The sequence below is a fragment of the Triturus cristatus genome, chromosome 6 (genome assembly GCF_964204655.1).
Source record: "Triturus cristatus chromosome 6, aTriCri1.1, whole genome shotgun sequence".
Taxonomy (NCBI): Eukaryota; Metazoa; Chordata; class Amphibia; order Caudata; family Salamandridae; genus Triturus; species Triturus cristatus.
Window position 1 is genome coordinate 659,678,731 of NC_140589.1, and position 144,179 is coordinate 659,822,909.

Here is a 144,179-nt window from a genome sequence, read left to right on the forward strand (position 1 = left end):
ACTGATTTGCATATGGCTGGGTCTAAACTAGAATGCCATGGGGACCAAAAGAATGATGGATTTAGACCCAGATCTCTGTGCTGAGGTGAATGTCTTACATTGTTCAGCATTCTGTCCATCAATTGTTCTTTTTGCCTTCAATAAACATGGAGCACAGCACTGCTTGCTCAGGAGTTATTGCAAGTGTTCCAACTTCCAGCAGTAAAATCTAAAAGATTTGGGTGATGATCAGGGCAAAAGTGTATCTACATCTAAATCACAATAGACTCCAGGATACATAGCGCTTTGCAGACTAATCAATCTACACATATGATTATCTTGGAAAATGTCAATATTGTTAACCAAACACATTTTTTTGTTAAAATTTTTTTTATCCTCATTTGCCTCTTAAAACAAGAAAAGGCACCATTCCACTTGCACCAGTAAAATGGAGAATATCTTGCCCTTTTGTACAATTATGCTGGAAGGAGGGGAGGGAGGAGACGCCTGCTTCAGAGTTGTTCCCGCCCTGGTTCGAGAAGAAGAGCCATTCTCCAGCCACAACTCCTTTGTTATCACTCCTCTGCCACCCCCATATGCCAAAGCACCGATTGGGCAGCCAGGAAGAAGGAGAGAAAACACCCAAGCCAGCCGCACCGGCAGATAGGCATAATCATTGGATAACAGCATTTGTTTGTTGTTCACACCACTCAAAAACAGGGGTCCAAAATGTATGCTTTTTAAACGCCTTCATATCTAGACTTGCCACGTATTGAACTGAAGACAGCCAATCCAAAAACCTGGGAGGAGATGCGGAAACCCAATTCTTACATATTTCTCTGCTTGCTAGTAACATGGAATAAAACAACAGCCTTGCCTTATTCCCTGTGGCTCCATCGAGAGCGGCTTCACTGCCAAATATAATTGACAGAACGCTTACCTTGATATCAGAGCCGATCATAGTAGAGAGAGCCTTACTCACGTCAGCCCAGAATCTTTGAATCTCAGGACAGTCCACAAACATATGCACGTCGTCTCCTTTCAGACTTCCACACTTTGGACAGGCAACATCACCTCCTCTCCCAAATTTTGACAGCCTCTGTGGCGACCAGTAAGCTCTGTGGATGGAGAAAATGTGACTTCTCCTTAGGTGTGCGGGTTTTACAATTTTAAAAAGCATAGACATAGATACTTGCCACTTTTTCTCCAACGAGGATTCCTGCAAGCATCCTCCCCAAAGATCCGTAGGTAATGTAAAAACACCGTCCTCCATCTCAACCAGCAGCCAATAAATCATCGCCACTTCTTTTTTAGTAATTGTCTCGTCCAAAAGTCTGTCCTCCAGTTCATTCGTATTTCCTATCCCCGTGCTTACATCTTGGAACCAGCTTTGTATTTGTATATATTTAAATCTGGATACTTGTTGGTTCGACAAAAGGTTGCACATTTCCCAGCTTATTAGTTGCGATTCCAATATAATATGGTTCCAGCTTGTTAAGCCTGCCACTCTCAAAGGCCTCGCCAGAGCATCTTTTGTCCATCCCGGTGAGCCTGGTGAGTCCCAGATAGGAGCCCTAGAGCTATAGTATGGGATCTTAAGAGCTCTTCTGACCCTATACCAGGTCTCAGCCAGGCCTCTAAGGATCTTCAACCTAACCTTCTTGAAGTATTTAGGGTCTGCATACTTGAACATAAACCATTGGCTGCCTCCTGGCTCTTGTCTTGACATAACTCCCAACAATCTCCCTATTTCTGATTGTGTGGGTGTATTTAATAGCATTCTCCCATTTTTTAATAAGAAATCCCAGGAATAAAAAAGCAGGTCCGGCAATTTTAGGCCCCCTTTCTCTACCCTCCTTCTTAGTTTCTTCCAGGCTATTCTTGGGCCTTTACTTGCCCATATAAAACTGCTAATTTGACTTTGCAGTTTTTTAAGCATCTCATTATCGAAGGGGAGAGGAATAGTGTCAAACAAGAAGGTTAGCTTGGGGACAATAATCATTTTCATTAGATTAATTCGGCCTAGTAGAGTAAGCTGGAGATGTGACCAAATTTTTAAAAGCCTACTAATCTCTTTTTTTGCCTTTTCCAAATTAATTTTCGTTAGTTTTGAAATATCGTGTGGGATCATAACTCCAAGATATCTCATTACTTCTTTTATAGCAACTTCCCCTGATTCTAAATTTCAGGATATGATTTCTGTCTTGCTATTATTTATATCGTACCCCGACACTTTCCCAAAATCTTCTGTTAATTCCAAGACGCGACTTAAGGTGTTTTGAAGGTTAATTGTATAAATAGGAATATCGTCTGCCTATAGACCCAGTTTCCTACACCCTAAGAATTGGAAAGGTGTAATCTCTGGGTCTTCCCTGATTTTCCTAGCCAAAAGCTCTATATATAACTTAAATAGGAGTGGAGATAAGGGACACCCTTGCCTCGTGCCTCTGCTAATCGAAACTGGGTCCGTCAGGGAGCCATGAACCAATACTCTTGCTTTGGGGGACCTATATATGGCTTCCAAGACTCTGGAGAAATTTTGGCCCAGGTTCACTGACTCAGCCACGGACTGCAAAAAGACCCAATTGACTCGGTCGAAAGCTTTAGTGGCATCTAAAGCTATGACCGAGAGTTTTAAGCCATAGGTAGATGCCAGGTCTATTGAACCTATCAAGGAAAAAGTTAATTCCTTTAAAAACCTTCCTCGTACAAAACCCTTTTGGTCTGAATGAATCAACTCAACAATGGAACCATTCAACCTATCGGCCAGTATCTTGGCGAAGATCTTGTAATCGCAATTTAATAAAGATATCAGCCGATACGAATCGCAGCTATTTGGACATTTGCCGGGCTTCAAAATCAGGGAGATATTTGCCTCATTCCAGGAGGCAGGCATAACTGCCCCATTGACAAAAAAATCATTAAAAATGCCCAAAAGAATGGGTATTAGTGTGTTTGCCAATACTTTATAAACTTCAATGGGTAATCCATCTGGGCCTGGAGCTTTCCCTTTCTTTCCTTGTTTTAATATCAGTTCAATTTCCCCTTCATTAATTTCCTGATTTAAAATCCTATTCTTTTCCTCAGTAAGGATCACTCTCGAGCTCTGACCCAACCAACCTCCAACCTCCTCTCGAGTAGGTTTTGGATCCTCTTGATATACCTTACTATAATATTTGTGGAAAGCCTGTTCAATCCCCTTATTATCACTAATGAGGGCGTCTGTACTGTCACATTTGATCTGATCGATTCTATTCCTTGCCAGATCTTTTTTACTTTTCCAGGCCAGCAGTTTGCTGCAGCCTTCGCTGTATTCAAAGTGAGCCAGCTTACTTGCCTCCCATTTTCTTCTTACCCTTTCATGTAAAATTGTCGCTAATTGACATTTAGCTGTCTGCACTTTTTGTGATAAATTCTCCCGAGCTACTTCATCTGTCCTAGGATCAGTCAGATCTTTCTCTAGAGACCAAAGCTGTTCCTCTATTGCTGATACCTCCGCATAATAACAACGCCTTCTTCCAGCCGCTATTGTACCTAATCTGCTCTAAGAAAGGCTTTATAAGCATCCCAAATTATTCCATGTGAGACCGACCCCTGATTAAATTGAAAAAACTCTTCAGTTTCTCTGGACAGTGCTGCTATTACATCCTGTAAAATAGTACGGTCCAGAGTCCACCTGGATTGAGAGGCTTTCTCATGTAATTCTAAATGTAGAATCACAGCCGAGTGATCGGACAGATGAGCACCCATATGTTCAACCTTATCAATCAATTTAGACGGATTATTATCAATAAGGAAATAGTCTATCCTAGACTGATGTCTGTATTTTTGGTTATAGAATGTATAGCACTTTCTTTGCCCCGCCCTCTGCCTCCAAATATCACAAAGTCCAAATTGGGACAATATTTGTTTAATAAGGGTTGACATTTTTGGATTAACACGAGCTCTGCTACATGAAGTCCTATCAAGCTTATGATCTAAATCTGCATAGAAGTCTCCCGCCATAATGATAGGATCCAAAGAATCCACTAGCTCAGCTAATAACTCTCCCAAAGGGAGACATCATCCTGATTGGGGCCATAATATCCCACTAAAGTAAAAGGGTAACCTAAAACCTTTGCCTTAACCAGAAGCCATCTTCCGGCTTTGTCTGAAATATGGGAATCGAAAACCACTTGCGATCCTCTTTTTGCTAAAATAGCAACCCCTTTTGTCACTGCCAAGTGTGATGTGCAAGCTACTTGAGAGATCCAGCTTTGGCGCCCAAAGAGATCTAAACCTTCTCCATGAGGTAAGTGTGTCTCCTGTAGAATATTAATCTGAGCTGGGCAGTCTTTAAGATACTGTAGTATCTTATTCCTTCTCCCTCGTACCCTGAGTCCATTGATGTTCCATGAAATAATTTTTACAAATTCTCCTCTTTTATCACCCATCTAACTTAAGAAAAAAGAAAGAAAAGGAATCACAAGGGCAAGAATAATCAATTCTAAAGAACACATTTTTTTTTTTTTTAGAAGCGTCAGAGGATCTTTTTTTTATTTTTTCCCACTGCTCCCCACCCCTTGCATCCCCCAAACCCCCCACCCCCTGGAAAACCCACCCCAACTATTACATGGCTCATGGCCATATGGGTGATCCCCCCGGGACGAACGAGTGTGAGGGAAATAAACAAGAAAAGAAAAAGAAAAATTGCATAATTATTTCAGAGACATAGAGTTTGCCTATAAACTTGCAAATGTATAAACTTAAATCACCTTAGCTTGTACCCATAAGCGTGACTCCTATCGGAATATCGCAGTGTATAAAGAAAAACAGCCTAACTCCCTGATTGGAAGCTTTTAATAAAGTCATCTAACTTGTCTACGGAATGAAAGATATTCATCTTGTTATTAAGCATAACCTTTAGGTAGGCAGGGAATCTTAACTGCACTGACGCACCCAGGCGTTTCAAACTGTCTATCCTTTGTCCCATCTCTCATTGTCTATTGGAGGTGGTAGCAGAAACATCTGATCTTATTCCATCCACCTCCATTGATTTCACCCCCAGGGCTTTGGAGAGAATTTTCCCTTTTAATGTATAGGTTAAAAAGTTTAGTAGGACCTTCCTGGGCTTTACCCTGTTTGGATTGAGTCTGAAGGGATCCCTATGAACTCGTTGTAGGTCTCTTGCTATTTCCTCCTCTGACTCTGCCAGCTGGAGTTTGTTCTTGATCAGCTTTACAACATACGATTTAATATCGTCCCCTTCTCTACCTTCAGGTACCTTCAAAATGTTTAAGTTATTACGTCTCTGGAAATTTTCCAACCTTTCCACTCTGTCCATATTCTCCTTTTCGACAGATTTTAGTTTGACGATCTCCACGACGTTTGCCTGCACTGATTCTCTAAGGTCTTTGACCTCCTTCTCTAGGGTTGTTGTTCTGCAGCTGAGATCGTCGATCTTCTTCTCCATCACATCACAATTTTTTTTTTCTCTCTAGCTGATTAGACTCAGATATCTCAAATCTGGTTCTAATTTCATCCTATAGTGCAACTAAAAGCGCGCCCACTGATAGATCCTCCTCACCCTTACCGGGGTGATTTGATCCCTGTTCAGGAATAGTGGTTGGCCTATTCAGATCATTTTTAAAGTTTCCCTGTAGCCCGCCTACTTCGTGCTTTTTCCCGTCTAAACAGGGCTGTTCTGAGAAGGTTAGATGACTCTCAACTTGCTTCACCAGGTTATTCTTTGATCCCGCCATCGAGATTTTTGCCGCGACTCCTCTCCCCTTACGGAGCTCCAGGGCCGCTCTACGCCACACCCGCTCCGGCGCCGTGTTAACGAAGGAGACGTCGCCTCACACGTCAAAGAGCCAGGAGCTTCGTAAACTTCAACCCGGACACAAGCAAGGTAAAATCTTATTCTGCAGTATTTTAGCAGACAAAGTAAGACATCTTTTTTCTAAAGGCAAAACTCAGCTCACAAACCCATGTTAAGGTGAAATTTTTCACGGACGTCCCGGGAGTGCACCCGCGACCTGCTAATCGCCGGCCGCCATGTTTTCCGGAATCCAAATCACCAAACACTATCTTTATTAATAGTGAATATATATCTCCAAACACTATCTTTATTAATAGTGAATATATATCTAAACAGACATTGTCATAACTCAAAAAGCAATATCTATTAACTCAGCAAAGATCTAGAGTACTTGATTCTGTAATACCTGGACACAAAGTCATAGTTACTGGTGACCTTGATATACACAACTGAGATACAATGTTGCTCTGTGACTGGGAGATAGAAGAAGCACTCTTACTCCCCACATACAAGAATGACACTAACCATCTCTAAAACATTTTTTATGCATTTAGTCTTCAATCATTATCACTTCATCATCTCATGGTTAGATTTATAACCATACATATGCATCAGGTGGAAGAATCACAACTAAAAATTACATCTTTGTAAGTAACATGCTATTCTCATCCGATTTAACATATCAAATCATGCCATGCAAAGAAAGTGATCGCTATAAAATAATCTCCTTAAATGACATCACCCCAAAACAAGCAAAAGCAATTCCAATAATAAGTAACTATTACACAACTACTGGAGTATGAAGACTAAAATGGAGCGCTACAGTTCTTGACATTTTCGAGTTCTGAGAGAAACAAAGCTTCACAAATAACATAGTAACGCAATTAGAAAATCCAACAATGGTCCTAAACATCTGGCCATTGCTATTTAAAACTTTGCATAATCATTGGTAATCTGCAAGCCAAGAATCAGGAAGCCTCTACACAGGACATAAAAAAAACTCTGGTACACAGCCACACTAAAATCAATGAGAAAAAAGCTCAACATCTTTAAAATAAACACCAAAAGCCATGGCGCAACAGATCAAGACATTCTTAAGTTTAAAAAAAAACATTATAAAAAATGACTTTGTATTAGACATTGGTTTATGGTTGGCAGAGGTATGCACCCTGTCCAAGGAAGTTTGAATAAGAAATCTACCCCATGTATGCACTTTCCACAATGTTGGTTCGACTGGAGGAAGGATAGTAAATCTGCCCACCCAGCTCCCATCTCCTCAATTTATTGGCTTTAATAAATGTTTGTTTGACTGGAAATAGAATAGTACGTCTGACCCCCCCAACACTTTCCCTTATGTTTTTGACTGGACAAGAATTATAAGTTTGTGCCTCATCCTACTTATCCTGTATTTCCATTCTCTTCAGAGCAGACTAACTTTATCACTGGTTTACCTACTTTGCTATGGGTCTCTATTTTTCTCATTGGGGAGTGTGCCAATGGATTGTTTGTACCAGTGCAGTGTCACGGTGATTTTCTGATAACTTGCATGTCTCACCCACCCCACCTCCCAGCTACTGTTAGGTTGAGTTCAGCAATCCTTCTCCCTTTCCTTGTCTAATCTTCATTTCCTTCTTTGTCTCCCCTCCAACACTGACTGCACTGCTTGGAAGCCCTCTATTTTCACAGAAGTAGAAGCTTGTGCTACATGTGTTATTGAGGATTACCCTCTCTGTTCTGCTCAGGCATGTGCTGCATCCTAGTTTGTGATACTCATTAAATTAAATTCTAAGCTGAGATTTTGTCAAGGAAGTTGGTTAATTATCCTTTACTTTCTCTGTTTTATCAAACTTTCGTTTGGCATGTCGCATTGGTAAACAAGTGATATACTGTAAAGTGTAGAAAAGAAACTTTAAATGTTCTAAAGTAAACTAACAATGGATGTAGGTTTTGTATATTATTTGTAAATATTATTTATATAAGATATAACCAAAAATAATTAGCAACAATGTTGCAGCAAACATTGGTATGTTGTGAATAGTAAAGTGTAACAAATGATAGACACAGGGTGTTCACAACTTAAAGGCATAACTGGTATCACTCTGTTCAAAATACACTTACACAAGAAAATCTTTCTTCTTAGCCACTCACTGACTATTGCCACATTATATGAAAGATTGTCCATGTAATAGAAACAAACTGCACCTTAGACTTTTCTTTTAGCCATTGGTCTCCGTTGGCCAAAGTATATTTTCAAGCAGCTGCAAATAGAGCGCCTGCAAGGACATTGACTCCACTGTATTCCACGCTGCCTATTTGTTTCGGCCACTACACCCAGCACACCAAGCCACAAAGCCCCCTCACCCTGTCTGAAGCAGGGTCCCAAGCTGGGTGGTGATGGGAAACAGGTCACAGCAGAGTGGTGACAGTTTGCACCAAACGTGTGCATGCGTCCACCTGTGTGTGTACGCTCAAAGAAATCACCTGCATCTGCGTGATTGCCACATCTGCAAAAACACTTCATGAGAGAAATTTCATGCATGCAGCGTTAGACATCTAAAAATATTTTAATAACATATCTTTATGCCCTTTTTCATACCCTTGGTAAATGATATTCCATTAAAAAAGGATTTCTTTCAACTAAACCTCCTGTAAAGTTAAAACAATTACAGCACTTTTATTATTTTGTATTTTATTCATTTGAGTGTTTTGGTATTGTACAGAGCAGTTTTAAAACTCAAAATAGAATATGTTTATATTAATAGGAGAATATGAAACACCGCAGTGCTGAAACAATTCTGTCTCTAGTAACATGACTGGGGGTGGATCGCAGTTAAGCTTTGTGTATTCCTTCTCGACAGACACACACAGTGAGAGCTTAGGTATGACTACACAGGCCATCTCCGGCAGGATGTGAGGGAGGAGCTGGGCACAGTCCCACTTACACTTCAATAGGCTCTGTCCTGTATCCACACAAACAGCTGCATACCCCCTATACATAGTTTGGAGCCATAGCACAGAAGGCAGGGCATCTGTACACTGCAAAGGCATACCTCTAGAAGGATTTCTCTACTACAAAGGCACATCTGAGTACAAAATAAGGACCATAGACACCACCAGTTCATTTTATTTCTTTACCTGTGGAACTCTGCCAGGAGGAAGGACTGCTGTGCTGCTACAAGGACTGTCACTCTGCTGGACTGTTGTTCTAAAGGAACTCCTGCCCTGCTGTTATGACTTGTCGCCTGCTGCCCTCTTGCCTGGGGAAGAAGAACTGGACATGCAATTTCATCTTGAACCCAGGACCCCAGAGTGAATCAAAGGGGTAGTCTGCAGGTTCATGATCAGAGCCTCAGGGACATAAAAGGGTTCATAACAGCTTCTGGACCCTTCTTAAGGGAGTTTCTGACCTCCAAGTGGTACCTCTCAGGTCCTGGAGCCTTGGTGTGGCGCTCGGCTCTTGAAATCAAATGTGTGGACTCTTTGTGACCACAAACAGGCCAGTTCATACCAGAACAGCACTGCTCTCTCTGAAAATCATTGCAAGCCGTCACCAACCCATCTCTTTGCATCTCTTTGCACAGCAGCACTGACAGCCCAAGGGGATGGCCAAAGCGGAGCTCCAGCCTGCCCATCCATGATGCCTAGCCTGCTCGTTACACCACACTGACCAGCGACGTTCTCCATTCTGCCAGTGGCCCTCTACAGAGTGAAAAGTAGTCTTGGCACAACTTGGACTAATCTGGGGCTGTGTCCGACCCACACTCCACCGCAGTCAGCCTGAACTTTTGACTTGTACCCAGTCCAGTACAACCAACAAGCTGTGGTTGGTGCTTTATGCTTTTAGTTGCTACATTGCACTTCATTCTATAAAAATTCATAATTCTGGTTCTAATGATTGGATTTTTGTTGTGTTGTTTTGGGCTTGAGTTATATATTAAACTAAGCTCTATTTTTCTATCCTGGTGTGGGATTGTTTAGTATGGTGCTTTTACTGTTTTACTGTTTGAGGTGTTGCACACATACTTTACACATTGTGTCTAAGTTAAGCCTGTCTGCTCTGTGCGAAGCTACCAGGGAGTTGTGCACAGGTTAATTTGGGGTTCGCCTGTTACTTACCCAAACTAGGATTGTGGTTGCTGCTTGATCAAGGCTCACACCCCAGTCAACCCATAACCCAATGTTTAACGCTGTGTTTTGTTTGGGTGAGAACATACTACTGAATTTGTAACGTGTGGGGACAATGAAACGGAACCACATAGTGGGCACAGTACTAAACAGCACATTAAACATATTTATTTGACATATTTGGATTGCACATGATCATTTAAGGTTTTAGACATAGGAAATAAAGTGAAATAGTTAAGTATTGATTTATTTATTTCTTAAGTGCTTGTACTCTGAATGGGATCATGGTCCTGAGAGCATTGGTGAACAGCAGAGTTGTCACTCAGCAGGCTAGCAAGATTCCTCACAATTAGTCCATCATTCACATTTAGATCATTCAAGAGTACTTTTGAAAGTGCCAAAATGTGTGCTCAATTATTACAAATGTTTGCTAAAGTTCAAATTATGTTTTTCACCTCACTTGGATAAGTCCCTAAAAACTCTTCTGACACTCGCCACAAAGCAACCACTGTGCACCTAGGTTTCACTTATAATTGGGTAAGTTCTGCATATGTTGTGTAATATCTGCATAAACAAATGGCAACCCTACTTGAAAAATTTGCTTGGAAATCACAAAGGGGCAGATTTACAAAAAAAGTGACGCATCTGTAAAGATGTGTCATTTTCCCTGTGCCACCCTGAGAAACCCCATGCGCCACCATTGATGCACCATATTTACAATACTGCGCACCATGGCGCAAGGATTGACAAATGCGTCAGAAATTCTGACGCACCTGTGGGGGCAAAAGTCACGCATTGCTGGAGTTGTGTCGCAAGCGCGTCGCAACTCCAGCAATGCATTTTGAGGCCTATTCCAACTACACTGCGTCACTCCTTATGCATGCTTCATGCTGGCGTACGATTTTGACGTAGTGGCATCCTAGAAGAGATTCAGTGAATTCTTGTAGATTTCACTGCGTCACTTTTACAAGGCTTTCCTGTGTGGGAACACCCACCCTGCATACATTATACCTGAGCAGGTAGAACGTGACGCAGGGCTTTACAACGTGACGCATCTCCATAGATGCATCACGTTGTAAATTGGCCACTTTTTTTATGCTGTAGCTGCGTCACAAAAGTGACGCAACGGCACGCAAAAGTGTTGCAAGGGTCTTGTAAATTTGCCCCAAATGACTTTTGCTTTCTGAAGACTTTACGTGTGCAAGCGGTAGTCATGTCTGAAACAGTTGTGGTTGTTAAACTGTCTCTGAATAGCCTCTAAAGTGACCTTTAACATGCGTGACATGTTCAGTCAGCTATGGACTATTATACAGCAGCACTTTGTATTCAGAGTCTTGTACTACGAAACATAGAAAAGCAAACAAGCATTGGCATACTCAGTAGTTTAATTTGTAACGGTTGTACATACAGACATTTCATATTGTTGCTTGATGAATAAACGTTGTTCAGCACATTAAAACCAGCCTTTTGGCTTTATGGTTGTTGAGAATAACACCAAAAGGAATTGTTTTTCCTTTCTGCACAGAATGCTTATACGAGATAGAGAAGTGAATTTGATAAAAAGTTTGATACTTCATGGTGCTTTTCAGATCAGATGAAAACTATTCTCTTATACAGTCAAACGGAAGCACTTTCCAAAAGGCAGAATGATACACCAAGATGGAGCCAAAGCTTTTTTTATGGTCTGGTTTGACAGGACAGATGTCGCCAGACAATTATGTGAGCATCCCTAGAGGGCTTTGACTCTGCCCATAGGTTGGGAGCCCGGATTACATGTTTTGACTGGGCAGAGGTTGAGTGCTCCCACGAAAAAGTGCTTGCCCTCCAGCCGCTGTCATCATTTTGTTTATTTAAAATCTTGCTGCAAAAGGTAAATAAAATCACTGGCGTGCCAAATATCCCACGTCTTTTATACAGCATGTGCATAACGATCGCTAACAAAAAGATCATTTAACACATAATATTAATATGATAAATGTATTTTTAATTCAATTTGTAAGTCGGGCAGTGCTGCCTATCAGTATGAATATCGCATTAGCTTAATTGTTCTCTAATTGGTTGGCACAACTTACGACAAAACAATAGTTTTAGTGTCTGATTCAATCTGCGTTAAATCTATAACAAAGTGAAATGCAGGCCGCTTAACAAAGGAGCTTAGTAGAAACTGAACGAGGCACTTTATTTTCCCCTGAGTAGGTGTGGGCTGAAGAGCTGCACGTGTTCGCTAGGGGCCCCCAAGTACTCCATCTTCACTGTAGCCCCAATTACATGGAACAAAAGTAGCTGTCAAGGTTTTCAAAAACGCACTCATGACTACGAAATAATATTGATTTTAGATGCCAAAAGATGAAATATCTTCTAAAATGTTCAGTTAAGTTGTTTTTCGAAAGAAATTGAGGGTACAATATGAAAGGCTCACAGGAGCCTACCGTCATTTCAAAAGGGCCATAAAACACGCCGCATAGACAATAAATGTCATAGAATGGAAGATGGCATCTAGGCAATACTTTTCAATTTTGGACAAGGACAGTGCTGCTTTATTTTAAGGCTTGGGCCTCTTAAATTAAAGAGTAAACTAACGGTTGAATAGATTTTTCATGCAGGCTTCAAAAGTATCCTTGTTGGGGGAGCATGTTTAGTTGTGATGTATGGCATGCATCATTTTGTTTCACATGACCTACTCACATTTGCTGGCTCCTGTGGGCGTGCCCTTGATTGTGTTAGTCACTTATTATAAGGTTATTCCTGAAAATGTTTTGCGATTGAGTGCAAAGATGATACCTGCAGAACAGTGAGCCTGCAGCACGGTTTGTGCCACCCACTTGAGTAGCGCTTTAAACACAGACCTGCCATTGAAGAGCCTTTATGTGCAGTTTTAAAATACCAATTCAACCTGGCAAAATATACCTTCTGTCAGGCCCAAACCTTCTCTTTTTATACATATAAGACACACCTAGGGTAGAGATTGGACAGCCCAGAGAACAGGGTGTAGTGTATTTAAAAGGTAGGACATGTAATTTAAGTCTTACATGTCCTAGTAATGAAAAATGATTACATTCTTTTTTCACTACTGGAAGGCCAATCTCTCCTATAGGACAACATTGGAGTTACCTCATTGCATTTTTATAAGTGCAACTTATAAATGGGAAGGGATGACCAGTTCATGTTTGGTGCCTCTGGAATCCTAATGCAAAATCCTAATTTATAGTAAAGTTGGATTTTAAATTACAATTCTGAAAATGCCACTTTTAGAAAGTTAGACGCCGACTTTGAAGCTAGAGCTATGATTTTGTAATTCGATTCCTTCTAAATACAGATTTAAACGTTTTTGGAACCAGAGTGCATATTCACGATCACATGATTGGTCATCGGTTCTAACACCAGTAGGGCAAGTCTGGGAATCCTGCTGCCACACTGCAGTTTGAATAGCATAGATTGCTGTACAAGTGGGAGGCTTTTTAGCCACCACACATTGAGGTGCCGATTAGGATCCTGGAAAAACCGGGTACGAACCGTCGGTCGGAGCGTTTTCTCCGTCCGACTCGTACCCGGGACAAAAACATTACAAACATGGAAGTACGATTCGCACGGAAACACCATTTCCGTACGAGTCGTACAAAACACCGACAGACGAAAATATACATACGAATGTGATCCGGGAATGCTCCGACGTGACATCGGGACGCTTTCAGGCAGCGTTTCACGACCCAGGAAGTACGAATCGAACCGACAGCAGTCCGGACGGCAATATTTTTACGGCACCAAAAAAGTGCCGGAAAAGCGAAGTACGCCAAAAAAACGACCAGATTAGGGGGCCCGGTACGTGCCGTACCCCCCCCAGCCCCCGTGAGCTACGCGCTGGGGGTACGCACCGTACATACACGGGTGGGGGTTTGACTCGTACGTACACGGGTGTACATATACAGGGGTTCGACTCGTACGTACACGGGGGGGTTTGACTCGTACGTACACGGGTGTACATGCACGGGGGGTTTGACTCATACGTACACGGGTGTACATACACGGGGGGTACGACTCGTACGTACACGGGTGTACATACACGGGTGGGGGTTCGACTCGTACGTACACGGGTGTACATACACGGGGGGTTCGGCGTGTACATACGGGGGCTGGGGGGGTGTTCGGCGCGTATGTGGGCACATGTCTCCATGGTTGCTATGGGAGTTCGGTGCGGACGGTGTTTTTTCCATACGGTTGTGACATTGGACGCACGGGATGGATCGTACTTGCGCGGTCGGACTTCACTTTTCACGTTTGTACGGTAAATCATCCGGGGACGTGTCGGACACATTTTCCGACCCGAGGACGTGTGGGGAATTATTCCCAATGCGATTCGTATGGAGTTTTTCCCATGCAAATCGTACTTGGCAGTTTGTACGGCACTTGTACGATTTGTACGGTAAAAAGACCGGATAAGAGTCGTACGGGGAACATTTTTCCAGGATCCTAATCGGCACCTTATTGTTGGATTATAGTACCAATTAATACTCTCATCATTCTTGAAGGGTCATTCATAGGTTTATCAAATGTCCTGAAGATGGTCTAGCGGGTTCAGACAACTTTAGACCGAAATGTCGCCAGTCACACCTATTTTCTTTATCATTGTATTGAAGGCAACATTCTTTGTTTAGTCTGGTCACATTGCCTTACCATTATCTTAAAAATATGTTCACAATTGTAACAATGAAATCTATGTAACATCTAATGATTGTAACTTCTGGTTACATTGTGTGTTTTATCTTTTTGTTCTCTTTACAATTTTTGGGTTAATATAAATCTATTAGCTGAATACATATACCTGTGTTATAAATCTTTCTTTGATGATTTGTTCTTATGTAATATAATTGGAAATGTGTCTGAAGGAATTGAATTGCAAACTACTTGTTAGAGTTTGCTAACATTGAATGCAGTAATTAATGTAAACATATGGCTCAATACCTGCTAATAACTTTTAAAAAGTTGGTATTGTTTTACCATAGACATTTAGGGCCTTATTTCGATGTCGGGGGTTGCAGATACCGGTCTAACCAACCTCCGGTCGGCGGTCCTGACCACTGAATTGTGATGCGACTGCACCCTTTTTTTGTATGGGAGTTTGTGCTGCGGTCAGAAACCAAGCTCCAATACAGAAAAGAGAGTTTGTGCTAATCCCTGCACCACATGACAGGCCCGGTGCCTGCAACACATTGCAAGTGTGAGTGCTCTCTCAGCCCCCAGCCAGAGGCCACTGGCAAATGGGGGTGGCGGGAGACCAATGGTGAAACTGACATCTGATGCTCTGTGTGCATGCGGCGGAGTGTCCCTTTAACTCACCATGACTTGTCCAGGAGGAGGAGTTCCTTAGGGTGACGTCATCCCCTACTACCCTATCAGCTGAGGATGCCGTGGAGAAAGAAGGAGGAGGATGCACATCAGAGGCAGACCGAGGAAAAGACTGCGAGTGAACCCGAAGGAGCGGAGAACATGGCAGGCGACTGGACGAGACGTCGGATAGCTGAAGACCAGGTGGTCGAGTTGCACGTCCCGGAGGAGACGCCGGGAGGCCAACGGACTAACGCATCCCCCGCCACTCTCCAGGAGGAGCGTGGCTGGACCAGGTATGGGTCCGGATACGGGGGTTCTCTAAGCACTGGGTGGGAAAGGGAAACACCACAATGTACCTCCCTCCCAGTGGGATTTCTGACAGGGGCCGTGCTAGGGGCCCGTGAAAGTCGCTTTCTGACACGGTTTCCATGTCGGAAACCCCGGCATGGAAACCCTGCTGGAAACCGATATCGTACTACGGACGGCGTAACATGCTGTCATAGGGATTATGTGCCGGTTCCGACTGGCAGACAGGTTCCTTGAGCTCACTGGAAGCCTGCCAGAAAGTCAGTTTAGTTTCAAAACCGACAGCCTGCATTCGGAGGCTTTCTGACCCTCATCATAATGAGGCCCTGAGTGCCTGTAGCCTGTCTCTGGTCACATGATGCAGTGTAGCTGACAGTTGAGCTTTCTTTATTCCTCCCAGACAGCCACACACAATAGGGAGCATAGGTGTGCTTGGATGGGCCATCATTGGCCGAATGGGAGGGAGGAACTGGGCACAGGCCCACTTACACTTGAATAGGGTGTGTCCTGCCTGCACACAAAGGGCTGCATAGCCCCTATAATTAGTCTGGAACCATGGCAGGGAAGTCAGGATGCCTGTGGACTTCAAGGGGATACCCCTAGAACCTTCTTCCCCACTTTTAAAGCACAACTGAGTACAAAAGACACCAACTCTTCAGTGAACTTCTGGACCTCTTGATATTCTGCCAGGAGGAAGGGCTGCTGTGCTTCTGAAGGACTGCCACTCTGCTGGACTGTACTCTGTCGGATTCCTGCTTCTGCTGCGCTGACCTGATATCTACAATTGGCACTTTGAACCTTTTGGTGCCATTTTCTCAAAAAACTTTCAAATTCAATATCTCCTTTTCTATCAATTGTATCTTTGTCACTGTGGTTGTTTTTTATTTATTAAAACTCCCTCCATTTTCCTAATACTATGTGGGCTCCTTTTGTGGTGTGTTTTCACTGTGTTACTATTTGTATTGTTGCACAACTTCTATACACATTTTCTCTAAATAAAGTCTTATTCAAAGAAGCATAGGAGTGTCTTCCCTTTTGTTATTAAAACTTGCGCCAGTCAGTATGTATGTTGCTCCAATTTTATTTTATTTCATTTCACTTTTCAGACTGAAAATCCAATAAGCAGTGCAGTAGAAGGACAGCCAGCACGTGTTTCATCCCCTAGGGCTAATATACCTGGGTTTTGTCAAAGCTTAAAAATACGAATGTTAGATTAATCATGTTCTTTTACAATATTGACTCACAATCCAAAGTATATATGAATTAATGGCTTAAATCCCACGAGACATTTATCGGCGTTGTGTTATGGCGCCATAAACTATGCCGATTATTGGATTGTCACTCTGAAAAGCAAAAGAAAATAAAAAAATAGGAGCAACATACATACGGACTGGAGCAAATTTTATTAACAAAAGGGAAAACACACCTATGCTTCTTTGAACAAGACACATGATGGGGAAACTAAGGGTCTATACCCCATTGGAGTGAACGCCAATAAGAAGGGATTCCAAACGGCAGACAGAGTGTTTTGGACCCTTTATCGGTGTGTTCCTCTATGTTAAGTCTGACCGCTCCGTGCCAACCTACCAGAGGGTTGAGCGCAAGCTAATTTGGCGTTTGCTTGTGCCTTACCATGATAAGGGGTGTAGTCGCTGCTTGACCTGGGATCACACCCCAGCCAACCAACAACCCAATTTCTTACAGCCTTTTTGCCCAGCCGCTTCCTTCCGTATTATGGTGCAAGCGCTCAACGTTTTCTCCTCATTTAAAGAAAAGATTAGAGTATGGAATTGCACTGGTTCAAGAATACATATAAAATGTTTCTGTAATTCAAATCTGTCAGGGTTCTAAATCCATTTGATTTATTTATGTCTATCAGGGTATTTAGTGACAACGTCTGTAACAATAGAAGCAAACAATTCATCACTCCTACTGTTCTACAGGTCTACCTCACAGCCCAGCCCTGGAACAACCTCCCACTCCACCTTTGGCAAAGCCTGACACTGCTCAAGTTCAGAAAGGCCCTCACGACCTAGCACTTCAGATGATCTCAGCACCCAACAGAGCCTCCCCCCCGTGCCTTGAGACTCTCGCAGGTGAGTAAGTGTGCTTTACAAACCTCTGATTGATTGATTGAATCATATTTATTGTTATTGCATATGTTTTAACAAAAAATTCCACTGTGTGGCAAAGCTGATATTTTCTCTTCACGGTTCATGTCGTCTTTCATGTAATGGAAGCATATGAGAGTTAATATTTCCTACCTCCATTTTCAGTTGGGAGTTTCCTTCATCTGCATCTTGAACAAATACTACTTTGTGGTAATGTTGAACTGTAATAGTCCTTAACACTTGGCAGCACACTAAATAATGGGCCTTTTCACTGATTTCAATGGGTTGCAGCGAGACACTTGTAGAGATCAGAATGATGAGAGTGAGGGGCTGCACTCTGGATGCACGCTGTGGCTAAACCCTCAGCAAGTCGAAATATTCTAAATCCTGTTAAATAACTTAGGGGCATATTATCAAGCCTGGCGATAAAATTATCGCCGCTTTAGCGGCAGAAATCTGCCGCTAAAACGGAGATAATGGGCTTGATAATATGCTCTATGGAATTCCAATTGAAGCCCAGGTTAAATGTGAAGGACGTCTAACATGGGCTTCAATTGTAATTCCATAGAGCATATTATCAAGCCCATTATCGCGTTCCAGTACAAAATACCATGCTTAGACTAACTAGAAACCTTTTCCCGCTTTGTAGTGTGCTGTACAGTGCAGCACACATACAAAGAAGGAAAAGAAATTTGAAATTAAACTATTTTTCCTTCTTAGTGTCAATTTGAAGTGGGTTCAATTTTCTCATTCTAAACCCTGTCTACTTTTTGGAGTAAATAAGGCTTAGCATCATAAACCTTAGGTGGCTGCATGTGAACACCCATTCACCACCAATTGTACGCCCCCTTGACGCTATGTGATGTAAAGCACTACTTTTGAGTGATTTTCCTTCACTAAACAAAATTAGCTCTGGAAAGTAAATTATTAAAAAAAAATTTAGTGTCGATTTGCGTCACTTTTGTGATGAAAATACAATGCTAAAACTTAGTAAATCTACCCCAAGTTAAAGATTTTTGATGGGCTTAAGCTGAAAAAAGGCTTCTTACAACTTCATCTAGATCAACAGTTAAATATTACACTGAATCAAATGCCATTTTCTAAGAAGACTTTGAAGTCTGTCAATTGGCCACCTTACTACAGAGATGTTGAGCAAGTAAAAACTTCAATTAAGTCTGCACCAGAGCCCCAGCTAGCAGTGGTGGCTGGTATCTGCTGGGAGGAGGGGGGCAGGGTGTGCATAGGGAAAATGTTATGAAAACAATAAATAACATTTACCTAACTCAACATCCTCCCTCTGGGCCTCTTCTTGACTCAGAACTGGAACCGGATACTGGAACTCCCTTGCCCAATCCTGGCGCTGTTCACATGCAGGATGTGAGCAGCACCAGAATTGGTGGCAGCGGCCTCACTCAATGCTCTATAGCACTCTGGAGGCCTGCACTGTCTCTCAACCCAGCTGTCTTAAGACTGCTGGGTTGAGTGGTTTAAAGAACGCATGTGTGGTTGGCCATCTCAAGACTTCCAGCCAAAAAGACATGCACAGTTTAAACTGTGCGATACCAGCCCACCCTCCTCGTTGCTGAGTGACATGCTTCTGTCCTGCTGATGCTTGGCTCAGGACGGGCGATGAAAAAGAAATTGGGATTTTTAAGTGGGGTGACACTCCTCCGCTCTAAAGGAGGAGCCGCCCCTGCCAGCTACAGGGTAGAGTTGAATCCACCAGTTTAGCGAGATCAAATCATTAGGCATGTTATATGATAACCTCTCAAAATCATTTTACCATTAATGACAGTCCGATGAGTTTATTGACTTATTTTGCAAAATTATCCATATGCTGTAAAAACATGCGCCATTATGCGCCATATTTACAAAGTGACGCATCTAACTAGATGCGTCACTTTGTAAACCCCTGCGCTACATTATACCTGCGTCAGGTATAATGTATGCAGGGTGGGCGTCCCCACGTAAGTAAGCATCGTAGAAGTGACGCAGTGAAATCTACGAGATTTCACTGCGCCACTTCTAGGGTGCAAATGCGTCAATATCTTACGCCTGCCTCACAGCAGGCGTAAGACTGACGCAGGCCCTTTCACATGGGGCTTGCCCCATGTGAAACGACACATTGCTGGAGTTGCGTCACTTTTGTGACACACTCCAGCAATGCGTCACTTTTGCGCCTACAGATACGTCAGAAATACTGACGTATCTGTGACTCCTTGCGACATGATGCGTCATACTGTAAATATGACGCATCATTGGAGTCGCAGGGAGGGCGCAGTGAAAAGTGACGCATCACTGTTTTCACGCAGTGATGCGTCACTTTTCATAAATGAGGCCCGACATTCCTAACGATTTATAAACCAAAATTAGCAAAATAGTCTGTGTCAAAATGGTACTGTATAACTGCGACTTGCAAAAAACATGAACTCTAAGCTCATGTTATATTTGAAGACAAAGGTTTTACTTTACATATTTACTTTAGAAATCTGTGACAAATTAATGGACACTCTCAACTGGCTTAAAGATTAGTAAATCAAGGAGTTCAAATTGAAAAAAAGTCTCAGTTTTCTTTTGATGTCTGTTGGCTAACCTCTGCTGCCGTATGACTGTGATTCCATTCACATCGCCCAAAAGTAGCGAAAACCTCTGTAAACTTGCATACGAAATATGACTTTTCTGCAGCTTGCACTCTTTGCTTGCCGTTTACACCTTATGCACCAAAAGCTCTAATATACAAATTGAATTGAATATAACTATGCATAACTACGGCAATTTCTTCTTTGTATGTGTGGTGCAGAATGCAGACATGTGCAAAGAGGAAAAAACAAGGAGAAATAAAAATATTTCTCCTCATTTCTCCTCATTGCACTAGCCTCAATAAGACGCTGGACTTGGACTCATATCCATATCTACTTGTCTTTGCAGGTATGGGTGTGAATTAAATCCACAGGTGTATCCATGGGAATGCCCCTGCATCTCCCTGGGAGTGTCATATTGATGCTAAGCAACACAAGGCAATGATTTGCTCTGTGTTGCGTTACTTTTGTTTATACACCAACACAAATTTCTGTTTGCATTGGTTTGTAAAGACAAACCTGGATTTTGGAGCTTGTTTGCATTATAATAGTAACGCAAACCTGACACAAGATCTTTCCAGATGTTTTAATTTTAGGACAGTACAGCTCTAACTGAAAGCTGTTTAGCTCTCTTAAACTGTCCAAATGTCAAAATATCCGCTATGTGGTGTTCAGAAAGCAGAAAATCAAGGTGAAAGAACAAAAAGTTGGATTTCCTACACATCAGAACACTTGTTACCACTTCACTGGTACACAACAAATAGTTAAGGTGTTCCGTGCATAGGGGCCGATTCACAGAACTAATCTGAGATAAAATCCTAAATGTACTACTTTTGATATTCACAGAAGGCATTTAGTAGTATGCATAACTACGGCAATTTCTTCTTTGTATGTGTGGTGCAGAATGCAGACATGTGCAAAGAGGAAAAAACAAGGAGAAATAAAAATATTTCTCCTCATTTCTCCTCATTGCACTAGCCTCAATAAGACGCTGGACTTGGACTCATATCCATATCTACTTGTCTTTGCAGGTATGGGTGTGAATTAAATCCACAGGTGTATCCATGGGAATGCCCCTGCATCTCCCTGGGAGTGTCATATTGATGCTAAGCAACACAAGGCAATGATTTGCTCTGTGTTGCCTTACTTTTATTTATACACCAACACAAATTACTGTTTGCATTGGTTTGTAAAGACAAACCTGGATTTTGAAGCTTGTTTGCATTATAATAGTAACGCAAACCTGACACAAGATCTTTCCAGATGTTTTAATTTTAGGACAGTACAGCTCTAACTGAAAGCTGTTTAGCTCTCTTAAACTGTCCAAATGTCAAAATATCCGCTATGTGGTGTTCAGAAAGCAGAAAATCAAGGTGAAAGAACAAAAAGTTGGATTTCCTACACATCAGAACACTTGTTACCACTTCACTGGTACACAACAAATAGTTAAGGTGTTCCGTGCATAGGGGCCGATTCACAGAACTAATCTGAGATAAAATCCTAAATGTACTACTTTTGATATTCACAGAAGGCATTTAGTAGTAGTAAAGTTATGATAATGTTTATCATAAGTGGTGCAATTTTACCTAGATTGGATGATGAAGTAAACTATCCTTCCACTTTTGCATTCTCTAGCTATGTCCCCACATTAAACTGATAGTGTTCACTGTGTTTTTGCTTGGCAATGTTGAATCAAATACGCTCCTTATTCAATTATCTATCACGAGGGCAATGTGGTAAAAGTATAGTTTCTTCCTGACTAACTAATCCTCATTTCAAAGCCAGTTGAAAAATATCATTTAGATGGGAGGTCGAGACTTGTTCGTCTGACCCTAGGCAAGCACTGAACATTGCTTCATTAGTAAATGTGGCCGATTGGTGTCTTTATGAATTGCCCTATTCATAAGTGTGCTTGAAGTGCATAGGGGTAGGCCAGACGGCGCATTCATTTCTCTTTTCATTAATCCATTTCTTCAAAAATTCAAGCTGTGAGGAATATGTGCTGGGGATGTTTCTTACAGTTTCCTTGCTGGAAAAAAACAGGTTCTTGGAGATGTGCTCATTATTTTCTGTAGGCACAGTAGGGGGCCCTACTATCCTCATAATTTAAAAAATCTACCAAAGGGAACTTTTTTGCTTTATTAAGTCATGTTTTGATACTTGTTTTAGATTACTTATTGTACAATTAAATAGAATGTCTGAAGTCTGCAACCACGCGAATAGTTTAAGCTGCTAACCGAAGAAAAATATATTCTGGCTGCTTTCTTTAGTGACAACGTTTTATTTTTAAGAAGTTTTAAATTCATTGCTTTACCAAACAAAATAAGATGAAACAGAGGCAACAGGTGATGAATAGAACTACAAATAAACTGCATTTTAATGGTACAGGACATATATGTAATCAGTACTAAACTTTGAATCTAATCCGACATGGACCCTAAGGGCCAGATTCTCGTAGGTGTTAGGCAACGCAGTCCAGGACCCAAAGATGCTGTGCTGAGTTGAGTGACAGGGAGGGAACAGGAGAGCACCATATTTACATAGAAATGTCTTTCTCCTTCCCTCTCCCTAGTGTTGGTGCTGATTTCAGCTACCGAGTGCCACACACACATCTTAGTGCAATTGCGCTAGGGTGTGTGCGTGAGTACAGCATACATTTTGTACAGGAAGGGTATCCTTTTGTACAACATACTATTCTTAGACAAGTGAAAAGCTTCTCCTACTTTGTATATGAGCTGCACAGTGCAACATGCAAGCAAAGTCGGAAAAGCATAGAGAAATGACAACATTTCTCAGTTTAACGCCTGCTTTTCAGCGGTGGTAATTTTTGGTGCTAAACCCTTTCTACTGATGTTAGAGAATAGGGCTTAAAGTCAAGAAGCATTGATGGTAGCACGGGTAAGCCCTTGTACCACCCAAGTAACGCCACATGACACAAAGTAAGGCAAAACAGCTTTTCGTGCTGCTTTGCGTTACTTTTAATACTAACCACCACAAATTCCAATTTGCATTGGTTTGTGAATCCCGAAAAAGGTTTAGCATTGGTTTAGCATTACAAGAGTAATGCAAACCCGGAGCTAAAGCTTTGAGAATCTGGGCCTATGACTGAGAAAGAAATATCTGCAACAACAAGCAAGACAGAAAGGTAGCTGTCAGTATGGTATGCTAGCGTTACTTTGGCAGCCCTATGCCGGAAGCCAATACTTCATTATCATTACTACAGCTATCATTACACTGATTGTAAGTTTTACTGCCTTTACTTCACAGTTAAGTGTTTATTTAATTATTAAAATGCATGTAATCCGTTCAGTATGTATATATCTATACTTGTATCTATAGCTATATGTACATACAGAGAGAAAATACATAACAGGAAGCTGTTAAATATGGTCATATGCTGGTATCTTGGGGTTCAGATGGCATTTATAAACCGCTAGGTTGAAAACAATTTATAGAGAGAGAAAGAGGGATAGAGGGAGTGAGAAAGGGAGAGAGAGCTTGAGTTCCACTTTGACTGAAAGACTGCCTGCTGGGAATCAGGGATGTAATAGGTGTTGTGAATGTGCTCTGATAGTCCATTATGAATCCTTCATTTTCTGTTAGTTTTGCTCAGTTATAGTAGGATGATGATCAGTTAGAGTGTGATGCTGGTGATGATAATGATAATAATATAATAATAATTAACTAAACACTCGAGGGCTTATTTACAAGAGGCATGAGTTGCCGAAGTGTCACTTTTTTACGCTTCATGGGGCAGGCCTCTCAATCATATTTATTAGGCGATTCAAAGCCACCCTTCATGGCTTTGCATGGCCTCATAGATATGGAGCAAGGCAAGGCAGCACTGCACTGCCTTACTCTACATCAAGGAGTCATTCCATGGGCATTGAGGTGGGTGTTCTCATGCAGCACCCATAGATGTTGATGCTGCCCTAGATTTGCAAAATCAAGGAAACCCGGGGAAGCGTCAAAAACGTACACCTCTCCAGAGTAGGCGTAATGAGGGGAAATGTTTCTGCATTCTGCATTCTGCAGCACACATAGAACAAGGAAAATGCCTCCATGGATTGGTTTTGTGAAGGAAGTCATTCCTTCCTTCACAAAAACAATCCTGCCAACAACGCAGACAATCGCACTATGGTGCAAGGGTGCCTGCATTGGCCCTAGGCACCAAATTGTGAGCCAGTGCTGGCTGAAAGGACAGGAATGCACTGTATCTTGTAAATACAGTTCCTTCCTGTCCTTTCAAATTGGCGTAGGGCAGCGCACCAAAAAGACTTGCTGCGCTGCCCTATGCCAATTTTTTGTAAATATGCCCCTCATTATTTTATATTTGATATAATCTTATGTGCATTAATGTCAAATCGTGACACTGCATTGCTTCATGGTCACTTCAGGCATTTCCCGCGTGGATGTCAATGCCGTATAACAGTACAAGGAAAGAAAAAGACCTCTTATATCTTTTCACAAGCAGAAGGTAGGGAAATTATGTCTAAGCTTATATAATAACCAAACCTATCTTTTCACAAGCACATGTGAGCCAACTCGTCTCTAACAACTGTTCTTTTAGTAGTCTTAATAAACTGAACACTTGGCTCTGAGAGGTATGTGGAAAGAAGAAACAATATAGTCAGTGCACGATTAAAAATATGTACTGTCCAGACAAAGAATAACGTAAAACACATTGCCTTATGCAGAAACATCTATATTATTATATGAGCAAAACAAAAACATATAGGAAAAAGCACAGTAAAGCACACCGTACAAAGCCCAATAAATCCAATTTTTGAGAGAAATATTGAAGCCTACGAAGGTGGAAAGTTGTTAATAAAAAAATTATTGTGCTGGTATGGATCTTTTATTGAAACCAGAATGAAGAGTTGGTGAGAATGGTAAAGCGTTTAACACACTTTCAGGAAAGAGCTAAAAATGTGGCTCTTCAACTAATAGGCTCCACCCTGCTCAGAAGTAGACAGCGTCAAGACACCCCAAGGTACACGTCCACTTAACAAATTTTGGTAACATAACACACTGTCTTCTTCTGTCTTTGATTTTCTTCTAATACAAGGCCATGTGTAGTGCAGGGCCGGACTGGGAACCAAAACCGGCCCTGGCAAAGTGCTCGGCCGGCCCCCGGGGGCTTGGGGGTGCCGCCGAGCTCTTTGCCAGGGCGGGTTTTCGGCCGATTTTGTTACAGGGCCGATTTAGCAGCTATGCTGCAAAAACGGCCCTGTAACAAAAACTGGCCCCCACCCTTGCGGCGCACCGGGGGATTGCCCGGTGCCCGCTACGGCCAGTCTGGGCCTGGTGTAGTGGTGTCTTAACTTCGTTGGGATAAGGTGTTCTTGGTAGAAACAGACTCCAGGAGGTGTGGCCGGGTCGTAATGGCCGCTTGAACTGAAGCTCCGTGCCAACCTCGCACTCCCTGAAACCAAAACGCATATAAATAATGCTCAATCCCCCAACGCTGCAGAAATTCCGGGATCAGAAGGTTCACGGAACCTGAGGGTCTGCAGACTACGCTGGAAAACCAACAAATGAGGCCAAATTAAACACCAATATATTGGAGCTCAGGCCAGCAAGATGGCGGCCACCAGCACCGAATAGTGGAACAAAGAAAACACCCCGTGCATCTTCAAGCACTCCTGAAGAGAGGCAGCATTCAGCGCGCTCACTGGAAAGTGTTTCGCCACTCAACAGGAGGGACTGAGCACAACAGCCCCCCACAGGAATTGGACTCAAGTCTGTGTTCGGTGCTGGGCGGGGCAGCAGAGCCCGGACGCACTGAGCTGCAGAGGTCTCGATGAAGGTGACAGACCTGTGGAGCGTTTATCTGGCGGGGCTCTTGGGTGCACAGCATGGGCGTGAAGAATCAAGCTGCTGCCTCTGCAACTGCAGGAGCCTGGGTGCCCTTCGGCCATGTGAATAGGGTGCTGTGAGGGACAATGGGTACACCGTGGACTCACCCGCACTCCTCTGGGCAGAGTCATAATTTACTAATTTCGCTGCACTACAGGAATTGAGGTGACTCACTCCATAACTTGCAGAAAATGTTGAGCAGGCTGCCTTGAGGGCGGCAAATGCCCATAACGTGACACTGAGCTGGAGTACAGCCCAGGGCTTACAGACACTGGCACATTGCACTGGGGCACCCATCCCCCCTGGTGCTAAGACAAAGCGCCCCAAATCAACCCAAGGGGCATCGCCAGAGAAACTCAGGGGCAAGGAGTCTTTTGACCAGCAGGACCAGTCACTGGAGGAGCCAGAAAGGAGATCAACATGCCTGCTACAAAATAAACACACACTACTCTACGCTTTGAGCCATCTATTGCATCACTAAGAGCCACTCGACCAGAACTTACTACGCCTGGTGGGAATGGTGCGTATAGATCCCATTCAAAAAACAACTCAACTTCGATCCCATTCCAAAGACGACCGCCCGCCAACCCACCTCAATGGCGGCGGAATCAGCAGCTGGCGCAACCGGCAGCTCTGTACCTCCAAACAACTCAGCCCTGCTGTTAGAACTACGCTCTAGGATTCAAGGCGCTCAACACCAGATTTGACTCCCTTGACAAGCGTCTTGATGGAATGGGTGAGCGCATTGACCACCACGACTAGAGACTGGACAATGTAGAGGACCGCACTTCGGACTTGGAAGACGGAGCAATGCAAACGATACCACTTTCCCTGGGATCACAACTTACCGGACCTTAGACGAGGTTTTTACCCGTTTACCAGTTTGTGCCCCCTTCACCCTCCCCTCCTTCATGCTCTCTCTCACCCTCCCCTACCACTTTCCATCTTGCATTCTTTGTCTACTTCCTCTACCCCTATCCCCTCTCCCCTTAATATCTCCCCTTGCCTGCTACATCGCCTAGCCCCCTGTCCCTTGTGCCCTTTAGCTAAGCACTCCTTCTCCCCTTGTTGGGGAAAGATCCAATTACTTATACTCTGGAGTCTCAGTGATCCCTCTGAGAGACTCCACAGCGCCAAGGGAGCCACTCACAGTTGAGGTATGGTATGGCGCCCCTTGCCAAAGCACTCCCTCTCCCCTTTTTGGGAAAGGATCCAGTATGTAGGCCTTGGAGTCTCAGAGACCCCTCTGAGAGAGTCAACTGTGTAAAGGGAGCCTCTCGCAACAATTTTGGGGGAATGATACCACTTCCCCTGGGATCACAGCTTACTGGATTTTTAACGCAGCTATTACTCGTCTATCGGTTTGTGCCCCCGTCACCCTCCCCCTCTTCGTTCGTGCTGTGCCTCTCACCCTCCCCTCCCCTCCCCTTTCCCTCCTGCATTCACTGTCTACTTTCCCTGCTCCTACCCCCACTCCCCTTAATCTCTCCCCTTGCCTGTTTTTTCCCTTACGCATGTTGTCCTTATTGTTTGTCTCACCCTAACTTGTAACTATGTAGCTATGCTCTAACAACTGTGTAACCTTTGTAACGTAGTAACCTGTAACTATGGCCATGAGTAAAAAAAGCGCTCTGATACCTCCGGGTCTAGCCAGCGTTATATAAAACCTTTAAAAATAGATAAATAAGACTTTGCTGAAGGCTTAAAAAGGATGAATTATCTTTGAACAACTGTAACAGATTCTCTCTATTGGTTCCTTTGGAAGGAACCCAAATGGTACTGATTGTTGCAGGTTGATGATTGACTTCATACAGTTTTGATGCAATAGCTAGCATCATGGGTGCATCTGGTTGGAATCCAGAAGATAAAGATTTTTCTGACTTACAAACAGTCACAACATATTCTGTGTACTGGCTTCTCTTTGAGTCTGTTTTAACATTGCATTTTAATTCTCCTCTGGAAGCTCTGTCTATAGCAGAGTATCTATACTTGTTGAAAGTAAGGACATTATCAACTAAAACCAAATTGTGAAACTGCACTTTCCCAGGATCTGTCATGGTTAGTTCCACATTATGGACTTCTTTTTTTCCAGAGAAGTGAGGTACGTAAGAAAGCGTAATGCTTCAAGAAGATTTGCAAAGGGTCTTTTAATTAAGGCTTTGATTTTGATCTGATCAACCTCTTCTTACTCACAACAATTTGGAATGTGATTTTCTCTTGATCTGGACTTTACCATGGTTTCCATAATTGATGTTAAACCATAACCAGAACATTGCTGCAAGTAGAGACTCTACATGTTCTAATTTGGAAGTACATTTCCGTAAATATAAGACATTTTTGGTAAGTTAATATTTACTTTTTCAAAAGGGGATAGATATGTTCAACTTTTGTTCACACGGTTTAGCACCTACTTCAGTGTTGTGAGGTTTTTTTCGTATTGACAATTGACATACAGTCATGTTTAGAGAGTGTTGAGTGGCCTGCATTTCCACAAAATCTATAGAGCACCTTCTGTCTGGTGGGGCTGTCTGTGACGATAACACATGTGCTACATACACCTAGGTACCGGAGAAAGGTAAATGTGTTGGTCTCATCGATAAACCATAACTTTTTTCCTTTTAAGTAATCAAACAAACCATTTCCCTTTTTCACATGCCCGTGATAAGCAGGGAAGACAGTAGCAAATTATTGGTGTTGTTTTCCCAAACATAATTGTTTTCTATGTAGGGGCAAGTTTGGATGAATCTAACATTAGTCTAAAGTCTAAAGTTAGTGTCTACTTGGAACAATATTGCCCAATTAAGTTTTAATATGTCTACGTGTCTGAATTGTATTAATTGATGGTGAAACTTAAAATTATTTTGGAGTATATACATTTGCAGACATTAATGAAATATGAATATGACATGTTGGAGTCATCAGTCAATGCTATCTGACCATATGATGACTCTAAACATTAAATGGACACATCAGGATTTGGCCTGGCATGCTCCAGAAGTGCACAGACAAAGAATGGCAAATATGTGGTATCATACTAACATCAACCTATTTTAGTATTTCACAAGAAAAAAGATTTACATTTGATTGTGTAATTGTGGGTAGTTGTGCAGCAAGGAAAACATACAGACAGTGGGGTCCCAGGACTTACGTTTATACAACATGTTATCATAGATTCACTAGCAGACCTACAACATTGTAGACTGAGGAAAAATAGGATACCTTCAGACACCACTCTCTGACTCATGTGCCCAGCCACACACTGTGGAGCTCAATCCATGTGTAAGCCTGAGGTGAGGGAAACATGGATGTTCTCAAGCAATGTCAGATGAGTGCACCCATGTGTTAAATATTTCTATTACACTATTGTACAGGAACTGTGACAAGTGTGAGTTTCTAATTCCCACTACATAAACAAATTGAAAATGACAACCCATTGGTTGAATATGAATTATGTGGATGTGAATTTGCTACCTTTGTTCTTCAGTTGTGGTGTTTCTGACAGTTCTTTTTTTTTAAGCTGTTAAGTTGTTTAACACTCTAATTCTCGCTTGCTGAGACTTTTCCATTCTTCCTTTGAGTGAAAATTCATGCATTCATTAGTATTTGTTTACATCCTGTGCAATTCCACTTAGTGGACTGTATGTGACTTACTTTTAGGCTAAAAATTGTGCATACTGGGCTTAGATTGTTATCAGCAAAGGTTTACATGTTTCCGGTAGTCCTGTAGTGAACTTTTGAAAACTCCCACATTTCCACCCTGAAATTAATTTTCAAGAATGCATAATATTGTGTATTCAGGGCACCACGTTATGCAGATGTACTGTAGTTTGGCTAAATCTGCACTTACTCTTGTGAATGGGATTTCGTGGAGCCAAAAATATAGTAAACGGGCCATACGTTGTGTGGCCTGCATAAGTAATGGGTCTTCATTTGTCCTCCACTGAGAACCAAACAGCCCATTGTAGCACTTGACTCTCTCAGGGTTGCAAAGCAGAGCAAGTAAGTAAGTAATTTATTTATTGGTACATGATTAATTAAAATCTTTACAAAACAATTAAAACATTGCTAAAAATTATTAAAAGTTCATTATGCGCGATTTCCTCAATTTTAAAAGTTTGGTTTATATCAGTTCATAATTGTCAATAAAAAGTTTTGGCGGTCATCAGATCTCTTGTGTCTTTTTTCTACTAAGTCAAAAAACTTTACGAGTTGCAAAGCAGAGCAGTCCAAAGCCTACTGAAGGTAGATGGTGTAGGCTTGTAATCACCATTCACGGGCACACACTAATAACACTCAATAAATGATTGTCCAGCCGGTCCTTTTTCTTTTTTTTAAAGAAATAGTACATTTATTACATACACACATTACTCAATACTAAGTAGTAATTTAAAAGTATACCTAAAACTGATTGAAGTGCCTCTTGGTGACAATGTGTAATTACTTTTGACATTCCAAAAGGGGGGTCCAGTTCAACAAACCACATGCCAAATTATTAACTTGTACCTAAATGCAAACATTGAATTTAACTTGAAATGAACACTCTTAATACTGGCAATAAAGCATGATCACGAGAGGCCGACAGCATAATTATTTCAATAAAGTATTGGCAATAAAACCGTATATGCATGGGTTAGGAATTTGTGTACTCATCAGAGCTTAAAAATATAAAAGACTAATTTAAAGTATAATCACATTTCTGATTATCAATACTGAAATCAGAGAATTTTGCCCCTAGAGAACGTGACACCACAAGAAACTCATTTTAACCACCTTCAGCATCTTCAGGTCACAGATACTGCAGCCATAGATTTTGACCACTCTTTCCCAGTTCATCAGTGTATTGCATTCTCCATGTTTGTTGTTTTGTTCATTCCCTGGTTCATGTATCCCCTGTTTGTTTGTAGTTTTACTGCATTTGGTACACACCATTTAGTTTGCATGCTAAACAAAGCACATACCGTTACAACGCAAGTCGGAACAACGACTTGCGTTAGGGGGCAGAAGGTGTTGGATTTAAAATCCAACACCTTCCCTAGTGTCTGCAAAGACTCGAGTTGGAATAGTAAATTATACTATTCCAACTATTCCCCCTAAGAGCAAGTTGTTGTTCCGACTTGCATTGTAACGGTATGCGAAATAACAACGCGGTCCTTGTAACGACCGCGTTGTAACAGCATGTGTTGTAAATGCATGCAAAAAAAGTCATATATTCACTGCATTTCCCTTCTTTGAGTCCTGTTTTCTATGAACATTGGGTTGATTGGTTGCATTAATGCAGCTGCTGACAAACTGCTTACCTATTTCTTTGAGGTCTCCGCGTGTTTTTTGGTCCCTACAGGTTTCATTATTACCATCTCCTCTGAAGTACATGGTACATTTCCACTGTCATTCTTTCTCTAGTCATTCTTTTGTGTTTTTTTTCATTTGTGTTACTCATCATTTTTTGGAGGGCCAATCTGCCTGACGCTGAAATCGCCCGCTCCAAACGCCATCAGCTGTGGGCGTAGTGAAGGATTCACCGGTGATGGTTCCCAGCAGATGCGATGCGTTTCCTCTATCAATTTTCAATTGGCCTCTATCCTTCTTTCCCTGTTCCTGACTGATCCAGAAGGATGTGAAAACTAAACCTAATTTCTGGAATACCTTGCAGAAAGAATATTGGGTAATAGTCTTCTCCGGTGCCTTGCTCTATGTCCATCATGGGAACACACGATCAGGTTATATTTCTGGTCAGCATAGATTTTGCAGTAAGTAAAACAATTTTTGCATTTATTAGAAGTTGAACACGACCTAAAAAGAGGTGTACAAGGCATTGGTCCTCCCTGAAATAAATTTGGGGAGTAAATTATTTCTGTAATCCCCAAAACTCACATCTCTCTCTCCTCTTAAAACTACATTCCATGGTGCTGGCACTGACTGACCTGGAGACATCCCCCTTGTTAGGCAGAGCCAGAGCTGGCTTCCCTATGAAGCTAGAGCTTCTTGTAAACAGGCTTGCTTAACAAACAAGAATATTAATTTGGACCACTCTTACCACTGTTATTCTTTAATGTTGCTATTTTAACAATATTTAAATGTTTATACTATGGCTAATTTTCTTCATAAAATGTTTCTGTGCAAAGTGATCTGACACTCTCAGGCATTGTAAAGTAAAATAAACAATAAATCCTGTGATGGGGAGTCACAAATTAAATTTTTTAATATGAACCTGAGACAACATTCACCCCAAAATATCAACTTGAACTATACCAGCAGGGTAAATGTATGGAGCCTAAATGTAAATCTACATTTGTGTATACTTACGTTGATGATATTATGAGAGAGCTACCTAACGTAGTTGAAAATATAATTAGCATTATTTTTGTATTGCTATCTGTAAGCCTTTAAATTACTTTCACAAAGAAAATGTGCAGGTGTTTCTCTCCCTGTAAAACAGAAAAAGAATATGAAATAATTTCCAGATAATGGTTTTGCTCATCTTTGTATCTTTTCCTTAGCAAACAAGATGTAACTTTTGTTGATTAAAGGCAGTGGCTTGTAGACAGAAGTGAATGTTTCATTGTCCATTGTAAAGGTTTTTTCACTCTCATACATGCAGAAACAATGGTGCATTAAGAATAATATGACAATGTCCAGAGCAATTCTTTCATGCAATGTAATTGAAAGTCAGTATTTTGCTTATAGTGGAAAAGTAAGCATGAATAATGAATGCTTGCACCCATATTGTTAGTGTAATTATAATTAAATACACGTGCCCTGACAGAAGGCTAGCTAAATTTATTACAATTTGACTTAGCATTTGTTTCTTAAATCTGTTGCAATTTGTTATATATTTTATGGCGCAGAGGTGATGCATTGGTTCTGCTTGAGATGCTCTGCTCAGGCATCGGTTCTGTTCAGGGATGCATCTCTCAGAAGAGAAGATGCAACAGTCCTGATGGTAAGTACCTTAGGCCCACTTACAAGGGTCCAGGACTGCAGTGGCACCACTTGGCAGGGTAGACTCACAAATGGTGGAGTCCACGTACAGAGGCAAGTAGGTTGGAAGCCTGTTATGTCCCTGAGGTTTCTGATCAGGAAGCCAGCCAACTAGCTCTTTAAATCACTCTGGGCTCTTGCTTCGAGAGATACAGGTCCTGTCCTTCTCACCCAGGCAAGAGGGCAGCAGAACAGCACAGCAAAGCCGGAGTGCAGCAGAGAACATTCCAGCAGAGTGGCAATCCTTCAGCAGGACAGCAGTCCTTCTTTCTGGCAGAGTATCACCAGGTCCAGAGGTGTGCTGAAGTGGTGGTGTCTGAGGTCCAGCACGTATACCCACTGGTGCCTTTGAATAAGGGAAGACTTCAAGATAAAAATGCCTCAGAGGTGCACAGATGTCCTCCCTTTCTGCCCTGGCTCCAGAATCACTACAGGGGTGTATGCTTCTATTAGTGTGTGTACAGGACTCAGTCTATTCAGGTGTAAGTGAGACTGTGCCCTGCTCCTCCATCCCATCCTACCAAAGATGGCCCATTGAGGCACACATATGCTCCCATTGTGTGAGGCTGTCTAGGAGGAATACACAAAGACCAACTGTCAACTACAGTCAGCCATGTAGTCAGAGACATTCTACAGGAACCAAATGGCTAAATCATGTTAATGTCAAATTTCTAAAGGTGGTATTTTCGGAATTGCAATTTAAAATGTGACTTCATCATAAGGTATGATTTTAAATTGTGGTTCCAGAGACACAAGACATGAAAGGTTTATCTCTTCCCAATTGGAAATTACACTCATAAAATGTAATAAGGTGATCCCAATGATATCATATGGAGAGATCAGAAAATGACCAGTACCAGGACATGTAAAACTTAAAACAACATCTCTTGCCTTCTAAATACATTGCATCCTGCCCTCTGGGTTATTCAGGGCCTACCTTAGGGGTGACTTATATGTATAAAAAGAGAAGGCTTGGTCCTGGCAAAACATTTATTTTGCCAATTTGACATGGAGGTGTAACCTGCACACACAGGCTCTTCAATGGCATGGCTGAGACATGGTTAATGAGCTACTTAAGTGGGTGGCACAATCAGTGCTGCAGGCCCACTAGTAGCATTGAATTTACAGGCTAAGGCTCCATGTATTAAGACTTTATTAAGGGACTTCTTAGTAAATTTAACATGCCAATTGGTGATGAAACAATATTATCATGTTTAGGGGAGTGACAACAAGCACTTTAGCACTCGTAACCAGCAGTAAAGTGCACAGAACCCTAAAACCAGCAAAAACTAGGTAAAAAAAGTGGAGGGGGAATGCAAAAAAATGGTAGAAAGACCATCCTAAGGCTGACAGGTCCAACACGTGTCCCCCTCAGCTGAAAGCAGGAAGAGCTACCTAACCCCTTTGGAGTTCATTTTATCAAGGCATCATAAAGTCTGTTCCTTGTAGGGAGATGGACCACGTCAACAGTTTCGGATTTTTACCCCTCATCTGCATGAGCCATCTGAGGGCCTGTGGTCTGTCTGAACAAGGAAGTGAGTCCCAACAGGTCCAAACTTCCCAGACCTATCACACTCCACATTTGTTCCTGGGGAATTAACCTCCTGGTAATGAATGCTATTGGTTGGTCTAGGCCCTCCTCATTTAACTGTGCTAAGACTGCTCCTATGCCATGCTCTGAAACGTTCATCCATACTATGAATTATTTCAAGAAGTAAGGATTGTTGAGTATGGGTGCTGTACACATGGCCTCCTTGAGGGTGTTAAAGGCTTTTTGACATATGTATAACAAGAACAATGGTCCCTTCTAGTACTGACTATTCAATAAAACATAGAATTACAATGAAGTCTACGTGTGTGGTCTCCAAATGAAGAAAATCACTTCTTCAGTCAGACAGTAATGCAGAACGAGGAACAATAATGAACAAAGATTGAGGGCCCGATTCACAGAACAAACTTAAGACAAAATCCTAAACTTCGTACCATTTTGGTATTCACAGAATGCACTTACTACTTCTGGTATTCACAGAATGAACTTACTACTTTTGCGATTCACAGAATAAACTTACTACTTTTGCAATTCACAGAATGGATTTAAGACTACTAACTTTACGTTCGCACTCGGGCTGGAAATTCCGGCCCGGAGGCGGAGCTTCCGGCCCAGAGGCGGAGCTTCCGGCCCGGAGGTGGAGCTTCCGGCCTGGAGGCGGGGCTTCCGGGCCAGAGGCGGGGCTTCCGGCCCGTAGGTGGGGATTCCGGCCAGTGGCGGAGATTTGAAATCTCCACCTCTGGGCCGGAAGCTCCGCCTCCGGCCCGGAAGCCCCGCCTCCGGGCTGGATGCTCCGCCTCCGGGCCGGAAGCTCCGCCTCCGGGCCGGAATTTCCGGCCCGAGTGCGGACGTAAAGTTAGTAGTCTTAAATCCATTCTGTGAATAGCAAAAGTAGTAAGTTTATTCTGTAAATCGCACAAGTAGTAAGTTCATTCTGTGAATACCAGAAGTAGTAAGTGCATTCTGTGAATACTAAAATGGTACTAAGTTTAGGATTTTGTCTTAAGTTTGTTCTGTGAATCGGGCCCTGAGTGAGCAAGAAACCCTGGAAATCAATAGATTCCCAGATCCCAGGTGTCGGGCATTGCACATTTAAATGACTGAAATGCACACTCTGTAAGTCACAATACATAAGAGTATCTGTACTTTTTAGACAATATATAAATAATAATCAAAGTCAAGACACTGTGGTCAACAACGTTTGATCCCAACTAGAATCGAGGGATTATCATCAGGACACAATATTTATGCTAAAAAAGTGCTAAATGCTAAACAAAAAAGGCTTTTTGACAGGCCTCTGTCCTAATCACCAAGCTGTGCTGCTTCTTCGAAGTGAGCTCTGCTAAGGGGGAAATAATAGTACCATACCACTTAAAACCTCATGTAGTATCCTGTTAAGCATAGGATGGCTTTCACTTCAGTCTGAGTTTTAGGTGGTTGTCAGGCCTTGATAGTCTCAATTTTGGCCTGGAGGGGCTGCACCTTGCCCCCACCCATCAGGTGGCCCAGATTCACCACGAAACACTGCCTTATCACTTATTGGGCTTGATAGTCAGGCCTGCCTGCTGCAGGGCCTGAAGAACCTCCTTGAGGTGATGGAGGCATTCCTTGCAGCTTGAGCTGTAGACAGTGATGTCATCCTGACAGGTGGCACAGAAGGCCTCCTTTCCAGCTAGAACCCTGTCAACAAACCTCTGGAAGGTGGCAGGGGCATTCTTCAAGCCAAAAGGCATCACCCGAAATTGGAAGTGATCCTCTGGGGTACAGAATGTCCCCTCAGTCACAGCGATCTGCCAGTTCCCTTATATCAAACGGAAAGTACTATGGAATTTTTCCCCACCAGCCTGTCAATGAGCTCATCAGCTTGGGGGATGGGGTGGACATCAGTCTTGTAGATGGATTTGAGACCCCAATATTCCTCGCAGAACCTACGTTGTGGGGCAGCCTTTGATTCCAGCACCACAACACTGGACTAGGGACTGTTGGAGGGCTTAATCACCACTAAACCCAGCATCTTAGAGACCTTCCCCTTGATACTGGCCCTCACCTTATCTGACAATCTGTACATGTTGTTCTTCACAGGTTTGCTGTTTCCAGCGCCCATGTCATGGATGCACAGATGTGTAAGTCCAGAGGTGCGGGACAACAGAGCAACAAACTGCCCCAGTAACTGGAAGGAGTCTCTCTGCTGTTCTGGGTGCATGGTAGAAGAGAGGTTGGCACCTTCCACTGACCCATTGTGTTCATGGGAAGATAGGAAGTCAAGGAGAGGCTCGCTCTCCTGTTCCACTCCCTCACCTGTCACCAGGAGCATGCTCACTTCAGTTTGTAGTAAGGTTTGAGGCTATTCACATGGAACAACCTAAAGGGGTTCCTAAGTATCTGGAGATCCACGAGGTAGTTGAACTTCCCTTTTGGCTCTTCCACCTCTGGCCAGGCTGAAACTCAATTTGAGTGGCCTGCTGGTCATACCAGAGCTTCATAAACTGTTGGCTGGCCTCAAGGTTCCTTTTTGCCTTTTTTTCCAGAAGCTATCCACATGATGAGGAGGTTTTCTGGGAGCTTGCAGACACCTCTCTCTCACAAGGCTCAGAGGTTCCCTAGCAGGGTGGCAATAATGGAGTTCAAAGGGGCAGAATTTTGGTAATTTCTATGGCACCACCTTGAAGTCATGGGAGGAGGACGTCCCACTTATTCTTCATGGCTCAAGTAGGCCCATTATCATGTCGTTCAAGGTCTTGTAGAATTTTTCCACAAGAACATTGGTTTGAGGGTGATAGGGTGTGGCCAACTTGTAGGTTTCCCCACACTCATCTCACATGGACTTCATGTATGCTGACATGAAGTTAGTGCCTCGATCAGAATTGACCTCCTTGGGCAACCCTACATGGGTGAAACCCCCCAGCAGCACTGTGGCCAGCACTGTTGCAGTCACTGATCTCAGAGGGATGGTCCCTAGCTAGCTGGTGTCATGATCCACCAAGACCAGGGTAAACCGGTTGCCTAATGCTGTGTTGGGGTCCAAGGGTCCAATGATGTCAATGCCTTCTCTTTCAAAGTAAGTGCCAGTGACAGATAATGAGATCAGCGGATCTTTGAGCTATTTCCCTGACTTCTCACTGGTCTGGGAGGTGGGAATGGACCTACAGAATGCGTATGAATCCATCTTCATCCAGGACTAGGAAGTGGGCAACAAGCCTGGCAAAGGTCTTCTCTTCCCTAAATGTCCTGCCAGGAGTATGTATGAGACAAACCCAGTAGAAAGGTCCTGTAACACTGGGGACCACCAACACATGGGCTGTCCCAGAACCAGGCACCTTATGCTCACTAAATAGGAGGTCATTATCCCAATAGATCAGGTGATACCCAGAGATGTTGCCTCCTGCTTGAACTTCGGTTTACTGCATCAAGCCCTCTAGAGTGGGGCACTCTTTCTAAATCTTGCAAAATTCCTCCCTGGGGGCGTACCCTAAACTTGCCAACCAGCAAGCTTAAACAGGTCACCCAGGGTAACAATCTCCTCCCCGGTTGGCTCAGGGGCCTCCTGTTCAGGTGCCTTGTCTGCCTCAATTGCAGGGACTGCAGGGGTTTATTTCATGCACTCCTTTCCCCTCTCTTTCTTAGCAGCTGTCTGGGCCATTCTGCCAGTCTCCAGACTCCCTTGACTCCCTTACTGGGCAGCCATGGACCGTGTGGTCATACAGACAGACAATCTCAACATCTCTAAGTATGACTTGACCTCTACCTTCCTCCATTTAGTGTTCTTTGGGTTGTTGCCTAACAGACAATCTACAGGCATTGCAGGGCTCAAAACTAATTTCAGCAAACCTGAGACCCCCCACTCAAAGGGAACAAGAGTTTGAGCAAAACAATGATGGATTTTAGACCCAGATCACTGACTTGGGGTGAATGTTTCACACTGTTCAGCATTCTGTCCATAATTTTCTCTGTTTGAATATGTCACCCCAAGTAGGATAGATATGCCTACATTTGGGTCCCGTGCTCAAAATGTTCTGGATTCAGGCAATCCTGGCTGATGATGGGTGATACCCTGAAACTGATCCTTGTTTTCTGTTCAGGGAGGACACAGCTTGGCATTCAGACTGGACTGTTGCCATGGGGAGCAGAGTCAAGACTGATTTGCATATGGTGGGTCCAAACTGGAATGGTGTGGTGAGCAAAAAATCTGATGGGTTTAGACCTAGATCTCTGACTGGGGGTAAATGTTTGACATTGTTAAGCATTTTGTCCATCATTTGTTCTTTTTGCATTTGTCACCCCGAGACATGCACAGATAAGGGTATTGTGCTCACCATGTCACCAGATTCAGGCTATCCTGGCTGATGAGGGGTGATGCCCTGAAATTGGTCTTAGGATGCCTAGGATGCTTGCTTACAATAGAGGGAGAGCCTGGCCTGACAGTTTGGGTTGTACTTTTCTCATTGGGAGCATGGGCAAAATTCATTTGCATATAGCTGTGTTCATACTGGAATGGAGTGGTGAGCAAGTAAACTATGGATTTAGGCCCAAATCCCTAAATGGGGGTGAGTGTTTGACATTGTTCAGCATTTTGTCCATCATATTTTCTTCTTCCATTTGTCACCCCAAGTGGGACGGGTATGCACAGATGTGGGTCCTGTGCTTGCTATCCAATGGATTCAGACGATTCTGGCTAATGAGGGGTGATACCCTGAAACCGGTCCTAGAATGCTAATTTCTGGTCCAGGCAGTACCTTCCCTAGCAATTTGGGCTGAACTGTTTCCAAGGGGATCAGGGTCAAGACCATTTTGCATATGGCTGGGTGCAAACTTGATAATGTGATGAGGACAAAATGATGGATTTAGGTCATGGTCTCTGATTGCGGGTGAGTGTTTGACATTGTTCAGCTTTCTGTGTATTATTTGTTCTTTTTGTATTTGTCAGCCCAAGTGGGATGCATGTGCCCAGACATCAGTCTTATGTTTGCCATGCCACTTGATTCAGGCTACCATGGTTTATGAGGGAGATCTCCTGAAACCGGTCCTAGGATGCTTATTTTGGGTTCGAGGAGGACATGGCCTGGGAGATAGAACTGGACTGTTCCCATGGGGAGCATGGTCAAGACTGATTTGCATATGGCTGTGTCCAAACTGGAATGGTGTGAAAAATTATGGATTGAGTCCCAGTTTTCTGACTAGGGTTCAGTGTTTGTCCCTGTTGAGAATTATGTCCATCATTTATTCTTTTTGCATTTGTTACCCCGAGTGGGACAGATATGCCCAGAGGTGGGTTCCTTGCTCGCCATGCCACTGAATTTAGGCAATCCTGGCTGATGAGGTGTGATCCATTGAAACCGGTCCTAGGTTCTTTGTTTCCAGTCCAGGGAGGACCTGGTCTGTCAGTTCAGGCTGGACTGTCGCTTGGAGAGCAGGGTCAAGACTGATTGCATATAGCGGGTCCAAACTGGAACGGTGTGGTGAGCAAAAAAATAATGGATTCAGACCCAGATCTCTGACTGGAGATGAGTGTTATTTTTGTGTTTGTCACCCCAAATGGGATAGGTATGCCCAGATGTGGATCCCGTGCTCACCATACCAATTCATTCAGGCTATCCTGGCTGATGAGGGATGAAACTGATCCTAGGATGATTGCAGCCGCGGCCGCTACAAGTAAGAGCAGTGAGGCAGTGGGGCCAGGTGAGGAGGGATTTCGAGAGACGAAAATGAGGGAAAATTAAATAAATAACTTATTTTCCCTAGTGGTCGTCTCTCAAATTCTCCCCTCACCTGGCCTGAAAGTGAGAGCTGGACTGTTGCCATGGGGAGCAGGGCCAAGACTGATTTGCATGTGGCTGGATCCAAACTCGAAAGGTGTGCTGAGCAAAAAAAACAACGGATTTAGGCCCAGATCTCTGACTGGAGTGTTTGACATTGGTCTGCATTCTGACTATCATTTCTTCTTTTTGCATTTATCATTCTGAGAGGGATTGGTGTGCCCAGACATGGGTCCTGTGCTCGCCATGCCATTGGATTCAGGCTATCCTGGCTGATGAGGGCAGATCCCCTGAATCTGATCCAAGGGAATTTATTTCTGGTCCAGAGAGGATCGTTGCCTAGAAGTCCGGGCAGGACTGTTGTCATGGGGAGCAGGGTCAAGACTGATTAGCATAAGGCTGAGTTCAATCTGGAGTCATGTGGTGAGCAAAAAACTATGGATTTTTGCCCAGATCTCTGACTGGGGTGAGTGTTTGACACTGTACAGCATGATTTGTTCTTTTTGTATATGTTACCCAGAGTGGGAAGGTATGCACAAACTTGGGTCCCCTTCCAAGCATATCACTGGATTCAGGCTCTCCTGGCTGATATGGGGTGATCCCCTGAAATCAGTACTAGGATGCTTGATTCCAGTTCAGGGAGAACCTAGCCTGGCTGTTTGTGCTGGATTGTTCCTATGTGGAGCAGGGTCAAGACCGTTTTGCATATGGCTGAATCCAAACTGGAATGGTGTGGTGAGCAAAAAAACAACAGATTATGCAAAGATTTCTGGCTGGGGGTGACTGTTTGACTTTGTTCAACATTCTGTCCATCGTTTGGTATTTTATTTTTTGAACTTCCTGAGTGGAACGGGTATGCCCAGATGTGGGTCCTGAGAATCGCAATGCCACTGGATTCATGCTATTGTGGCTTGATAAGCGGTAATACAGTGAAACCTGTCCTTGGATGATTGTTTCCAGTGCAGAGAAGACCTGTCCTGGTAGTTCCAGCTAGACTATTGTCAGGGAGGGCCGGTTTAAGACTGATTTGCATATGGCTATGTCCAAACTTGAATGGTGTGATGAACAAATAAATGATCGATTTCGGCCCAGAAATGTGGCTGGGGTGAGTATTTGACATTGTTCAATTATCTTTTTGCTACTTTCAAGAACTGGCATTTTCAGAATTGTAGTTACAAATCCAACTTCACCATAATTTAGAATGTTAAATTAGGATTTCAAGACACCAAGAATGAACCAGTTATCATTTTCTGTTTGGAAATTGCACATATAAAATGTAATAAGGTAACTCCATTTTTTTTCCTAAGAGACAAATAGGACTTGCAGTGGTGAAAAACAAATGTAAGAATTTTCACTACTATGACATCTACAATTTTAAAGTACATGACCTACCATTTAAATACAGTGAACCCTGCCCTCTGGGCTGTCCAGGACCTACCCTAGGTGCGACTGATATGTATTTAAAAGGAAGGTTTGGGCCTGGAAAAAGGTGTAATCTGCCAGGTTGAAATGACAGCTTACAAATGCACACTCAGGCTCTGCAGTGGGAGGCTTGAGACATGTTTAGGGGCTACTTAAGTAGATGGCACAATCAGTGCTGCCTACCAACTAATAGCATTTAACCCCATCGCTGCTAGGCATTCCCCCCCCCTTTGCTAAGCCTTTATTTGGCTATGTGGGGTAATTCGCGCTTAGGCCCCTGTAACTTTTTGACCACATAAGGTATTCACGCCAAATTTGCGTCCTTTTCTTCCAACATCATGGGGATTCTAAAGGCACCCAGGGTTCGTGGATTCCATTGGAGGGGACACAGAAATTAGACAAAATGCAGCTAAATGTAGGGTTTTTAGGAAAAATCAGAAACAAATGCTGCAAATGAAATCATCTGGTTTCTTCCCTGCAAATAGTATCAAAAAAGGGGTTGTGGGGCTTAAATCACCATTTTCCAAGCTTTTGGGGACAAGCAGACTTTTGTCAGAAAACTATAATGTTTTACACAGTTTTGACATTTTTCTGGGACATAGCCTATATTTGCTATTTTTGTGCTTTCAACCTCCTTCCAGTTAATGGTAGAAATGGGTATGAAAGCAATAATGGATCCTGTAAAGCTATATATTTTAGAAAAGTAGACAAAATTCTGAATTCAGCAAGCGGTCATTTGTGTAGGTCCTTCAGGGTTCTTTATAGAAAGTAACAGGTAAATATAGGAAAAATTGAAAATTAGTTGAAAAAAACAGCCATTTGTGTCAATGTTTTCATCTGTAACTTCTTCTAATTATGACAGCTCTTTTAGGGGCGCTAGGTGGCGCACGGCGGAATGGCTGCCTCTGGGTGAAGCTCCCGCTGCCCAGCGCTGAAATCCTGCAGAAATCCTTCCTGACCGTCGCAAATCCTGCCAAAACTGGTCTCGGTGGGTGAACTGCCGCTTTCACCACCGATTACGACCCTCGTGGCCCTGGGCGACCCGGCGGCCGCTGGGTGCGAGGCTGCTGCTGCTGAAGCCGGCCGGTGCGCGACCCTCGCTGGAGCCGGAGCCGGGCTGTGGCCGCTACGCGAGGCCGGTGCTGCACACGTGGGCGGGGAGTCCCGACTTCGTCCTCTGGGACCCGGATAATTGGACCTGCATCGGAGGCACAAGGGGTCTGCGGTGCCCTCCCTGAAGCCTGTACCCGGCGGCACTCGGATATTGGAGGTGAGGGCGCGAGTTTCCTGCCCGGGGACAGAGAGCGGCGCGACGCGGCCCTATCTGTCCCGCCCCGTTGTGACCGGCTGGCTCCTGCTGGACCTAGCGGCCTGTCTGCCCAACCCGTGGCCGGGAGTTGGTGCCTAGAGGGAGAGGCTGATGCTGCTCTGCCCCTGCCTGGAGGACGCTGGTGCTGGATCCGTGAGGCCCGCATCGGCGATCACGAGGGAGTCTTGCCTGGTCTGAGGCGGTTGCTGCTTGCCTGGGGGCACTGGACGGAGGGTCGTGCTCCTCCCTTACTGGATCCTGAAAGAGCTGCGTCGGAGGTAGGGGGCCTGCTGTGCGATCTGGGGAGACCTGGCTTGTGTCGCCCTGGTCCCACCTCCCCCTCATTGGCTACCGGCGGCTGTGGGCTCGGAGGACATACTCGCTCCTGATATCCCGGTGGCGGATGGCCTGCTGAATAGGTACGTGGCCTGTCCGAGTGATTGCAGCTGATTCCAGGCGCGGGGCCGGTGACGGACGCCTCCCTAGCTTTCCCGCGGAGAGGATCCGATTGCCCTGTGGTGGAGCTCACTGTGGTACGGGCGGACTGCCCCATATGTCTACGCCCACGATACACTGGGCCGTGTGTTTCCGCCTTCGCGCCTGCAGTGGTCTACCTGTCGGGACTGCCATGGGGAAGCCGGACAGCCGCCAGCCTCGCCTCACCTTTGAGGCAAAAAAGTCCACTAGATCCCAGCCTGGGGAGGACGCGGGAGGGTCAGCCCATTCAGCCGCACCGCCGGTAGATGATGTCAAATCTATCCTACTTGACATGAGGCAAAGTCTGGCGACTATCGTGGATAAAATGGACTCTATGCAGTCACGTATGGACTCCATAGTCCACAAGGTGGATAGCCATGGTGAACGCCTCACAGAGACGGAGCGGCGTATTTCGGATTCAGAAGACCGAACGACACAATTATCGGCTACGGTGACACGCATGGATAAAGTCCTCTGAGTAATAGCAGCCAAGAACGAGGAGTTGGAGGCGCGTAGTCGCAGAAATAACATACGCATCATCGGCGTACCGGAATCAACCCACACGGGTAAGATGGAGGATTATGTGGAGGGTTTGCTGCGAGCGGTGGTGGGCACAGACTCCCTCTCTCCCCAGTTCATTGTCGAGAGGGCGCATAGATCGCTTGCTTCGAAGCCGCCACCGGGGGCTCCCCCCCGCCCCATCATCGCTCGCCTGCTGAACTTTCGAGACCGCGACGCAGCGCTTCGGACGGCGAGGGAAAAGAGGACCCTATCCTACGATGGTAACACCTTCACTATATTCCCGGACTTCACCCCCGTGGTCCAAGAAGAGCGTAAGAAGTTCATTGTCGTCAAGCAAAAACTACGTGCTGCACAAATTGACTATGCGCTATTATACCCAGCCCGTTTGCGCATCACGCATCAGGGGAAACAGACCTTCTGCACGAGTCCCCAACAAGCTGAGGAATTCCTGAAACGTGTCAAGAAGCGTGAACTGGAGCGCCCCTCCACGCCGGCATCGGACTGATGGCGCTGAGTCACCATTGTGCAACGCCGGGACCGGATGCTCGGCGGCTGGTAAGATGATGCGCGTGAGCGCTGATGCGAGACTTGGTATGATGGCCCCCGGGCCTGTCTGAACTGTACTAGGAGACAGTACTCGGAGTCCTGCTCCTACTCACTGCGCGTCAGACTTTCAGGACATTACGCTTAGCTGGGCACCCTCTGTCCATGGAGAGGACTCGGTTACCTACTGGGTATGCTCTACTGGCTCAGGGGGATACAGTGTCTCCACCCAGATTGCGCACTCAAGGGTATCACCCCATTGTTCTTTCACGGTTGTATGTTGATCCCTTATGGCACTTGCTATGGGGGAGTTCTGTTGGAGGGTGGGGGGCAGGGGGTTGATCCAGATGGCATGATTGGGATGCGGCTGTGGGTGGGGGGAGGAGGGGGGAGTTGGGGATTTATGGTGTCTGATGGTTCTTACTGGCAGGGGGTGGCATTTACATCGTTCTCCTTGCATCATTCAGGGGGCGGCGGGCGCATTGTGTTGTGCTATTTGAATATTGTGGTTAACAATGAGTGATCCGCCAACGGGTGGGGACTGTACTAGACAGCTCACCTTCCTAACGTGGAATGTGAGGGGTTTGGGAGACCCTAGAAAGCGTAGGCAAATTCTGGCATACCTAGATAGACATCACATTGGGGTAGCGTTCCTTCAGGAGACACACCTCGTTCACCGTACATTTTCCTCATATTCCACCTATTCGCGAGGTGTTGCAATCCTTATTCGGAAACACACCCCCTTTGCGTACATAGGAGAGCGAACTGACAGAGAGGGCAGGTACTGTATCATTTGGGGACGTCTGGGAATGGATACGCTAACTCTAGCATGTTACTATGGCCCCAACTCGGATGATCCGCATTGCCTCCAGACGCTCTGGACTGAGATTTTACGTGTTGGCTCCACTTATCTAGTGTGGGGGGGAGACTTCAACACAGTTGCTGACCCCACACTGGACAGAGCGAACCCTGGCCCTCAACACTATTCCCGCTCCCAGGCGTATGTCCATAGCCTCCTCACTGATCGCCATCTGTTAGACGCATGGCGCCATAGACACCCTGCGACTCTCGAGGGCACACATTGGTCAGCTGCACATTCCACGTGGGCACGATTGGATTACATCCTGGTCTCTCCTGGGCTTGCTCCCAGGCTCTGTTGGGTAAAACACCTAGCTCGCACATACTCCGACCATGCCCCTGTCTCGATGGGTATGAACTTAGTGGACCTAGTTGGCTCTCCAATGGCGTGGAGATTGCAGCCTACTGTCCTGCTAGACGAAGTCTTCCGGTCTGAAATAGCGCAGGAAATTGAGAGCTTCTTTCAACGCAATGGTGGGACGGTGAATAGTGTGGCAGTAGTTTGGGAGGCCTTTAAGGTCACCATTCGGGGGCTGTGCATTTCAAAGGGGGTGGGCGTACTCAAGGACCTACGTAATACCCTTCGTAAATTGGAATCCGACCTTAGAGATCTGGAATCCCGCCCCACGTTCGCCAGTGACGCTAAAGCGCAAGCCAAATTTCGAGACCTGCTGTCTGACTACACGGCAACTGCAGACAGAGAGGTCCGATTCAGGGGGAAATACTTTCAGGCCCGACGGTGTGGGGAGGGTGAACGGCCGGGTAAATTCTTGGCCTGGGCGACGCGGCCGCCTCGCTTTAATAATCATGTCCTCGAACTACGGGGAAGCTCGGGAGACCTCCACAGAGATACACGGTGCATAATGCATACGTTTGTTACTCACTACTCTGACTTATATTCTTCCGCTCATACACGCCCTCCGGAGCTGGGCCAATATTTGGGGGAGATCACACTGGGATGGCTCTCTGACGCGCACAGAAAATTCCTTATGGGTCCTTTGGGCCTTGACGAAATTCGGGAGGCTATCATGCAAATGGCCTCGGGAAAAGCCCCTGGCCTTGATGGCTTCCCGATAGAATTTTATAAAACTTATGTGGATATTCTTGCGCCGATATTGAAAGTGGTGTTTGATGAGGCCCATACGCTGGGAGTGCTTCCGCCTTCTATGAGAGAGGCACTGATCACCTCCCTTTTAAAGCCGGGTAAACCGGCAACCTCCCCGGATTCTTATCGCCCATTGTCCCTCCTTAATTGCGACGCGAAGATCCTTTCTAAAACTTTGGCTAATCGCTTGACGCTCCTCATGGAGGGACTGGTTCTCCCGGACCAATCGGGATTTATACCTGGTAGAGCGACGTCGCACAACTTGCGCACGCTATTCGCTATTTTACAGAATGTGGATCCCGATTTACAGATGGTGGCGGTCTTTTTGGACGCCACGAAAGCATTTGACTCCTTGGAATGGGATTACCTGGTGGCTGTGCTGTCCCAAATGGGCTTTCCTCTGGTATTCCTGGGGTGGATAGCTATCCTTTATGGTAGTCCGCACGCTAGGGTCTTAATCAATGGCAGAGTATCGGAGTCCTTCGGGATTGCTCGAGGGACCAGGCAGGGGTGCCCTCTCTCCCCACTATTATTCGCACTGGCGATTGAGCCACTTGCCTCGAGGCTGCGACAACACCATCAGAACAGGGCGCTGTTCTGCGAGCAGCGACAGATTCTGCTGTCGCTGTATGCAGATGACATTACCTTATATGTTCGGGACCCTCAGAATAATCTGAACCCTCTGCTTCGGGAATTTTTAGTCTTCGGGGAGATGTCGGGCGTACGAATCAACTGGTCTAAGTCCCAGATTTTCCATCTGACAGATGGCTCCCGGAGATTCTCGCTTGACTATCCCATAGAATGGAGCGACTCTGAAGTCAAATATCTTGGCATTAAGGTCTCTCGAGATAGGTAGGAGCTGATGCGATTAAACTATGGTACGACGCTGATGCATGTCTCCTCTTGCGTTGACCGCTGGCTTACGCTCCCACTATCGATGGCTGGGCGTGCCGCTCTGGTCAAGATGGTGGTGCTTCCCAAGCTCCTGTATTTGTTCATGAATATTCCTTTTCCTCCGGGGAGACACTTCTTCTCCCGGTTACGTTCAGAATTGATACGTCTGGTGTGGGGGGGAAAGAGACCTAGATTGAAGTGGGCTGTGATGACCTCCCCTTACTCCTGTGGAGGCTTTGATATTCCAGATTTGGAGCTATACTATTACTGTGCCCAGGCGCATTATGCGTATTATTGGTTCCGTCCCATTGCCTTCATGCCCCAACTTGCTGCTGAGGACTGGCTGGCGGCGCCTTTGCCCCTGCCTGGCCTATTGCATAGTGTGCTCCCACATACCAACGCAAATTACAACGCCCTCCAGGGTACGGTGAGTGCGTGGCTGGAGATATCAAAGCGAGTGGGGAGCTCGTTTCTGTACTCGCCTCTCCTCCCCATTGCCTACCACCCTCAGCTCCCCCTTTTACAGGAGAGGCTGTTTCAAAACTTGCTTCGCAAATTGAGGATTTTGACTTGGGGTGATTTGTTCACAGGTGGGCAGTTTCGTGACAGGGACCACTTCTTTGTTGGTTACGCACCCACCCCTCTGGAGCTTTTCACTTACTTTAGACTGAGGCATGGCATGAAGGCCATACTGCGGACGTTCCCAGCTGAGCCCGAGATTCTCGCCCCCTTACATAGGCTCCTACAGGCAACCTCACCCTCCCATTTAGTCTCGATACTATACCATGCGGTTCGCTCGGATACGGCTGTCGATGTTTCGAGGGCGCGTAGGGAATGGGAGCGGGAGTTGGGGATGGAGCTCGGTGAGGACAGGTGGGCCTACTGTTGTTCGCAGACGGAACACATCTCGGCGAGTAGTAGGCACCGGATCATTCATTTTAAATTCCTGAACCGCCTCTACTGCACTCCGGTGACCAAGCACAAATTTCGACTGCAGGATTCCGATAATTGCGAGAGATGTCAAGCCCCTCAGGCAGACTTCCTTCACCTCTCCTGGATATGCCCTACTATTCAGAGCTACTGGGGACAGGTGTACTCTGCTATTGCGCAAATGCTAGAACTCCCTCTTGCGCCTGAGCCGGTACAGGCGTTACTAGGATATACCAAACAAATTCCACGCTCATGTCGTAGATTTGTCACGATGGCGCTTTTATTAGCGAAACGGCGTATTGCTTGCCGCTGGGGACGGGGCCGTGCCCCGAAATTCAAGGAGTGGCTCAAAGATCTTATCTATTGTCAAGAGCAAGTACTGATATACTCCGAGCTGCTTCCCACCCGGTCTCGCCCTGCCGACATCTGGGGACCATTGCAAAGTTATCTGTTGCAGTACCCGGAGGTTCTGGCGGAAGACGCCCCCCCTCTGGCCGCTGATGGCCCTACTTCCAGTACCCACGATTTGCATCCTGCATAGGGTGCGAGGTGTACTGCTATGACACTATAGGTGCACCTGCTGTGTTTCTCCTGTTCGCCTGTGTGTTGCCTTGGGAGGGATGAGATTCTGATATTCTGTTCCACGTAGATTGTTTTTTGTTTATGTTATGAAGGTGCACGATTTCTGGGAGGGGGCCGTGCCTTGGAAGGGATTGGAAAGACTGAAACGATCAGCTTAGGGGCTCCCATGCTGATTCTGGATAACTACAATGTACATTGTTCCCCTACCTGATGTCTCCATTATTTGTATAAGCCACTGGCCTTGCGCACCATTGTGTAAAGGGACTCGTTCGCCCCCTGAGGAAGAGGTATCTATGATGCTCATATGACGACTAATCCACATTGCCACTTGACCCTGCATATGTTTTTTTTTGTATGTATGTGAAATTGAACCATAAAATCTCAATAAACAAAGTTTAAAAAAAAAAAAAGTATGACAGCTCTTTGAAAGCAATATACCGTTACATCCATTGGACCTTACTGGTTGTGGGGATATATAGGACTTGTAGGTTCATCAAGAACCCGACGAACCCAGAGCAAAAAACTGAGCAGCGACTTGCAATGGTTGTTTATTATGTACCGGGTAGATAGCAAGTTTTCTGGGAAAATGTATACATAGAAAAATTGGTATGAAAGACACCTATGTATTTCTGAAATGGGAACAAAATATAGAGTTTAGAAACATCAGATATGTGCACATTTCCAAAATTGGGAATACTCATACTAGCATGAGAATTGTCAGTCATTTTTCAAAATGACTTCTTTTTTACACATTGTCTTTCATTTGGAAGGCAGAAATGCATCAAAAGTCAATAGATAAGAACAGTTGCTCTATAAATCTGAATTACCCTAAGTATCCCAATAAAAATGGCACCTCACTTGTGTGGGTAGACCTTGTGCCCACGACAGGAAACGGATCAAAACACAATGTGAACACACCACATTTTCACAATGAAAAATGGCCCTTTTTTTGCAAAGTGCCTAGCTCTAGTTTATGAACCCTAGCACTGCCGGCACCTAGGGAAACCTAGCAAACCTATACACTTTTGAAACCTAGACACCCAGGGGAATCCAGAATGGGGTGACTTGACTGCCTCTCACCAGATTCTGTTACCCAGAATGCCTTGCAAACCTGAAAAATTGTCCAAAAAAACAAATTTTCCTCCCATTTCTGTGGTGGAAAGTTCTGGAATATGCGTGGATCCCGAAAAATGTCATCCACCCCGCATTGCCCAAAGTCTTCCAAGAACAATGGTACCTCACTTGTGTGGGTACGCCTAGTGCCCGTCACATGAAACGTGGACACACCAGAATTCCACACTGAAAAATGACCCTTTTTTTGCAAAGTGCCTAGCTGTAGTTTTCGTACCCTAGCTCTGCCGGCACCTAGGGAAACCTAGCAAACCTATACATTTTTGAAAACTAGACACATAGGGGAATCAACGATGGGGTGACTTGACTGCCTCTCACCAGGTTCTGTAACCCAGAATCTCTTGCAAACCTAAAAAATTGTCAAAAAAACACATTTTCCTCACATTTCTGTGATGGAAAGTTCTGGAAACTGCGTGGATCCACAAATTTCCACCCATGCCACATTCCCCAAAGTCTTCCAAGAAAAATGTTACCTCACTTGTGTGGGTAGGGCTAGTGCCCGCGACAGGAAACGGCTCAAAACGCAATGTAGACACACCACAATCTCACAGTTAAAAATGACCCTTTTTTTGCAAAGTGCCTAGCTGTAGTTTTTTAACACTAGCTCTGCCGGCACGTAGGGAAACCTAGAAAACCTATACATTTTTAAAAACTAGACACCCAGGGGAATCCAGGATGGGGTGACTTAACTGTCTCTCACCAGGTTCTGCTACCCAGAGTGCCTTGCAAACCTAAAATATTGTTAAAAAAAAAAACACATTTTCCTTATATTTGTGTGGTAGAAAGTTCTGGAATCTGCGTGGATCCACAAATTTCCACCCACCCCGTGTTCCCCAAAGTCTTCCGAGATAAATGGTACCACATTTGTGTGGGTAGGCCTAGTGCCCACGACAGGAAACGGCGCAAAATGCAACGTGGACACACTACAATTTCATAGTGAAAAATGACCCTTTTTTTGCAAAATGCCTAGCTGTAGTTTTTTAACCCTAGCTCTGCCAGCACCTAGGGAAACCTAGCAAACCTATACATTTTTGAAAACTAGACACCCAGGGGAATCCATGATAGGGTGACTTGACTGGCTATCACCAGGTTCTATTACCCAGAATCCCTTGCAAACCTAACCAATAGTCAAAAAAACACATTTTCCTCACATTTCTGTGATGGAAAGTTATGGAATCTGCGTGGATCCACAAATTTCCACCCACCTCGTGTTCCCCAAAGTCTTCCGAGAAAAATGGTATCTCACTTGTGTGGGTAGGCCTAGTGCCCACGACAGGAAATGTCGCAAAACGCAAGGTGGACACACCACAATTTCACAGTGAAAAATTACCCTTTTTTTGCAAAGTGCCTAGCTGTGGTTTTTTAACCCTAGCTCTGCCGGCACCTAGGGAAACCTAGCAAACCTATACATTTTTTAAAACTAGACACCCAGGGAAATCCAGGATGGGGGTGACTTGACTGGCTCTCACCAGGTTCTGTTATCCAGATTCCCTTGCAAACCTAACTAATTGTCCAAAAAAAACAATTTTCCTCACATTTCTGTGGTGGAAAGTTCTGGAATCTGTGTGGATCCATAAATTTCCACCCACCCCGCGTTTCCCAAAGACTTCCGAGAAAAATGGTACCTAACTTGTGTGGGTAGGCATAGTGCCCGCGTCAGGAAACGGCGCAAAATGCAATGTGGACACATCAAAATTTCACAGTGAAAAATTACCCTTTTTTAGCAAAGTGCCTAGCTGTAGTTTTTTAACCCTAGCTCTGCCGGCACCTAGGGAAACCTAGCAAACCTATACATTTTTGAAAAATAGACACCCAGGGAATTCCAGGATGGGGTGACTTGACTGGCTCTCACCAGGTTCTGTTACCCAGATTCCCTTGCAAACCTAAAAATTGTGAAACAAAACACATTTTCCTCACATTTCTGTCGTGGAAAGTTCTGGAATCTGGGTGAATACACAAAATTCCACACACCCCGCGTTTCCCAAAGTCTTTCGAGAAAAATGGTACCTCACTTGCATGGGTGGGTTAAGGATCCGCGACAGGCAAGGGCCCAAAACTTAGCCTGGGCGAAAATTTTGCTCCGTTCGCGGAAATTGCGATAATTTGACATTTTCGCGTTCCGCGGAGAGCGCGAAAATGTCAAAAATTCCGGTTTCCGCAGCTTGTCGATAATTTGTTTCTTGCTCGTGCTGTAAAATAATACATTCTCGTGCGCGCGCGATCGCCTTACCTGAATCCCTGCGTTCGTCGACAAGTTTTCTTGATCCGGTCGCGTTCTCCATGAGATGTTGTATTGTTTTTAGCCATTTGCGCTGTCTCGCGGCAGTTCGCGCCCGCAGTGACGTCATGCGTCGTGCGATCACGTCTTTCTTCTCGCGATCATGCACCGCGAGACAACTCAAAACAAGATGGCCACGCCCGCAAGCAACCACATGGGTAAGTTGGCGACCCGCAACCATGCAGAAAATCTCGCGAACATGCCGGAAAAAAACTTCTGCATCTTCGCGATATTTCCGCTTGTTTGCGATAATTTTAAACATTTTCGCGATAATTTGCGAAAGTTAATTTCGCAAATTCCGGCCACCCCTACCCAAAACCTATTGAGGTGACATCAAAATTACCTATCACAAACCAACCTGGTTTTGCAAGCAGGGTCCCATGAGTCTTTGGCCTGGTGCTCGGCAGTCATCTAGGGAAACCTACCAAACCCACACATTTCTGGAAACTAGACACCCGTGGCAGTCCAGCAAAGTATGACTTGCATGGGTCCCCCAACATTTTCCTACCCAGAATCCCCTGCAAACCGCAAATTTTGCTGAAAAAATAACTATTTTCTCAAATTTCTGTGTGGGAATGTTCTGGAATCTGTGTGGATCCACAAATGTCCTCCTTCCCAGTGTTCCCTCAGGTCTCCCGATTACAATGGTACCTCACTCGCGTGGATGGGTCAAGGACCCGCAACAGGCAAGGGCCCAAAACTTATTGAGGCAACATCAAAATTATCTATCACAAACCAACCTGGTTTTGCAAGGGGGGTCCCATGAGTTTTTGGCCCGGGGCTCAGTGGCCATCTAAGGAAACCTACCAAACCCACACATTTCTGGAAAGTAGATACCCGTGGGAGGCTAGTGAGGTATGGCTTGCGTGGGTCCCCCAAAATTCTCCTACCCAGAATCCCCTGCATACCGCAAATTTCGCTGAAAGAATCACTTTTTTCTCAACTTTCTGTGTGGGAAAGCTCTGGAATCTGTGTGGACCCACAAATTTCCTCCCACCCAGCGTTCCCCCGGGTCTTCCGATAAATATGGTACCTCACTCGCGTGGGTGGGTCAGGGACCCACGACAGGCAAGGGCCCAAAACCTATTGAGGCAACATCAAAATTACCTGTCACAAACCAACCTAGTTTTGCAAGGGGGTTCCCATGAGTTTTTGGCCCGGGGATCGGTGGCCATCTAGGGAAACCTGCCGGGGGGGCAGAAATGGCCAAATTAATGCTCCCCAAAGGGGAGCGACCCTTGCCCAAGGGGCCACTCCCCACAAATTAATCCCTGGTGGTCTAGTGGGTCACTAAATACAAAATGACGAGATCTGCCCCCCTAGGGGGGGAACATACAGCCAAAAACATTGCGCCCAAGGGGGAGCGACCCTTGCCCAAGGGGCCACTCCCCAAAATTAATCCCTGGTGGTTTATTGGGCAACTACAAAAAAAATGGTGAGATCTGCCCCCCTAGGGGGATGCAGACAGCCAAAAATATGGCCCCCAAGGGGCCACTCCCCACAAAATATTCCCTGGTGGTCTAGTGGGCCACTAAATATATAAACATGGCTAAATCTGCCCCCCCAGGGGTAGACAGCCGAAATAAATGCCCCAAAGGGGAGCGACCCTTGCCCAAGGGGCCACTCCCCATAAATGTATCCCTGGTGGTCTAGTGGGCCACTTTAATTTAAAAATAATGGCATGATCTGTCCCCTGGGGGGCAAACACAGCCAAAACATATTGCCCCCCAATAGGGGAGCGTCCTTTGACTTAGGGGATGCTCCCCAATTCACAAAAAATCCCTGGTGGCCCAGTGGGCACCTAATCATATAAATAACTAATTTGGGGCGATCGGCCCCCACCCCAAGGGGAGAATAACAAAGGCAAAACATTGGGCCCCCAAGGGGAGTGACCCTTGCCCAAGGAGTCGCTCCCCGAAACAAAGTGTTCTTCAAAAATAAAACAGGCATTCCTGCTGCACGATCGTGCCCCAGACCCGATCATGCAGCAGGAATTATTTTTTAAAAACCCTTCCTTTCCTCCGATGCCTTTTAAACATCCCCCCAACCTCCCTGAGGTCAAACTTACCTCTTCCTCGCCAAACGCACTGGAAGCAAATAGCTTCCAGTGCATCTGGTATCCCCTAATGACGCCAGCGCACCTCGCGTGCTGACGTCATTGGATGACGTGGAGGGGCGGTGGGGAGGCAGGGGAAGCCCCCCCTGCCTTCCCTGGTGGGGGCACGTAGATCGGCGGTCCCCCTGGGTGCGTGCTAGGACGGCCAGGAGCCGTCCCACGTACATGCCACTCATGTTGTCGGACAGCTCCCGGCCATCCGACGCAAGGAAAGGGATAATTGACAAGCCCTGGGCACTAGTAGTGCCACTTTATTGTGAACTTATAAGTATAATAAATATTCCATTTGTGAAAGCCAATATTACCATGCTTAAAGGAGAGAACACTGGCCCTTTAGTGCTGGTTCGCAGTGGTAAAGGGTGCAGATTCCTAATGCCAGCAAACACAAGGTCAGAAAGGGTGGAGGAGAAGGTAAATTGTTGAGGGGCAAGACCACCCTAAGGCTGACATGTCTTTCAATTATCTTTCCCAACTCTAGTCTGTGAGGAATACACAAAGGCCCACTCTCAGTAATTCTCAGTCAGGTGGCCCAGGACTCAGGCTTCAGGCACAAAATTGTTAAGACAGGAAAATATCAACTTTTTAAAAGTGTCATTTTAGAATTGAAAAGGTTGCCAGTTCAAGATTCTCATGCACACCTACTAAGCCCTACATGATCTAGGACCTGCCTACATCAACTATCGACTGAACTTCACCAACTCTCTAGACACCTGCACTTCTCTTTATTCACCCTCACACACACCCCTTGCATTTGTTACAGCCGCAATGGCGGCCACTCTTTCCCCTACATCACTGCCAAAACCTGGAATGACCTGTCCCTCCAGCTCCGTAAAGCCTCCAAACTGGCATACTTCAGAAAGGGACTCAAGACCTAGCTAGTCGGAGGAGACACAGACCCCAGATACTTTTAGGGGTGACAAGTTTGCACTTGACAAATGTTGTTTGATTGATTGAATTGAAAATCTGAAATTACCATTCAAGCGGACAATAAATAGCATTTTGTTTGAGACTGAACATTTCTACTTATTCCCAATCAAATGTTAGCACTTATGAAACGTAATAAAGTAACTCAGTGTTATCCAATGGGAGAGGTAGGCCTCACAGTCCTCCATGTCCTACCTTTTATATAGAACACACCCTGCCCTATGGGTTGTTTATAGTCTATATTAGGGATGACTTATCTTAGGGAAATGCCACACACATTTAAAAAATATTAGTTTACCAACAAAACTAGCTGTTCTTTTACAAATTCTCTATCCAGACTATATGACTGACAAACGTTTTATCTTTGATATGATGTATGTATGGTTTGTAACAACATATATTATTTACAAAATGATTCTCAGTAAGGGGTACTTCCGATTCTATTTTTGTTCACTGTTAAATTTATTTAGAATGAAATCAATAATTTGGGCTAAAGCTTAGACCCGTTTCACAAGAATGTTGGAGGAGAAAATTATAATTTGCCAACAATTATTTGGATTACTTTTTCAGATAGCAGTCCATGGGCAGACAGGAAATGAGTGGTCATCAGATTGATAAGTATAGTCTAGAAGCACACATTAGGACATCACTTTGTGTGCTTCTTGTTGTAGGTTCTTTGGTGTTGTCCTCATGTGGACTAGATGCATTTCTCATCCTACGGGCCACTAAAGGGGACTGGTTGTGAATAGGGGGGTGGTGCCAGGTGGCTCAAATGGCAGCAGTTTCATACTTTCTATGGAGCTGCCAGCTGGAGATGGTTTAAGAACAGAGCTGGTGGCAAATAGTACTTGACCATCAAATGCAGCAGCTAAAAACCAGGCACTGCTGCAGTCAATGTTTTGAATCCATCCTGTCATCCTGCACCATGCCAGACTGTGGCCTTTGCACATTCAGGTGATGCTCCAGGATATAATTATGGGCCCTTAAAAGAGTAATATTCTGGCTCAGCTGATACCTAAGATACCTTGACACATAGTGAATCGTTGTGATTGAATGGCCTCCAAATCAATATACTTCTGTAGATGGACATACAATCAGTGTGTGTAGTATGTGGAGATATTATGTTAAACAACATTTGTTCGGAGTCACATGTTCATTCAAAAGTATAAGTGATACCAATGACATCCTGATAACTTTCCAACACTTTGGATTGGCCACTTGAGAGTAACGCAAACAGCCTTTACATGGGATGTGTCTTGATACAGGTTTGATAAATTGATCATTTCTGTAATGTTATGATGTTTGTTTTTACATATAGCTAAGACTCATATTTGTATTAGTTTATCATTAGACAAGTTTGGTTGCATGTGGCAGGGGCCTATTGTGTGCCTCGCATCTGCTGACCTAAGAGTGCATGTTGTGCTGCTACAAGGGTGAGCAACTACTAATCAGGTACCTTCCATGAAGGAGTTTTTGAGGGTATTGACCCAGTTTTTTAGCCCCGATTATTGACAAAAATATATACATTTCTCTGCTTTTGTTTGTCACTTTGTTTTTTGTGTGTTTTTTTTTGTTCACCGTGTAGTGGTATGAGTTACTTGGACTTCTCAAATAAATCGAAACCTTTTTTTGAAGCTTATGTATGTTGATTATGAACATTTCATATGCATCACACAATATTGTCTTACCCATTGACAAATGACATTTGGGTGTCCATAGCACAGGCCTGGATTACTAGTTAATTCCCTGTCATTTAAACCAACCCTTTTTGTAGGGTTAAGTCTATTAGCAAGATACACACTGCAGGTGCTGCACTGCACCTCAATTCTTAACTTGTATCTATGACTGTAATTCTGTAGTTTTTCTACAGACTCTCAAACAATCTCTGAGCAAAAGCAGGTAATGGTGTCTGTTCCACTTTCTATCTGTCTTTACGAGAGGAATGATGCGCCACATCTGATTGAGGCATCTAGTCTACCACTTTGGTCAACAGGCACAGGCTACTTTTCAGCTTTCTTGATGCACTTTTATATACAGCTCTCTGTTGCCCTTTCAGTGTTGATAGTTTGATATATGTTGTTTGCTTTTTTAAAAACAAAACAATAAGCAATCTTTGTGTTTATCAAGCCCCAACCTACTCACTGTTATGGCTGAGGGTCATGAGTGCCGCATTAGTGTGTTTCTTTGTTGACGAGATGGAGTTACATCAGTGATACCCCTTTTTCGATTTCTTTATTTTGATATCAATAGAATCATGTGTATCAGTTCAGTTGGGTAACTAAAATTGAACAAAAAAATCCAGAACACTTTGACAGGTAAAACAAAACCTTGCACTGAGTTTTGTCCCAGTGGCATGGATTCATCTGGACTTACCTTGTACTACTGGCTATTTTTAATATGGTATTCAAGTTGTTCATGAGAGTATGTATGTGCTATCTGGTTAAAATAGTAGTGGGTGCACCTTAGAATGGTAAGGGCAACTTGATCGAAGCTGCTGTTAGACAGTGTCAGAATGTGATGTTCCTTCTGTTTGAATTGGTTTCTAAAATTAGCCATGATGAGAAAATATTAAGACAAAGTAAGGAAAAGGTAAATAGTGAGTGAGTTGAGAAAGACATTTGGTAGCATATTCAAGCAAATACGATTTCATTAGTGCACAGATTACCTTTAGAAAATAGGTGTGCCAGAGGGGACGGAGGGTGAATATGTTAGTGGCCACGATGCTGACATTGCCAAAGTGCTTTCAGTGCTTCAAGTGTGGAATATGGGCACCACTCTTTCCATGACAAGAGTTTGAGGGACCTGGGAGACCTACCATCAGTTGTCAGGACCTCTTGGTGTACCTAGGATCTGAAGGAAAAGACTCTGCATTGAAAGGCGTTCCACAGCTTGCAGATGTCCTCCTGTGAGGGTCCAGTGTTGAACAAAGCATTACCTTTATAAACAATTCTAGCTAACATTTTCCTTCTCTGGTTCATGGCGATTGTTAGAGTCTGTGCTACAAGTAATTGACTTGTGCTCTTAACAACTGGGGCTTACCCCTCATTATTTCAATCAAAACCAGACTTAGCTAATTTTCTGAATGTTTAGGTTGTCTTCTTCCAGCCATCTTTATAATTTTGTACCCATGAACTCTGCTGCTACTGAGTGTTGAGCGTGAGAAATGGTTTGTGTGGTTTGAGGGTTGTGTTTTGTGATGGGACCTGCAGATGATGATGAGTTTCTTTTGAGTAGACGTGTGCTGATGGGAGCATCAATCAACTTTGACACACACCATAGCTGTCCTCTGTCAAGAATGTCCCTCTGTCCCACTCAGACGGCGAAAAACTCTAATTATGGTGGACAACTGTCTTTCCTCCCAGAGCTGACAGAGGGCTATCCACAGTGTAACCTACAGCGTATGACTGAAGGCCAGCTAACAGTCCTTCCTCCATCTAGACAGATGGCATTTCATCAGCCCTTCCAGATATATCAGTTCTTCCATAGCAAAGGAACGACGGTTTGTCTGCCAAACTCTAGATCTGGCCCTAGGGTTGCAAAAATATGTAGTTCTATTTAAAGTCCACATTTACAAATATGTTTAAGGTTTGCAGATTACATTGAATTCGGCGAAAAAGGAAAATGTCAACTAATGAATATCCTGCTATGAGGTTAGGCTGCAGCACAGCTACTTAGGAGGAAATCTGAGCCACTCAATGAGAGTTGCCTCAATGCTCTTACCAGTAATATTTAATTCCTGTCTTTGAATTTTTAGGATTACCGTTATCTGCACGATAGAGAAAACTCAAAATGTACATTCCTTCTTTGGAAGAGATTAATTGGCACTTGTTCCATGCATCTGCAATCAGCTTGAAGCAATCATAGGTTCCACTAAGACCACTCTGAATGGAGTAGTGCATGGCGAGAGGCAATTGTTTTCTAATTAAACATTGATGATATGTCAATATGGTCAAGAGTAGTGTGGTAAATTGTTAGTTAAGTCTTCATTGAATTTTTTGAAATATAGTCAAGTATGTTCTATTTTATAAGTATTATGTGATATAACAAGATGCATATTTTGCATTATGTACAGCAATTACTTGTATATTGTATTTCATATGTTTTCTGAAACTCAGATTATTGTGATACATTTTGCTTTGGTTTCTCTGTAATGCTGGAGGCTAATAATATAGTAGTCAACAAGTAATCAAGCAATACACTTGAATTTAAACATATTCACATTATTACACACTGAAATGCACAAGAAACCCACGATTATAAAAGATGCACTGGACAGTCGCGGCCGCCACAATAAAGAGGTGGTGGGGTGGGTGGGTGGAAGGGGCATGGGAGAGCATAGGAGGGAGAACGTGAAGGGGGTTATAATAACAAATGTATTTAAAAGAAAAACTTACCTGGAGCTGCCTACCGCCTCCCGCATCATTGCATAGTCCTTCCTGGTTCCAGCAAGCCCTAAGGCCACGTCACGGACTCCCTCTAATCCCCGTGCTGCTCTCAAGTGAGAGTAGCACAGGGATTGGTCTGAGCAGGCAGGAAAGATGCCCTGCTCAGACCAGGGAGTCTGTGGGGTTTCTCCAGCCCTGCTGCTCAATGAAGCCGGGCGGGGGAAATCTAAGTCCGCATTTGTTGTTTGGTTGGCCTGAGATGGCCAGCCTAAACACATATGCGCACTTAAGGTCTGCCCCTCCCATTGCAAGCTGGCTCATAGCTGAAAAAATAAAAATAAAACAATGATATTTTATTTTTCATTTACTGACTCTGAGCTAGGCAATGGGGCGATGCTACTCTGCCATTGCGGAGTAGCCGCCACTGGTTCTGGAGAACGATGGCCATTTTTCTTGAATCCTTGAAAAGAAAAAAATAATGTTAACATTTACGAGCAGCAAATTATAAATTTCTTCACTCTATGCTTTATAAATCAGGGCCTGTGTGAATAAAACCCTGCCTGACTGCTGTATTCAGGGTTTTGGCCCAGCTGAAAAAAAACAAATGAATTGGTTAAGACACCCCAGAGATACAAGCATGCGAGCCATTTTTGAAATGTTAATGTTTGCTTCATTGAACTGATTGTTGCAACGTATTAGTTGTGAGCCAAACTTCTCATCCTCACTGGAAATGAAACAGTCTTTTCTAATTATAAATTTGCAATATACATTCTGTAAAGTTCCTTTTAATATGTAACATGTCCCAATCTTGATTTAGCTTTCTTTTGACATATATTGGAGCAAATAAACCCCTAGTTTGCCATATTGAGCTATCACGTCAACTGCATAAAAGCAATTATATTACCTACATTGAGGCTTACCTAATCCAAACACTATATGTATGGATTTCACCTATTGTAAAGAAACATCTTGTAACACACCATCTCATATGCCAGTATGAGATCTTAAGTTTCTTATTTGTTAATTAGGAGCTATTGCATCATCACTTTAATTCAGAAGGAACGTATTTTATACAGATATTTTGATATGCAAGTGGATGTTAAAATTACATTAGCAAGGATGTGAATCACCTTTACAAAGCAAGCTAAGTCATGTGTAGCTTCAAAATCTTTTTTGGATGCAATGAATAATTAGGACCAGATTGTAATCACATAATACCAGAGATCTACAGGCAAACTCATCAGAGGTGTCACCGTCTCCTGCATGAGATGTGTCTACTGCACCTGTTTAGTGAATCCATGTAGGCATTGGGAACCTTTGTAGTCATATAGCAGAACTTGATACATGTTGGCAAAGACTATATTCCATGTAGTGCCAACACCGAATTGTAATGTACGGGGCCTGGAACCCATGTAATCGCACAACAACCTATTTGTAATGTAGTGACTTATATTTATATAATTCTGCTCTGGAACAGAACAATGCCTGGAACCATGGAACATCAATATGTAGGGACTGAGTCCCCAAACCACCTCAGTGTCTATGGGTCCGGGTCCGACTAGCTATAGTGCCTCAATTACCCTCCTAACTTTACCAGAGAAACAAGTGAATTGGCACCCCCAGAACACAACACTCTCGACCCTATCAGGGATCATGGTAACAGGACACATCTTTTGGCTCTTTCACACTAACTTGTCCACTATAAGATAACCAAGAGACATGAGGAATGTTTAGAATATTTATTTAAACTACTGTGCTCTGAAATGCAGTGTATGTGCCACAATTAAATAACAAATGCATTATAAAAATACTGTCAGCATGTCATTTTATAGGACAGAGTGACCTAACCACCCCTTGCTACTAAAGCTAAATGATTATATAAAACATCTGTGGGATAACCGGCAGACCCCGTACCTTAGCATACACAGATGGACACTCTACATCTCAGCTGATGCAGTGCTCTTTACTCAGAACTCTCATTCCATGTGTATGTTTTTAGCTCATGTACTCATCTATATGATATGACATGTGTGTGCATACACAACAGCTGCATTATTGTGTTATGTCTAGTTGCTAGTGCCTGATCTTGTCAGTGGTGCTCAAACAAAATCCCAGGAAAAGAACAGAACTCGAAAATATATGCAGATTCCATATGATAGTACAGTGTCGCAAAGACAAGCGTGTTTATACAGTAACGTGTGCAAAGGAAAATTAGGTCTACAACATGTGCAGTTAGGCTAGCATAGGGAAAACTACAATGGGCCATGCAAGAACCACATGCCAAATAAAAATACAGATAGTAACTTGTAACTTGTTCCAACCAAGAAAAAGGGCTTGCAGAACTTAATGACTCAGAGCTCTAATAAAGCTGTGGCATTCCTCTCTAGTGTGTTGGATTACTTTACTGCCTGGGGACAAGATACCATAGAAATCAACTGGATGGCTGACTTTGGAGAAATGTAGGTGAACCAGACATGATGTAGGGAGGAAGAGAGTGGTAGACTAACAGTGGAGGCGAAAAAGATGAGGAGAAGCAAGAAGGTAGAAGGATGAGTTTCAGCAAAATACTTTGGCTTCTCAGAGTACCCAACTTGCAGCATTTACTCATGCACATGCAAATTAGGAGTGACACGCAGAAAATGGAAATATGATGCAAATCTATAATAGCCCATGTAATTTGCTGTTGTCCACAGAATAATGTATCCACATTCTAGAAACACCATTGTCATCACTCTTATTAAATATCGCCCAATAACCTCCCCACTTTAACCATTGGGATTGAGTGCAAGTTAAAAGCCTGATTTCATCAAGTGCAAAATCGCACCAAGTAAAACCACCAAGAGGGAATGCACAAATGTCAATTTGTGAGGAAACAGTAATGTTTGTATTGGTGGGAAACAGCCTGTGGAAGCATACTATGTTGCATGATGATCATCATTTATTTCCAACAGAGCTGGGCATATTAAAACAATACAATAAAAACATGTTTTTAAAGTAAAACCATCAAGGTTTCCTGGTAGAGTCCATGAGCAGGGCCTCTGGACAGCCCCTTCTTGACCCTCTCCACTAGCACCAGGGCAGCATGCAGTGCTCCCCAAGAAGCCTTAGAGCCAGATTTATAAAACAAGGCACACAACGCAGCACAGCCCTCAAATAGGCTGCACTGCATTGAGTGACAGGGAGGAAGCAGGATAGCACCATATCTACAGAGATATGGATCTCTCCATCCCTTTCCCTGCACCGGCGCTGATTTCATCTGCCTTTGGCCAAGGACACACCATAGCGCCATAGTGCTATGGTGCATGCCTGAGACTAGCATAGGTTTTGTACAGGAAAGGTATCTTTCATGTACAAAATAATATGCCTGGACAAGTTTAAACACTTTTCCAACTTTGTAAGTGTTCTGCAGAGTGCAGCATGCATGCAAAGTTGGAAAACAAAGGAGAAATCAAAACATATCTCTTGTTAACGCCTACTTTGAAGTGGCGTTAACATTTGGCAGTAAACTCTGTCTACCATTGTTTGGAGATAATGGTTTGTGTCAAAAGGCATAAGTGGGAACATGGAAATGCCCATGTACCTCCCAAGTAACATCCCCTTGGTGCTGAGTAAGGCAAAACAGTGCTTTGCGCTGCTTTTTGTTACTTACAGAGTACTTTCTGGGGCAAAACAAGTTTTGCACTGGAAAGTAAATTAGGAGAAAAACATCTTGTGCATGTTAGCATCAATTTTTGTGACGCTAATCCAATGCAAAACATTCGGAAATCTAACCCCTGTTGACTGCTCTGCCTGTGACACAGAACCCATAGCCTCCTCATGGTGACTGCTGTTGACCCCATCTCACACTAATAAACTGCTCAGAGCATGCGAGAAATTCGAGCGGGATACGGCAATTTCAAACTCAGTAACTCTGAATCTGCATGGTTATTTCCCATTCTAGAGGCTAAAAGTCTTAATGATTGTTTTTTCACAGGAAGATACCAGCCAGAATCAATAAATTCTGGTCTCTGTATCTCCTCAATACTTTAATGGCCAACAAGCAAACTGGCCCCTAGAAGTGCACTTACTCCTTACCTAGGCAAGAGTTTTGTACCTGATTGTCCAAGGAACAATACCTGTTTTTCAAATACCCACACATTAACAATTTCCTGTGTCTGCACCTATTTTCTCAGGGCGGCCAACAAGAAAGATAGTTAAATATGTAATTTATTCCATTGTAACGGAATGCAGCATCTGTAAATAAACTTTGCGAACTTAGAATTCTACTAAACTTGACTATATAAATTAGGATTGAGATTTTGCATTTTGGAAACTATTTTTGAGCACCTCAGTTCAAAATATGTTAATTATGCATGTAAATGATGTCCGCAGCTCTCAAAATTCTATAACTTTTTTGACGTGGTCATTGCTAGAATGAGTGTCCAGGCCATGCTCGGAAGCTCTAGCAGAGTAATGGAACGATGAAGGCTTTTCTTAACCATTTAGTGGCATGGTGCGCCCTTCTAGGCTGTGCCTTACCATTAATATATATGAAAAGAAATGTAGATTGTTAGCATGGAGAAGTGAAATATGTAATATTTTGTTTAAAAAGTGTTTTCTTTGGCTAGTAAAGCTGTTGCCACTTTGTATCTACAGTTTGTAAATTCACAAAGCTGGACAAACTCAAAATCTCATTTACAAGTCACTTTCCGACCCCTTCACATTACAATGCGGAACTAGACAGGCTGCCCTTTATCCCCCTCACTATTCCTACTGGCCTTGGAGCCCCTTATCAGAAACATCAACACTAACAATGAAGTTAAGGGGATCAGAATTAACGATGTGGAAGTTAAACTAGCTGCCTATGCGGATGACATCCTCATCGTGACAGAGCAACCTAGGACCTTCATTGTGGGTCTGATAGACTTTATAGACACATATTCAACCCATTCAGGATACAAACTCAACAGGGACAAATCAGAATGTAAACCCCTCAACATCGATACCACCAGAGACATCCTAGGGAGCTCGGGCCTGACATGGCAAACAGGCTTCATCAAATACCTAGGGATCCAATTCGGAAAGGACCTTAGGTTCACACTAGAACAAAATGAGAAGCTAATGTTAGGGAAAACAAAGACTCTCTTGGAGTCCTGGTCCCCCAAGTTCATAAGCTGGTGGGGCAGAATAGAAACGATCAAGATGATGATCACCCCAATGATTAATTACCTACTGAGCATGCTACCACTTCCACTCAATTACGACTTTCACCGCGAAATGGATAACCAGATTAATACATTCCTATGGCGAGGGAAAAAAGCGCGTTTAAGTATTAAAAATCTTAGGCTAGACAAAAATCTGGGAAGACTAAACCTAGCAGACTACAGAGCCTTTCAAACCGCTTTCCTAGCCAGGCAGGGAGCTTACTGGTTGGCAACCCCCCAAGGGTACACACCAGTATGGCTAACAATCGAGTGAGCCATCATAGAAAACCTAAACCCACTGATACTACTAACAGCTAATAAACACATGCACGCCTCCAGCCCAATATTCAAAAACACAAAAATTGCCCTACTCAAAATAGACAAGAAAATGGAGGTCAGTGTAAGGAACTAGAAATGGGAGTCCCTGTGGCCCAACAGCAAGATTAAATACAGGGGGAAGTGCCTATCCATGAGCGCATGGAAAATGAAAGGCATCTCCTACCCAGCAGAACTGGAGGAGGAAGGCAATCCCGTCACTTTTGATACGCTAAAAGGCAGACATGGGCTACCAGACATTGAGTTCTACAATTTCCTAAAAATCAGAACAGCGCTCACAAAAGCCAAACTAACACATCACACTCCATCAGTTATCCAATAGGCCATCAGGTGTCACACCTGTATAAACTCCTACGACCAAGGACCACAAAAATCAATGATAAACCATCGAACTACTGGGCAAAACAACACAACACCCCACTAAGCGAACAGGACCTGGCTCAACTCTGGGCCTTCCCCTCATGGAACAAAATCTCCCCAGTACTATCACAAACTAAATTTTGGCTACTTCATAAGACATACTGGACCCCGGCACGACTAGCCGCGCTAGGCCTCAGGGAAAACTACAATTGCTGGAACTGCGATAAAGGGGACCTAGCCCACCTCATCTTCTACTGCCCCAAAGTTAAAATCTTCTGGGAAAAAATCTTAGTTTTCATAAAAAAAGCGATGGGGTGCACACTGAAACCAGAGTTCTCTACCCTTACCACCACATTCATGACCACAGCACTTGAGTCACAACACGACAGGGACCTGCTAGACCTCCTTTTGACCTCAGCAGTGAAAATGGTCTTGTCCAACTGGAAGGATACAGCAAAGACATCTTTCAAGGGCAGGTTCAATTGGGTGACACACCTCAGGGGCGCTGACATCATCACACTGCAAAACTCACCCTGGAGGCCAGCTACTAGGGGGATTTGGAAACTGTTGGATGAGTATCTGGACCCCTACGAACCCCCGTGAGATCACTTAGGGGGGGACGACTGCCCACAAAACAAAAAGATACAAGCCCAGAATAGACCGCTACGAAAGTAGTCTTCTTGTAGCTATCTTCTCTCTCCCTTCTCTACTCTTTCCTTTTCGTTCAGCTGTCCTTAATCTTCTAACAAGACATTGGAATGGGGTACAGTCGAACATGTATATCACCTACCTGTAAACGTGACAACATCAGCCAAAGCATGACTAGTACCCTGTAACAGTAAAGTGAATGTACCTGTATGAAAAATTCAATAAAATACTTTGAAATTAAAAAAAAAAAGTTCTGGGCGCTGGTGGAACGTCACTTTTAATGACGCTCCTTTGGAGCACACTGCAGAGCCCATCTATGAGGCCATGTAAGGCCACCCTGTAAGGCCTCATAGATATGGTGTGAGGCAACGCAGCACAAGTCGCTGTATTGCCTGTGCTGCGTTGCCTCACACTGTGGATGGGAGGTGTGCCTTGGGGAGTTATGGTGGGTGTTCTCACGTAACACTCATGGCAATTGACACGTTCCCAAATTGACAACATGCAGTAAATCTTGGAATGCGTTAAAAGCCTATGCCTCTCCAAGGGTGGAGTAACAGTTGTTTTTGTGAAGGAAGGTGTCCCTTCCTGCACAAAAACAACCTGATTTCAATGCAGGCACCCATGCACCCTGGTGCAAGGAAGCCTGCATTGGTGCTAGGATGCCATTTGTGTGCCAGCGCAGTTAAAGAGGACAGGAATGCGCTGTATCTCCCAGATAAGTACATTCCTGCCTTTTTCCTTTTGATATAGGGCAGTGCAGCAGGAAGGCTTGTCACGCTGGCCAACGCCAAAAATAAGTAAATGAGGCCCTGTGTTCAGCTAATTAAGACAGAATTTGTACTTCATAACGCGTTCAAGTTTTCAAATTGTCATTTGCCTACTTTCTGTGCACTGTTTAATTACAATTTAATACAGTGTGAAACATCTGGGAAATGACCTCTATTTTAATGCACTTCCTGGGAAAACAAGGGAATTAAGAGTCCTGATGCTGGCATTGTACTTTATTACTCATGAATATTTCTTATGCACCAGTGAACCCCTGTTAATGAATTTAATTCAAGCTTCCAAGATGCCACTGAATCCCTCCTTGACATTGGTTTCAGCTGAGAATTCACACTACTGTATGAAGTGACTGGAAACGAGCGATTCCATTCACAATTTGCAAATTTCTCTATCGAAAATATGTAAATAGCTGTTCAGTGGAGTAGGAAATGAACTGACAGGCAGCCTCCCTGGAATCGAGTACTGCGGAAACACCTGATCCAGTCAGCCTGCCTTCAAAGTTGCAAACTGCATGCATAGAAGGAAGCAAGTGACTTTCCTAAAATTCTGTTATTGATTATGGACTTTCATTGGGGTATCACGATGGGCTCTGCTACCTCAACTCAGAGCAGAGCGCCTGCTTTTATGCACCTACGGGACATAAATTGAAATTGTTAGACCCAATTTTTCTCCCTATTTTTCTCCCAATATTTTAGGCAGCACAACTCAGAAACAGAAAGAGGCAGGCATTGCTCACAGTTTCCAAGCTGTACTGTATAAAAAGGTAGTTCTGACTCTCTGGCGCTGAGAAATATCAGGTTAAATGAATGGACTTTAAGCACTCACTGCAGGTGCATAAAAACACTTGCTCCACTCTTCACTGAGCCAGTAAACTCTCTAATGATATGGCCCGAGGTTTGCTATTTGATAGCGCGGTGTAGTGATCCTTTATAAGGAAAAATGTCAGACAAGTCATGGAAAAAGACTATCAGCTACTTGTCAATGTAGTTGCTTGGAAAACAAAGCACAGGTGAACTTCAAGGGGCAATGCCCTCCCTGTATTGCCAGGGTAAAACAATCATTTGAAGATTTTAAAAGTTGCACCTAGATAACGCACAAAAGGACCATATTCACAAAGGTACATTTGGTTTTGTTTGGTAACCCTGCCAGGATTAGCCCTCCACTTGTTTAGAGCAACCCACAGTAGTAAGTAATCCTCAGTGGGTGAGAAGTGGAGTTCTAATGTGTGGTTTGTCTCAGGAACCCGCACAAATGAACTTTTGTGGGCATTGTAAATCTCTTCTCCAACTTTTTCACATCTTGGAAATGGTCTTGGATTGACCCCAGCCAAGAGCTGGGTACATCGCATTCTAGGGTGTGAAGGGGAACAGATCATTCCTAAATTTGATGGTGGTGTAAGGAAAGAGCTTTCTCCATGAGTAAAATATGTTCTCCATAGAGAAACACTTTAGTTTGCACAGAAGGCTCCATTACACCTGTGCAGAGATGTACTGTTGAATGTTGACTCAAAAATATCGACTGATTTCAAGATTAGAAAACATCAAAATTCACAGCTATATGCTTCTCATTAAAACAATACAAATATGGATTCTAAAATATCAATGTGCAAACAATATTCACATGTAAAAAATATCTAATGCAAAAAATTACAGTATTATTGAATTTTAAAATTAACATTAAAAATAAAGAAATCTGAAACCAAAGTACAGTGTTAAAAATACAGAATATATATTTTTAAATGATGAATATATTTATTTAAACTTTAAAAGTTGCAATACTTAAAAATTATTTTTATTGAATTAAAATAAATGTTTCTTGTAATTGCGCTTTAATTGCACTTCGGTCATATTTGCTACTTCGACTCAAAACTAATCATTTGGAAAAGTGTTGAACTCTTGGTGGAGGCAGATTTACTATTCCAACTCCAAAATAAGCAACATTGTGGAAAGGGTTAAAATCTGGGGACTCATGTTTACTGTTTCCACTGTGGAATATAGTAGACTCTGCTAGAGGCATATTTATTATTCCCACTCAAAACTAAGCAACATTGAGGATTAAGGAATACTGGGGAAAAGGTATAACTCTGGGTTGGTTAAATATCATATTTCCACTCCAAACTAAGCAACATTCAGGGAAGTGTTCAATGATGGGGTTTTAGATTTATTAGTCTCACTCCAAGGAGAACAAAACTGAGGAAAGCATTGACTCTAGAAGAGTTGGATTTCCTACTTCCAATCCAAACTAAGGAACATAGAGGAAAGCATTGGGCTCTCAGGTGGTCAGATTTTCTTTTCCCATTCCAAATTAAGGAACACTTGGGAAAGCATTAAGCACTGAAGGGGTCAGATTTACTATTACCACTCTAAACTGAAGCTCATTACGGAAAGTTGTGGACTCTGGAAGTGTTGGATTTACTATTCCGACTCGAACTGAGCCACTTTGGGGAAAGCATTGGACTCTCTGGGCTCATGCTTACATTTCCCACTTCAAACTGAGCAGCATAGGATTAAACATTGGACCCTAGGGTGTGATCAGTTTTACTACTCCAACTCCAAACTAAGCAAAATTAGTAAAACAGTTGGAATCCAGAGGGGTCGAATGTATTCTTCCCTCTTCAAACTAAGCAGTGTTGTGGGGTAGGAACAGATTTAGAATTCCTACATCAAACTAAGCAACAGTGGTGTAAATGTTGGGCTTTGGATGGGTCAAGCTTACTATTCTCACTCCAAACTAATCAATGTTAGGGAAAGTGTTAGATGCTTAGGGAATATGTTTACTATTTCTTCTCTGAACTAAGCAACATCGGGATAAACATTGGACTCTACAGCAGGGCAGTTTTTCTAATCCCTCTTCAAACTGATCAACATTGGTTTGGTGGGGGAAGAGTAAATTTGAAACACCTGGAGTCCAGCACTTTCCCCAGCATTTCTTAATTTTGAAAAGGGAATAATAAGACCCCCTTCAGAGTCCAACACTTACCCCAATGTTGCTTAGTTAGGAGGGGGAAGGGTAAATCTAGCCCACTGTGTCCAACAGTTACCCTAATGAGGCTTACTTTAGAGTTAAAATAATACATTGGACTCTGCCCTAGAATCAATTTTCCTGATGTTTCTTAGTTTGGAATGGGAATAATTAATCTGTCCCTCCAACCAGATTGGAATGCTTTCCCCAATGTTGATCAGAGCGCTTTACATAGCACCAGTTACGTTACATGAAGACACACAATCATTTTTTGTTAGGCTCGGGGAGATTACGTGATTTGCCCAGAATCACAGGATGTTCAGCATCATTACCGAGACTCGAACCCAGTTCCCCAGGTCCGAGGTTGAGCGCCCTAGCAGTTAGGCCAACTCCTCTCCCCTCATCTGTTGCCCTTCATTGCAGATTAGGATTGCCTGGGCTGAGAGAAACATTAAGTAGCAATTACAGCCTGAGCACTGTAGAAAAACTGTGCATTGTAAATGAAAGTGAGAAGGGAGAGGCTTGATGACTAATAGACCAACCACTCATGCTTACATTTTAAAGCCACAAAGCGATTGGATACTATGCTTTCTTCTTGACATGATGCTAATCAATCTGTTGAGTCTCTAAGCAGGAACACAATGAGGAGTGCCCATATCGGTGATTGTGTCTCATGTTACTGAAGTGCCGCAAAACCACATCATATTCATAGAAGTAGGAGAAAATAAAATGATTAATGGAAGAAAACCTTTGCCCAGGCGATAAGTTATGAATATTAGCTTTATTCCGGCTAAGTTTCATTTTCACAAGACCACGGCTCAATGATTTCCAACCCACCCCAACAAGCATTTTTTCATTTTGCTGCAGACTAGACTAGTTAGTCGGAATTGAAAGAATAAGAAACATATATGGCAAACGATAAAGTGTAAGATGAATAGATGTACACAACCTCATTTTCTGTTCTACAATACTGTGGCCAAAAAGTTGCATAACTAGAATAGGAGTTCCCCAAAAGACATCTTACACCTATTTTCTATTTTGGCAAATCTGCCAAATGAGGCCAGTAAGATTGGTTGTATGTCATTCTACTTCAGTGCCCACTTAAGAGGTTTTGCAGATTATGCAATTCAGGTGTGCACTGTTTTCTCAAATTGGACTGGGCGCTTGCAGACATAAGACTGCTGTGCAGTGTGCAAGCTTTACAGCATGATCTAGAGGCAACACACAATCAACATCTTCTTTAAAGTTACTCTCAACAGTCTCAATCCAGCTTGCCTGTCTATGACAGGCAGATCTCTATTTGGGGCTGTTGTGAGGGGAGGACCATGTCTCTTCCAAAGTGAATCATGAAAAGAATAGCTGGTTTGGGTGTCACATTAATTTATTTCATTACATATATGCCCTTTCTGCAGGGGGTAGAGTCAAAGATTCCTCAAAGACTCACCCATCGCAATGGGCCAAAAATGCATCTTTTTTTAGGCATGACAGATACATCACACCATTCAAAACAGAGGGCCATAGTCTCAAGGAGCAATCGCCAAGTTAATGGCACTTTAAAGCAGCCAAAGCCGCGATATATTTACCGCCCCATTCACAAGCTGGTGCAAACAGCCAATATCACCAGTTTTCCGGCGATAGCATCCACAGAAAACATTGCCACGGATGACCCCAGCAACTGTCGCTAATGAGATGCAGAGTAGGCGTTCCAGAGCAAAAAGCCGCGATGACACCACTCCACAATATTCCCAACGACCAGCCTGATCTGCGATAAGATCACAAAACATGCGATAAGGCGCAATATCACCAGGAAACCAACACCTGCTCCGACCTGGTGCAAAGTCGGACTACAACCTGCACCACAAAAGAGAGCCCAGCCCAGAGCCACACCTGAAGAACAACAGATGCCATGGAGCCACTGAACATGCGTGCCGGACACCCAAGAGGGCCACAACACCCACTGCCACCACACCCAGGACCCCTCCTTACCCCCGCTAAAGACATGCCACATCAACTACACGGAATCATATACCAAATAACCTGCATGATGTCGCACAAACACACCTGGTGACATCCAAGTGTCATCACAAAAATGAGCATCACACATTCACCTTCGAAGCAACAAATGGACATTTATTAAAATAAACACAGAACAGAAATGAAGACACATGGCGGCTCCCCTCGGGACAATCCATAGGTCACAGCCTGCAAGACAAAAATCATGATGAGAAGGTGTGTCCTGCGCACATTAAGGGACAGAGAGAGAGCGAAGGAGAGAGAAAGAAAGAGAGGGAGAGAGAGATAGACGGACAGAGAGGGGGAGGGAGAGATAGATGGACAGAGAGGGGGAGAAAGAGATAGACAGACAAAGAGGCGGAGAGAGAGACAGGGAAAAGAAGAGAGGGACCGGGAGAGAGATTGCCGACACTGCATACCCAGGCCACACTGCTTACCTGCTGCCACCGGTGTGTCTCCAACCACGTGCCGGTATGTAGTGCAGTTCTCCAGGTCCCACATCTAAGACAGACCCGTCATCTGAAACAGAGTCCAGATACCTGAATGGCAAAGTACATACAATTGCACATGACATCGTCACCTGTCTGCTCCTGGGCACCCAGGCAGCTGCACCACAGCCCCTCCCACCGCCCAGCAGTGCATGCCCGCCCCTGCGCACGCAGGCCTCACTGCTCACCTCCCACCACCGGTGTGTAGAAGAGAGGGCCCACCACGTGCCGCTGCAAGCCACAAGCCTGGGGCCCACCAAATCGTGCAGCCCCACTCCGCAGGCCACCAGGTCTCACATTTGGTGCTGGGTCTTGATTACTCCATGGCAGAGGGCATACCAGTGCACCCGGCCTCATCGCAGGCTGCACACCCGCTCAGCCTCATAGGCGCCACTAACTCTGTGATCCAGGAGGCGATGCCACGTGGCGGTAGGCCCGTGCTGCCCCCTGGCTCAGGCCTACACTACCTCGTTGCACCAAAAGTCACCGTCCTATGGCGGATGGCGGTGTGCCTGTGCCTTCTGCAGTGTATCTGGTGCCACCAAGTCTGTGCCCCCACAGTCATGGACCGTCTATGATTGGGTATTGTGGTGCAGACGCCATCATGTCCCCTCCGGGCCTGGGAAATGTGATGTTGCAGGCCCCTGGGCCCCCATGCCTACATGCACACCACACGGATACACCCCAAGAGAGGTTGAAAATGGCGTTGTGCACGTGCGCCCAGCCCTTTTTATTGGCAGGGTCACATGTGCTGTGACGCGTGTGCTGGATGGGTGTGGTGTGGGTGTTCACCAGCCGTGAGGAATTTTCACCAGCCGTGAGGAATTAGCTGTGGCATGCTGACAACTAGACCTGTGAGCAGCAGATCACTACAGGGGAGTCCTGGCACATGTGGTGTTGTTGTCCCCTCCTGAAGCGTAAGCATAGTGGGCTGGCCTGGCGTATGCCAGTCCAGCGTAAGGGTTTGAACAATGACCCTGGGGCTCTGGGCATGGTTCCGTATGGAGCTGGACAAGGAAATAACAAATGCGTGTGTTGCTGTTGTTGTGTCGGCGCCACCCGGACTACAATCGGCAATGTGTCACCCTGTGACCCAAGTCCAATGACATGAGCCACATGGGCATAAGAGGAATTCACCAACCCTACATTCATCCATACTACACATCTGTGAGATTCAGAATGTTTAAAGCACATTCAGTGGAGTGTTGCATCTGGAGCAGTACAGTGCCATGCAAACCCCACTTTTAAATGTCAGCCAGAGTCATTCAGGGAATGACAAGTTCAAAGGAAGAGGAAGAGTTCAGTCCGCAGTCTGATTGCTGTGTCATTGGCGATCGAACAGCATATGGCAGTCCATTGCTAGGTCCAAGGTGAGTGTCGCAGAGTGTATGGGGAGACAGTGGAAGGTGATGATGCAGAGGGCAGAACCAAGCTGAAACTGGCCATGAGGCGGAGATGAATGCTACCGCTTCCTTCTGACCATGAGGGCAGATTCATCTGCATCCTCGTCCTCTGCTGTTTCATGTGCCTCACGTGTGGGTGGTGCTGGCCTTTCTCCAGCACTGTGTGGCAGTGACACCTCAGGGTCAGGAGGTGGAATGTCTGCTACACTGTGTGGCACTGACACTTCAGGGGGCGGAGATGTGGATGTATTGGTAGCAGCAGCATGCATTAGCGCCAGGCCTTGTGGCAGCAATGCCATGAGGATGGTTTTGAGGTCATTGTGGAACACAGCTACCACTCACTGGTGTACAGCATGGCAGCCGCTCTTTCCGCATCGTCCCGCTCCATGGTCTCCATGAGCCTCCGCATGAGTCCCAACTCCCGGGCGAGCTCGCTGAAGCCACCCTGACTAGACAGTCATTCTTGTCCACAGTCAGGAGTCTGGCAATTTCAGGAATGGCTCATTGGAGGGCATGGAGTGGACTCTGGGTTTCTGTTAGGGACTGTGAGTGGTCCCTGATGGGACTTAGACACCCACGTATGGCATCTAGTTTGTCTGCCATGTGGTCGACGCCTACCTGCACCTGTTCAGCTAGCTGCTCCTGGCAGTCCAACACATGGCGTTGAAAGGCCATGTTTTCTTCGTGGGGGTCCTGGGATGCAGCCGTGGTGGTGGGTGCTGGCTGCTGTGTGGTCTGTGCACGGGGTGGGGTGTCCTCATTGCAGCTGGGCTACCCTGCTCCTTGAGGTGGGCTGCGGAGACTGTCAAAGAACTCTTGGAGGGCGTCGGAGTCAAAGGTGTCATGGTCCTCTTCGTCATCAGAGAAGAGAGTTTGGGACTGCTCTGCAGGAGGTTTTGTGTGTCCCTCTGCAATGTGAAGGGGAGATGCAGTTTAACAATGTGTTCACATGTGTGTTGTCGCATTGTACATGTTCACATACAGACTGCATGACTGTGTACATCGTGGCTGTTTCAGAGGGGCTGCCCATTTGCTGCAGGAGAGTAGACATTTCAACAACATCACGGCTGTGTGTTTGTACTTGTACATTATCAACTCACATTTTCCTGCAATGCCACTTGTGATTGGCCAGTGTCTACACCCAGTCGGCACCAGTTGTGTCCCCTGTTCTGTGGGGAACGTGTTGCGGTTTATGCCACATCGTTGTCAATGTTGATGTGCTCTGCAAGTGATGTGTGTGTGCAGCATTTTGGGGGAGTCGCCCCTGCAGCTCTGAATTGGCTGTCCCTTATCCCTTACATGCGGTGTGCCTCTGATGTTTGTGCTTATACAGTGCTGAAATGTCGCATATTTGGGTACATTGTTCTCCTGGTGGGAGTTGGGGTCTGGGGCATGGTTCGTTTGAAGATGTGCTTTGATAACTTGTGCGTGTGTGCCATTGTGTCCATCTCCCGCTGTCCCCCCAGTCCCTGGTCGTTACTCACCCTCTTGCTGTTGTGTCCGGTCCTGCTGAGCAGGGTCCCATCCCCCAAATGCTGCCACCATCTCCCCACTGATGACTGTGCACACCATTTCCTCCATGTCGTCCAGCTCATCCTGTGGCGCAGGACTCCCACCTCCAGTCTGCATTGCTGCCTTCCGGTTGCTGGCGAGTTTCAGCTTGGTTTGGCGCTTGACGTCAATCCATCACCTCTTGAACTCTCCCATTGTCCTCTTCAGCACTCCCACCGTATTCACCTTGTCCACGATGGCGTGCCATAGTCCATTTTTTGTTGCCAATAACACAGTGGAGGTGACGAACAGTTGGTGGTGGTGTTCGACCACCTCCGTTATCAGGATCCTGTTTTCCTGCGGACTGAAGCTCTTCTTCCTACTCTTCTTCTTCTTTGCCTTCCCTGACCCAGAGGTTCCAGGCAGGTCCTCCGGGGGGCTTGTGGGGTTCTGGTTCTCCTCCGTACTTGCTCCGGCAACATCCATGATTCTTCGCTGTTGTTTGTCTGTTTTTTTTCAACTTCTATGGTGATGGTTCCCATCTGACGCGTGTGGATTGCAGGCCTGCCGCTTGTTTTCGCTGATTTTTGTATCGCGATTGGCCTCATCGCATCTTCTTTTGCGTTCGTGTTTCGCATTTTTGCGGCGTGGCATTGATTTTAACAGGGCCATTTGATGCGTTGTCTGGTGACTATCGCATGGTACCACCGTGTTGTGAATACCTGGTTAACACGGCGTAAATTTCCTGCGATGGACTGTGATGTTGAGGGTTGCGTTAAGTAACTTTTGCAATGGTTATCACACGTTCTTGAGAATATACCCCAGAAATGTTAAAGGAAGCAATTTTCCTTTGTTTCTGTGTTCTTCTGTTACAATACTTTTCCCTCTAAAAGTTAAAGGGCTTCCTCGTCCTGTAATGTGCATGAGTGCAATAACTCCCTATTTCCGATATCACGCCCTCCTCTTTCGACCCTTTCCCATAAAGTGAAATTCCTATGCACTCCGTGCCCCACTCCGTCTCCCCATCCCCTTCTGAATCCCTGATCATTGGAGGCTTAATGTAAATCTTCCACCCACTTTCTCTGCTGTCATGTTGAACCACCTGCAGCCTCCTGTTGGTGAGGAGAGTAGCAGTCCCCTTGGGTTATTTTAAATCACCATGCACGGAGTTTTTTTCAGTAAGAAGGGTGTGTGAGTTGCATTAGAAAATAATCATTCGCCTATTGCACAAGAATAGCTTGAGTACCAGCTACTCAAAACTGTGCGATCATTTATTTGCATTTTTGTCCTATTCAAAAACGTGCGTAAATCAAATTCATTGTGAATTTTAAGTGTCATTGACATAATGCCTTTAATCAGTATCTGTTATTTTACTTTATAGTCAGCAACATTTGCCAAATGTGTGCTTCAGTATAAAATATACTCTTGAGTGCTGGCGCCAATACCATCCTCTTTCTGTTCTGATTGGCTGGAGAACTTAAAGCTAAATTGTCTTGAATGGTTTTCTAGCTCGTCCTGTTTGTTTTAAGCCCATGCTAAATTTCTTTTACATTGAAATCTAAAGTCTCGTACTTTGATCTGTTGATCTTCTTCGTCAGAGTTTTGTTGTTGTAATTCATCCATTCAGTTTGGGAATTAGAGAGCTTCACATGTACGGTGTGCATTTTTTAAATTTAGATAGGTTGTTATTGCCTCTTGCTTGAGTTGAGCACCTTTCATTTCCTTTAGTATGCCTCCTAACAGAAACGCAATAACATTCTGGCTTTCTGTCTGCTCTGCCTGATTTTCCCTCTGCCACAGTCTTTGTTTGAAAGAACACCTGGATGTTCTTGTGCTAGTTCAGCTAAACAATCCTGGGCTTTGACCACTCTTCCATTTTGTATCTGGCTTGATATGTCAAGAATTATTTCACCCTCATGTATGGAGAAATTTAAAGTTTATCAATACTGCTGTATGATGAGTGCCTTTTTCTTTACTCATAAACTAATAAAGATTTTTTTTTAACTATATTTTTTATTTTTTTTCACTGAAAAACAAAATTTACAGATGGGAAAAGAAGTTGTCAACACAAGAAATGTGATCAATAGCGAGCGTACAGTTACATCACTGGACCATAAGTAATGTTGCAGATTTTCCAATACTAAACACAGACTCACGTCACCATTATCAACCTGCAGGTGCATATGTCTAGACCCCCATATTCCTTGTTCCTGATATGGGGTAAGAAGGCAGTTATTAAGGGCCTGATCTTGACTGCCCTGGAGACAGGACGAGGACTTCCCCTTCTTCTGGTAGATCCAGCTTGTAGAGCTTCACCCAAATTCTCCGGAATTTACGTGGGCATCCCCTCGCTTTATAAACTACTTTCTCCACAGCCATGTGGAGATCCATATTAGATTTCCACTCCGTAAGTGTAGGAAGGTGTTGCGCCCCCCAATATTTGGCTATGTCCCCTTTGGCTACCACTAACCCAAGATTGGCCAGTAAGAGCCCATAGCGTGGCAGGTCAATATCCATGGGAATACCTAGGAATAAGAATTTCACATCCAGCCCATGGCCCGCCCCTAGTATTTTGCTCAGTTCACCCATGATCGTGTGCCAATACGTTTGAATGTGACTACATTCCCAAAGTGTATGAATGTATGTGGCGTGCTCCGCCCGACATCTGAGACATGCAGGGTCTTCCACCCTCCCCATTTTGTGTAGACGTTCCCTGTCAAAATAGACCCTAAGTAGGATCTTGTACTGTATGAGTCCTAACCTGAGTTTGATCGCCACTTCACGTGGGTGCATGAGGGCTGCTTCCCAGTCTATATCTTCCAGTGGCCCGGTGGTTAGCTCCCACTTTGCACAAAGCGAACCAAGATTGTCAGGCATGTTATTAATTTGTGTTTTGTATGTTAGGAATATCACTTGGGTCTGGATCTCTTCCTGCAGGAGCCTGCCATCAAGGGCAGCATCATACCGTCTAGCCCTTCTGCTTGCCAGGCATGTTGAAGTCTCAGATATGCATAGGCTTGGGAATTATGTAGTTGATATTTAGACTGAAGGAAACTGAAGGAGGCCAGAGCACCTCTCTCCAAGAGGTCTCCTATCTTAGAAATGCCGATAGTATCCCATTTCCTGAAGCCCCTTAATTTCCTGATCTCAGTTAGACTAGCACCTTTGCATAGGGGGGTCTCCCGTGTAGGTTTTCCCTCCCACCTCATAGTTCTCCCCGCATTTCTCCATGCTTCTATTACCCGTTAAGTAGCAGGGAGGAGTCGTGTGGTCCCGGCGCCTCCGTATACGAAGTGGAGCTGGTAGCGTTCCTGGAACTGAAGCCTTTCCAGCCTATATGTCGGGTGATCACCGGGCGCATTCGGTCCATTCATTAATGATTATGAGGTGGGCTGCCCTATCATAAGCTCTGATATCTGGCACAGCCAACCCTCCGTTTTAAGGGTTCCGTTGTAAAGTCTGCAACGCTATTCGCGGATGAGTGCCGTCCCACAGGAGGAGGCGCAATTCACTATCAATGTAAGTAAAAATGACATCCGGTATTTTGTGATACGTGTTCTGCAGAACGTAAAGAGGTTGAGGGAGTGTTACCATTTTATACATGGCGGCCCTTCCCATAATAGTCAGAGGGAGCTTCCTCCATCTCTTCACATCTGCCTGAAATTGTAGCAACACCCGTCGTATGTTACGCTCCATTCGGGCCTCAGGGTAAACTGTGATATAGAGTCTCAAATAAAGAAACCCCTCCGTGGAGAGCCTCAGGCAACAGGGATACGTGTAAGACTCTGGGTCTCCGCTCAATGGATAAAGGGTGGATTTAGTCCAATTAATTGTATATCCAGCGTAATTGCCATACTCCTCAAAGATATACAGCAGTCGGGGGAGCGTTTCCTCAGGTCGCGTGACATAAAGCAGAATATCATCTGCATATAACGATATGCGCTCTTCCTCTAGAGAACATGAATCGGCGAGGAAGCCACCTAGATCCGGCCGAGTGCGAACCATACAGGCCACCGGCTCCAATATAAGGGCAAACAATAAAGGGGAGAGGGGGCACCCCTGCCTGGTGCCTCTCTGTATCGGCCAGTTGGTGGAGAGAGTGCCATTAACCCGGACCCGGGCTTCGGGCATGTGGTATAACAATGCCAGCCAATCAAGAAAGACCGGGCCGAAGCCCATTTTTCCTAGAGTACGCCATATGAAGGGCCAGTGAATCGTGTCAAATGCCTTTTCTGCGTCTAGCGAAAGAAGCAGGTGGGGACTGTCCTGGCCTTTTACTGTATCCATCCAGTTAGCTAAGTGGCGCAGATTAAAACGCATCGCACGCTTAGGCATAAAGCCAGACTGATCCCTGTGCACCAGTGGAAGAATCACATTTAGGAGGCGCCTTGCAAGGATTGTGGCCGGGATCTTTGTTTCAAGATTAAGAAGGGAAATGGGGCGATAGGACCCACATTCCTCTGGGGGTTTCCCTTCCTACCATGGCTAGGGGAAGATCCTGTGGGAGAGTCCCCTGTTCCTTCGATTCCAGAAACATCCTAAGGAGATGTGGAGCCAGCAATGCACTATTCATTTTGAAAAATTCACCTGGTAGACCATTAGGGCCCGGGGTCTTACCCGCCTTTTGTCGACCGATGGCCTTGGTCACTTCTGCCAGCGTCAAGTCTCCCTCCAGGCTATCTCTCTCATCGGGTGTAAGCTAGGGTAAGTCAACAGTCTGCAGGTATTGGCCTATCTGTGGGTCTCCCACCTGAGTGCAGGCGGTATACAGGGTCGTGTAATACCGCGCAAAGGCTCCAGCAATGGCTCCCGGATTGGTGTGAGTGATCTCTTTCTCCCTGATGGACAGCACCCATCTCGACTCAACTTCCTTTCGTCCCAACCACGCCAACAACTTCCCCGCCCTGTCCCCAGTTTCATAGAGCCTATGTTGAGTTGCCAATTGGGGCGTTCTCACCTCATTGGTGGCTAATGCTAAATATTCTCGTCTGGTTATGTCAAGTCGACGCAAAGCATGTTCAGACAATGTGGCGGGGTCAGTCCCTTCTAGTTCTAAGAGTGTATGTTCCAATTTCTCAAGCTCTTGTGTCTCACGTTTTTTGTGTGAGATAGTACGTTTTGTGCTCTGTCACGTATTAACGTTTTGTAGGCCTCCCATAAGGCGACCGCCGATGGGACAGAACCCTCATTTTCAGTGAAGTACAGTTCGGAATCAATCCGGAGCTCTTTAGCGACTATCTCATCCCTCAAATCCCATGCATTTAACCTCCACTGTGTCAGGAGACGACCACGTCCACCACCCACCTTCATTAGAAGGGGAGAGTGATCCGATATACACCTAGCCAAATAATCTATAGTGTTCACCCTCTGTATCTCTCCCGCTGGGGCCAAAAGATAGTCCAAGCGGGAGAACACCCTGTGGGCACCCGAAAAAAATATGAATACGTCTTCTGATATGGATGGTGGCGCTGCCACAGATCTGACAGCCCCAATGAATCTAAAAAACGGGCCAAAGGTGTGATGTCGGGGGTGTCTTTTCGAGAGAGGGAGTGATCCATCAGGGGGCTCAAGACATCGTTGAAGTCTCCCCCCAATATATGTATGGCTGGTCCAGAGTGCAAAAGGAGCGAGGTCAAGCTATCAAGCATGCGTTGTTGGAGCCGAGGGGGTGCATAAACGCTGACTAAAGGGAACATCTTGCGCTTCCAAACACCCCGGACAGCCACATATGTCCCTTTAGAACCCACCCATTTTCGTCTGACATGAAAGGGAGGAGATTTCTTAATAATGATCGCCACCCTCCTCGAGCCTTTGGTAAAACCGGCGTGGGCCAGAGTGGTGTAGCAACCCCTTCCCAGGAACGAGAAGGTGGACACTAGCAGGTGCGTTTCCTGCAGGAATACTATGTCGGGTTTATGTCTCTTGAGGTAGCGGGTTACCAACACCCTCTTCACCTTATCTCCTAACCCATTGACGTTCCACATCATTACTGCGTATCCATCATCTGACATGGTAGCTCAGTCTTGGGATCTATTTCAGGGCTTGCTCTAGGTGGGAGCCCACCCCCCCACCACCCTCTCCATTGTTTTGCAGCGGTGTAATCACGAGTCAAACTAACTCCGTTCCCATCGAACAATTTCAAAGCGTTACTCAAAACAGAACAGCAACCAACCCCCTCCCGACCATCTTCAGACATCCCCACCCCTCTCCGCGTGTCAACATGACAACTGTGGAGCAGATAGTCCGCTAAGAGGTCTGTTACCCCCCCTTCCCTCCCCCCCAATTACCTACACAATACTTATAACAAAAACTGCACACAAAATGCTTTCCCGGCCTTCAGTCCTTGGGAAGTCTTATTGTCCGGTTGTGGCCAGCGGGCCCCGCCCCTCATTTCCTCTTGCTTTCATCAGGTGGCTGCCGGGTCTGCGTTTCGGGAGCTGGAAGGTCTTGATCCGTCGCTTCTAGTCGCAGGATACTGTTGAGTAACGGGTGATCACTAGGCCCCTCGTCAGAGTCCTCCCGGCCAGATAGATCTGTTTGTCCAGTGTCTTCCGGCCCGATCCTGGGATCCGCTGATCGCAAACGAAACACATCATCTCCAGATTCCGACAGAAGTGTGTCTGTACCTCTGGATCTTAATGTTCTGCCCGGAGTATTTCCCGCTAAGGTCCTGGCCCGTAATCTTCGCCTCCGACGTTTGTTGTTGGGTCTATACCGAGCTTGGCTTCCTCGCTTTAGTGGAGAGGGAGTTGGATCGTTCTGTGTCAGCCGCCGTGATTGCGGTCGCTCTTCTACCCAGGCCCACGCCTCCTCAGGGGTGTGAAATAACAACGTGGACTCTTGAAAAATAACTTTCAGTTTGGCCGGAAATAACATGTGTTGGAGCCACATGGCACGTAGTTTGATCTTGACTTGGTCAAAGGTCCGCCTCTGCTTTTGTACGTCACGGGAATAGTCAGGAAAGACCATCACTTTAGTATTTTCATAACGGGTCTCCCCTTTCTTCCGGATTTCCCTCAGTATTAAGTCTCTATCGTGAAAGTTCAGGAAGCGTGCTATTAGGGGTCGAGGTGGGGCCCCTGGTGGAGGAGCAAGGTTCGGCATTCTGTGCGCCCGTTCTATAACAAAACATGTCGAGAACAGCGGCTGTGGTAGTATATTTTTCAGAAATGTCAAAAGAAATTGTCCTGGGTCCACCCCTTCCACTTTTTCAGAAAAACCAATGAATCTGAGGTTGTTTCTCCTGGCCCTATTTTCGGCATCATCCACTCTCCAGGCCATTTCTGCTACTGTTGACAAGAGACCTGCAACGTCTTTGCATGTGACCTGGGAGGTGTCTTCCAGATCCGAGATGCGGTGTTCAGTTTCGGTCACCCGCTCTGAGACCTTACGGAGATCCTGGCGCAACAGTGTCACCTCAGAACGAACCTCTGCTATCCTCCCCTCCAAACATTCCCTGGACTCGCGAATGGCCTGCAGGATGGTCGCCGTATCCGGGGGTGGAGCCGGACCGCCCTCCGCTCCCAGCGCAGCCGGCATCACTTTGGCAAAGCAATCTAGTTTACACTGCCGGGACTGCTTGGATTCCTTGTCCTTGTCTTTGTCTTTCGCCATCATGTGGGGGTGAGGAGAAGGCGACAACCCGGCCAGCTTCAGTAGGATCCGCTATTTCCACCTTTATGTAGCAGCGAAGCCAGCCGTCAAGCCCCAGGTGGTGTTGCGACGGCCAAGGTGTTGGGCAGAGTCTGCGCGGAGACCCGGGGCGATGTAGAGTCTTGCAGATGGACCTTCAGGTTCAGCGTCCCAATGATGGATTCCCCTAGTCACCTCTCCTCCTCGTACCACCGTCGGGATCCCCCCTGACCGGCGAAATGGAAGTTGTCAACAGTCAGGGAGTAGCAGTCTTCAGAGGAACCGCATGGGGACAGGCGATCCAGTCCCGGTATTGTAAAGGGTGGGGGACAACAAGATCAGCGCTCCTCGTATATCCGCCAGCTGGTAACAAGATCCTGGCACGTCAACGTCACCAGCTGATGCCCCCCCTTCCCTGACACAGGTCCCAGCACAGCGCCCGGAGTCCGAACCCAACCTGCGCTTCTGAGGATGGTAGGTCAGCTCGCAGAGAGAATGCGCGCCGATCAGCGTGCCGCGATGGCTCTCTAGCAGGGCGCAGATATTGCAGCTCGATGCCCGGGGCAAAACAGCAGCAATTCAGGACCAGCAGGCCTTCAACTGAGGGGAGCGGAGGGGTATCAACGCCAGGGCAACAATCAGGGTGTTTGGGGGCAAAGCCTCCCCCAGTTCGTCACCACTCACACAAGCCAGGCGCCCTCACCGAACAAGGCGGCCATTGTGTCAGTCATGGGGGGAGCTTCCCAGTCCAGAGCTGGTCGCACAGGTCGGGAATCCGATGCCTGGGGTCCCCGTCATGCCAGCACCTCTCCACGTTATGCAGCCCTCCACACGGCCCAGCAGGAATTAGAGCCCGGGAGAGGGTGGCAGCTCCACCGCTGTCGTAGGTCAGACCGCCTCCGGGGAGCAGAGAAGTTAGTGGGCGTCAACAGGGCCTGTGTTGTCCCCAGCGCACCGCGAGGAATAGGCGGCAGCGCCCCCCTCGTCGTCTCTGCTGCGGGTGCACACGCTGCCGACGGCACCTCGCAGTCTCCTCGAACTCCTGGAGGGACCGCCGGCACAGCTCCAGGCAGTCCCCGCACAATCGCCGGTCAGGATGATAGCACCGGGCTCCCCCTCCAGGCAGTCACAGCGTCGGAGCGGCTTAATCGCAGGGGCCGGGCTCCGGGTCGCTAGGCAGTGCCACCATTTTAAAAGCGATCACGCTTTAGCCCCAGCGCCAAACAGCTCCGCAGTCACTGGTTCAGGATAGCACCGCCGGACATAGGGGCGGCACCGCCGTGGACCGCTAGGTTTCCGCCAGCAGGGCAGCCACCGAATTGACGAGGAGAAGCAGGATTACAAGTGGGGCCAGCAGAGCTCTCGTTCAGCGCGTCTACTCCGCCATGTTGCTGGCCACGTCCCCCACCAATAAAGATTTTTTAAATAAAAAAACTGTTATTAAATCTTTTATAGCGCCATTATTGAGTTATGTTTATGTCGTTGTCCTGAGCTTTCTGTTGAAAAATTGGGGAAAGCTTCAGACAAAATCTTACCCACGCTTTCGAATGCTTTCTTGGTGAACAGCAGGTTTGTGGTGGGGATGTGGGATTCTCATTGAAATTCATGCTCAAACTGCCACTAGGGCCTTCATATAAGACCCAGTAATAACCCTTCCTAAAGGGACTTTTGTTTCAAACTGAATGACATCTTCATGAAAACTAATTATTCTCATGGACAGTTTTTATTGTTTAGTTGCTGATTTATGGTGATTGAATATTCTGTTGGATTTTCAGATATTGTGGTGCACCTGTTGTAGGAATCTACCAATATACTAGGGTGCATATTTATGAGCCCCTTACGCTGCCAGAGCATTACTTTGTATGATGCTCCGGCCGCGCAAACTCTAAAATCATATCTATGAGGTCACCCAAAACAACTTTGGGCGGTTTTGAATGGCCTCATAGATATGGAGCAAGGCAAGGCAGTGCAAATGGCTTTGTTGCCTTACTCTGACCTAGGGAGGTGTTCCATGGGGGTTGGGGTGGGTGCTCCCACACAACACCCTCGATTTTAATGCTTCCCCAGGTGTACAAGACCACGTAAACCTAGGGAAGCACCAAAACCTTATGCCTCCTGAGAAGTTACTTTATTTCTCCTAGTTTATTCCTCTTTCCAAGTGTGTTGCATTCTGCAGCACACATGGAGGAAAATGCTGACAACACAGGCACCCTTGCATCATGGTGCAAGAATACCTGCGTTGGCACTAGCCTGCTGAAACGGGACAAGTACTGGGGGAAAGGACAGGAATGCACCATATTAGATAAAATCAGTGCATTCCTGCCCTTCAACTGTGATGTAGGGCAGTGCAGTAAGGTGACTTGCTGCACTGTCCTACGTGAGATCCCCATAAATGAGGAACCAGGTGCATTTGGTCATAGACTGATGGCTTTCCCTTGAGATGTTGTACTTTTACTGCCTTCCTTTTCCTTCTGTATGTTTAGCTCCCAATTTGGATATATATTCTTTCATAGCTTGTATGGAGAGCCTTTGTTGTCTTGTGGCTGTAGGTGGCTGAAAGGTTCAACATTGCTGATGCTAACATTCCGTACCAGTATCCACCACACTTGGATATTACTAACTGGCCTCTGAATGTTCCAATTCCATTAGCATATTTTTAGTCCTAGTCAGAGCACCAGTATTGAGCCACAGACCACTGACTGTGGATAGTCTTCTCTTCTGATCATTGCTGCCGCCAAACTCAATACCATGGAAATGTCCCTGTCATACCTGCATTAACTCAGTGTTCTGGCTCATTGTAATGCCAGCTTGGATCCATGGACTTATCTGATATCCACAGCAAAAAGGGTAGAGGAGTCGTGTGACAAGACCTTTATCCCCTCCCTAAATCTGGTGACTCCCCAATGCTTCGAACATCACTTACATTACAATTTTAATGTTTGGTATTCCTATTGTAATATATGTCATGTTCTGATATTGAACAATGAGATATAACACATTTTTTACCTTCTTTCACCTTTGTTTTCAGTATTATTTAAATGTTATGGTTTATCTCTTTTTAATAATAGATTTTGTGCATAACAACAGTTGCCACCTACATCCATAGGCTAGTGGGGAGATCAATATGGTGGCAGTTATTCATGAGAAGAGTAAAGAAAGATGGAAAGAAGGAGGAGGTGGGGACAGAGAGGGAGACTAGGTAGCTTATGATGTCTGCTCCTCCTCGGTGAGGAAGACTTGTACTCCCGGGGGAATTTGTTAAACCCTTAGAACTATGTTTGCCCACTATGGGGTAATGTAATGGCTCTTCCCCGACACGATTTGAGAGGGTAGGTTAGGGGCTTGGGGAGACCTAATTTTATGTAGCTAGGGAATCTGGGTATATCTGTATGGTAGGTGGCATTAATATCAGGCAGTACTGAGTCCCAGAATGGTTTTATTTACAGGCAGTGCCATAATACATGTGTAAGTGTCCCCATTTGACTGCAGTGATGCCGGCAAAGGTTGTCTCCTCCTGGTTTCCATTACGCTACTCTAGCAGGGGTATAGAACCAGTAATGCACTATTTTGAGGAACACCTTCTTCCCAGCAGTGCAGCAGGACAAGGCTCTGGTCCTATGTATTATATCCTGCAAATCTTTGGTGGAGAGTTCACGTTCTAGTTCGGACTTCCATTGGCATTCTGTTGGTTGTAAATAAGAAGGCAGATATATCTAAGAATAGACATTTGTCCGACCCTCGGGTGATGTACCATTTCTCAAATTTCGTTAAGGGGCGCCTCTACTGAGTAGAAGGGTCATTTTAATCGCTGCTAGTCTTCCCAACCATGACATTGGAAGACTCTTCCAGGTCAAGGAGTTCCTGTCGCGTATTGGATAGAAAGCCTGCATAGTTTCCCCGGGCTGTCTTGTACAATGTAGGGTAGGTGCACAACCCAAAATCGGTAACCCATCTGTAGCTCATAGAAATGGAAACTGAGCCATCAGGTGAGCTTGGTCTGTGCTGGGGGTAGTTAACCTACGAGCTTGCGTCTTCTGAATATTAATTTTGAAGCCAGAGACTTGACTGAAGTCTGCTATTTCCTGTAGCAGGGGGGCAGTGAGGTAAACGGTTGTGTGAGGAAAAGCACAACATTGTCCTCATAAAGTGAAATCTTATGCTCCTGATTGCCCATCCAGATTTCAGTTATCGCACATCGCTGGAAAATAAGCTCCGCGAAAGGCTTCAGAGAGCGAATAGCAACGGTGACAAAGGGCATCCGTGTCAGGTTCCTCTCGAGATCCAGAAAGGGCGTGAGGCAACCCCATTCACCCTAATGTGTGCCTCTGGGTTGTTGTATATGCTGTTCACCCATTTCCTGAACCTCTTCCCCTGACCAAACCTGACTAGCACCAGTTGAAAATCGGGCCAGTGGAATCCATCAAAGGCCTTCTCAGCGTCGACTGACAAGAGTAAGGCCAGTTGTTGGGAGCATTGAATCTTATCAAGAATGTGGCACATATGACTAGTCCCATCGCTACAGTTACGCTCTGGTATGAAGCAGGATTGATGCGGGTCCACCAGTCCCTGCAAATATGGAGATAGACGAGCTGCCAGGATGCTAGTGAATATTTTCAAATCTACATTCAGAAGGGATATAGGGCAGTATGAGGCACAGTCTGTTGGGTCTTTATCCGGCTTAGGTATCACCACTACTGCCACCCTGCACATGGAGGGAGCAAGAGACCCTGTGTCACTGAATGAGTTATAGAGATGGGTAAGCAAGGGCATAAATCTAGAAGCAAATGTCTTATGTACATCAGATGATAGGCCATTGTCCCCCAGCGATTTACCTGCGGCAAGTAACTGTATGGCTCACAACACTTCCTCCGGTTGGATCTCTGCCTCTAATTTAATAGCCTCAGAGGCTGGTAGTGAAGTGACTGGTGCATATCTCACGTATGCATTCGCCGCCATAAGATCTAGGGATTTGGCTGAGTAGAGGGCAGTTTACAAGTCTGCAAATGCAGCGGCTATGGAGGCTTCCATTCGGACCATATCCCCCTGGGAGTCTATGACCTCCGCAATGTGTTGTTTGCTTATCTGGGCACCAAGTTGATATGCCAATACCAGCTTTGTTCCCCCCTTATAGTAAAGCTGCTTAGTTCGCAGGAGGGTATATTCCGCTCGGTCATAGTCTAAAGCTTTCAATTGCTTTTATGCATTGGTAAGTTGGCGTCTAGATGGGATCAAACCTGTGCGTCCATGTACCCCTTCTAGTTCTTTAATCTGGGTTTTCAACTTGTCTCTTTTATCTCTTCTATCGTTATTCAATCTAGCTGCTATGGTTATAAACTGGCCCCGTCTGACCGCTTCCAGTGTGTCTCACAGCAGTGAGGTATTAGTGGAACCTTCACCCTTGGTTTATAAATGGGATTGTATGGTCTCTCTTATCTCCTCGATGTTTGTGTCAAATGTGAGCAGTTTATGGTTCAGCCTCAATGACCTGCGCTGTGTGTGTTCCTCAGGCAATTGCAGTTCAAGCACTATGGGTGAGTGATCCGAGAAGGCCGCAACCCCTATTTCACCCTCCTGTGTAGCCAGTGTGATGCGCAGGGATGTCAAAAAGAGATCTATATGGGCATATGATTGGTGCACCACTGAGAAGAAGGTATATTCTTGGGCAGTGGGATTGCGCTTCCGCCAGACGTCCACCAAGCCCACATTCTCCAACATTGTTTCGTAGACTCTGAAAGTGCACCACTGTGCCCTAATCTCTGAACAGACCTGTCTTGGCGGGGGTCAGGGACTGAATTGACATCTCCTCCCACGATAAACTCCTCGTCTGGGGACTCTAGGAACATGTTCAGCGTTTCCATAAGGAACTTCTCCTGGTGATCATTTGGGCAGTAGAGAGATGCAAGTGTATAGGTATGTCCCCCAATAGCCACCCATAGCGCGATCACCCTCCCAGGTATCTCTGCTTGAGTTTTTAGCACCTTTCTAGTGAAGTGTGTAGCTAAAAAAATGGCCCCCCCTGCCCTTTTCCCCCTCCATGGAGTAGAAATATTGGCGGTCGAACCATCGAACCGAAGGCTTTTCCAACCAGCCCGTATTAAGTGTGTCTCCTGTAGGAGGCAAATGTCACTGTGGGAATCCCAAAGGAGGCCAAGGAGTGCGCGTCGTTTAATGGGTGAGTTCAGGCCTTGTACATTGAGGCTCAGTATCTTAGCCTTAAGGTGGTTCATGTGTAATGGTTGGAGTATAGCCATACTGCTTGTCAGGCCCATCCAGAATACTACTCATTGCCAAAACCAGGGAGGAAGGTCATTACTTTTCAGGGAGGGAAAAGAAGGCTGTCTACGCCCCAACCCGACTCCATACGGGACCACAATGCAGTGCGCGGTGAAAAGGGAGGGTTCCCGTAATGGTTTTGGAAGTATCCCCAGGTATGCAAGTCCCTCTGTTGAGTCCCACTGAAGCTTCCTTTACCTCCTGCATAGGGATGAGATGTGTCCCCCAAGAGGACATTCCAAGGTTTCTCTGCCAATGCGCTCAATGGGTTATGTGAGTTCTTCAAGTATATTCTTCCCCACCAAGTTGGAATATTCAAGTAGTCCCCGGCGCCTCTATAGCGGGAAAGTGCAGAGAGGAAATGTGGAGAGGTAGGGAGAAGGAAAAAGTGAAAAGAGTAGTGAAATGAGATAAACATAAACATCAAACAAACGGCCCGTGGACGGGCTCCAAATTCACCGTATTGTAAGGGTATATTAGGCCAGCAACCGATCCTCATCATGGTAGGAATGAGCTCCACTCACCAAGGCCGGTTTTTGTTTCCTCTGGGGGTCTATTGGCAGCGATCAGTTCCTGGCAGGTGAATGAAGATAGTCTCTGCATTGGACTCAGTTTTTGTCTTGGTTCTGCAACTGCCTGAGAAAGGCCTCTCTTTACATCTGCCTTTCAATTTCAGAGGTTCAAACGTGCTTCTTCTTCCCTGTTCCAAGTCTTCATCCCGGTTTGAGATTCTTCGGATACGCCGCATCCTCAGCCATATGCTCCAAGGTCTCCCCCTCAGCAAAGTTGACTGCGAGTACTGCCTGTGCCTCTTTGATTTCACCACTTGCATCTCCTTATTCCAAACAAAGATGGGTAGAAAGGGGTGTCCAAAACTGTAGCGGACCCCTTTATCATGAAGATAGGTGGTGGTAGGCTTCAGGGCTTTACGTCATTGTAGTGTGAGTGGGGAAAGATTGTGATAGATGCCCACTTGCAGGCCATCAAATGAGACAGTTGTCATGTCCCTGGTGGCCATCATGATGGTTTCCTTCTGCTTGTAGGAGTGAAGGCAAGTGAGGATGTCTTGTAGTTGACCTGGTCTTCCCGCTCGATGGGTGCAGTCCAAAGCAATCTCTTTATCGCCTAGTGTTGGTGCGACATGTCGAAAGAAGCGAATCACAAATTTCTCAAGTTTACCAACATCTTCCTTGAGAGGCACTCCCTTGATGCGCATGCTGGAGTGCCTCAACCTGTTTTCAAGGTCCTCCAGACGAAGGCAGAGATCTTCTCTAAGCTCCAAAATTTCCCAGGCGTGATTGGTTAGCTCCTTCTCTCTACGGTCCACCGACCGTTCCAGGGAGTCTATGCTGTCTCCCAGTTCGAGGACCTCAGTCCTGATCAGTGTAATGTCAGTGGTTATATCTTGCTTGAGACCTGAAAAGACTTCTTAGAGAGCTCCAAACAATTGTTCCAGTAGTCGGTTCTTCTGCACCAGATCCCAACGTGTCCGTTTCCTTCTCTTGGGTGGGGTTTAACTGCTGGTCAGGGCCAGTTCCATCTGTTTTCCTGGTTCCAGGTTTTTGAAGGAGACCCTTGATGTACGCCTCCTTCTTCGCTCGATGGGAGGTCATCCGAATGCAGTCCCAACCCACTGAAGGCCTGGGTGGCCATCTCCGGGTTTGTGTCGTAATTCTAGGTCACTGGCAAGCACTGCAGGAAACTCCTCCCAGCAAGCCGCTATGATCCCCCTATTTGTCGCTCAGTATGTCTGGGGCTGTGTTTCTTTAGGGTACAGCTCCTTATACTATGGCCCAATGTATGGAGAGGCCAGCCACTGTGTATTTTATTGGGCTCCTGTTCACTGGGCCCAGGCGGTTTATGTGTCTCCTGTCAGTGTGAGCTTCTCCATCAGCCACAGAGACCCCTATCGCAACATGTCTGGGGTCCTGCTATGGAGCCGGTCCCTTCAGCGAGTTGCCTCCTTTGACTTTCGGGAGTGCGGTAGTCTTCAGGGCTGCACTGTGGCAGGCCCGACACTCTTCTCTGCACCTTTGGGTTCGTTCCCTCCTCTCATTTGGGATCCGACACCCTAGTCCCTCATTCGCGTCTACCGGGGCCGCCAAGGTGGGTCCGAACACACCTGGCACAGCAGATGTCCATCGGTCCCTCAGGGGTCCCTGAACCCAGCAATCGGGACGTACCTGTTTGCGATCAGCATCCGGAGTCAGCCCCGGGCGCCGACCGCATCGTTGTGAGTTTCAAGCTGTTTTTGGCCTCTCCTTGCAATCACGCGGCCTACGTGCGCAGCCAGTTGGAGCCTCACCACGGACAGTTGGCTGCTCCTCCTGTCAAGGTTGCAGTGTCAACTAGGATGTCCACTCCACCTCAGTAGGACACCTGGTTCTTCATGCGGCAGTCTGCTCCTCAGGGCCCACCAGCCCATGCCGCTCTGGGCCTACTTGCTCAGGGCCGCCACGTCCAGCACCCAGACACTGCCCCCGGCCTCCGGCCGCTCCAGTGTGCACTGCCACCTCAGCGGCTCCCGACAGGTAGTGAGTCGGTTTGTTGGCGCACTCTCCCTATTTTGCCAGGTCCTTTCATGGTGGAAAGCTTGTTTAACACCTACTTTCAGCCAGGGCAAGTGGAGCTCTGTAAATGAACAGTTACTCCACCGCCATCGTGTCCACGCCGCATTATTTCAATTTTAGAATGTATTTTTTAAATTGATTTATGCTCCTTTTATTTGTGTGTGCTTGATCAAAATCAATTAAACATGTGTAAAGAAAAACATTCATCCTTAAACCATTCTCTAGAATATAAAAGAGGCTGTAGCACTGGTTATATCAGTGTCTATTTCCCATATTTCTCCTGTATACAATTGCAGGCAAGAATACAGATGATATATATTCTATCATGAATTTTACATGTAATTTATTTTTATGTCGCTGTGACCACTGTAAGTTTGTAAGTCTGTTACATTACATATTGTTTAATCATGGATCAATATGGGTATATTTTGTTGACAAATAGTGTAGCAGGATCGTGGCAAGGAAAGGAAACGTGGCACACAAAACACAAGAATGAAAAGGGACTTGTGGGTTGAGCATGTCAGTTCCTGCGAGAGTTCTTTACCACAATTCACAAAATGTCTAGAGGTATGTGAAGAGATATACAATTCCCCTTGAAATGACTTTTACATTTTTTTGCAATTCACGGTCCCAATAATGCACTTGAAAAACTGTGATTGGTGCAGGTTTCCAGGCATACTACCGTGAATATCATAAGACAAAGTCCCCAGTCTCCCCATTGTGTACTGGAAAATACAGATAAATGAGCAAATGTCATTTTTTCCCCTTGTTTTCTTTGTTCTTCACAGGGAAAAAGATCCCTGAGAGAAAACATCTATATCTAGGCCCCAACAAGTTTTGGGGGTAATCATTGGGAAAGGGTCTAATAGAATAGCAGTTTACAAGGCTTGTAAGTAAGCCTCTAGGTATTTCAGTTTCAGGTAGGGAGTTCAACTCATAGACACATAAGACTTACACTACAACCTGATTATCCCTGAGTCCGGTTCCTCACTCACAATACAATAAAACCCCACCAATGCGTAGATACTGTTTAAAGGGGGTGGGCAAAGAAGTTCAGCCCAACCATGTTTCCACTGATCAGTCAGAAGAGGGGTGGGACAGTTTTCATATCCACCTACCCTGTAAAACCCACCTGCCAGAGATCAGTTTCCCACCATTGATATAATGGGGAGCTTCCAAGCATTTGAGGTGACACCAAATACTTTGAACCTCGTGGGACGCTTTTGCTCTTTCTCCCTATCTTCAGCTAAGTATTGGTGGGTTAGAGACAGAGATTATGACAGACAAAGGTGGCTGATGAAAGTAGAGGTAGTAGATCTCGTGAAACTTACACTTTCATTGTCCTTAAGGTGTCAGCACCCCTAGAGAGACAAACTGGATGATACCAGAGGGACCCCACATTATGTGAACAAGGTATTAATACACAATTAGCTATTGACTGAATTTTGGCAAGTGGCTATAACATACAAATACCATTTATCAAATGACATAGTAGCCTCCATGTGTCCAGCTGCTAAAGTAAAGAAGATAGTGCAGACAGCAATTGTGTGCATGAGTGATCTTTCCACACGGCCGTATCTCACAAGGCCTCAGATTACTTTTAGTTCCAGGCTTTGATTTGATAGAGAGAAAAAAGAGGGGAATACACAATATGGAAAGAAACGTTATTTTTTCAGTTATTAAAATGTAACAACTTCTGCTACTTACATATGGGTATGTTTCTTTGGAAATTCCTTAACAAAGCAATTATTATTTGGAAATTTCCAGGAAAACGTGCTCCTTTATAACAACCTCTGTCAAGGATGAGGTTAGACATGGAAGAACTAAGAAAAACTCCAGTGATGGTATTTATGTGGACTCGTTCTCAGTTACCCTAATCAATGACATTAAATGTCAAGCATTCTAGTCCTATTAGGTAAAACTTTGTAAATGTATGGACTATAGGCATCATTGCAAGCTGAAACATAACAATCGAGAATTTGAGAATTGGTAAATGACTGCATTTTAAAATGCTTTATATACTTTCTGCATGATGTAAGTATTGCACTGTAGACCAGGAATTTTAACTTTTCTGATCACCCGATTTTTTTACTTTTTACTGTGGATGAGCCTCACTACCGGTGTCTCACCCACAGTAATCACTCGGTAAAAGGACTGCGCCTGTTTACCGCTAGTCTCCATCTTTGAAGATGAAGCTGCTGCGATGCAACAATCGTAAGGGACACTTGGTTGGTTACACGTGAACACAGGTGCACACAACCATGTGCACACTTGTGTGAGCTAAGCGTGGGAGACTATGGTCGTGCACAGCCCTGTAACTGTGCTCAGGTAGCCTGGTGCGATGGAGACTCTGCAAGGTTAGGTTGTTGTGTGCAGATTTAGATTCCATATATAGGTTTCCCGATTTATGCCCTTGTATAGGTACAAATCACATTGCCCTTATTTGGACATAGAAATCCAGCCCTTATTTAGACATTGTCCATAAAAACCAAATACTGGCGTGGCCACCTACATCTGTCCATCCACGTCACAGCGAATTCTTGGAAAACCAGACCCTTAAGCCTTTAGGAATTTCTCTCAGCTTGAATATTGATTTCTCCAAGAACTCATTAAGTATGCATGAACATCTATTCCTTAGGGGTTCATTCATGACATTTCTCTGCCCGGCTTTTACGTCAATACTGGCATTCCTAGACACCTTCAAGGAATAAATATACTAGCACTTGCCTAGGCAAATTGTGGTTCCCGGAGGATTCGATCCAACCCAGACTACGCGGTTCGCCACGGCAAGTTCGAAAGGAGATTGAGTTCCAGCCTGATGCACTGACCTGATGCTGCCATCCTCCTCACAGAGAATCCAGCTCCAGTGCTCTCTGACTTCCCTTGTGGGGGTTAGACTATAGAGATTCCAACCCCTCTCATTCTAAGGTATGGAGCTGGCTAGAACTTAGAGAAACTTTTGGCAAGTCTTGGCTAAACTAAAATATAGCTAGCTATACTTTAGAAATGGCACCTACTTCAAATCTCGTACTGCACTTAGGTTAGGTACACTGGGGTAGAACAATTTAGAAGCATCAGATGAGTATCACATTTTAGCTTATGTTATTTATGTATGTATTTTGATTAATATATGTCATAGCTACAAACAATGCTATTGCAGTATTATTTTATCTTATTTCTAACCTCGTACATATTGTACTTTGCAGTCTGTCTTACAATTGTAGCAATTCATATCTCATGCATGAGAAATAAGACTGTTCAATAAACCCTTTTATTGAAATGCCCGTTTCTCGATTTCTGTGCAACTCTGTAGAAACGAAGCATGCACGATTGACTGAGTGAAACTGTTATCTTTTGTTTCCACAATTCTGAGACTGTTCCGATTCTAAAAGGAAACAAAGTTGTCATGTTTATGCGGTTGTCAGAGACTAATCCCTTCTTGTATATTCGAGAAGTTTCTAGTGACCTCTGAGTTAGCTGGCACACACAAGTAATTAAGTTTAATATACTCAAAAGAGACATACTGACCTTAGTCCTATGTCAAATCTATAGCGTATGTTATTCCAATGCGCAGAGCCTATCAGAGATATAGGAACTACACTACAAGGTATTCACCTGAGATAAGCCTCATGAGGTTAATGTTCACTATTGGGGAAAGTCAGTGTGCTTTAGTGTTTTAACTATAGTGACACTCCATTATACACATGAGGAACTGCCTTAGAATGTAGTCAATCATGTAGTATGTCCTTTGAAAAAATGTCTTTGGAAAGAAGTGCTGGATCCAGTGTTCTGCTTACCAAGTGTTTTTGAGTCGTAAAGGGACCTAGTAAACCTTGAAAAACGAAATACTGAACTATTTGCACATTTCTTCTGAGTGGATAAGATTGAGGGAACTCGAATGATTGATGAAAAGTTGCTGAAGACAAAATGTGAACTTGTCAGGAAATATATGAATTAAATTGTCTTCTAACAACTTTTGCAGCCTATTGCATAAGATTCATGAAAGAAAGTAATAAATGTCGAGGCATATTCCCAGTGTTTCCAGTTCCCCAAGGCATAATTGCACATAGTGTACAATTAGACGCTGTGGACATGCACCTCGATTTGAAAATGCACGTTTATTTTTCTTTTTTCTTTCTTTTCTCATTTTCACGACGGGGCAAGAAAATGTTCCCTTTTAATAAACAGCATCCCCTGCATCACCTCCATGTATGGGGTGATCCATTCCCCTTCCCATCCTGTAGTGAGTACCACTCTAGCCCTTTGCTTCAGACCTTTTTCAGTGAAGAAAAAGGGTCACAAGGAGGTTATGGTGCTCAAAAAGCTAAAAATGCATGTGTGTTCAGCAACTTGCAAGGAAAACCACACCGTGATTTAGCTGCTACCCACCCTTTCTTGGGGTTTACTGCTGCCAGTTGTTCCATATGAAGAGAAGAAATCGGCAGTAAGAAAACCATTTACGCCGGTCAAGAAACTAATTGTGAATTCCCGAGACCTGCAAATCGTGCCCTATTCAGCAATGCACATTGATGGATGAAAATGATTTCGTGAATCAGACTCATCATTTCTGCTACAGTACTCTATGTGAATTTTGGTTTGTTATATTCAAAGATCTTGCATTAAAGAGTATCGGAAAGAATAGCATTTTGAGCTTAACAAATTCTACCCGTACCATTCATAGCATGAAAAATAGCTAAATTGTCTATATTTTAGACTCTTTCTATGGATTGGCTGAAGATTAATCTTCAGATATTCATCAAATGTTTCAGGTGTATGTGCTAACCACATTGGGTATTTCAGTGCTTCCCTCCTACTGCTTCAGCAAAGTGATGCTAATACACTCTGGGCCATATTTATCAAAAATGTATGCATTGCAATGCACCAAGCCTCCTTCCTGCACTGCGTTATGTGAAAGGGAAAGGACAGGCATGCACCTTATTGACCATTCTATGGCGCATTCCTGTCCTTTCCTAGCACTTGCGCACTTTCGACTGTCTAGTACCAAAACAGGCACCCTCCAACATGTTACAAGGGTGCCTGAGTTGTAGGCAGGATTATTTTTGTGCACAAAGGGACACTTTCCTGCACAAAAATAATCCTCAATGGCATTGTCCTCTTACTAAATGTAATGTAGAATGTAGCACACATATAAAGAGGAAACAACAAATAAAAAAATATTTCTCCTTGTTGCACCTCTGATGGCAAGGCATTAAATTCTGATGCATTCCCAGGTCTACCAATGTTCCTAAATACGGGAATATGTCAGAATGCACGGGGGGATGCATGGGAACACCCACACTCCACCCACAGCATACCTCACAGCGTCACTGTAAGGCAGTGATTTGTGCTACCTTCTGTTGCTCTAGATTTATCAAGTTACCTAGGGCCACACTAAGTGGCCTTGCATGCCTTGATAAATATAATGTAGTTTTTGCATTGCCTTTATGTCCCCTTGCGTGCGGCAAGGGCAATGCAAAACCTTAATAATGGGATTAACGCATTCTTCAGGTCTACGGTCCTCATTACAAGTCCTCCGTTGATTGGTATTTATCAAGTCAATAAGTTATATCTTTTCTTCATCTAAATGGGAAATAGTATTCATATTGTAGTGCTTTGGTACCAAAAATCCGCATCTCCCAGAGTTCATATGGTATTATATAGCCATTATATTTCAGGTTTAACCTACCAAAATGTAACTGTTTGGATCGGACTGTATTGCACTTGAATATTTCTGGGTGCAGTAAACACTGACTTAATTATATTACTAAGCCCTACTTAAACAAGGGTTAGTGCAGGGGCAGCAATCGACTGGTCCATTCATAATGAGGGCCTATATATTCTAGCTGTAGTTAGAATCACAATATGAATAAACATTTGAACAAAGCAATGGCTGATGGTTCTGATACAAAGTCCCTATTTTTGCTTGCTGTACTACCATGTGTATTATTATGTGCAAAATGTGTCTGCTAAACATGGGCTCCCATACGATGTAAGGACATGGTTGATGAGGGCTCTTCCTCATAACCTAGTGGACATTATTAATTGTCAAAGATGATAATGTTTATGTATTATGTTAGACATGTATTCAATGTTTGGTTATAAATCCACTAACCCATGTATATCCTGTCTGGAAATGCTCCTGGAAAACACAATGTAAATGTATTGGTCTCCTCTGTGAAGTCTCCTGAAATACCTTTCTTTGGGAGAGTCCAACCAAGTCACAAGATGGCCAATCAGATTGCAGACTCAAGATCGGGAGGATTTGCTGATCTTTCTCTCCTGTCTGCCCATTATGGTCAGCTAGCTACCATTGCCTCTTTCCCCTCTGTTCTCTGTTGTCCGTGTGCATGGTCCTGTCCCCTCCCTATTGCTTTCTATGGATTGTTGTGCTGCACTCCTGTCCCGCATGCGCTGTGTGGTGTATTGTGCTGCTGCAAACCCTGATGCCTGCCATGTAGGGTCAGTTTGGTGCACCTCTCCATGTCCCTCCTGTCCTCTGTTATCCGAGTCCATGTCCCTACCCCAATTCCTCCTGCCTGCCATGATCCAAAGTACCATACTTGCGAACATTTTGAACTTGGTAAGAGGGAGATTTTTAAAAAAAACTGGAGTATTGAATTTCCCCTTTGAGTTACATTGAAAAAGAGGAGATTGTAGACAGGAGAGAGATCAAATAAAGCCCATTTGAGCTTAAAAACATTGGACGTTTCCTGGCTGAAACGGGTCTGTTGGCATGTATGGTTGTACTACCACTGCCTCTTCCTTCTGCCCACTATGGTCTATTATATTGCCACAGCCTCTCTTGCCAGTCCTGTATTGTTGGTTTGTTGCCCCTGCCCCCCTTTCCACTGCCCTCCATAGTCTGCTGTGCTGCCACTGCCCTTCCTGCCTGCCCAGTGGGGTCAAATTGTTGCATCTGCACTCTCCTACCTGCCTTCAATTTTCAGAGTCCGTGCCCCTGGCCTCTGCCTCTCAACAGTATCCCAATGAACAACTAGATTGCTAACATTCTATATTTATTACAAAAGTGTGGAACGCCTGATGTCATCTTGATGTAATCAAAACTGTAATACCTAGAGTATTTCCTTTAGAAATTACATATATGAGAGGGTCTTATTTGCATCAAAATTATGGTTAGTGCTCTAAAAAACTAAAATGAGGACATATTTTCTGAGTTTTCAAATAGCGACAAAGAACTTTTACATTATTTGTATTCTTTATGTTTTTTTATCCAGTTGACCACTTGATTAAATGTTGCACCTAGGGGAGAGGATGTGGTGTTACTTTCAGAGCTGCAGACTTTGCAACTGGGGAACCAGGTTGGAGTTTCTGCTTCAGCTCGACATTCTGTGATTCTGGTCAAATCACTTAATCTCCCCATGTCTACAACAAAAATGAATTTGGTCTTGAGTGATGTAACCAATGCTCATGTAAAGCACTCCAATACCTGACAAGTCTGCACTATATAAAACTGCAAATACTCAAAAAAATAAGTGATTTGCACACTTCTGTCATTGGGCTACATGTGGGCTACATCCAGGTGATATTTGTGCTGCATTTGGGCTCTTTTGTCTCTGGTGGCCATCTTGGGAGATTTATTTGTTATGAAGTTTCCTAATTTCCTCATTTACTGCAGTCTCCTCAGTAGGAAATGCTTTCAGTGTTTTTACTTTGATTCCATCAAGAAGGTATTCAGATATGTCACACATTTGCCATAAATTCTGAATGTTAGCACTCTAGTTGCTCATTAGATCACTGTAGTAATGCTCACCATGGAAGTCTGCTGCTGGTATTAAAAGTGCATGTTTCAGTCTGCATATCAGAAGTTTTTAATGAAATAGAAGAGGATTTGAGAAGTCACTCAAAATGTGCCCTAATTTTTCTTTCTTCAGCACTAATCATAATTTCTATGGCAAAATGAACCCCCTCATTGTGTTCCTTTTTAAATTAAATGTTTTAAGTGTTACCAGTTTTTTACAATCAAGATGGCTTCAGGTGTGCGATACTTTTGTCATAAGTAAGACAGTAAGCGCTCTAGTTGTTCTTAAGAACACTCTGGGACATTCTGTCATTGGGCTATACTTGGGCTACATCTGGGTGATATTTGGGCTACATTTGGGCTCTTTTGTCTCTGGTGGCCATCTTGGGAGATTTATTTGTTATGAAGTTTCCTAATTTCCTCATTTACTGCAGTCTCCTCAGTGGGAATACTTTCAGTTTTTTATTTTGGTTCAATCAAGAAGGCATTCAGATGTGTCACACATTTGCCATAAATTCTGAATGTTAGCACTCGAGTTGCTCATTAGATCACTGTAGTAAAACTACTGCTCACCAGGGAAGTCTACTGCTGGTAATCAAAGTGCATGTTTCAGTCTGCATGTCAGAACTTTTTTATGAAATAGAAGAGCATTTGAGAAGTCAAAAAGTGCCCTAATTTTTCTTTCTGCAGAACTAATCATAATTTCTATGGCAAAATGAACCCCCTCATTTTGTTCCTTTGTAAATTAAATGTTTTAAGTGTTACCACTTTATTCCAATCAATGTGGCTTCAGGTGTGCCATACTTTTGTCATAAGTAAGACTGTTAGCACTCTAGTTGTTCGTTAGAACACTCTGGGACATTCTGTCATTGGGCTATACTTGGGCTACATCTGGGTGATATTTGGTCTACATTTGGGCTCTTTTGTCTCTGGTGGCCATTTTGGGAGACTTATTTGTTATGATGTTTCCTAATTTCCTCATTTACTACAGTCTCCTCAGTAGGAAATACTTTCAGTTTTTTACTTTGATTCCATCAAGAAGGCATTCAGATGTGTCATACATTTGCCATGAATTCAGAATGTTAGCACTCTAGTTGCTTATTAGATCACTGTAGTAAAGCTACTGATCACCAGGGAAGTCTGCTGCTGGTATTGAAAGTGCATGTTTCATCTGCATGTCAGAATTTTTTAATGAAATAGAAGAGGATTTGAGAAGTCAAAATGTGCCCTAATTTTTCTTTCTGCAGCACTAATCATAATTTCTATGGCAAAATGAACCCCCTCATTTTGTTCCTTTGCAAATTAAATGTTTTAAGTGTTACCACTTTTTTCCAATCAAGATGGCTTCAGGTGTGCCATACTTTTGTCATAAGTAAGACTGTTAGCACTCTAGTTGTTCTTTAAAACACTCTGGGACATTCTGTCATTGGGCTATACTTGGGCTACATCTGGGTGATATTTGTGCTAAATTTGGGCTCTTTTGTCTCTGGTGGCCATCTTGGGAGACTTATTTGTTATGAAGTTTCCTAATTTCCTCATTTACTACAGTCTCCTCAGTAGGCATACTTTCAGTTTTTTTACTTTGATTCCCTCAAGAAGGCATTCAGATGTGTCACACATTTGCCATAAATTCAGAATGTTGGCACTCTAGTTGCTCATTAGATCACAGTAGTAAAGCTACTGCTCACCAGGGAAGTCTGCTGCTGGTATTGAAAGTGCATGTTTCAGTCTGCATGTCAGAATTTTTTTAATGAAATAGAAGAGGATTTGAGAAGTCACTCAAAATGTGCCCTAATTTTTCTTTCTGCAGCACTAATCATACTTTCTATGGCAAAATGAACCCCCTCATTTTGTTCCTTTTTAAATTAAATGTTTTAAGAGTTACCACTTTATTCCAATCAAGATGGCTTCAGCTGTACCATACATTTATCATAAGTAGGACTGTTAGCGCTCTAGTTGTTCTTTGGAACACTCTGGGAAGCTGCAGTAGAACACAAAGGAATCAACTGAAAATCTCTGCCCTTGTTGGATGTACATGTTTTACTGAGAATGTCAGACTTCATTCTCACATGACTGAGAAAGATAATGTGAATTTACAGAAAATATCAGTTTAGCTTATAGATCACCTTCCAAACCTGTGTGGGAAAAGCATGAGAAAATAGTTTTCTCTCAAACATGATTCATGATATCCCAGCAGAAGGCTTTTTCACATGGTAAAATCACCTTAGAACAAACCACAATTCCTAAAATGAGTATGGTACCATCAACAAATGATTTATAATGTAACTAAAGGCGTAAAACCTTCGATTAACTGCAATGCTTTTTAGTGAGGTGCTATCATGTATATTGGTCCCAAGATGGCTGCCAACACTTCTAGGATTAAGTGCTGACAGCCAATCAGATCTCATGGTGAGATGTGTGGTTAGGCTCCGCCCAGATATATATGTGATTTTACTTTTGATTTCTGCCAAATTTGGTGTAATTCCGCTCAGCAGTTCGGGCTGTAGCTGCGGCTCAATGTCCTAGGGGAAATTGCATGGGGAAAACACGTTTTGGGACCCCCCTTTTTTCTCAGCCCCCGCTACATGAATCATCCCGAGACTTTCAGGATAGGAGTGGACTGGAGCTGGCCAAAAGTTTTGAAAATTTCGCGAAGATTCGTCAAAGCTATTCCAAATAGAATGTTGCGGATTTCCTATGAAAAATAGGTCCTAACTATAACTACCTAATGGCGACCGCCTGTAGGTAATATTTAAGCTTCAATCTTCAGAGAATGGTCAGCACTTTCGGAAAAGGTTAACTCTCATTTAATTACCATGAGTATACGGACAGATGTGCGTCTCAACAAGCTCTTTTGTCAATGTTAGCATATGCACATTGGGACTTACTTTTAAAGAGCGTTTATTGGTCTGTGTGTCACATGACAACATATAAATATGAAGAAAGAACTACCATCTTACCATCTTAGACATAAAAAAGGTAACATCCACAGTAACCACCATATTATAATGACACCACATAATTCATTTGTGTATAAAATGTATTGAGTGACAAGGTATTATGCATTAAAGAATTAAATCATGGAGTTCTCAATGTGCAGTTTCTTCTTCAGAGTAATACACTAAATAAATCACATAGTACCTCCCTGGGGCATGCTGTGCAGATCACAGGAAGGGAGCCCCACGGCCTTCATCCTGGTGCCATATATGGCTCTGGGAACCACCCCCCCAGCTGCTATGTCCTGGGGTGCCCACCCCCGAGACATAGCTGTTTGCTTTTGCTTGGCGGGAGCTTTGACAGCTTCCTCCAAGTAAAAGCAAACACTCTCGTTCCAGGGGGCGTGAGCTGTCAAAGTTCCTCCGCCCACTGGAAGTGGAGGTTTCATCTCTTTCTCTGCCTGCAACTCGCCCACTGGAAGTGGAATTTCATCTATTTCCCTGACCGCAGGCATGCAGGCGGGGAAAGAGATGAAACAATTGCTCTTGCATGCAGGGAGCTGCATTCCAGCAGCTCACTTCGTGTGAGAGAAATGCAGGCTCCAGCACGAGGTGAGTACCCAGCTGGGACTGTAGAGGCCTTGATGCTCCCCCTATGGTCCCAGGTACAAAAAGAGCAGCAGGAAGCAAAATAAAGGAGAGAAACAATCAGAAAAAGGAAGACTAAAGGTCAGCAATGAGCTGAAAGAGGCGCGATAAAGTTGTTGAAAGAGGCAGAATAAAAGTAAGAAACGAGCAGACAGAGGCAGACTAAAGGTGAGAAATTAGCAGAAAGAGGCAGAATCAGGGTCAGCAGCGAGCGGAAAGAGGCAAAGGAAAGTTGAGAATCTAGCAGAAACAGGCAACATAAAGGTCAGAAATGAGCCGAAAGATGCTGAATAAAGGTCAGCAATGAGCAGAAAGAGCAAGATTAAGGTGAGAAGCAAACAGAAAGAGGAAAAATAAATGAGCAGAAAGGGACAAAATAAGAGTGTGAAATGAGCAGAAAGAGCCAGAATAAAGGTCAGTACGGAGCATAAAGAGGCTGAAAAATGGTCACAAACGAGCAGAAAGAGGCAGAGTTAAGGTGAGAAATGAGCAGAAGGTGAAAATTAAAGGTTAGCAATGAGCATAAACATGGAAAATGAGCAGAAAGAGACTGAATAAAGGTCAGAAATGAGCAGCAAGAAGAAAAATAAAGGTGAAAAACAAGCAGAAAAAGGCAAAATAAAGGTGAGAAATCAGCGTAAAGAGGCAGAAAAAAGTCCAGAAATGAGCAGCAAGAGGAAAAAAAAGGGGAGAAACGAGGAAGTAGAGGGAAAATAAAGGTGAGAAACGAGCAGAAAGAACAAAAAAAGGTCAGTACCGAGCAGTGAGAGACAAAATAAAGATGAGAAAGAAGTAGAAAGAGGCAAAATAAAGGTGAGCACTATGCAGAAAGAGACAGAAAAATGGTAAGCAAAAAACAGAAAGAAGCAACATAAAGGTGAGAAACAAGCAGAAGTAGGAAAAATAAAGCTGAGAAATTAGCAGAAATAGGTAAACTAAAGGTCAGCAACAAGCAGAAAGAGGCAAAATAAAGGTAAGAAACAAGCAGAAAGGTGCAAAGAAAAGTTCAGCAATGAGCAGTAAGAGGCAGAATAAAGGTGAGAAATGATCAGAAAGAGGCAAACTACAGGTCAAAAACGAGCAGAAGATGCAGATTAAAGGTAAGTAGTGAGCAGTAAGAGTCAGAAACGAGCAGCAAGAGCCAAAATAGAGGTCAGAAACCTGCAGCAAGAGGCAGAATAAAAGTCAGAAACAAGCAGCAAGAGGCCGAATAACAGTCAGAACCAAGCAGAAAGAAACAAAATAACAAGCAGAAAGAAGCAAAATAGAGGTGAGAAATGAGCAGCAAGAGGCAAAATAGAGGTCATAAATGAGCAGGAAGAGGCTAAATAAAGGTCAGGAGCAAGCAGAAAGAGTCAAAATAACAGGCAAAATGAGCTGAACTAGGCAACGTACAGGGTAGGAGAGAACAAAAAAGAGGCAGAAAAATGAGCAGAAAATGAGCAGAGTAGGCACAAAACCAAAGGCAGCAGAGAGTAGCAGGCTGCAAGCAAGCTGGATAGGAGGACTGTCATGGGGAGCTGGCACAAGGACCTGCTTCTGTGTGCCCACCCCTATGTTTTTGCTGTGTACTCACTGACAGACCCACTCATACACTCATGCACCCACTTACAGACTCACTCAAATATTCATGCACCCACTGACAGACCCACTGAGAGACTTACACACCCAGTGACAGACATGCTCAGAGACTCACACACACACACTCATGCACCCACTCACAGACCCACTCAGATATTCATACATCCACCCACAGATCTACCCAGACACTCATTCACCCACTCACATATCCACTTAGAGACTCTAGCACACTCTCAGAGACCCACTCAAACACTAACCCACCAACTCACAGACCCAATCAGTCACTAATGTTCCTATTCACACACCCACTCAGACACTCATACACCCACTCACAGATCTTCTCAGAGACTCACACACCCACTAACAGATCCACACAGGTACTCCTATATCCACTACACAGCCATGTACACACACACAAGTCCACTCACACACCCACTCAGAGACCCAAACAGCCACCCACACACCCACTCAGCTATCTATACAGCCACGCGCTCACCCACAAAGATTACAGGTTACAGTTAGGAACTAAATTTTAAACACCCATTGAAATTCACTGAAAAAAACAAAGGTTATTGGGACGTTTTAGTTAGGCTCAGATTTCCCTTTTACAGAACCACTCAATTCAGCAGCTACAGTTACCTGACTTAGCTATAACTTACGCCCCGCAATGCACTCCTTATGACCTTGCATATTGCATCACTCATGACATGGTTAGTGACATCGCTGATAACATCATTGATGACATCATCCATAAAACTACTCATACACCCACTCACACCACCATGCAACCTCTCATACACCCGCTCATACACTCATATAACCACTCACACAGCCACTCACTGACACATACAGCCACACACAGTCACTCACAATTCTATAAAACCACTTACTTGCCCATTCACACAACCACACATCCACTCACACGCCTACTCACTCGTCCATGCAGCTACTCACATAGTCCCTCACACACCCGTACAGCTACTAACAGAGCTACTCCCTCACCCATACAGTCCCTCTCCCATCCATTCACTCATCCACAAAACCACTTACACAAACATTCAGACATCAATAATACAATCACTCACATACCCAGCCACTCATCTATACAGCCACTGACACAAATACTTACTGTGCAAAACAGCAACTAACACACTGACTCGCCCATACAACCAGTCAAACAGCTACTCATTTACTGATACATCCACTTATACAACCAGTCACTCACCCATAGAGCCACTCACGCAGCCACTCACTCACCAATGCTGCCACTCACACACACTAATCCATCCATAGAATAACTCTCACAGCCACCACAGTCACTGATGCAGCGACTCACACACACTCACCCACCCATACAGCCACTTGCACGGTCATTCACTCACCCATACAGCTACTCACACACCCACTAATTCACCCATACATTCACTCACACATCCACTCACACACCAATCACTCAGGCACCCATTCCCACACTGATACAGACAGCAACAGTGCCACTCAGATGACATATATTAGAAACAGTATCACTCATCAGTATTACAAAAAGAATAGTAATTTAACGTATGCAGTAGCTTAGTATATATCTAAAAAGCTCAGAAATCTTTATGAAAAAACTTTACAAAACACTAACACTCCCTGGATAATGTCATCAGTGATGTTATCAGTGATGTCATTTGAGATGTCATCAATGATGTCATCAGTGATGTCACTGACTATGTCATGAGTGATGTAATATGTGAGGTCATAGGCAGTGCATTGCAGAGGCATAAGTTATACTTCACTTAGGTAACTATAACTGGCAACTATTGTTAAAATATCACAGGAGAGATCCAGGGCAGCTGTTATACCGTCTTGTTGGCACACTAAGAAATGTAGGTTTTCTGGAAGCGCATTGAAAGATTTATATATGCCAACATACCGGTAAAAAGAGGTTCTGTCTGGTGCCTGTTGACCGTGCAGTGAAGAACCAAACAAAGTATGGTTCAAAACTTTATCGAAATTGACAGTCACATCATCAGCACTACTATGCAATAACATTTAAGCATGATTGTATATTTAACCTAATTAGATCCCACTTGTCGTTTAAATTCAAATAGGAAGTGAGAATTATTTATGTGGGTTAATTTAAACCACTATATTTGAGTGAGGTAACATACAACTCAATCTTAATGCGGAAGTCTGTCTACAATGTTTTTAGAAATGTCACATGGTGTTTTATAAAAAATGTGCACTATCACAACATCGATCACTCGTGAGCAAGGAGCATGGGCTCCGAAAAGAGTGTTGTGTCACCATTGAAATAAATGAATTTCTTCGCAAGAAGCTGTATCCGCGGTTTGCTGTTCGTTGAGAGAGATTGCAGCATTTGGAGAATTCATTGGGACTCGCCGCCCCACCGTGTGAACGCCGTCATCTAAAAGGCTCGGGTAAGGCGAATTACGTGTTGATATATATATATATAGATCTCCAGCAATTGCAGCTTGAGAAAGACAGTGCGGAGCAAGGCTGCAGTCAAGACTCATCTTTTTATGGGGGGGGGCGCTGTGATTCACTTCAAACCTAAATCAACTTTTTGTCCGATTATGCTTCGGGACAATATAGACGTTTTTAGTGATAAGGTGTCGCAGGAATTGAAATCCCTATACCGGAACCAAGCAGGTATTAAAAAACAGTATACATGACAGGACAACGTATACTTTCAAATGATGAAGAAATTACAAGCAAATGACGATATAATTATCCGCCAATCCGACAAGGGCGGTAATGTGGTGCTGTGGCCACGCGATCTTTACATGGACAAGGCAATGAAACAACACAATGACAGGGACTGTTACAGGTGCAGCACAATGTTAGCTGTTAAGGCATCGTGGAACATCTTCTACACCAGCCTCACGGCATGGAAACGCGCAGGGTTGTTAAAAATTCTAGTTTCTCAAGAATGACAGCCCTGTTATGCCTGTGGTGTACTTTATCCTGAAGATTCAAAAAGACATGGCTAAACCGCCTGGAAGGCCATTAATATCGGCTTGCAACAGTCTAATGGAGAATGCGTCCAAATATGTGGATTTGTACTTGCAGGAAGATGTGAAGGGACTTTCTTCCTTTATCCAGGACACTGGTGACCTGCTGAGAAAAATATCTGACATCGAATGGGACTCCGATTATTTGCTAATTTCTTTAGATGTCTCGTCCTTATATACGAGTATTCATCACAGGGACGGGTTGAGTGCAATTGAGCACTTTTTAAATACAGGACCCATTTGCTTATTCCAACACAACAAAATGTTACTGGCTATGATTACAATGTGCCTTGAAAATAATTTTTCCTCTTCCAGAACCAGGTGTTCCAGTAGGTCAGGGGTGTGGCTATGGGGGCTTGTTTCTCCCCCAGTTATGGTTGCCTGCATATGGGACTATGGGAGGAACAAGTCCTCAGGCCTACTTATGGTGACATATTATCCACCCATGTGCTACGGTGGCATAGGTACATTGATGATTTGCTGATATTTTGGAGAGGCATGGAGAAAAATGCTCTCCATGTTATTCAGCAAATCAATGAGAATAACCTCAGCCTACACTTTACTGTCCATATTAGTAAGGAGTCTATTTGTTTTCTTGATGTTGAAATTAAAGCTACACAAAAAAGGTCAAAAACAAGGTTGTTTGGAAAACCAACAGTGGGAAATACCTTGTTATATGCCGACAGCTACAGTCCTGCGCATCTGATCCGCAGCATCCCCTATGGGGAAATGCTGCGGATTCTGAGGATATGTAGCTCAGACTTTGACTGTCAAATTGCTTAGAAATAGTGTTGAGAAAGGTTCCTGGCTAAGGGCCATTCTTCAGGTGAGATTGACAAAGCCATAGGCAAAGCTAATAAAATGGGTAGATCCCAGGCTTTGGCTGTCAGATCTAACATTGACAAAGATTCACTCTCACAGTCAACACAACCATTTAGATTGATTCTCACTTACAGCGATCAACATAAAACAATACGCAGGATTGTCAACAGGAATTGGTCGTTGGTTAAAAACGAACCAGTTTTGCGTGCCAACTTGACAAAATCACCTAACATCACGTTTAGAAAGGCCCGCTATATGAGCAATTCCTTAGTTAAGAGCAGCCCAGAAGTGAGAACCAACAGATCTTGGCTAGGCTCTAGCAAAGGGTTCATTAAATATGCCTGTAAACATGGAGTAAGCAAAACGGAGTACATCATACCATTCAAGACAGAGCCCATTTGCATAGATAAAAAATTGACCTGTAAAACTGAATATGCAATATATGTGATGGAGTGTCCATGTGGCCTGCAGTATGTAGGCAGTATGAAGCTGCAGGTCCACAAGAGGATACACCAGCACATTAGGGCCATCAACAATGGTGATGTGACGTACCCCGTTGCAAGACACTTTGAAGAGCTCCATACAAAGAAATCACAAGAGCTCAAATATTTTGTTGTGGACTTGGTCCCCCCTCTGAGAAGGAAAGGTGACCGGGAGGCTCTCCTAAGGAGACTTGAGATCAGGTATATATTGGAGATGGATTGTAAAATGCCCCATGGTCTCAACCCTAGTGAGGATTTTTACACGTGCCTGTAATAGTCTGGTTTTAAGCACATATGAAATTGTTTAACTTACCACTGCCTCAGCATTGTTTTTAACTTCATTATATGTATTTTTCATGCACATTAGAACCTTCCATGGTTCTTTAGGTGACAGTTTATTTTGTACTGTTAATTTATTATTATTAGGCATGGAGTATAGTCTAGGCCCACTTGGGCTCAATCACTCAACCATCCCATAAGAGACATTAGTGGCAAGAGATTATCTATACTCTTTTAAACCTATTTATGACTGGATCATTTTGTTACATAAGAAAAGTTTACATTTGTTTCACTTTTTAAAATGTATTTTATCCAGCACAAAGGTTTTTACAGTCTCGCATTTTATTCTGGTATTTTTAATATACGTTATATGACAGTTATGTATTTACTTAAATATCTATTTATTTATTTACATATTTATTGATATTCAAATTAATTACTGTTTGAAATGCATTTTACCAGTTTCTCTTGTATTTAAACATTTAGATATTAATGTTGACGTTGAGAATTAGACCAACTCTTCCATGTCTATGATTTTCATAGGTCACGTTCATGCGCACTGTCACTTTAAATTGTTGAAGTCACTCCACCTGTGTGTCATGTGATCAAGGCCCCATGAGGGCTGAAACGTGTTATGGTGGTGGTGCAGGGCACTAAATATATAATTTGCACCAAACTTCGGATCCGCACATCGTCTGTTCCTGCTCAAACGGAGTGTATGGGAGACGATACACGAGTTACACATAAACATATATATCTGTATATTATCTACTGGCGGTCGCCAGTAGATAGTTATAGTTAGGACCATGTTTCCATAGGAAATCTGAAAATTCTATTTTGAATAACTTTGGCACCGGTTGACGAATCCTCACAAAATTTTCAAAACTAATGGGGCGCTACGCTCCGCTCCTACCCTGAAAGTCTTGGGGTGATTCGTCAAGCGGGGGCTGAGAAAAAAGGGGGGTCCCAAAACGCGTTTTCCCCATGCATTTTTCCATAGGACCTTTAGACACAGCTACAGCCCGAACGGCTGAACAGAATTACTTGTAATTTGGCAGAGAGGTAGCCATAAGGTCAAGGAAGTGCCTTTTGTAGGTCTGGTGTAAATCTGTTCAGTAGTTCCTGAGAAAATAGCATTTAAATCAATATATATATCTGTAAGCGCGCTCCGTGCGCTTACCGTAAGCTTACCGTACGTGTACGGTGCCGTGCGCGAGCTCAAATCTGATTGGTTGTCACATGACTGTAAACATTCGAATCGGACGAAATCAGGAAGTGTCGGCCGCCATTTCGTGTGTTTCACACAGAAAAAAAAAGGAAGATAACGTGAAAAGGGGGCAAGGAAGAGAGTTACAGACCCCCTAACATTTGAAAGGGGGTCAAAGAAGGACACAAAAGTACCAAAAAAACATTTATTAATTTTAAAAAAAAATCGCGGAGTACGCGTACGGTAAGCTTACCGTACGCGTACGGTAGAAAAAAAAAATAAAAAAAGAAATAAAATTCAGATTTAATTGTTTAGATATTAGGGGGCTCTAAAAAGAGCCGTTGTGTCTATGAAGTGATTTTTTAGTGGTACCTACAAGTAAGTACCAATGCACAGTCTAAGGTTCAAGAGGAAGACTCTGTTCCCTTCATCAGTGAAGTGTACACCATCTCCTCTATAAATGTCTTGCATGTTGTAACGCAAGTTGTTGTGGTAAATGGAACCCATACCATAGTCTCGGAGGAAAGCAGAAACAGATTTGTTGACGTGCTTTCTTGCTTTGTCAATCTGCGGACAAAAATGATTGGACCAGTTCCATTTTTGCCTTTGGCATATGTTAGAATACGCAAAGGCAGTTTTAGGGAAAAGTGAAAACAGTTGTGCAAAGGTCTCCTTCATAAGCATTTCCAGACCTACCCCAGTCAAAGTGCCTAGGTCATTGCCACCACAGTGCACTATTATGAGGTCAGGGTGTTGGATTTGCATGAAGGATTTCACCAATGGCATCAATTGGTGCCACTTTAACCCTCTCTGACCAATCCATTTAATGTCTACATTTGGCAAAGCAAGGTCTCTCACCATACCTGTTTTCTCTGCATACATTTCACTCCAGAAGACATAGCTGTGCCCTACAATCCACACTGTGAACATCTTCAAAGGAGATCTGGATGCACTCAGGAGGTGTATTTCAGTAGAATGGGAAAAAGAAATGAAAGACAGTTTGGAAATGGAGGCATACATATTTTTTTTAAATAAAAAGAACTCATTGGCTGTTTCATACCATTCTACACTAAAAACTAGGCTGTATGTGTCAATTTATAGAAGCATGTTTTGTATTGGTACAGAAAAATGTGTTACCAAAGAACATTACTATGGATTTGCTGTTAGGTTAGAAAAGTCAAGCACTCTTGCTCTTTGGAAATGAAACATTGTGTGGTGAACTTCTGACCTGACTCCACACAGCAGTGTTCCATGAGCTGTTGCTATGGTAGCAGGCAGAAGTCAAGTTGGGGGAAGGGTACTAGGCAGAAGTCAAGTTGGGGGAAGGGTACTTTTGGAAAAGGGTTGGTTTTCAACCAATAGAAATGTGTGATTACATTTGAAAAAAAGGGGAAAGCACTGAGATTTGAAATTAACATGTATATGTGTGGAAAAAGAGAGGGAAACATTGCCATTATCTGGTTCTGCTGAGAGGAGAGAGGTGTACAGAACAGAGATCCTGGCTCTGATAATCTGCTGTTTGAGTGCCACATTTCTTTCACAACTAACTAATTTTAAAGGTGAGTTATGAGTTTGAGAGGGGATGTATGTGGTAAATTAAGAAATGAATAATAGCATTGGAATTCCTTTTGTTGAAGTTGCGTTTATTATTTTGTGTTTTGGGAGAAATTTAAATGTAAGGAACATGTAAAATATTATGGACTATGTTTTCACCATAAAATAAGGTGTACTGGTATAAATGAGGAATACTGTTTTCTGCATAGAATCAGAAGATGACTCTGTGTGCAAAGAGGAATTGTTGTCAGAGATTTATTGCGTATTACTCTGGTAATTTTAGATTTGCATTAGTAGGAAAGGGGCAGCTATTTTTCTGCAGAAGCAGACTCTTTGCACACACCCAGCTGCTTATCCTGTAGAAACATGCATAGTATTCACAACCGAATGGGGTTTGAGGTTGCAGTGAGTAATGCAAATACATTCAGCATCACTAAGGCTGGTTGCCTTTGCTGGAGTGTAGTCATTCACCCAGGTTACACATGTTCCTGGACTCAAAAAGCTGTTTGGACATGTGCTGTTTTCAGAATCTGAAAAGTGGATTGAAAATGTGTCAGACTGTAAAAGTACTTATCACTTGCCAAAGAAAGAGTAGTAAGTGTGCTTTCAAATTGGCAAATAAATTTTGTTTTCTGCCTAATATCAAACCATGACTCTGTGTGCAAAGAGGAATTGTTGACAGAGATTTATTGTGTATTACTCTGGTAATTTTACATTTGCATTAGTAGGAAAGGGGCAGCTATTTTTATGCAGAAGCAGACTCTTAGCACACACCCAGTTGCTTACCCTGTAGAATCAAACAGATTTTCAGTATTTCGTTATTAATCCCTCTAGGACCTTGTAATGTGGTAATTGTTTTTTAGTTTTTTTATAAAAAAAAAAAAAAGTACGCTTACCGTACGCATACGGTAAAAAAAAAAAAAAAGTTTTTAAGAAAATTTTTTAAAAAGTTGAGAGGTAAGGTTGGCTCTTAAAAGAGCCGTTGTGTTCATGCAGGGACAGAGGAAAGGAAGAATGGGAATATTAGCTGGTAGGACAAATGTTCTGGTCTATTCTGTTGTTAATTAGGGGAAGACTGGTCTCCCCACGAACAATTAGACCATGGCAATTTGAGCACCGCATTGTAACCCTCGCAAATCGATAGTTAGTTTCCAGAGGACCAGAAAAAGGTGAATCTCCCCCCACAGATGAAGAGCTCAGCTGAGCTGCCGAAGATGGACTCGGCTGAGCTGCTGTGGATGTGCTTGGTCGACTTACTGAAGGGTTTCCTCCAGTATGTCGAGCATGTGTCCTAGGGTGTAAATCCTCAAGGTGTCTTAACATAGTGTGATTCCCGAAGGAATACTTCTTGTTAGGATTACCTCTAGAAAGTACACGCTGGCAAAGCTTGCAAGTCACTAAAGCAGCATTTACTTTTTTCTTGCCCTCAGGAAACGTAAAATACTCCCATATAAAAGAGCTCTTCTGTTTCCTCCTTCTCTGCCTGATGGTGGTGCTGCTAGCCTCACTCTCAGAAGAGGAGTGCTGGTCTGCCATCGTATCCCAAAGACAACTCAGCTCCTTCTCCTAAGGGATCACAAGCAGAAATGAGGGGAATGGGTGTGGTGTAGGAGAGTTCTAGAACTGAAAGTACTTTAAACCAATCAAAAGTTTTGTTTCTTGATCACATGACCCACCGTGCGCGTACGTTACGCTTACGGTGCGCTTACGGAGCGCTTACGGTAAAAGTACGCATGCGCGTATAAAAGACACGCGCACGCGCGCATGCGCATAACCGGCACGCCCCAACACTTCCGCGTAACGTGCGCGTGTAATGTATGCGCTTACGCGCCGCGTACGCAGTACGCACGTCTATGTAAATTGCGTAACCATACGCAAAAAGAGTAGAAATATTACGTACATTACGCAAAACATATGCTTACCGTAAGCTTACCGTACGCGCACATAAAAAAAAAAATAAAAAAATTGGAAAAAAAGAATCACTATGTTATACTAATATATCTTACCTGTTTGGTAAAAAAAAAATTGAGAAAAAATAATATATTGCAGAATTTTTAAAATTTAAGCATAGTGTTTAAAGAGAATATAAAGTAAAAATAAAAAGATGTAAAAAACCTTGCAAAAAAAATAAATAAATAACACGTTTAATATAAGAATTTGTATTTAAAAAACCATACAAAATCACTGAAAAAACCATGGGTTTCACACACGTTATAGGTAAGAATTAGCATTTAAAAAACCATACAAATTCACTGAAAAAACCATGGGTTTCACACACGTTATAGTTAGGAATTAGCATTTAAAAAACCTTGCAAATTCAGTGAAAAAACCATGGGTTTCACACACGTTATAGTTAGGAATTAGCATTTAAAAAACCTTGCAAATTCAGTGAAAAAACCTTAGGTTTCACACACGTTATAGTTAGCTGGACATTTCACTCGTAAAAAACCAATGAAATTCCCCCGTTATAGTTAGTTAAGCTAACTATAACTCGTGCACCCGCAATCCACTGCTGATAACGTCACATATTACATCACTCATGACATGGTCATTGACATCACTCATGACATCACTGATGACATCTCAAATGACATCACTGATGACATCATCCTTGTGACAGAGTGGCAGACCTCCTCTCACCCTAATATAACCTTTGAAACACACATTCAAAAAAAGAGACTAAAATTTTCAAAAAAATGGACATACCAATACCAGTTACAACAACCTCTTGAGTAATTCTAAGATCCACATACACATACACTCATTCAAGAACAGTCCTGTACAGTCACTCATACATGTACTCACTCATCATATGTACTCATACATCTATACATCCTGCTACACAATGCCACTCATCCACAGAGTTACTGACACACATACTCACTCATGAAAATAAAGAATCAAACATAGATTTATTTGCATATACAGTTATACACACACCACCACACTTACTTCTACGGAAACTTACACATACTTAGTCTTTTAAACAATCACTTATAGAAACACATACTTATTCATACAGGAACTCTTTCAATCTCTCACTCTCACATATACTCACTTATATACACCAATAGTCACATATAATAGTTTAAAACATATGTAGTTACTCATAAAGACACTATTGAGACAGTCATTCACTCACTAACACACCCATACACACACTCATCCACCCATACAGTCCTGCACACATGCTGTCTTCAACACATACAACCAGTGAGTCACTCATTCATGCACCTATGCACTACGTAATACCCCCCACCGAACCATGCAGATACTCAGACTGATAATCAAAAAACCAACTAATAACCTATATAAACACCCATGTAGCTACTCACCAACCCATGCAGCCACTTATACACAAAGTGAGAGACTGATACAGATAAATACATATTTAAACATTACTCAGTAAGCCATATATTCACTTAGATACACTTAATCAGTCAGTTACACAATCAATTTTTCAAAAACAAATCATCCATTTAGACACTTATATACCCATTTATTCTTCCATCGTCCGTGAGATATACATATATAAAACATATTTTATTTTCAGAAAAATACACATTCACTGGATGATGTCATCAGTGATGTCATTTGAGATGTCATCAGTGATGTCATGAGTGATGTCACTGACCATGTCATGAGTGATGTAATATGTGACGTCATCAGCAGTGGATTGCGGGTGCGCGAGTTATAGTTAGCTTAACTAACTATAACGGGGGAATTTCATTGTTTTTTTTACGAGTGAAATGTCCAGCTAACTATAACGTGTGTGAAACCTATGGTTTTTTCACTGAATTTGCAAGGTTTTTTAAATGCTAATTCCTAACTATAACGTGTGTGAAACCCATGGTTTTTTCACTGAATATATATATATATATTCACTGAAAAAACCATAGGTTTCACACACGTTATAGTTAGGAATTAGCATTTAAAAAACCTTAGAAATTCACTGAAAAAACCATAGATTTCAGAGACGTTATAGTTAGTTGGACATTTGACTCATATAAAACCAGAGAAATTCGTCCGTTATAGTTAGTTGAGCTAACTATAACTCGCGCGCCCGCAATGCACTGGTGATGACGTCACATATTACAACACTCATGACATGGTCAGTGACATCACTCATGACATCACTCATGACATATCAAATGATATCACTGATGACATCATCCAGTGAATGTGTGTTTCTGTAAAGTTTAAATATTATTCATATATATCTATGCCAAGATCTATTGAAGAATGAATGGATGTGGAAGTGCCTGAATGGATTATTTAGTAGATGCATGACTGACTGTATAAGTCACTGATTGAACGTATGTTACTGAATGCATGGGTTAGTGACTAAACTGTGTGAATGTCTATATTAGTCTCTCCGTTGATGTGTAAGCAGGTGCATGGATTGGTGAGTAGCTACATCAGTGTCTATATGGGTTATTGATTGATTGAGTATCTGTATGGGTGTCTGAGTGTCTATGTGGGTGGGTGGGGGGTGTCTGACTCTGGGCATATATGTCTAAATAGCTGATTCACTGTATACATTCAAAAGTGCATCTCTGAAGGGCTGTATGGGTAGCTGACTGTGTGTACAGGTGTGTTGATTAGTGAATTGACGTCTCAGTTGTATCTATGTGACTAACTATATATGTTTTTAGACAGTACATGTGAGTGTTGGGGTGTATAATTGACTATACGTGAGAGAGAGTGATTGCAAGAGTGTCTACATACATGAATGTGTACTTGTATTAGTGATTGTATAAGAGAGTAAGTATGTGTTAGTATCTATATAAATAAGGAAGGTGAGGGGTGTATAAATAGGTCAGGTGGTGTGTATGTATCTGCATAGGTGAGTACATGGGTGTGATTGATTTTTGGCATGACTGAGTAGATGTGTGAGTAACTGTATGGATCAGTAGAACTGTGTGAATGTAGGTATAGGTGTATGAGTGGATATACTGATGTAATGATGAGTGACAGCATGTATGAGTGACTCTATGAGTGTATGTTTAGCTTACAATATATGAATAGGAATCAGTGGATGGGTATCTAGTATCTGGTATTGGTGTGTCTATGGTTTTGAAAATGGTAGTCTGTATTTTAGGGTACATGTATCAAAGGTTATATTACAGTATGAGGAGGTGTGTCACACTATCATGTGGATGATGTCATCAGTGATGTCATTTGTGATGTCATCAGTGATATTATGTGTGATGTCACTGACCATGTCATGAGTGATGTAATATGTGATGTCATCACCAGTGCATTGTGGGCGCGCGAGTTATTGTTAGCTCAACTAACTATAACGGGCAAATTTCTCTGGTTTTATATGAGTCAAATGTCCAACTAACTATAACGTCTCTGAAACCTATGGTTTTTTCAGTGAATTTCTAAGGATTTTTAAATGCTAATTCCTAACTATAACATCCCTGAAACCTATGGTTTTTTCAGTTAATTTCTAAGGTTTTTTAAATGCTAATTCCTAACTATAACGTATGTAAAACCTATGGTTTTTTCAGTGAATATATATATATATATATATATATATATATATATATATTAATTCATTGAAAAAACTAAAGGTTACAGGGATGGTACAGTTAGGCTCAGGGTTCACTCATACAAAACCAGTGAAATTCAGCAGTTATAGTTAACTGAGCTAAATTTAATTCATCCCCCTGCAATGCACTGCTTAACACCTCACATATTACATCACTCATGATGTGGTCAGTGACATCACTGATGATTTCTCAAATCACATCACTGATGACATCATCCAGTGACTGTGAGTGTTTTTAAAATGTTTGTGAGTGTAAAATATGTATACCAATGTGTCTTTCTGTATTAGTGGGTGTATGAGTGCTTGCATAGATGATTCAATTGGTGCTTGACTGACTGTAAAAATGAGTGATTAGGTGTCTCAGTGACTGGTTTTGTGAAAGTCTTTATCAGTTTGTCAGTTGGTGTCTGTGTAGCTGTATGGGTATGTGAGTGGATACGTGTGTGGCTGTATGAGTGAGTGATTGGTTGTCTGAGTACCTGTATGATTGTCTGATTGTCAGTAGGTGATGGGGTGTGTTACTGCCTGTTTGAATGAGTGAGTTGGTGGCTTTATGGGTTAGTGAGTGCATGTGTGACAGGCATTATGGGTGAGATATTGTGTGTATGGCTGTGTGTCGGGAGTAAGTGGATGTGTCAGCAGTATACAGGTGAGTAACTTGGTATGTGAAAGACAGTATATGTGAGTCAAGTTGTCTATGAGTGACTGTATGGGTAAGTGAGTGTGAGAGTAGCTCTATGGGTGACTGACTCAGTGTATGAGTGGATGTATGGGGTATGAGTAGATATATTAGTGGCTCTGTTAGTGATTGAGTGGGTATATGAGTGGCTGTATGGGTGAGTGAGTGAATGTGTGTGTAGATCTATGAAGCAGTGAGTGGGTGTGTAAGCACTGGCATGGACCTCTGAATGGGTCCGTGAATAGGTTTGTGAGTAGTTGTATGGGAGTGGTAATAGATGCATGAAAGTTTCTATGGGGGTGTGAGTGGATGTTTCAGTGATTCTGTGGATGATGTCATCAGTGATATCATCTCTGATATCATTTGAGATGGCATCAGTGATGTAATCAGTAATGACCCTGACTATGTCATGAGTGATGTAATGACTGACCCTCGGGATCTAAGAGAACTTCATCCCCCAACCAGCAGAGAGCCAAGAGGTGTGTTTGCAGAGTGGCGGAGAAAGGGGACGTGGCCTCTAAAGACCTCTCAGCAATTCTGCTGTGTGGGACTTACTGGAGGTAACAGGAGGGCTTGTTGGCCCCAAGGACCCTTTAGAGCCAAGGGGACTTCATCCCTCAACTAGCACCGTACCAGGAGGTGTGTTGGCAGAGTGGTGAAGAAAGGTGCGTGGCCTCTAAAGACCTCTCTTCAATCCCACTGTGTGGGACTTACTGGAGGCGTGTTAGTCCCCGAGGACTCTCTGAAGCCAAGGGAACTTCATCACCCAATAAGAAGCCCACCAGGAAGAACATTTGCAGAGAGGTGGAGGAAGGAGGCAGGGTCTCTGCGAGTTGCAGAGCATTTCTTTTTATTTCTTTTTTTCATGAAAGGAAGCTGCATAGACCACCTTCTCCGGGCTGATTTGACCCCATCCCCGGTGGCCTGGCCTTTCTTTTTTTCCATTTTATACATAAAGGGAGGGGGTCATGTGGCCTCCCTCCTGGGTCAATTTTGGCCCAAGGCCTCCCCTGTCCCTGCCAGCTCCCCGCATCCTGGGTGAGCCGCCATTGCTTTTGGACAGAGGAAGCTGCTAAACATGCAGCTCCCACTGTCAAAAACCAATTCTGGTCCACTTTCAGCAAGCAAGAGCATTTATTATGCTTTCACTTGCTAGAAGCTGAACAGAGTTTGTTATGGCTTAGTGGGAGCGGTAAAGCTCCCACCAACCCATAACAAACTACAATGTCCCAGGGACATTGCAGGATCCGGCCCTAGAGAGTGGTGGTCCCCAGGGCCATCTTTGGCTCCAGGAGGGGGGCCGTGTAGCCTCCTCCTTTTTAGTCATTTTCCCCAGAGAGGTAGTGGTCCCTGGGGCTGTAGGGGTGGGGCATTTGACCCTCTGCATTCAAAAAGACAGTCCTAGAAAATTACCAGGATATCAATAACCTGGATGAATCGGATTCGTAACCTGTTAATAGACATTAGGCCAGGTAGCACAATACAAATGCTGATCTTTTAATTTTGGGGGAATTAACAGAACCGAGAAGAACATCTATGGTGGAATCAGAGAGCGACAACTAAGGCAGAAGGAGTCAGATTTTATCATACTGCTCGGGAGTAAATCCCATGGAGGCCTTAACGATGGAGAAGAGCCTCACATACACATCGGCTGATGTGGTAGTTTTCTAAAGTGATCTTGAGCCTTCCTTTCTATCTGTCTCAGTCTCTATGTCTTCTTTCTTATCTTTGATGATGATATTTCACTTCTGTTTTCCTATTCCCTTTTGGCTGTTTTATTGCTGGCAGACACAGTGTAGATGGAGACAGACATTCCCTGCCTTTCACCACTTGAATTCAGTCATATGAACATGACTTTATTTGGGTTTCATTTGTTCACATTTACACAGACACACGCTCCTAAAGGGTAGAGGTGCTGGTTGATTATTTAGAGGGTCCAGTTGGGGAGAGCGCTGACTTTGTGACTTGAACAGGGCACAAAAAGGTACAAGGTTGCAGTGTTAGAACTGGTAGGACACTATGATATATGTGATATAGAAATGTCTCTTCTTCTTCTTTGAATTTTGATATAAGTTGATGGTTTGTTCTAATTTATTTTAGTGTGTACTACAGATGACGAGCAATACATAGGCCACTAGGCCAAAATTGTGACGAGGCACTATTTGTGACATGAGACAAAGAATGGGTTAACCTGCATATTTTCACTTGAATTTTATATAACAGACTATAGAATGTCCTATTTTGAAGCAGAAGTTATTATTGCATGCCAGGCGAGTTTGTGATAATATTTGCATCAACAATGCCACTTGGCAATAATTTCTAAACAAAATGATGCCCGAAGGGATTTACATCGTTTCTGGTATGAACTTTGATTTCTGTTTGCAATGTTAAGGTAAATAACAAAAAGTTTGTAGTTTTTATGTGCTTAAATCAGAAAGACGTGCGAAGGATATGATTTTTCTTCAGCCATGGCAAATATGAATGCCCTTTTTCATTAAGACTTTGACCAGTGACAACACATCCTAAACAAAGTATTGGATATCATAAAAAATTTTGGATACTCTATATCAAGAAAGCCCTAAAAGATCCATCGAACTATATAAATCAAAGGTCTTTCCACAAAATGAAATGAAGGACCATGATTGGATGGTGTATGTTCTGCCTTAAAACCTATATACAATTGTTGTATGATATCCTCACAAACTGTGTTTTGAGATAGACACTGAATGAATGAGGGAGTATGTCTGAGCAGTTACATTAGGGACTACAGACCAATAATGTGGTGTCAAATGAATCAAACAAATAGATTTCTTTGTATATGGATACAATGAAATTGTATCCATTTGTTTTTTTGTTTTTTTTAAAGGATAAATCAGCAAAAAATACTGTCGTATGAATAAATATATTTTAGATTAGGGACAGTATCTGGGTGCCTACATATTTATAATGCAAGCTTGAAGGTCCACGTTGAAATGTATTTCCTAAATGTTCTTTACACATGTGTTATTTAGACCCTGATTTAGGAAATAGTGTCTACAAACATGTTCCCACGCAACACCCATAGGTTTTGACTCATTCCAAGATTCACAAGGATCTGTAAACCTGGGAATTTGTCAAAACTGTACACCTACCCAGGGCAGGAGTAACAAGGAGAAATATATTTATTTCTCCTTGTTTTCCATCTTTCTATATGTGCTGCATTCTGGGCACATATAGAAACAGGAAAACACCTCCATAATTATTTTAGTGCAGGAATGTGTCCCTTCCTGCTCAAAAACAATCCTGCCAACAATGCGGACACCCTTGCACCAGGGTGAAAGGGTGCCTGCGTTGGCATTAGGCACCATATTGTGTGCACTGGCTGAAAGGACAGGAATGCACTGTATCTCGTAAATACAGTGCATTCCAGACCTTTCGATTTGTCATAGGGCAGTGCAGAAAAAAGTCTTGTTGTGCTACCCTATGCCAAATCATTGTAAATGAGGCCCTTAGTCAATAAAGATTAGTGTTGGTTTTCACAGAGTTCGTGAGGGCTTAGTTACAAACTCATTACCCCGCTGGTACGTTACTTTTAATATGAGAAAAAGTGACGCACTGGTGGCGCAAGGGGCTTGTAAATAAGGCCCTTTATGTCTAGCCCTCATGACGTTCTTCAGTGAGTCGCGGCTTGATCTGTCTTCTTACCACTGAGAGTCAAGTGTTAAAAGATAGCAATGGGTAATGTAGCTCTAGTTGTCGCAGTACAACTACAGTGCATCTGAAGGAACCAGCTCTGACAACATGGAAAACACCACTATATTTACTTAAACAAACATCTTTCCAAATGTAGAAAATGTTTGAAGCACATGCTAAAACCTTGCTTGGCTGATATCTGTGGAGTGCAGCGACTGGAACACAGTTTGGTTCCTGCACATCCACTGCAGCATGACAGAGATCTCCACCCTCCCACCAGACTTTCTGCCACTTCTTGGCACTCCACCTTACTACCTGCATCTCCATCCCCGCCCACCTCCCCCTCACAGCCAGCTCACCAACGGCCATAGCATAGGCAGTGTCAAAGGCTGCTGGCATCAGGCCCTGATCAGCTCCTTAACTAGATCCAAGTGCCCCAGGCTAAAGGAAGAAACCTAGGGCTGACAGGCATTCCATGACCCCGAGCAACATCGCAGGAGCACCCAGAGCTCCCCTCAGTCACATGATTTGTTGAAGGCACAATACAACACCTTCCTACAACATACCACCCACCCCTGACTCACACTGGTGCCTCTGCTCCTGTTCATGACATCCTTAATGCTGGGAGCATAAAACAGGCTGCAATAGGAAAAATTATACATGTTTCCTTCTTGAAAAAAATGAGATTTTATAGTTATTCTCGATTAATCTTTAATTTGCACAGAGCTGTGACAATAGTGCCTCCTAAAGCCAGGTGTACAAGCCCTAGTTATTCTTGATAGAGTTATCTATGCCACTCCAAGCTAGGGCTTTACTGCAAGACAACATGAGGAACTGCAAGACAACATGTTTGAATAAGCCTGGATATTCAACTGAAGATAATGGAGGTGAGCAGACTCAGTTGTTTTAAGCCCGCCTGGGGCACTGATATTTACACCTCAACAATGGGTTAAAATTATATTCACACTTAGGACGTCATTTAAAATTCAGTAGGTGACCAACCAGCCAGCAGAGATCCAGGCTTGTATTCCTTTGGAAGAGGACCACTTACCATATAATGAGATCATTAACTGCCTGGCAGAGACCTTCCTGCCTTCTGTGTATCTGGCCATGCAGAGCGCATATATGGAGCACTGGAGAATGCAAAGAAGGCACTATGATACTGTGGCCTCACAGAGCATGTTTTTAATTTTTTAGGTACAGACTCCTAAACTGGGGGATTGTTTCTGAAAACCAATAACCAAATGGCCATGATGCACTTGATGATTTCACCCAATATATGGAGATCATCTGCATTACGTTTTGTTTAAGATTGCCAGGAAATTGAACATGGGAATAATCACCTTTAAATAGGATGGTGCCATCTGATGTACATTCAGACGCAGTCCTTTGATGAGAGATGGTGGACAAGGTGGTGTGCCTACAGCTCAAACAATAACAAGCGTATTTTGAGGAGGCAGATTTATTCCAAATGGGACTTTTAGGCTTGATAACAAAATAGATTCTCTTGCTTTGTATATGTTATGCACCTTGAGATGTGGTAACAAGTCAAAGCCTGTGGCTCAGAATTGTGCTATGACCAGCAAAGATATGTTGATCTTTTAATCCATTCATATATTTCCAACCTCCCTATTCATGTGTTGATCTGCAATATTTTCCACACATCACTAGCTGCTGATATCAGTATGCATTCCTTGGAATTCCATATTGCACCTCCTGAACCACCTGTATGAGCAACGGAACACTGACGGCCTGATTCATAAACGTACACTTACATTTTTATGTACCGTTAGCTTTTTTTGGTATTCACAAACTATGAGTCAATAGTAAGTTTATGAATATGTAGTCTCCGTAGTCGAGGTGCAGGACTGCACACTCAAAAAGTAAAATGACAGGACAGATATATCTTTTTGTGTGCAGAGTTCTCCACCAGGGCTGCGAAATCTCTGCAGTTATAAACTTTCTATAAACTCATAGTTTGTGTAACCCAAAAAAGTAAACACACACAAAAGTGTACGTTTACATTGAAGCAGGCCCTTAATGTGAATAGACTAGAAGATATGTCTGAGCATTATAGCCATGCATTTGCCCAGCTGTATTTCCTCAGAAGTGGCACATGAGGAGATGCATACTTACTGCGAATCCGTCAATGCGTCCGGTCCTGCCCCACTGTCGGAGATGATCGGAGTGGAGCTGGCTGCAGAGCGGAGCTGACTGCAGGTAGGTAATCCCTAGGGTCTAGCTGTGGACCGTACCTTTCAATGGACCTGTCGGCCAGCTTGGGTGTACCATCAGAGTTAGGCGGTGGACATGCTGGCGCCCTGCCTCTCCCTGTCTGTGTGCGGCTGTGTTTGCAGTGATCCTGGGCACGGGTGTGCTTTGATTGAGCGGCCCCTCGCTCCCTCTGCATTCCTGGAGCCGGAGAAGGCCGGCTGCCTTGTGGCATGCATTTGATACTTGTCTCCAGCTGTGTAATCTCACTGTGGCTGCTTGCTGGCCCGCCTGTCCCGTGACATGCATTGCTGCTGACCTCCATCTATGAGAGTCCCCAAGCTGGGGACTTCTGGGAGCCCAGGTCAAACAGGATTACTTTAGAAGCCATCCCAGAGTCATTGGATGATCATTCAACTACTCTAGAAGTCATTTTCACATCATCAGACATCATTAAGCTCTGACTTACAGATGACTTGAAAATGAGCATCTGATGATTTCACAAGGTGTGACTATTCCTGATGACTTCAGGAGGATTTAAGAATGAGTATTTGATGAACTCACAAGGTGTAGCTATTCCTGATGACTTCAGAATGATTATGTGATTACTTCATAAGATCCAATTGTGCTTGATGATTTGAAAATAAACATCCAAATCTCCACAAGTATCATTTATTTTTAACATTATGAAATTGCTCCTTTTGGTTTGAGAATGATTGTACTTCTCGTGCAGATGGGTAATTGGAGAAAAATGTAATACACAAAAGCCAAAAATGACTGCAGTGATCAAATATGAGATGGGCCACTGCGGGGAAATATGCAGCTGCACAAGCAGAATTTTCAACTGACCCTATGCCACTAGGGTTAATTTCAGCCAGTCTTTGATTTGTCGCCCAAAACATTGAGCGGGAAAATTATAAAATTGAAATTACAAGTTCCAGAATGCCTAGTGGAATTGACTACTTAATGGTGGATCTTATGTAATAAGTCAGGATGGCAACAGCGTACCGGATTTGGGTCTCAGCATGTCCATGTAATCTTTGTTGCAAGCATCATAGCTGCCAGTTTCTGCTAGACTAGTTACTCCAGTTTCATGTTATTCTTACAATTCTGGAACTTGCACTCCTGGTTTTATACATTTTTTAAGACTACAGAACCCATATTTATATGGAAAAAAGGGACTGTCCTAACTAGTCATGCATCGACATGGGAAACTTGTCAACTATGGCGTATCTACCTACATTTTTGCAGAAGTGCCTTTTAGGTTGAGCTGGGCAGCGCATGTGCTGCTCTGTGAGGCATGCTGTATTAAGGTTAAGCATAGAAGCTCTGCCCATTTCCCGCCCATCTCTTCAATTGGCTCCTGTTACTGTCCTTGCTAAATCGTTGCTTTTCATGTGTAAATAGGCTTACTAGTCCCTCCTTGGTACCGCCTTGTCTGCATTTGTAACCTCCCATAATGACTGGACTTTTTACTTGTGTCATTACACAGTCTGTTTGATAAGTCGGTGAGCACTATTTTCTTTAATGATGTTTTCCTTTTTCCCCCATGACATCGCAGCACGCCCCTTGCTTTCATAATGTATTTATTTAAATTACGTGGGAAGGGGTGGTGAGCGCACTCGTTTTTAAGTGTACAAAAGTTATTTAACGGTATGCGTGCAACATTGCTTTATGCTTGCGGGGCATATGAAATAACTGAGTGTATGGCCTAGTGTAGAAATTACCAGGACTGCAATGTGCACTGCTGTGAAATGCTTTCAATCATTTAATACAATTTCCATATACAATTCTCAAAAATCATATACATTCTTTCAATATGCATTTCCATATTTTTATACAATGAACATCATCAATAAGTATATGTTCAGGTATACACGCTTATTAAACAAGAATTAAGAACAAAATTTAAATTACAGCACGGTCCGCCTTAACGCTGCGCTTATTTAAATAATTGATTTACAGCACGAGCCACTTTCACTTTAGTGGACGCTCCTACTTAATTACCAGCGTGGGCCGCTTTCACTTTAGCGGCCGCACTACAGAACGACACATTATTTTTCACACTGCACAGTAGAGCACAAATGTCAGTTTCCACAAATCTGCTGTACTAAAGCATATTTTGTACAGTCTGCACACAGAGATGCAGCAATGCAGTTAGCCCGTTTTCAGAATCCTAGACTACTGCACATATTCACGCAGTCTCCACAGTGCTGCACTAATGCACATTTTACCCAGTTTGATTGTGATACAAGAATGCGCCCAGTTTTTAGGCTCCTGAAGTAAGGCGCGTGTTGCACATTGTCATTAAAACTGCAGTAATGCGCGTTTGCATAACCTCCACAGTGCTGCAGTTGTGCTCATTTGTGATTAGTCATTATAGCCGCACATTAATGCACATTTGTCCAAGTTCTGCAATGCTTCAGATGCTTTGCAACTGCATAAAAATGCAATAAAGCACACATAGCACATTTTTCACAATGCTTCTGTAACCTACATTATGCCATTTTCACAATGCCACACTGATCCACATGGTACTCCAAATCCTACCCTGCTGGACTACCGGAAATGTCTGTCCCTTTGCCACAATGCCACCGCACGCTTCCCGATCAACACAATTATGCAGTAGCGAACTTATCTGTCCTACTTATGCAGTGCTGTAGTAATTCCCACTTGTGCTTGATTTTCACAATGCACAGTGATGCACATATGTACCACAGCAAATACATCATGATTTCATTAACAAACACTAACTAGCTCACATACAGACACAGACTGAAGTACAGGCAGGCAAACAGACACACAGTTGTGCATCTGTTTTGCACCCATTCATGCACATCCAATCATAGCTGCCAAAGTTTCAGATTGCTTATGTGCGACATTCTCAATAATTAAGTGTACTTATGTGTGACATTGTAGTGCAAATGTGTGACACTCCGAGCGACACTTTCTCATATGAGAAACCAAGGGATAAGATCCATTCAAAGAGATAAATATCAGAAATGAGCGTCTTCTGAGCAGTAAGGCCTAGGAACTGTTATAAATCCCCTGAAATGGAGGGTCAGTAACTGATACCGCATTTTTAAAGTGATCTTACTGTAGTGATTTTCCCTATAGCCTATCGTGCCTGCTGCGCCAGCTGTCGTCGCTAATCTCAGGTGAAGGCCTTGGAACATTAGATGCTGGTATGTATCTTCGATTATAAGGTCATTCTGGACTGATAGGTCGGGCATCGGATTCCATGAGCATTGTGTGTAGAAAACTGTGTGCTCGGTAGGAACCGGATGGTTTCTTTAAGGGGTAAGTTATGCTATCAACTTGAGCTACATATTAGTAGTGAATTAAAGTCTTTGCTAGGTCAGATGTCTCCCCTTCCCCGTAACTCCAACGGTAAATGTATGCTGTGTACTGATGAACCCTTGTATATGCCATTACCTGTGTTGTGCCTCTATGAACCTATGCCTTGTTGTCAAAGTTTTTACAATAAAAAGATTATAAAAAAAAATTAAAAAAAAGTCTTTGCTAGGTAGTGCCTCTTACCTGTCTTCTGTTCGGGTAGTTTTGCAGCCTGTCAATGAGTTTGTCGCCGAGGTTGCTTTCCAATTTAATGTCGGGGAAAAAATGTGAATGTGTGCCAGTATAATGTAATTGGTGCTCATGAAAAGCGCTCAATACCTTCAGGTCGATTTCGCACTATAATCTTTAAGTGACAACACAAGGAAACTATTGTGAATATCGAAAACAGCGAAAGATATACTTTCTCCAATTAACTTTTATTACGGGCTTGTTTAAATGTAAGCTAAACAAAAATAAGGTTACTAACTGATGAAAAATATCAGAATTCTGCATACAAAATCGGAGCGCCGGTATTTGAACTTTACTAAAACAGTTTTCTGAATCTCGTAATTGTATGCAGCTACATTGTGTCCACACAATTTTACCCCACTTGCAACTGCTGAACCACCAATGTACAAGTGGCCTCGACGACTAAAACGTTTCAAGCCCATTTCTACAGCACTTCGGAGCGGACATCCGCCTGCCTGTGCCAACATTTTTAGGAACAGCACGGAGGATCGAAAATGTACACGAGAAAAGGAGAATTATTGCTCTTCTTTTCCTTTCTGAGACGCATTATTCAGCATCTAACAACTCGAAGATGTGCATTCAGCCCCTGTTTTCAAATTGCTTTAAGGTAAAAACATGGTCAGCGAAATAGTTTGATCGGATTGTACTCAGAAATGGCGGGCTTCCGGTAACAATTGAGGCGGTATTGGTTATTTTTGGTTCTGGGATTGCATTGCTTTAAAAATATTATTAAATTCTGCAGCAGTCTTGTTCCTCGTTTAATTGCGGCCTGACTCTGAGCATGCTTTTGGAAATAAGCACAATTAGGTTGGGAGGAGGTGGAGCCGCCGCCATGCAGATCTTCTTGGAGACCCTGACGGGCAAAACCATCACCCTAGAGGTGAGTGACCAGGTTCCTCCGGTAATAATGCGGGTTTGTGTTCGGGACCGGTAGACTGGGGACCTGGCCCTGAAGCTCATGTGCTCGACTCGCCCTACCTTGTTTCTGATCACAGCCAGACTTGTGGCTTTCGGCCTGTGTCCCTATTTCGAAGCCTTCGGTGAGACCAAGTCTTTCACACAACGCGTGCGTGGCCGAGCCTACTCGCTGCCACCACCTTTCCTCCACTGGATGGCATTTATAATTGGGGGTTATTTTACCTAACTGTATTTTCTGCGTACTCTTACCCTGTATTTAGTTGAGCCTAAGGTCTGTCACTTGTCTGAAGTGTGGTATTCCAAGTCGCTATAAGGGTGTCGTGACCACTGCTCATCTGTCCTTTTTGCAATGAAATGCTTTCATCTTGGCTTTCACGAGCCCTTGCTTGCCCTCTGTGACATCAAGCACCAGGCTGACTGTAACCTGTATCCCCCTGCTTCTTGCGCATTTATAATCTCAGCCCCACCCGTAGTATGTAGCTATATTTTTTAAGGATAACTAGCTGGCTGTCTTGCAAAATATTTATGGGATCTATAGCAATGACATGTGGAGCGCATTTTTCTGCCTTTTATTGAGGGATTGCTATTGTGTATATTTTGCTAGAATTGGACTTGGTCAATTGTCTCTGAAGATTGTATGCAAGAATCATACTCGCTATTGCTAGCATGTGCTCAGGTATAAAAGAATCTGCTTTTAATGTGTACAGATTGGTGACGGTGATATATAGCTCAGTAGTGATCTATCTAATATGCCCTTTAACCTTTGAGCGTTGTACATAATCCCATGCTTTACGAGGCATCAACAGCAGTTCTAAGGTCAGGATTTGTGTTGCTTTAATTTTTACCGGACAATCCACTGTAGCATGCACGTTAGTATTATCTTGCACTCTTGTCGGAAAACGGGAGTTTATTTCTGCACTGAAATCTGATGGCGTACTTTGTCTTCCATGCAAAGTCTTCGGACTTATTTTGTGTAATATCAAATCGTTAGACATGCTATCGCTTTTTTTTTAACAAGTGCCCAGGGTCGATGGTAGAATTGTTTGCAGATATAGTACGTTACTAAAGCTTGTATTAACTACTGTAGCCAGAAGCTACGTTAATTCCCCCTCATAATGCATTGTCAATGAAGACTGGTATTGTTTTGATTACTAGACACAGAACTTCAGATACAGTTTTACAAAAATGCATTAACATCAATGGCTCCTTACAACGTTCTTAACTCTTTGTTTGCCTTCTCAAGCCTGCTTTTTTCCAACAGTTGGTTTGTCAGCTGTCACCTTTTCACCTCTCTCGGACCTTTATTCTCTTTTAATCTTATACTTATTGTCACTCTTCCCTCGCAATTTCTTTTGTTTCACCATCTTTTCATCACAATTTTGTTATTCCTACCATGTTTCATAGTCTTCCTTTCTATTTTTTAAAATTTTTATTTCATCTACTTATTTAAGCTCCCTTTTAGGTTAAAGCCTACCATAGAGCACAGCTGTCTGGTTTGCTAAAGAAATCTTGGAGATTCAGAAAACTGTCCTAGAAATGCATTTGCCTGTTGCTTACCATTGGTTTTGTGGTTTGTAACTCACATTTTCTGGCTTTCTATTTGCTAGCTTTATTTGCATTAGTCTGTCCAGTTTGAGTTTGCCCCGCCTGTTGCCCAAATCTTGTTTACTGTATTCTTCCACAGGTTCGCTTTCTGTAAACAGGCCTTAAAATCTTGTTCTTATCTTGTCGCACATGCTGCTGTGCATTCAAAGACAGAGGTCAGATGTCTGTCTCTCTTCCAAGGAGCTCGGTGTTTATTTTTTGTTTTCTGACTTCAAAGTGAGAGAATTTGTGACAGTCCTGCTGAGTACCCATGTAAGAGGAGAGCGTGTTGGATGTTTTTTTTGTAGCACACGACTAAAAAAACAAGCATTGGCATAGCCAATAGGTCTCACTTTTGGGACCTTATAAGTATTTAGTTATGCAGCACAATATCCTTTGTGCAACAACATCAGCTGTTGCATGGCTAAACACTTATAAGGTACAAAGTTTAGCCATGCAGCAGCTGATGTTGTTGCAACAAGGATATTGTGCTGTAAAACTAAATACTTGGGGACGAGTGCATAGTAGTTATTTTGGTGCACAGAGCCCAATAGAAATGTTGGTGCAGACAGCCTTTTAGATATATATGAACGTGTGTGTTTTGTGCATAGTCTGTAAAGGCAGTGGGCTACCACACCGTGCATACTCCACACTATGCCACTCCACTGTAAGACACTCCAATCTATCCCTCTCCACTCACCCCACTGTGCTCCTCCCCACTCCACTGCACACCAATATACCCCACCCCCTTTATTTTGCAACAATATACCCCACTCAATCTACCCCATCCCACACCATTCCAACCCAATCTACTCACTATGATCGAATATACCCTACTCCACTCCAATCTACCACACTCTACTCCACTCCAATCTAACTCACCGTACCACATCCCACTTCTGTCTACCACACTCCACAGAAAATTACCACACTCTGCCTCAGTCTACTCCAATCCAACTCATTGTACTCCAATCTACCCCATTCTACTCCAATCTAACCCAGTCCAGTTTTCCACACTCCATTACAATATTCCACTTCAAACTCCACTGTAATCTATCCCACTCCAATTGACCCCACTCCAGTCTAGCACACTGTACCCCAGTCCATGCCACTCTACCCAAATCTACCCGATTCCATTCCAGTCTACCACACTCCACTCAAATCTACCCTATTCTACCTCTTGCACTCTACCACACTCTACACAAATCTATCCCACTCCACTTAACTCCAATCAACCACACTCTACTCAAATGTACCCAAACCACCTCACTCCAATTACCCCAGCTCCACTCCAGTTTATCCCACTTTGCCCCAGTCTATCCCACTTCACCCCATTCCCCCCACTGCAATCTGCCCCCTCCATTCTAATATACCGTACTCTATTCTACCCCACACCACTCTTCCCCTTTCAATATCGACTCCATTCCAATCTATCCAACTCCACTCTACCCCCTCCTATCCACCCATCTCTACCCGCAGTTCACTCTATGCCAATCAATCCTGCTCCACTCCACCCCAATATAACCCACCCCACGCCACCAACTTTTAGCCATGCTGAGAAGCTGCCACACTGGTGTACAACATGGCTAAAACGCATTGCCAAAGCCAGTAGCTCTTGTCTGGGCAAGGCCTATTGGCTTTGCCATTGCTTGTTGCTCTCTAGTTGTGTGCTACTTACTTTTGTTTACATGATGCTCTGGATCGATCACCTTCTTACAGAAATGAACAATGTACAGTGGCTACCTTCAATGTACAATGGCTCTCTTGGTGTCTTCTGTCCAGGTGCAATTTAAGTAATGAAAATTTCAAATATTTATTATAAAATCTATGCCTAAATGCTATACAATGCCGGAAATAGGTTATGTGGTTTATTTATTATAAACTTAATATGCTAATATATTTAATTGTTTTCAAACCTCAGGCTTATGGCAAATTCCTAAATAGAGCACAGATGACTCCAAGCCTCATCAGTTTTACAAAGCTGCATGCAGAAAGTGTTGGTCAGACAGGAGGTCAGAAATACCAGTCAATGAATTGACAATACTTAAATCAATATTGGCATTGCACTCAAAGCTTACATTTCTGGCCAGCTTTCATCTTTCTCCCCAGGAGTAGGCATTTTGATAGGTCAGAAGTGCCAGGGCTTGCCCATTAGTGCATCCCTGATCATGGGAAGAGGATCAAGTAAAGCTACAATACACCTTGTGTCTCAGTGCCCCTGGCCTATGTTCACATCCAGTACGGTGCTTACAGGGTCAAACAAGGGGTTACACTTCCCTGCCTAAACCCCTTCCTTAACCCCTTCTTAGATCTTCCTATTCCACCCCAGTAGTACTTCAAAACATATTCCAAAATGCAGTTTGTGACTATGCCTGTCAGTGTTTCGACACTCCAATATGGCTATGTTAATCATCACATGACCTGCCCTACCGTGAATTTTATGCTGCCCCTGTGATCACTGATATGCACCATCCTACTCGCCTTCAAGACCAGTTCACAAGCAGTGAGTGTGTGGTGGCCATCATGTAAGCTGAGATTTATAAGTGCATAATTATACAGAGACCATGCTGTTCGCAAGCACACATTAGGTAAACCTAATCAGTGCAACCATTAAAACATGCATTTCAGCTGTTGCAGAGTTAAAACTGACATTTGCTGTTGCAGCGCACAGTTAATTATGTTTATGAAGCGAAAGGAAAAAAAATTACCTTTTAAATTGCACGAGAGGAGAGGCAAGCCAGGGCGGTGGCCCAAATAATTATTTTTATATTGGAAAAAGTGTGTATAAAAGCAAAAAGTAAACCTTTGAATTGTGATGCTATCTTCTGTAACTCCACTAGCCCCTACTCCTGGTATCAGGGTTGCTTCACTGAACGCAAACCAAAAAACATGGCACTATTGATTGTTCTTTTGTCCCCCTAACCGCTACTGTGTAACATAGGCTAGTTCTGTGGGTGAAGCCAGAGTATGAAGCACGGACCAGTGATCCCTTATAAATGTGATCTCTTGTGTCTGGCACAGATCAGTGTTCCACATCTAGTGTATGTAGTATTAATTAAATGTGTTCTATGCAGCTAAGTACTGGTATATTGTATTTGAGCTTATGTTATGCACCTTCGACCAGGGCCCTGCTTTTGTAGCATGGCTGAGAGCCCACATCTTTGTTTGCCTGGTTCTTCAGAGTGGGCAGTGGCCCTTTTTTGTGAGCTTAGTTATTCTCCTTATGGTAAAAGAAGTTATATGTATAATTGCCAAAACCAATGAGAGGGACTAACCTTAACAAATGCACTGTAGTCCTCAATTAGACCCCAAAATATACATCCTAGTTAATATTAGGCAAAACACATATTTTCCTAGATGGGATGTAATATGAAAAATATACACAAGTTGCTGGGTCAGATAAGAATATAGCGTCTCCTTAAGAAATCAGGAAACTAACTTACATCTATTTTCTCTTTATATCCAGCCCGCGTTAAATAAGGGAAACAAAAGAATAACCATTTTTCCACTCTCCGTGGATCAGATAAATCAGATAAGTAACAATGTCCTTCTAACCATATATAACATCATCATCCTACCATATACCTGATAGACGAGGATTCTTTGGTTAAATATATCTTTCTTCTCTATAATTGTATTCTGTACAGGACATAAGGCTGAAGAAACTCCGGCGCAAAGAAACAGAGCTACACAAGCAGGTACCTCCGGCGAGGGAACATGGATGCGGACAGGTACTCGGAAGAAGAGATCAACGACCTGTAAGAGGAAGACCCGCGTGTCGGAGCCGTAACATGTCGGAGACGTCCAATCAAGGTACCACGAATTCCCGACTGAAGGACAACAGGACCCGAGCAGGTAAGTCGACAACACCAAGGGAGTGCAGGAAATGCTGGGCAGATCTGTGACTGAACGCGAACCACGTTCTTGTCACAGACCGACCAATTTATCCGCACTTGACACCACCCAGCTCCCTGTCTGCAATAGGAGCGGGTGTGACTGACAATGCCCCCACCTTGCTCTCCTTGAGCCTTGTTCTGTCTAATGCTGGGTGTTTAGGGCCTTGTTTTTTGTGAAACAGCTTTTGTGTCATAGATTATGGCCATCTTCAGTATTACCTGTTTTAGATGCTGAAAGGAGGATGTAGAATGGATCCTGGTTCAACGAATTTGAAATGCTTTGAAAGTTATGGAACAGATAGATCACTGGTATCCTGGAAAGCTGTCACTCTGCCCTGATAGTATTTCCAGAGGCATATTTGTTTGAATGAGTGGTTAAGGGGCTTGGTGCCACAGTCATGCAACTGTAAAGAGACAACATTGAATCAGTCAACTGTTAAATGCCGAACGTGTCACTTCCCCAAGCTGGAAAAGAACACACAGGATATCTCTGTCCTGTCTCAGGATGTCTTAGACGTCTGTTTCTGACCTGCACCATCACTTGGCCATGTGAAAGCCACTGAAACCGTGGCTGTGCATTTGGATTCAGTCTTACAAAAATGTTTGAACCCTGGTCAGTATGGTAATTTTTTAGACTGTTTTCCAAATAAGAATACTGTAGATAGAGTTCAGGCTCAACATGGCTGCCTCCATGATGGTTTTGTAAATGAAATCTGGTATTGATTGCTTTCTGTTTGAGGAGGAAACGTGACAGCGTCTGGTGAACAGCGGCGGTTTCTTCACTTGGACAGTTGAGTCTTCTTTCTTAACCTCCTGCCCATCTCTTCATCAATGCCTTGCTCTCACGATTACCTCTTTGACCAAGTAACCTTAATGTTAAACGTATGATCCCTTGTAACCATATTTCATCGGGCACACTATATGAAATAAAAGGATGGAACATTTTAAAGGCAACCCAGTCCTCTTAAAAACCTAAAATAGTGGTGTTAACATGATACTGATGTATGTTAATTTCTTTTTCCTCCAGACTCTATGAAGTATATGTGCAGGGATGAAGGCTGGCCATCACTGGACAACAGAACTATCAGAAGGAAGATGGCTATAAAGATTTGCAATACTGGAAGAGGACTAAAGAAAACTGAATCTAAAAACAAACATTGAAGTTGCTGGCTTTCATTAAGCCTTTTTGTTCTTTTTGTAGTATTCTGGCATTTTTTTCCCCTTTTGAAGAGTGTCCTGGACTTTCTTTTTGTTCTCTTGTTCAGTATCCTGGCTCCTATGGGGCCAAAGGTGTGTTTTAGATCAATAAAATTACATGTTAATGCATCCCTTTTGTTGCTTTCTCAGTTAACTATTACTTTTTTCAGTCTTTTGCCACTGGTCACCTCATTAAACAGCTTCAGATAATGCTCTGTACCTCAAAGTAAGGCAAGTCCCAGTGAGTCAGGAGTATGGGAGTAGCTACACAAGTTGTTAATCTTATCTGAATGCAAAGTATAACATTGTTGAAGCCACTACTTTTGTATGCATATGGTATTTCTACAGCACAAAGCTAGCCAAAAGGAATGTTTCTGAGGTTTATTTTGTACAGTGCCCACATCTCACGGTAGAGTTTAAAAAGTAATCTTTCCAGAGTAGGATCATATTGATCTTATAATTGCGACCAGATTTATGGAAGTTTTGTTTTTGGTGTGCTTAAGTTTTATAATGCGGACTTGACGCAAAATCTTTTCAGGATTTATAAACCAGAGCAAATTGGTATTTGTTACAACACTCATCCACAATGGGAAACATTTTCAGGTTCTTCTAGGCATAGCATTTTTTGTACTGCAAGGGGGCCCTTCCAGTACAAAACCAAAGCTAGACTCTCGCAGACACCTTTGCACCATAGTGCAAATGTGTGTGCATGGTGCTCGACTGCCTAATGGTGCAGTGTTGCAAGGGAGAGGGGTAGATATGGCACTTTCCTGCTCTCACCCTGTGATGCTACGCAGCAAATTTGGGTGTTGCGCTGCGTTAAGTGACACTTTTATAAATCTAGATCTTACTTTAGAACTCATGGAATTGCAAATAATTCATGGTATTGTATAAAGAAGGCATATTGCATTCAAGAGGCTTGTTTTTGACAGGAAGGTCACATTTTTCCTTACATTATTCACTCTTTAATAGCTAACGTTTTACAAACAGAAGTTTCAGTAGCTTTTTACTCCTTTGAAAGATGGCGCCCATCGAAAATGGGTATGTGCTCACGCCAGAACAGAAGTGGGCGGGCAGTGATATGCGCCGGAACAATCTGTTTAAATAGACGTGGCTACACCAGAATCGGTGAGCGCGGAGTTTGAAGCCAGACGCTACGTATATAGCGGTAAGCCGGGATGGTAAAAGACTTTCATTGGGGGTTTGAAGTATGAATGAGGTACGTTCCATGGGAGCAGGGATGCTTTTCTCAGTCGGGTCTGATCATAAAGACACATACCCACATGTTTCCAAAGTCTGGGAGTTGGGATTGGTATATGAGCAGAGTGAATCCTGTAGTACACTGTAAATAATACTTTGATCTTTTTTCAGGTTGACTGATAGAAACCTCAATAAATACCTACAGGTGGTGTGGACGCTTACACATCCCCAACAAAGGTGGCTGCTAGTCTGCCAAGTGGGGGCAACCACTGTGTAAATATTCCGTGTGTGTAGGCAGTAAGTCACATATAAAAACACGTGCTGCGTGGAGTGATTTTTATTGTGTGCTGTGCCTGTGTGTTACATGTTGTCTTTGTTTGTGTCTATTATCCCCAGGTACGTTACTGAACTTACAGTGTGGCATGGACTGACCTGAAGAAATTGCCTAAATTGTTAGAAGGCAATGAAACATGTTGGCTTTCCGTAAGAACTGAGAGAATGCGACAGTATGTCTTGTTTTTAAACTGAGCAAACACAGCAGTGATTTAAGTTTGAGGGTTGTGCCAGTGATTGTTTAGCTTGTTTTTAATTTACAGAGGTAAAAAAGCTTTTTGCCTTAATAGTAAGGGGTAACGATTGGTTGGCACGCTAATGTCCTTTGAAGTGTGTGTTTTACCTGTTCACACTTTTAATTTAGTTGGGCAAATTTTTTCACATTACATTTTTACGGGTGTGAAGGCTGCCAATGATGAAAATCGGATCACGCTGATGAGAACCTATCAGTAGCTCCCATAGGGTGTTTCCATGAGGTGCCTTTACTACCCTCACACATTTTTTGTTTTGCGGAAAAATTTGGAGTGTGAGTGATATATTTGTCCATCTATGGGGATAGACACTTTTTACAAAAGAATGTTTAAAAGGGATTGGAGCACCCATTGTCTACATCATTTGAATAGCTGGTATCTGATTATTATAGCCAAGACATGGCTTGAGGTATGCTCACAGTATATGTCTCGGTTTAGAGCAGGTCTGTGTTTTTGAGATATTTTGCGAGGGAGTCACCTGTGTTTTTGCTCCCGGGCTCGGCGGACATCTAGGGAAATGGTAAATGAGTAGTATTCTTGTCTTTAATGTGCATTAGCCTCCACACCACGCTCGCCCTGCAGGCAGCCACTAACCATCGCCTTCAACTGATAACAGAACGTTCCCAGCACGCGCTGCCCGAGCGGAGCGGGAATACAGAAGAATCCACAGAGAAAACACCTCTCTTTCTTATCAAAACACGTTGAATATACAGAGATGCAAGAAATGGCCAGGTAACATGGTCAATACTTCGATGCATGCAATACAGTTTGACAGCCTCAGAGTGCAATAACATGTCCACATAACCCACAGGATACACCAACTACACATTCAGTAGACATGCAGGCATGAGTACAATTTATGAACTTCCAACAAGGAGTACCCCCATTATTATAGAACATACACATTAATACGGGATATAATCTCTGTACCACCCCGGAGCTCTGCTTGATCTCATACTCTTATGATCATCACTTGTCCTTGAACCTCCCTCTGGAAAATCTTCAGGTTTCCCATTAGCCAGGGAATGATGTCACAAAAACAACCTATCCATACTCCATGTTCTTCCATCTTCCAAGGTGACCACATTCTTACCCACTTCTACTGCTCTCATGGGCTTAGAAAACTTGCTTCTTCCTCCCTGACGTGGCACCAGTAATTTGACAGGAACGGCATCTCTACCTTCCATTTGCCCTCTTTGGTACCATGTCTGGCATCATATTTCCTTTTGTAACCTTCTTGGTGAAGTTCCCTAAGCTCCCTAAGCTGGTTCATTTCATCCCTATTCACCCCCTTGGGTTCACCTCTACCCAACCAATTAGGTGACAACCTTGTTCCTGCAAGCTCCCTTTTAGTACCAGGAATAGAGAGACATGGGTGTTTAGATTAGGTGTCATATGATAACACCAAAGCATGCATTGAAGAGCCCTATTCCCACGATTGCCAGAAACAAGGGACGGCTGCAAGCATTCTTTTGTCATTTGATTAACTCTTTTGACTGAGTTAATACGTGGAAGGGGAAACCCGTCTACCCAAATATTTGCATTAAGGTCTCTAAGGTCTACACAGAGACGTAACCCTCTACCACCGGATTTCTGGGCGAATACAATCGGGGCAAGCCACATGGAACTTTCAATAGGCTCGATAATACCCTGAGAAACTAACTTGTCTAACTCCTCCCTCATAGGTGCTTGCATGAGGTTAGGAATTAGACGGACTCTGTGAATTACGGGACCAGCATTATCCTTCACCTTAATTTTATGATGAAATTTCTTCAAGTGTCCAAGTTTTTCATTGAATACCTCTGAGAATTCATCACATATAGCCTTGAGACTATTTTGCCCTCACCCAGTTCAAACACTCAACCTTTTGGGGTCTAGTCTAATCCCTAAATCTCTATGGTGTGCCCACTCCAACAAACAGGATACCCTTTTTGTAAAATACAGAGTTCCTTGCATTAACTCATCCTTGAATGCAATTTGCATGAATAACCTGCCTTCCAGGGGTATGGGATCCTTACTGAAACCGCCTTGTTCTATATCAGGAGGATTCAAGATGTACACTCTTACCTGGAATTTTTCCTTAAATATGTTGTAATCTATGAGAGTGTAGGGAGAGCATGAATCAACAAATACATTGAACTCCATTACATCCAGTAATGTGTTACATTTAGGATAATCATTACCCATGCCAGATGTGACCTTGTTGATTTAAAAGACATACATATTGTCAACACCATCAGTAACATTATCTATTGAGTGAACATTCTTCCTTTCCGCAATTATATTTCTACAAAAACTAGTGTAATGCCCCCTTTTGTTACAATTCCAGCAGACAATGGATCGAGTGGGACACTTTGGGTTGTTGGACAAGTGATTGTAATTTCCACAATGGAAGCATTTAAGTCTTTCTCCTCTCTTATCATCAGGATATTTCCTACTAGGAGATTCCATTTTTTTTGTTTATACCTGCCTCACCAGCAGCGAAATCTGGTGCAGGCTTACTTTTCACCACATGTACCATTTCCCCTGCATTACTTTGTTTCATTTCTCTTATGCACTCTGCCATATGTTCAATGATCTTACCAATTTCAAAAGTAACTTTCAAATCTGGAATTCCTGTCAACAACTTCTTTTGTATTTTAGGGTTGTTTGTGCAGCGAACTAGTTGATCTCTAATGAGAGAGTCATGTAAAGTACCAAAGTAAAGTACCAAAGTCACATAAGCTAGAAGAACCTCTCAAAACCACAGCGAACTAGTTGATCCCTAATGAGAGAGTCATGTAAAGTACCAAAGTAAAGTAACAAAGTCACATAAGCTAGAAAAACCTCTAAAAAAACTGCAATATATTACATTACTTTCTCCTTTTTTCTTCAGCTCTGCAAAAAAACTTATGCCTCTCTATCACCACATTCACTTTTTGACTAAAATATCTCTCTAATTTCCATAGAATTATTGTATAAACATCTTGAGAGTCTTCTCCATCTGACTCACTTTCAGAATCAGCTACATTTTCGTAAACTTTGCTGCCCTGAATACCAATATTATGTTAAAGGATGTGTTGCTTCCTTAAGGGAAAACATTTTTCTCTTCCAATTGTGATGAGTTAGGAAATACAAGATATAGTAGGTTCTCCAATCTCATCAAGAAAGGGGGGGGGCTTGGTTCATATTAGTAGTTACCATGATGATTTGAAACCAAGACTTGCAGTTCTTTCTATTCTGTTTAAAGTATTATGAATAACAATGTTGTAGTGGGCCTCTTTCTATATTGTAAAAAAGAATGGGGGCATTATTAACCTTCAACACTTCTTGTTACACTACTAGATTAGGGGCAGGAAAACAATGGAGAACCTATTTAATAAGATATAAGATTATGAAAAGTGGCTGACTTAAATTTTACTGTACATTACTGGTTCCCTGCTAGCAGCTGTGTCCATCAGCGTGATGAACACAGTGAGAACGTTGACGTCCAATGGAAGCAAAATAGGAATTTTATCATGGATTGTGGCTATGGGTTAATGTTACACTATACACAGTGGATCGATCAAGGCAGTGCCTATCAGCGTGACTGGCTTAGATGCAGCAACGCTGCGACATGATGGCTCCCTTGTGCAGAAATACTGTCATGATTTGCAATGTATCCCAAAATAGACCAGAGTAGTCTCCTAACCTTTCACCTACATTTACCCTTCCATTGCACTACATAACGGTTTTTGGTGCTGACCTTTTACTTAGTTGGGTGCTGCATAAATCTCGTGGGGTTTTCCCCGAAAAATAGCCTCATTTATTATGCATGAAGATTCTCAGAATCACAGCAGGATTACCATCTTCTGCATAATAACTGTGTCTAAGGTTTATCACTATCGTCATTCTTGGCCAACATGACACAGCAAGGTAGAACCGTTGAGGATACCTTTTGGGTATGCTCCATATCTTTGCTGAGGCAGGCAGAGGAGAAATACTTCCATGCCTACACACTGAGGTGAGACGCTGAAGTTCCTGCATGCAGACACTAAAGCACGCATTGGTCTGATATCCCTTGCGGAGTGTCCATCTCACGACCAAGACGGAGTCCTTTGCCCTCCCACATCAGGTAATAGGGTTGGCTCTATCCAAAGGGGATTCCTGGCAATACACCTATATAAATGCTAGGTACATTTAGGTATATCTAGTTAGGGTTAGCATTATAGGTGTATGCATTTTTACTGTCACGTATTTATGTGCGAACATATATCCATGGTTCTAGCAATATGGTAGAATTTTACCATCTATTTACTCTGTTGGTGCTTATACCAGTATACATCTGTTTCTGTCTTGTGGTTGTTACAGAACACGTATTTTATACTAGAATGACGCTGGTTCGATAAATGCTTATTGAAAATGTCCCCATCGTTTATTCTGTGTATCTCACCGAGACAAAGTGAGCACGAGTGACTGGGCGAAAAGTACTGTACTGTGTGCATGATCCCTGAGGGGTCAGGGTCTTCATGTTCAATAGTTGCCAGAAACTATTCGCTCATTGGTAAGAGGTGTTCATAGTGGCACTGTGAGCTAGCTGGTATACAGGCGAACATATCTGGTGGGGGTGTCTTTAATCAGTCTGCACACTGATCCCACAGTTATGTTATCATATCCTATATAGATTTGTAGGAACTACACAACATGGTGCCAAACATTGGTTTGGTTCTTATTTATTGGTTGTGCTTTCTCAGAGACCCCTACTCACATCAACCCAGAGACGTTTGGAGTGGGCAGGGAAAAATCTGCCACAGCTGAGTAGGCATATCCTATGTATCCGCTGTAGGTTTATTCAAGCTTGAAGGATTGTTGTTCCTTTCATTGTGCATAAAACCTTATCTAATTTTCCTTGAAACTCTTTCAAAAATGTCTGTCGAAGACCAAGCTGCGCCAGCATCACATGAAAATGTAGCAGGGGATGGGTAGCAGTAAGGTGCTAAAAGCATTTCATAAAATGTCAGAAATGCACTTTGTTTAAAATTAGTTTAGTTTGGAGTCTCAACATTATGTGGGACTGTAACATTAATTAGACCTGATTTCTCAGTCCAACACTGGACACAGGAACATGCAGAAATACTACGTTCCCTACAAGCTGACATGATAGTTTCCAAACACTTACACACTCGTGTAAACACTATGAATTTGGCGGGTCAATCTGGATACACGTAACTACCCTTCAATAAAGGCGATATTGTACCCATTACATACAAATCATATTTGTATACAAATGCTGAGATGCGCTTTGCATTCACTGAAAAGATTCTGACAGCAGTACAGACTGCTGTAGTGAGAGAAAGAGCACTGGCTCACAGGAAACAAATCATTGTCATGACTCCAGTACCTACCTTAGAGGCTGTTACAAACGCAAGCCTTCCAAATGCAAAAGCACTGCATCCACGATGGATACAATGGGCCAATTCCCTCACTGCAGCAGATGTGGACTTCAAATTTGATTCTACATTAAAAACAAAAGCACTTCTGCAGTATGAACATGAATATCCTCTCCTGAATGAAATATTGCATCTAGATCAGTATGAATACATTATTTACACTGACGGATCCATTCAGTCTGCCATGGGAAGTAAACAGCAAAACAGCTCAGCATGTGCGATTGTAAAGGGACGTATGCGGGATGGCAAGGTCCGCCCTAGCAATACGCAGACACAGTCTCTAGGAGATTGCACGGCACAACTAGCAGAACTAAACGCCCTAGTACTGGCACTAATAAATACAGATCGAGAATTCCCCACACTTATTGTGTGCAAATCATTTTATTGTGTCCAGTCATACAATGAATATCTTTACTACTGGGGTCAAAATGGCTTTAAAGACTGAAAAGGTTGCACAATATAGCAGAAGTTGGTATGGCATCAAGTGGCAGAGCTGAAAATAGGCTTGTAGCGGGATCACATGATTCATACGGTGAGTCCTCAACGTGTTGGCATGCACGTTGAAGGGGATTCATTGGCTGATGAAGCCGCCAAGTGACAGTGCGAACTGCTGCTGTTGCTGCAATCACTCGATCTCGCATGAGAATAGATGGAGACATAATGGTAGCTAACATTTCTTCACGCACAAACCGCTCAGCTGTGCCAAAAAGGTTTCCACTCAAGTACTCCTACAAGTTAGATACACAAAATGTACTGTATGCTCAAATTACAGGAGTGGGGCATAGAGTTATACCAAACATGGATGGTAGATTAGGTTTAATTCTAACTGCACACGAGGTTCTGGGTTCAGCACATGCAGGGATTACTGTGACAGTTTCACTAATGAAACAACGCTATTGATGGCCAGGTTTAACGAAACACACATAAGCATTTGTCCTTGGGTGCGACATCTGTCAGCAGATAAAGGGCAGGCCACTCGCATTTGTCTATTTGGACCACTGCTGCCCCCTACAATCCGACGGGGCCTACAAGTACATCTTGGTGGCAGTAGATTCATGCTCTGGATTACTGTGGGTTTGGCCTCAGCGCTTGGCTGACGCCCGAACTGTTAAAAAGGATATGCAAGTCTTCATAGGGACATATGCAATTGACACATTACTTTCTGACCGTGGCCCTGCGTTTAGCTCTCGGGCTTACAAGGAAGCCTTGGGAAGTTTGGGTGTAGCATTGCGATACTCCTCTCCATATCCTCCAGAGGGAAATTTGATTCTATAGAGAAAAAACCTGGACTTAAAGCAATCCTTAATAGCAAGGGTATTAGGCTTGGTAGCAATTGGGTCAATCACCTATATGAGATCCAGAGGGCACTTACTAACATGCCAAGAAGCTCCCTGGGAGGCGGTACTCCTTATGAGGTCC